The sequence below is a fragment of the Tachyglossus aculeatus genome, chromosome X5 (assembly GCF_015852505.1).
Source record: "Tachyglossus aculeatus isolate mTacAcu1 chromosome X5, mTacAcu1.pri, whole genome shotgun sequence".
Lineage (NCBI taxonomy): Eukaryota > Metazoa > Chordata > Mammalia > Monotremata > Tachyglossidae > Tachyglossus > Tachyglossus aculeatus.
Genome location: NC_052097.1, coordinates 9,159,891 through 9,304,069, shown reverse-complemented (window position 1 = coordinate 9,304,069; position 144,179 = coordinate 9,159,891). Strand labels below are relative to the sequence as shown.

At 46.0% G+C, this 144,179-nt stretch overlaps 2 protein-coding genes and 1 non-coding gene across 4 annotated transcripts; 1 reads left to right on the top strand and 2 right to left on the bottom strand.

Annotated features, from left to right (window-relative positions):
- Positions 1 to 13,960: 13,960 nt before the first annotated feature.
- On the top strand, positions 13,961 to 35,844 carry METTL14 (methyltransferase like 14). Its single transcript, XM_038769314.1, has 11 exons — positions 13,961 to 14,098; positions 18,653 to 18,741; positions 19,032 to 19,119; positions 21,084 to 21,164; positions 21,603 to 21,690; positions 22,948 to 23,038; positions 24,105 to 24,246; positions 25,756 to 25,848; positions 26,974 to 27,090; positions 28,790 to 29,000; positions 34,431 to 35,844. The coding sequence occupies exons 1-11, from the start codon at positions 14,033 to 14,035 to the stop codon at positions 34,742 to 34,744; spliced, it is 1,380 nt and encodes a 459-aa protein (XP_038625242.1). The 5' UTR covers positions 13,961 to 14,032; the 3' UTR covers positions 34,745 to 35,844.
- A 4,602-nt stretch (positions 35,845 to 40,446) lies between these two features.
- On the bottom strand, positions 40,447 to 143,199 carry SEC24D (SEC24 homolog D, COPII coat complex component). Of its 2 annotated transcripts, XM_038769146.1 has the most exons (23): positions 143,130 to 143,199; positions 138,018 to 138,180; positions 129,388 to 129,502; positions 126,302 to 126,471; positions 118,977 to 119,252; positions 114,320 to 114,447; positions 110,151 to 110,262; positions 106,772 to 106,899; positions 78,966 to 79,104; positions 76,088 to 76,203; positions 70,008 to 70,132; positions 66,060 to 66,251; positions 64,712 to 64,805; positions 60,594 to 60,710; positions 59,732 to 59,902; positions 56,762 to 56,858; positions 55,113 to 55,258; positions 53,647 to 53,785; positions 52,062 to 52,180; positions 47,551 to 47,730; positions 46,664 to 46,855; positions 44,207 to 44,296; positions 40,885 to 41,025 (listed from the first exon to the last, which is right to left on the bottom strand). In XM_038769146.1, the coding sequence occupies exons 2-23, from the start codon at positions 138,136 to 138,138 to the stop codon at positions 40,885 to 40,887; spliced, it is 3,108 nt and encodes a 1,035-aa protein (XP_038625074.1). In that variant the 5' UTR covers positions 138,139 to 138,180; positions 143,130 to 143,199. The 2 variants fall into 2 exon arrangements, with proteins under 2 accessions (XP_038625075.1, XP_038625074.1); XM_038769147.1 differs by lacking the exon at positions 143,130 to 143,199 and having other exon boundaries at positions 40,447 to 41,025; positions 138,018 to 138,138.
- On the bottom strand, positions 66,507 to 66,644 carry LOC119947766. The gene has a single exon (XR_005456563.1). It is a non-coding gene; the product is annotated as a small nucleolar RNA SNORA7 (small nucleolar RNA).
- Positions 143,200 to 144,179: the final 980 nt, after the last annotated feature.

Sequence of the window (144,179 nt, the reverse complement as noted above, 5' to 3'; positions counted from 1 at the left end):
TAACATTTTTACTGGCAAGTTGACCTCTGGGAAAGGCTAGCCAGGAGTCATTTCAGAAATTTTTCCCCTGCCTCCTCCTACCAATACATCACTGAAGTATTTTTAAATCATGAGATCTGCACGGACGTTTTGCCTTGGTTGGTAATGGACTGACAAGAGGGTGGAAAAGATACTCGCTGGTGACACCTTATGTCCTACACTCTACAGTCTGTTCTACTATAATGTGTGTTTTCAGAGCTCGATCGGGATAGACTCATAGTATTAAAGTGGGGGTAGAGTATAATAATAATAATAGTAACAATTGTGGCATTTGTTAAGCACTTACTTACGTGCCAAGTACTGTTCTCAGCGCTGGGGTGGAGACAAGGTAATCAGGTTGTCCCCCATGGGGCTCACACCCTTGATCCCCGTATTACAGATGAGGTAACTGAGGCACAGAGAAGTGAAGTGACTTAAGGTCACACAGCAGACATGTGGCACCGGGATTAGAACCCACAACCTCTGAGTCTCAGGCCCATTCTCTTTCCGCTGGGCCACGCCGTTCTTTTCCACGGCCTGCGATTATCGGTTAGAACATGATCCGCAAATCAGCATAAATCGGTGTATTGCGGAAACAAATGGTAGGTCAAATCATGCCATTCTTCCCTCCCTGCCCCTTCTCAAATATCTAATAATAATAACAACTCCCTAGTTAACTCTTCTTCTCCCCAGGTCACTTCCTCTGCGCTATCATCATCATCATCATCAATCGTATTTATTGAGCGCTATGTGCAGAGCACTGTACTAAGCGCTTGGGAAGTACAAATTATCCAAAATATACAAAATATCCTCTCTACATTTTGCATTTACAACCTCCCATTACACTTTTGCTGCATATCGACTTACACGCTCTATTCTCAGAGCACTTCTGCCTGTTGGTAAATGATTTTATATCTGTCTCCCGTATTAGAATGTAAGCACCTCGTGGTAGAGGATTTTGTCGCCTTGGGGGAATATAGTAGAGGTCGACGGCCCAAACCACTACCACTATAGATTCATTCATTCATTCAATCGTATTTATTGAGCGCTTACTGTGTGCGGAGCACTGGACTAAGCGCTTGGGAAGTACAAGTCGGCAACATATAGAGACGGTCCCTACCCAACAGCGGGCTCACGGTCTAGAAGGGGGAGACAGAGGACAAAACAACACATATTGACAAAATAAAATAGAATAGTAAATATGTACAAGTAAAATAGAGTGATAAATCTGAAACATATTCATTCATTCAATCGTATTTATTGAGCGCTTATAGTGTGCAGAGCACTGTACTAAGCACTTGGGAAGTACAATCAATCAATCAATTGGATTTACTGAGCACTTACTGTGTGCAGAGCACTGTACTAAGCGCTTGGGAAGTCCAAGTTGGCAACATGTAGAGACAGTCCCTACCCAACAGTGGGCTCACAGTCTAGAAGGGGGAGACAGAGAACAAAACCAAACATATTAACAAAATAAAATAAATAGAATAGATATGTACAAGTAAAATAAATAAATAAATGAGTAATAAATATGTACAAGTCGGCAACATATAGAGACGGTCCCTACCCAACAGCGGGCTCACGGTCTAAAAGGGGGAGACAGACGACAAAACAACACATATTAACAAAATAAAATAAATAGAATAGATATGTACAAGTAAAATAAATAAATAAATAGAGTAATAAATATGTACAAGTCGGCAACATATAGAGACGGTCCCTACCCAACAGCGGGCTCACAGTCTAAAAGGGGGAGACAGACGACAAAACAACACATATTAACAAAATAAAATAAATAGAATAGATATGTACAAGTAAAATAAATAAATAAATAGAGTAGTAAATACGTACAAGTCGGCAACATATAGAGACGGTCCCGACCCAACAGCGGGCTCACGGTCTAAAAGGGGGAGACAGACGACAAAACAACACATATTAACAAAATAAAATAAATAGAATAGTAAATATGTGCAAGCAAAATAGAGTGATAAATCTGAAACATATTCATTCATTCATTCAATCGTATTTATTGAGCGCTTACTGTGTGCACAGCACTGGACTAAGTGCTTGGGAAGTACAAGCTGGCAACATATAGAGACGGTCCCCTACCCAACAGTGGGCTCACAGTCTAGGAGGTTAGTCTAGGAGGAGATTAATTATTTTATGTTTGTCTCCCGTATTAGAATGTAAGCACCTCGTGGTAGAGGATTTTGTCGTCTTGGGGGAATATAGTAGAGGTCGAAGACCCAAACCACTACCACTATAGATTAATTAAGCAGTATGGCCTAGTGGAAAGAACGTGGACCTCGGTGTCAGAGGACTCTGGGTTCTAATCCTGTGACTTGCCTGCTGTGGAAGTTTGGGCAAGTCATTTAACTTCTTTGTGCCTCAGTTGCCTCATCTGTAAAATGAGGATTCAATACACCTGTCCTCCTGCCTACTTAGACTCCGAAGTGAATCCACCCCAGCGCTTAGAACAGTGCTCGGCACATAGTAAGTGCTTAACAAATACCATATACGTTTATTACTATATAATACAAAACAAGTAGCCAGGTGTCGAAACCGTCAGAATAAATAGATTTATAGCAATATACACATCTTTAATAAAATAGAGTAATAAATATGTACAAATTAAATAGAGTAATAATACAAGTGCTGTGGGGAAGAGAAGGGGTAGAACAGAGGGAGGGAGATGGGGTGGGGAAGAGGAGCAGAGCAAAAGGGGGGCTCAGTCTGGGAAGGCTAATTATTATAAACAAATTACTATATATACTATATAATACCATACATATATATAAATATATATATTTATTACTCTATTTATTTAACTTGTACATATCTATTCTATTTATTTTATTCTGTTAGTATGCTTGGTTTTGTTCTCTGTCTCCCCCTTTTAGACTGTGAGCCCACTGTTGGGTAGGGACTGTCTCTAGATGTTGCCAACTTGTACTTCCCAAGCGCTTAGTACAGTGCTCTGCACACAGTAAGTGCTCAATAAATATGATTGATTGATTACCATTATTATTGTTAAATCATCAAGCAGCGTGGCTTAGTGGAAAGAGCCCGGGCTTGGGAGCCAGAGGTCGTGGGTTCAAATCCCGGCCCCTCCACTTATCCACTGTGTGACTTTGGGCAAGTCACTTCATTCATTCATTCAGTCGTATTTATTGAGCGCTTAGTGTGTGCCGAGCACTGTACTAAGCGCTTGGGAAGTACAAGTTGGCAACATATAGAGACGGTCCCTACCCAACAGTGGTCTCACAGCATGGCTCAGTGGAAAGAGCCCAGGCTTTGGAGTCAGAGGTCATGGGTTCGAATCCTGACTCCACCACATGTCTGCTGTGTGATCTTGGGCAAGTCACTTAACTTCTCTGGGCCTCAGTTACCTCATCTGTAAAATGGGGATTAAGACTGTGAGCCCCACGTGGGACAACCTGATCAGCCTGTATCCTCCCCAGCGCTTAGAACAGTGCTTTGCACATAGTAAGCGCTTAACAAATGCCAATTATTATTATTATTATTATTATTACTTCTCTGTGCCTCAGTTACCTCATCTGTAAAATGGGGATTAAAACTGTGAGTCCCATTTGGGACAAGATGATTACCTTGAATCTACCCCAGCGCTTAGAACAGTGCTTGGGACATAATAAGCGCTTAACAAATACCATTATTATCATTATCATTATTATTATTATTACTATTATTATTAATTGCAGCAATGAGGAGAGATCGCCCTCTAGTGGTGTTCCCCTAGCCGGTTCGTTTTTTCAGGCTATTACAGTCCCACCCGAAATTAATTTTACCTCCTTTGACTTAATAATAATATTTGTTAAGCGCTTACTACGTGCAAAGCACTGTTCTAAGCTCTGGGGAGGTTACAAGGAGATCAGGTTGTCCCACGTGGGGCTTAGGCTCAATCCCCATTTCACAGATGAGGGAACTGAGGCCCAGAGAAGTGCGTGACTTACCCACAGTCACCCCGCCGACGAGTGACGGAGTCGGGATTTGAACCCACGACCTCTGACTCCCGAGCCCGGGCTCTTTCCATTGAGCCCCGCTGCTTCAGAAAGCGGAGTCAATGAACAATTATAGAGAATGTGTAGCCTAGAATAAAAAGGACCAAGCCTTATCTGCCCACTGTTGGGTGGGGACTGTCCCTATATGTTGCCAACTTGTACTTCTCAAGCGCTTAGTACAGTGCTCTGCACACAGTAAGCGCTCAGTAAATACGATTGATTGATTGATTATCTGAGCATTAGGTGTTGCTTACGGTTATTAAAGTAGCTCTCTTCCTCCCTTCAAAGCCCTACTGAGAGCTCACCTCCTCCAAGAGGCCTTCCCATCATCATCAATCGTATTTATTGAGCGCTTACTATGTGCAGAGCACTGTACTAAGCGCTTGGGAAGTACAAATTGGCAACACATAGAGACAGTCCCTACCCAACAGTGGGCTCACAGTCTAAAGGACTGAGCCCCCCTTTTCCTCTGCTCCTCCTCCCCTCCCCATCTCCCTCCCTCTGTTCTACCCCTTCTCTTCCCCACCGCACCTGTATTATTACTCTATTTAATTTGTACATATTTATTACTCTATTTATTTTATTAATGATGTGTATATTGCTATAAATCTATTTATTCTGACGGTTTCGACACCTGTCTACTTGTTCTGTTGTCTGTCTCCCCCTTCTAGCCTGTGAGCCCGTTGTTGGGTAGGGACCGTCTCTGTTGCCAAATTGTACTTTTCAAGCACTTAGCACAGTGCTCTGCGCACAGTGAACTCTCAATTGGATGAAGTATTTATTTTTATTCCTAGTGGTACAAGGATGATTGATTGTTGAGATGCTGTTTTCTTCACATTCCAGCTTGACAGCCACTTCTCACTGGACAACAGTTGTGTTGAAACAACTTGTGTGGAAGGTAAGATAAAAAAAAAATCATAAAATGACCCCAAGGTTGTGAGTCTGTAGGACAAAGGTTTATTTATTTGTATTGATGTCTGTCTCCCCACCTCTAGACTGTGAGCTCGCTGTGGGCAAGGAATGTGTCTGTTTATTGTTTTTCATTCATTCAATCGTATTTATTGAGCGCTTACTGTGTGCAGAGCACTGTACTAAGCGCTTGGGAGGTACAAGTTGGCAACATATAGAGACGGTCCCTACCCAACAGTGGGCTCACAGTCTAGAATGGGGTGACAGAGAACAAAACAAAACATATTAACAAAATAAAATAAATAGAATAAACATGTACAAATAAAATAGAGTAATAAATATGTACAAACATATATACATATATACAGGTGCTGTGGGGAGGGGAAGGAGGTAAAGCGGGGGTGGGGTTGGGATGGGTTTTCTTTCCCAAGGGCTTAGTACAGTGCTCTGCACATAGTAAGCGCTCAGAAAGTACAACTGACTGACTGTTATAGTCACTTCACTTCTCTGGGCCTCAATTCCCTCATCTGTCAAATGGGGATTAAGACTGTGAGCCCCATGTGGGACAACCTCAAGCTTTGCACATAGTAAGTGCTTAATGAATGCCATTATTATTATTATTATTATTATTATTATTATTATTATTATTATTATTATTATTACCTTGTATCTCCCCCAGCACTTAGAACAGTGCTTGGCACATTGTAAGTGCTCAACAAATGCCACCATTATTATTTCCAGTGCTTAGAACAGTGCTCGGCACATAGTAAGCGCTTAGCAAATACTATTATTATTATTATTATTATTATTATTATTATTATTATTATTATTATTACCTTGTATCTCCCCCAGCACTTGGAACAGTGCTTGGCACATTGTAAGTGCTCAACAAATGCCACCATTATTATTTCCAGTGCTTAGAACAGTGCTCGGCACATAGTAAGCGCTTAGCAAATACCATTATTATTATTATTATTATTATTGTTACCTTGTATCTCCCCCAGCACTTAGAACAGTGCTTGGCACATTGTAAGTGCTCAACAAATGTCACCATTATTATTTCCAGTGCTTAGAACAGTGCTCGGCACATAGTAAGCGCTTAGCAAATACCATTATTATTATTATTATTATTCTATTGTACTCTCCCAAGCACTTAGTGCTTAGAGAAACAACGTGGCTTAGTGTAAAGAGGCCTGGCTTGGTGAGTCAGAGGTCGTGGGTTCTAATTCCGGCTCCGCCACCTGTCAGCTGGGTGACTTTGGGCAAGTCACCCAACTTCTCTGGGCCTTAGTCTCCTCATCTGTAGAACGGGGATTAAGACTGTGAGCCCCATGTGGGACAAACTGATCACCTTGTATCCTCCCCCCTAACGCTCAGAACAGTGCTTGGCACATAGTAAGCGCTTAACAAATACCATCAGCAATATTATTATCACTACCTTGTATTTCCCCCAGTGCTTAGAACAGTGCTTGGCACGTAGCAAACACTTAACAAATACCATTATTATTATTATTATTACCTTGTATTACCCCCAGCGCTTAGAACAGTGCTTGGCACATAGCAAACACTTAACAAATACCATTATTATTATTATTATTATTACCTTGTATTACCCCCAGCGCTTAGAACAGTGCTTGGCACATAGTAAGTGCTTAACAAGTACCATCATTATTATTCTTATTATTACCTTGTACCTACCCCAGCACTTAGCACACAGTAAGCACTTAATACCATCATCACCATTATTATTACCTTATATCTACCCCAGGGCTTATAACAGTGCTCGACGACACATGGTAAGCGCTTAACAAATACCATCATTATTATTCTTATTATTACCTTGTACCTACCCCAGCGCTTAGCACACAGTAAGCGCTTAACAAATACCATCATCACCATTATTATTACCTTATAGCTACCCCAGGGCTTATAACAGTGCTCGACACATGGTAAGCGCTTAACAAATACCATCATTATTATTCTTATTATTACCTTGTACCTACCCCAGCGCTTAGCACACAGTAAGCGCTTAACAAATACCATCTTCACCATTATTATTACCTTATATCTACCCCAGGGCTTATAACAGTGCTTGACACGTAGTAGGCGCTTAACAAATACCATCATCATTAGTATTACCTTATATCTACCCCGGGGCTTATAACAGTGCTCGACACATGGTAAGCGCTTAACAAATACCATCATTATTATTCTTATTATTACCTTGTACCTACCCCAGCGCTTAGCACACAGTAAGCGCTTAACAAATACCATCTTCACCATTATTATTACCTTATATCTACCCCGGGGCTTATAACAGTGCTTGACACATAGTAGGTGCTTAACAAATACCATCATTATTATTCCTATTATTACCTTGTACCTACCCCAGCGCTCAGCACACAGTAAGCACTTAACAAATACCATCTTCACCATTATTATTACCTTATATCTACCCCGGGGCTTATAACAGTGCTCGACACATGGTAAGCGCTTAACAAATACCATCATTATTATTATTATTACCTTGTACCTACCCCAGCGCTTAGCACACAGTAAGCGCTTAACAAATACCATCTTCACCATTATTATTACCTTATATCTACCCCAGGGCTTATAACAGTGCTTGACACGTAGTAGGTGCTTAACAAATACCATCATCATTAGTATTACCTTATATCTACCCCGGGGCTTATAACAGTGCTCGACACATGGTAAGCGCTTAACAAATACCATCATATTATTATTACCTTGTACCTACCCCAGCGCTTAGCACACAGTAAGCGCTTAACAAATACCATCTTCACCATTATTATTACCTTATATCTACCCAAGGGCTTATAACAGTGCTTGACACATGGTAAGCGCTTAACAAATACCATCATATTATTATTACCTTGTACCTACCCCAGCGCTTAGCACACAGTAAGCACTTAACAAATACCATCTTCACCATTATTATTACCTTATATCTACCCCAGGGCTTATAACAGTGCTTGACACATAGTAGGCGCTTAACAAATACCACCATTATTATTACCTTATATCTACCCCAGGGCATATAACAGTGCTTGACACATAGTAGGCGCTTAACAAATACCATCATTATTATTCTTATTACCCTTATTAGTACCTTGTAACTATCCCAGCATTTAGAGCAGCGCTTAGAGAAGCAGCATGGCTCAGTGGAAAGAGCCCGGGCTTTGTTGTCAGAGGTCATGGATTCGAATCCCGGCTCCACCACGTCTGCTGTGTGATCTTGGGCAAGTCACTTAACTTCTCTGGGCCTCAGTTCCCTCATCTGTAAAATGGGGATGAAGACTGTGAGCCCCACGTGGGGCAACCTGATCACCCTGTATCCTCCCCAGCGCTTAGAACAGCGCTTTGCACATAGTAAGCGCTTAACAAATGCCAATTATTATTATTATTAACAGTGCTTCGCACATAGTAAGCGCTTAAGAAATCCCTTCATTAGTATTATTACCTTGTCCCTCCCCCAGCGCTTAGAACAGTACTTTGCACTTAGTAAGCGCTTAACAAATGCCAATTATTATTATTATAACAGTGCTTCGCACATAGTAAGCGCTTAACAAATACCTTCATTAGCATTACCTTGTCTCTCCCCCAGCGCTTACAACAGTGCTTCGCACATAGTAAGCGCTTAACAAATGCCAATTATTATTACAACAGTGCTTCGCACATAGTAAGCGCTTAACAAATACCTTCATTAGTATTACCTTGTCTCTCCCCCAGCGCTTACAACAGTGCTTCGCACATAGTAAGCGCTTAACAAATGCCAATTATTATTATTATTATAACAGCGCTTGGCGCATAGTAAGCGCTTAACAAATACCTTCATTAGTATTATTACCATGTCTCTCCTCCAGCGCTTAGAGCAGTGCCTCGCACATAGTAAGCGCTTAACAAATGCCAATTTTTATTATTATAACAGTGCTTCGCACATAGTAAGCGCTTAACAAATCCCTTCATTAGTATTATTACCTTGTCCCTCCCCCAGCGCTTAGAACAATGCTTCGCACATAGTAAGCGCTTAACAAATACCTTCATTAGTATTATTACCTTGTCTCTCCCCCAGTGCTTAGAGCAGTGCTTCACACATAGTAAGTGCTTAACAAATGCCAATTATTATTATTATTATTATTATTATTATTATTATTATTATAACAGTGCTTGGAGCATAGTAAGCACTTAACAAATACCTTCATTAGTATTATTACCTTGTCCCACCCCCAGCGTTTAGAACAGTGCTTCGCACATAGTAAGCGCTTAACAAATGCCAATTATTATTATTATTATTATTATTATTATTATTATCACAGTGCTTGGCGCATACTAAGTGCTTAACAAATACCTTCATTAGTATTATTACCTTGTCTCTCCCCAGCGCTTAGAACAGTGCTTCGCACATAGTAAGCACTTAACAAATCCCTTCATTAGTATTATGACCTTGTCTCTCCCCCAGTGCTTAGAGCAGTGCTTGGCACATAGTAAGCGCTTAACAAATGCCAATTATTATTATTATTAATTATAACAGTGCTTGGCGCATAGTAAGCGCTTAACAAATACCTTCCTTAGTATTATTATTACCTTGTCCCTCCCCCAGCGCTTAGAGCGGTGCTTCGCACATAGTAAGCGCTTAACAAATGCCAATTATTATTATTATAACAGCGCTTGGCACATAGTAAGCGCTTAACAAATCCCTTCATTAGTATTATTACCTTGTCCCTCCCCCAGCGCTTAGAACAATGCTTCGCACATAGTAAGCGCTTAAACAAATACCTTCATTAGTATTATTACCTTGTCTCTCCCCCAGTTTTTAGAGCAGTGCTTCACACATAGTAAGTGCTTAACAAATGCCAATTATTATTATTATTATTATTGTTATTATAACAGTGCTTGGAGCATAGTAAGCGCTTAACAAATCCCTTCATTAGTATTATTACCTCGTCTCTCCCCCAGCGCTTAGAGCGGTGCTTCGCATATAGTAAGCGCTTAACAAATGCCAATTATTATTATTATAACAGCGCTTGGCGCATAGTAAGCGCTTAACAAATACCTTCATTGGTATTATTATTAACTTGTCCGTCCCCCAGCGCTTAGAACGGTGCTTCGCACATAGTAAGCGCTTAACAAATGCCAATTATTATTATTATTATTATTATTATTATTATAACAGTGCTTGGAGCATAGTAAGCGCTTAGCAAACACCTTCATTAGTATTATTACCTCGTCTCTCCCTCAGCGCTTAGAGCGGTGCTTCGCACATAGTAAGCGCTTAACAAATGCCAATTTTTATTATAACAGTGCTTCGCACATAGTAAGCGCTTAACAAATCCCTTCATTAGTATTATTACCTTGTCCCTCCCCCAGCGCTTAGAACAATGCTTCGCACATAGTAAGCGCTTAAACAAATACCTTCATTAGTATTATTACCTTGTCTCTCCCCCAGTTTTTAGAGCAGTGCTTCACACATAGTAAGTGCTTAACAAATGCCAATTATTATTATTATTATTATAACAGTGCTTGGAGCATAGTAAGCGCTTAACAAATCCCTTCATTAGTATTATTACCTCGTCTCTCCCCCAGCGCTTAGAGCGGTGCTTCGCATATAGTAAGCGCTTAACAAATGCCAATTATTATTATTATAACAGCGCTTGGCGCATAGTAAGCGCTTAACAAATCCCTTCATTAGTATTATTACCTTGTCCCTCCCCCAGCGCTTAGAACAATGCTTCGCACATAGTAAGCGCTTAACAAATACCTTCATTAGTATTATTACCTTGTCTCTCCCCCAGTGCTTAGAGCAGTGCTTCACACATAGTAAGTGCTTAACAAATGCCAATTATTATTATTATTATTATTATTATTATTATTATTATTATTATAACAGTGCTTGGAGCATAGTAAGCACTTAACAAATACCTTCATTAGTATTATTACCTTGTCCCACCCCCAGCGTTTAGAACAGTGCTTCGCACATAGTAAGCGCTTAACAAATGCCAATTATTATTATTATTATTATTATTATTATTATTATCACAGTGCTTGGCGCATACTAAGTGCTTAACAAATACCTTCATTAGTATTATTACCTTGTCTCTCCCCAGCGCTTAGAACAGTGCTTCGCACATAGTAAGCACTTAACAAATCCCTTCATTAGTATTATGACCTTGTCTCTCCCCCAGTGCTTAGAGCAGTGCTTGGCACATAGTAAGCGCTTAACAAATGCCAATTATTATTATTATTAATTATAACAGTGCTTGGCGCATAGTAAGCGCTTAACAAATACCTTCCTTAGTATTATTATTACCTTGTCCCTCCCCCAGCGCTTAGAGCGGTGCTTCGCACATAGTAAGCGCTTAACAAATGCCAATTATTATTATTATAACAGCGCTTGGCACATAGTAAGCGCTTAACAAATCCCTTCATTAGTATTATTACCTTGTCCCTCCCCCAGCGCTTAGAACAATGCTTCGCACATAGTAAGCGCTTAAACAAATACCTTCATTAGTATTATTACCTTGTCTCTCCCCCAGTTTTTAGAGCAGTGCTTCACACATAGTAAGTGCTTAACAAATGCCAATTATTATTATTATTATTATTGTTATTATAACAGTGCTTGGAGCATAGTAAGCGCTTAACAAATCCCTTCATTAGTATTATTACCTCGTCTCTCCCCCAGCGCTTAGAGCGGTGCTTCGCATATAGTAAGCGCTTAACAAATGCCAATTATTATTATTATAACAGCGCTTGGCGCATAGTAAGCGCTTAACAAATACCTTCATTGGTATTATTATTAACTTGTCCGTCCCCCAGCGCTTAGAACGGTGCTTCGCACATAGTAAGCGCTTAACAAATGCCAATTATTATTATTATTATTATTATTATTATTATAACAGTGCTTGGAGCATAGTAAGCGCTTAGCAAACACCTTCATTAGTATTATTACCTCGTCTCTCCCTCAGCGCTTAGAGCGGTGCTTCGCACATAGTAAGCGCTTAACAAATGCCAATTTTTATTATAACAGTGCTTCGCACATAGTAAGCGCTTAACAAATCCCTTCATTAGTATTATTACCTTGTCCCTCCCCCAGCGCTTAGAACAATGCTTCGCACATAGTAAGCGCTTAAACAAATACCTTCATTAGTATTATTACCTTGTCTCTCCCCCAGTTTTTAGAGCAGTGCTTCACACATAGTAAGTGCTTAACAAATGCCAATTATTATTATTATTATTATAACAGTGCTTGGAGCATAGTAAGCGCTTAACAAATCCCTTCATTAGTATTATTACCTCGTCTCTCCCCCAGCGCTTAGAGCGGTGCTTCGCATATAGTAAGCGCTTAACAAATGCCAATTATTATTATTATAACAGCGCTTGGCGCATAGTAAGCGCTTAACAAATACCTTCATTGGTATTATTATTAACTTGTCCGTCCCCCAGCGCTTAGAACAGTGCTTCGCACATAGTAAGCGCTTAACAAATGCCAATTATTATTATTATTATTATTATTATTATAACAGTGCTTGGAGCATAGTAAGCGCTTAGCAAACACCTTCATTAGTATTATTACCTCGTCTCTCCCTCAGCGCTTAGAGCGGTGCTTCGCACATAGTAAGCGCTTAACAAATGCCAATCATTATTATTATTATTATTATTATTATAACAGTGCTTGGCGCAAACTAAGCGCTTAACAAATACCTTCATTAGTATTACCTTGTCTCTCCCCCAGCACTTACAACAGTGCTTCGCACATAGTAAGCGCTTAACAAATGCCAATTATTATTATTATTATAACAGCGCTTGGCACATAGTAAGCGCCTAACAAATCCCTTCATCAGTATTATTATTACCTTGTCCCTTCCCCAGCGCTTACAACAGGCTTCGCACCTAGTAAGCGCCTAACAAATGCCTTCCTTAGTATTATTACCTCGTCTCTCCCCCAGCGCTTAGAACAGTGCTTCGCACATAGTAAGCGCTTAACAAATACCACCATCATCATCATTATTATTTATTACTATTACAGCGCTCAGTAAATCCCCCGGATTAATTGACGGATTTTTACTTCGCCTCCTTCCCTCAGGGCCGCCCCTCCCCCCCCCCCCGTGCACGTGCTCGCCGCGCCAGAGCGCATGCGCACACGGGCAGCGCACCCCCTTCACCCCCACGCACGTCCCCCGGGGGCGCATGCGCACACGGGCAGGCCCCCCCCTCCTCCCGCCTCCGCGCGCTCCCCCCTCACCCCCGCGGGCGCATGCGCGCACGGGCAGCCCCCCCCCCCCCCGCTTTCGCCTCTTCGGGGCGCATGCGCACTCAATCAATCGTATTTATTGAGCGCTTACTATGTGCAGAGCACTGTACTAAGCGCTTGGGAAGTACAAATTGGCATCACACAGAGACAGTCCCTGCCCAACAGTGGGCTCACAGTCTAAAAGGGGGAGACAGAGAACAGAACCAAACATACGAACAAAATAAAATAAGTAGGATAGAAATGTACAAGTAAAATACATAAATAAATAAATAAATAAATAGAGTAATAAATATGTACAACCATATATACATATATACAGGTGCTGTGGGGAAGGGAAGGAGGTAAGACGGGGGGATGGAGAGGGGGACGAGGGGGAGAGAACAGAAAGCAACTCCCCCCTTTCACCCCAGTGCACGCCCCCCGGGGCGCACGCGCACACGGGCAGGCCCCCCTCCCGCCTCCGCGCGCTCCCCCGTCACCCCCGCGGGCGCATGCGCACACGGGCAGCCCCCCCCGTGTTCGCCACTTTGGGGCGCATGCGCACTCGGGCAGCTCCCCCCCCTTTCACCCCACTGCACGCGCACCGTGGGCGCATGCGCACACGGGCAGCGCCCCCCCCCCCCCGCCCGCATGCGCACACGGGAAGCCCCCCCTTCCGGAAGTGACCCCCAAACGGCGCGCCGGAAGCCGCGGGCCGCTAGAGGCGGCGCCCGGGCCGGGTTGGAGGGAGCCCTTCCATCGCAGCCCCTTTTATTTTGCGGACACACACATACACGCGCTAGCGAGGAGGATCTAACTGGGGCGGACTCGGACCATGGACAGCCGCCTGCAGGAGATCCGGGAGCGGCAGAAGCTTCGCCGGCAGCTCCTCGCGCAGCAGGTCAGCGGGCCCCCCAGCCACCGCGGGAAGGGGGGTGGGGAAGGCTCGGGCGCGCGCCCTCGTGCGCCTTCCCCGCGCGTGCGCCCTCCGTCCTCGTGCGCCCGCCGCCCTCGTGCGCCCTCTCTCGGCCGCCCCGCGCGCGTGCGCCCTCCGTCCTCGTGCGCCCGCCGCCCTCGTGCGCCCTCTCTCGTCTGCTCTGCGCGCGTGCGCCCGCCGTCCTCGTGCGCCCGCTGCCCTCGTGCGCCTTCTCTCGTGCGCCCTCTCTCGTCCGCCCTGCGAGCGTGCGCCCTCCGTCCTCGTGCGCCCTCCGTCCTCGTGCGCCCTCTCTCGTCCGCCCTCTCTCGTCCGCCCTGCGCGCGTGCGCCCTCCGTCCTCGTGCGCCCGCCGCCCTCGTGCGCCCTCTCTCGTCTGCCCTGCGCGCGTGCGCCCGCCGTCCTCGTGCGCCCGCCGCCCTCGTGCGCCTTCTCTCGTGCGCCCTCTCTCGTCCGCCCTGCGCGCGTGCGCCCTCCGTCCTCGTGCGCCCTCTCTCGTCCGCCCTGCGCGCGTGCGCCCTCTCTCGTCCGCCCTGCGCGCGTGCGCCCTCTCTCGTCCGCCTTGCGCGCGTGCGCCCTCTCTCGTCCGCCCTGCGCGCGTGCGCCCTCTCTCGTCCGCCCTCGTGCGCCCCCTCTCGTCCGCCCTGCGCGCGTGCGCCCTCCTCGCCCCTCGCGCGCGCCCGATTCATTCATTCATTCATTCATTCATTCATTCATTCGTATTTGTTGAGCGCCTGCTGTGTGCAGAGCACTGTACTAAGCGCTTAGAAAGTCCAAGTTGGCAACATCTAGAGACAGTCCCTACCCAACAGCGGGCTCACAGTCTAGAAGGGGGAGACAAACGACAAAACATATCAACAAAATCTAATAATTTATATTTATCATTTATAAATATAAATTATAAATATAACCATAATATAATAATATATTATTATAATGTAGTTTATAATTTATAAATAATAGATATAAATTTATTATTTATGATTTAGATTTGGGGGAGCACGTGGCTCAGTGGAAAGAGCACGGGCTTGGGAGTCAGAGGTCATGGGTTCGAATCCCGGCTCCACCACTCGTCAGCTGTGTGACCTTGGGCAAGCCACTTAACTTCTCTGTGCCTCAGTTACCTCATCTGTAAAATATGGATTAAGACTGAACCCCAAGTGGGACAACCTGATCACCTTGTATCCCCCCAGTGCTTGGAACAGTGCTTTGCACGTAGTAAGCGCTTAAATACCACCATTATTATTATAAGTAGAATAAATATGTACAACTGAAATAGAGTAATAAATCTGTACAAACATATATACGTCTATACAGGTGCTGTGGGGAGGGGAAGGAGGTAAGGCGGGGGGGATGAGGAGGGGGCTCAGTCTGGGAAGGCCTCCTGGAGGAGGTGAGCCCTCAGTAGGACTTTGAAGGGGTAATAATATTATATAATTATATATTATATTATAATAATGGCATTTATTAAGCGCTTACTATGTGCAAAGCACCGTTCTAAGCACTGGGGAGGTTACAAGGTGTGATCAGGTTGTCCCCCGGGGGGCTCACGGTCTTCATCCCCGTTTGACAGATGAGGTCACTGAGGCCCAGAGAAGTGAAGTGACTTGCCTAAAGTCACACAGCCAACAAGTGGCGGAGCCGGGATTTGAACCCAGGACCTCCGACTCCAAAGCCCGGGCTCTTTCCACTGAGCCACGCGGCTCAATAGTGATAATGATGCCATTTGTTGATGGTAATGGCGCGAATAATAGCAATGTTAGTGGTGGGACTTGTTAAGCGCTTCAGTCATTTATTCAATTGTATTTATTGAGCGCTTACTGTATGCAGAGTACTGTACTAAGCGCTTGTTTTGCTGTTTTGGTGTGTGTCTTTATTTTGTTGTCTGCCTCCCCCTTCTAGACTGTGAGCCTGTCGTTGGGTCGGGGCCGTCACTATATGTTGCCGACTTGGACTTCCCAAGCGCTTAGTACAGTGCTCTGCACACAGTAAGCGCTCAATAAGTACGATTGAATGAATGAATGAATACTCAGCGCTTGGGAGAGTACGGTCCCTACCCAACTATCGGCACACAGTCTAGAAGGGGGGGGACAGACAGCAAAACAAAACACGTAGACAGGTGTCAAAACCGTCAGAACAAACAGAATTATAGCTATGTACACATCATTAATAAAATCAATAGGCTAATAAATATGTACAAACATAAAATAAATATTCACTCATTCAGTTGTACTTATTGAGCGCGTACTGTGTGCAGAGCACTGTACTAAGCGCTTGGGAAGTCCAAGTCGGCAACAGATAGAGACGGTCCCTACCCAGCTACGGGCTCCCAGTCTAGAAGGGGGAGACGCACAACAAAACAAAACATGTGGACAGGTGTCAAAACCTTTAGAATAAATAGAATTAAAGCTACATGCATATCATTAGCAAAATAGAGTAGTAAAAAATGCACAAGTAGAGTAATAAATCTGTACAAATATGTATATGCAAGTGCTGTGGGGAGGGGAAGAAGGTGGGGTGGGGAGGAGGAGAGGGAAAAGGGGGCTCAGTCTGGGAAGGCCTCCTGGAGGAGGTGAGCTCTCAGTAGGGCTTTAAAGGGAGGAAGAGAGCTAGCTTGGCGGATGGGCAGAGGGATTGGGGGCATTCCAGGCAGAGAAGGGAGGTGAGGTAGGAGGGGGCGAGGGGATGGACAGCCTTGAAGCCGAGGGTGAGGAGTTTCTGCCTGATGCGCAGATTGATTGGTAGCCACTGGAGATTTTTGAGGAGGGGAGTAACATGCCCAGAGCGTTTCTGCACAAAGACAATCCGGGCAGCGGCGTGAAGTATAGACTGAAGTGGGGAGAGACACGAGGATGGGAGATCAGAGAGGAGGCAGATGCAGTAATCCAGATGGGACAGGATGAGCTCTTGAACGAGCAGGGTAGCGGTTTGGATGGAGAGGAAAGGGCGGGTCTTGGCCGTGTTGCGGAGTTGAGACCGGCAGGTTTTGGTGACGGACTGGATGTGAGGGGTGAACGAGAGAGCGGAGTCGAGGATGACACCAAGGTTGCGGGCCTGTGAGATGGGGAGGATGGTAGTGCTGTCAACAGTGACGGGAAAGTCAGGGAGAGGACAAGGTTTGGGAGGGAAAATAAGGAGTTGAGTCTTGGACATACTGAGTTTTAGATGGCGGGCAGACATGCAGGTGGAGATGTGTCTTGAAGGCAGGAGGAGGCACGGGCCTGAAGGGAGGGAGAGAGAGCCGGGGCAGAGATGTAGATTTGAGTGTCATCAGTGTAGAGGTGATAGTTGAAGCCCTGGGAGCAAATGAGGTCACCAAGGGAGAGAGTGTAGATCGAGAACAGAAGGGGACCAAGAACTGAACCTTGGGGAACCCCCACAGTAAGGGGATGGGAGGGGGAGGAGGAGCCTGCAAAAGAGACTGAGAATGAACCGTCGGAGAGATAAGAGGAGAACCAGGAGAGGACGGAGTCTGTGAAGCCAAGGTTGGAGAGCGTGTTGAGGAGAAGGGGGTGGGCCACAGTGTCGAAGGCAGCTGAGAGGTCGAGGAGGATTAGGATAGAGTAGAGTAGGGATGAAGACTGTGAGCCTCACGCGGGACAACCTGATTACCTTGGATCTCCCCCTGTGCTTAGAACGGTGCTTGGCACACAGTAAGCACTTAACAAATGCCATCATTATTATTATTACTAAGGGAGGTGGTGAACTGCCTGCACATCCAGAGGTGATGCTGCCAGTGTCTGCGTGAGCTCTTCCCCAAATGTGGACATTTAAGAACTCTTGATCTTTCCCAATGGCTACCAGGCCATTGTCATCAATAAGGAATCAATGGTATTTATGGAGCGCTTAGTCTGTGCTGAGTATCTAGTGTGCGCAGAACACTGTACTTGGGAGAGTAGAGTAAGTAGGTGTCATCCCTCCTCACAAGGATCATAAAATCTAATGGGGAGTTTACAATTAACGGGAACAAGGCAGCCAACGGATTGTCATTCTTCACTCACAATTATTTTGGCCAGCTCTTGTGTTACCAAATCATGTGGGAGTTAGAAGGTCATGAGTTCCAATCCCAGTTCTGCCACTTGTCTGCTGTGTGACCTTGGGCAAGTCACTTCACTTCTCTGTGCCTCAGTTACCTCATCTGTAAAACGGGGATTGAGATTGTGAGCCCCACGTGGGACAGCCTGATCACCTTGTATTTGCTCCAGCGCTTAGAACAGCGCTTGGCACATAGTAAGCGCTTAACAAATACCGTCATCATCATCATGATGTGCTTCCAGAGTGTCATCCGCTATATTTCATTCATTCATTCATTCAGTCGTATTTATTGAGCGATTACTGTGGGCAGAGCACTGTACCAAGCACTTGGAAAGTACAATACAGCAATGAACAGAGACAATCCCTACCTACAACAGGCTTATGTTTTCAACATGATGCGTGTCGGATGCTGGGTGTAGTAGCACTCGGCAGAATTGGCATTTTGGTCCGACTGAAACTTGGCTCCCTTATTTCTGCCCTTTCTTAGTTGGGAGCAGAAAGTGCGGATAGCATCGGGGCGGTGCTAAACAGCAAAGATGAACAGCGAGAAATTGCTGAAACCAGAGAGACCTGCAGGTCAGTACAGAAGTGGCTTTCTGTTTCAAAAAATTTCAAATCTTTCCCAGGGATGTGTCTGATAAAGCTCAACTTCCTTCATGATGCACTGTTATCCCTGTCTATAAACTGGATTTTAACCGTCAGTGTTGGAAAGTTTTTAGAAACAGCCCGTTTTAGGAAAAGTCTTCCACTGAGTCATTGCTTGGAGTTTTTTGTAGTTGGTAATTCTGTTTTCAGTGAATAAGTCATTTTGGAAGGAAGTTAACCATATTTTGGCTTACACCTACTCTTTTACTATGCATTCCTAGGGCTTCTTATGATACATCGGCCCCAAATTCAAAGCGCAAGTATCTGGATGAAGGAGAAGCAGATGAAGAAGAAATGGAAGAATATAAGGCAAGTAGGACATGCGCTTCATAGCCAAGAAACAGAACCACCGTAGTTAAAAATGTTAAATGATTGTCCAGGGAAGATGTGTCTACAAGGAATACATTTTTAGTATCTTGCTCAGTCCTAGATCATCTGTTGCCTAACAGTTAAAATGCTTGTAAGTAACTTTGTTTTGCTTTAGTATCAGTGTAAATCGAGCATTCGTTTTTCTCACAACTGAGCAGCTGGAGGAGGCTTTTGCATCCTGTATATATGTTTGTACATATTTATTACTCTATTTATTTATTTGTTTTACTTGTACATATCTATTCTATTTATTTTATTTTGTTAGTATGTTTGGTTTTGTTCTCTGTCTCCCCCTTTTAGACTGTGAGCCCACTGTTGGGTCGGGACTGTCTCTGTATGTTGCCAACTTGTACTTCCCAAGCGCTTAGTACAGTGCTGTGCACACAGTAAGCGCTCAATAAATACGATTGATGATGATGATCTTAAATTTGAGGCGAGAAAATACTCAAGCCCGGCAAGAGGCTTTTCTGATTTTAGGGGCCGGTTTTCTGTACAGTTTCTGCCTGAGCTCCTGTGATCATAGGGAACAACACTTTTAACACATGTGAGATTAGTACAGTGCTCTGCATACAGTAAGCGCTCAATAAATACAATTGAAGGAATAAATGGAGGGGCTGCATTTGGGAATCTTCGATACATACAAGCAACGGGAACACATTCTAACATTGGTTTGAACTGCATTTGCAACCTGCAGTATTTGCTAGGAATGCCTTCTGAAATCACATCTCCAGGAGGCCTTCCCTGATTAATTTGGCTTTTCCTAGGTCTTTACTCCTCTCCTACCCCCTTAGGACTCCTGCATCACTCATGCCTTTAACACACCCATTGCACTTTTAAAAAAATATTTTTATGGTATTTGTTAAGCACTTACTATGTATCAAAACTGTTTTAAGTACTAGAATAGGTACAAGTTACTTTGGTTGGACACAGCCCCTGCCCCACATGGGGCTCACAGGCTAATTAGGAAGTTATTTAACTTGTTTACGTATTCAAGCACTTATTCATCAGCACACCTAATTTTCCTTTCTCATTTACCTATAAATCATTTTGTCTGACTGCCACCCTAAACTGTATACTCCTCGAGGGCCGGAATTGTGTGGTCTAACTCAGTTGTTCTCCGCAAGGTGCTTAGTACAATGCTTCATTCACAGTGGGTGATCAGTAAATATGATTGATTGGTGTCTTGTGTCTTGCCACCCGGCGTCTAATCGGTACTCCTTATTCATCGGACGGCCGAGCCGGGCCCTGGCACTGGTTAGGCCCAGGCTCTTTAAACTAGGGCACACTTTCACTGCCTCTTGGCTCATAGAAATGGGTCTTAAATCACTTTAAAAATATATTAAGATGGTTCAGATCCACTTTTGGGGAGCTTGGGACTTCACGAATGCACCTTAAAGTATTTGCTGTGTGACGTAACCCTTTTTCAGGGAACCAAGTAAGAGTGCTAACCAGGCTACATTATTGTCCCAGTGCATTGAAGGATAATAATAATAATAATAAGGGCATTTATTAAGCGCTTACTATGTGCAAAGCACTATTCTAAGTGCTGGGGGGATACAGGGTGATCAGGTTGTCCCACGGAGGGCTCACAGTCAATCCCCATTTTACAGACGAGGTAACTGAGGCACAGAGAAGTTGTGACTTGCCCAAAGTCACACATCTGACAATTGGCGGAGCCGGGATTTGAACCCGTGACCAGTGACTCCAAAGCCCGTGCTCTTTCCACTGAGCTGCGAAGACTCTTTTGAGAAGTATCCCATCTTCATCTGTGAAAGAGGCTGTTGGCACCCTTCTGTGGAAGGAGATTTATAGAAATCTGCACGGAATTTGTCGCCACTAAATGGTGCATCCATTGGCCATGCATTTGAAATCTGAATATATCTACCTAAACTTTTTTTCCACAGGATGAAGTAGAAATGCAGCAAGATGAAGAGAACCTGCCCTATGAAGAAGAAATTTACAAAGATTCTAGTACATTCCTTAAGGTAAACTGCTCGGTAAAAACTCCATAGGTCATTTATTTCAGACAAGGTGGCTACCTTAGGTCATAGTTCAGAAAACGAAAATTCCTGGATGAAGACCGTCATGTAGAATAATTCATTATAACTTTTTTTGTCATTGGTGAATCATTTCACAAAGTTATTTGCAAACTTAGGTAATAATAACGGGCTTAAAAACCAACTGAACTCGAGGGAGAGAGATACTGAAAGTTTAGTTGTACATCAGTTAGGATCCATACAAAATGGATGGGATTTCTCGTCGTAAACTTTGGACGTTGAGGTGTGGTTTGGGATTTAGGGGAAAACTATATAATATTAATTTTTAGCTCTGGTAATATTATGTGACCTATTGAAGTAGACTTAATTTAGTACTTAATTAAGTTGTGCTGATTTACACTAAATACTCATTTTATGTTTCTTTAGGGAACCCAAAGCCTAAATCCCCACAACGACTACTGCCAACACTTCGTAGACACAGGACACAGGCCCCAGAATTTTATCAGAGATGTAGGTAGGTCAGACTTTGTACTGTTATCAAATTGTTACTGTAATATATTTTCCCCTCTTCAGCCTTGAACTTTGCTTAGAATCCCAGATGTCACCCTGCTTCCTTTACAAAATCGAGAAGGTTTCGTTTGTATTCTTTTGGTCTTATCAATCTCCCAAACTCCCCAGGTATTGCACTTGAGACACTTGAGTGTCTCCTTTGTGCGGGGCACTTGGCAAGGGAGGTCTCATCTTAAACGCAATTTAAAATAGCTTTGCTCAGTGCCGTTCCTTAATTGCAGGCCTACAGGTGGCCACCCATTTATGGAGGCAACCATTTATAGGTGTCCAAGATGCCACCATTTATAGGTGTCCAAGATGCCATCTCCAAAACACATTCCCCAGCTTCTCAAACTTAGGGATTTGGGTGGGACTGGTGGTTTAATGCTGCCAAGAGTAGGAAAGCAGATGTCAGCAGGGTGAGGCCTACCCATTGGGTGCCACAGGGCTGGGAGTCAGAAGGACCTGGGTTCTAATCCTGGCTCCGCCACTTGCCTGCTGCGTAACCTTGGGGAAGTCACTTCACTTCTCCGTGCCTCAGTTCTCTCATCTGTAAGATGGGGATTAACACTGAGTGGGAGACTGTGAGCCCGTTGTTAGGTAGGGACCGTCTCTATCTGCTGCTGATTTGTACTTCCCAAGCACTTAGTACAGTGCTCTGCACACAGTAAGCGCTCAATAAATACGATTGAATCAATGAATGAATGACATGGACTGTGTCCAACCTTACGTCCACCCCAGCACTTAGTACAGTGCCTGAAACCTAGTAAGCGCTGAAGTATCACTTAAAAAAAATTGCCAACCGAAAATAGAACCAGTGAACAAACGCAAAATCGTCCAAATGTATTTTACTGTGTCTTCAGAACTCTGCTATATTAGGCGTTTTCCTTTTCTGAATTGAGTTTGGGAGGCCTTGTCTTAACTAGCTGCATCCTTACGAAAGCAGCGGTTTAGTAACTTGTTTAGTAGCTCCATTACACCAGATGTAAAATAAACTTACCGATGAGGGGAAACAAAATGGTTCATTAAATTCACCGTGCACTGAACGTTTAGCGGTAGCTCAGCCCTTAATAGGCTAGGCTTGGGTTTATTAAGTAGAAACAGATGGAAATGCTGAAAAGAGAGATATTCTTACATTTGAGGAGACTTGTTCAGGTTTATTCCTCAAATATGCATGTTGTACACCTGGGGGGGAAAAATGTATAACTGTTTTCTTCCCCAGGTTTAGCAGACAGATTTGAAGAATACCCTAAGCTCCGGGAGCTCATTAGACTGAAGGATGAGCTGATTTCTAAGTCAAACACTCCTCCCATGTAAGTATTTTTGTTGTGAACTAGCTTCTGTTGTTCACTTAGGCTTCATTTAGATGTCTGCTCTCTAATCTTGTCTTTTTATCATAGGCTTCAAGATTCAAACCCGCTTTTCTATTCAGTAATTCTAATTAAACACCAGGGTGAATCTGACTGATTTTTAATTTAATGATACACATTAATTGGAGGCACTATTTTTAGAAAAAACAGTGTAAACCTAATTGTTGGTGGTAATGGTATTTATTGAGCCCTGGGCTAAATGCACTGTACGAAGTACTGTAGGAAGTACAGCATCAGCATAAGACATGTTCTCAGAAATTTATACGCTAGTCAAAAGTTTTGTGCTTGTATCTCAACCGGTAAACAATGAATTATTTGTACAACCCAGGAATGATATGATAAAATTATCCTACTGGTATCATTCCACAAAACGGGTATTGTTAAATAATAGAATCTGTTCATCTCCTTCCTAGTGATTTTAATTCTGATTTAAAATTGCTCTGTATTATGTAGCTTCGGTTTAATTCATTTTGCTTCCATTGCTGCTCTATGGACAGGTCATTTTTTGTTTGGAAAAAAAAAAGCAGCAGTGGAAATTGAGTATAACATGATTGAATGATGGCAGGGCCTGGCCACCCCTCAGACACAAGGGGTACCACCATATTCCCTGGGGGAGCTTTGGGGTTCAAATGAACTTTTGCTGCAGTAGAGACCTTGTAGAATGAAGAATTAATTAAGAATTAAGAATTACGAAGGTCAGAAATTCAGGTTATCAGTCACGCCTGAGACCAAAAAGGTAATCATTGAGAAAGTGAGAAAAATTCCTGGTAGAACTCCCAATTTTCAGGGAAAGTCAATATTCTATACCAGAACTAAGCATGCGAGGACTGTTTCTCTCCCAGCTGTACCTCGATCAAGAGAGAAGACCTAGGAAATCGATGCAAACTCTCTCAGGTGGTGCTTACCTCATGTTTTGAGTTGTTCACCCATATTTTTTAACAGCCCTCTTTCACATCCACCATAATCACTGCAGAGACATTTAAAAATCGCTTCTGCTTCCATCAAATAGGTATTTACAAGCAGATTTAGAGGCCTTCGACATCAGAGAACTAAAGTCCAAATTCGACGTGATCCTCCTGGAACCCCCTTTAGAAGAATACTACAGGGAGACGGGAATCACCGCGAACGAAAAATGTTGGACCTGGGATGATGTATGTTTCCCATTGACCAGAAAGGGGCAAAACTCTCTGCTCAGAATAATTAGACTCTCGTTTTCTTTGTTAAGATATACGTTCGTGAATTGAAATTGTAAACCTAAGTCCTATCCTTGCACCTGTGTTTCTCTAGTTGGCTTTTAGGTAGCTTCCAGCTGTGAGAATTTTGGAAAATTATACATGTAGTAATTTTGAATGACTCCAAAAGTGTGGAGGAAATAGTAGTTTTAAAGTATTGTGACTTTTCATAAATTGATCAAATCGCACATAATTTCAGAGAGGTGGCTTAGTCCTCATTTGCTCAGGGTGCTTCAGATAACATCACTACAGTTTATGTGACGCTTGCTGTGGTTGAATTATCTGAGTAATCACAGATCATTTGTGCATTTGCCTTAAAACTCCTTGGACAACTTTTGTCAGAATTGAAAGGTATTTTTTGGTGTTCCCACGTAGCTAGTAACACAGCACTGTAACAAAGAACTAACTTGACCCAAGGTGACGGAACTAGGACTCTGTATTTCTCTGTTTAAATATTCATTTATAAAACAGTTCCGCCGAAAAGCACGTTCTCATTTCGCCTTTTGGGTGGAACATGGTTGAAGAATTAGGGAACAGTCTTCCAAAATGGGGCTTCTATCTAATAGGACCTAATGGCAGTGTGGGAAGAAATGATGGGGAGGTAGTAATGGCCGTTCCTCCGTAACTTGAGGACTACAGAGTTGGTGGTTTATCTATTTGGTAGCTTATGTATTTTAAACAAAATGAAAGCCAAAAAGAACTCCAGCGCTACTGCTTTAAAGGGACATATAGTAAAATTTGTAAAATTTTTGCATCATTGTATTTTTAAACATTAAAAAATCCTAATCAGTCTGTTCAGTTTCAGTTTGAGGATTTTGCATGTTAATGAGAAAGTTGAGCGGCTGATGCAAGAGCGGAACAGTTGGGGAGGCAGAGAAGGAAAGAGAGCCATAGGTGAAAATAAATTATCCTCTGGTGCCGTTTTTAAGGTTGAAAAGATAATAGCGCAGTGAGTGAGATAAAAGTCCAGAAGAATGAAAGAATTCAAAGTAAATGTAATGGGAAATGTAGCTGTATCTGTAGAAATCTGTTCGTTGGGTGTTTTTTTTCCCATTTTTTTGGCAGAAAAAAGAAGGAGTTGCTAAATTTATGAGGTTGGCTTTTCCAACTGTCTCACAACCAAGCTCCAGGGCCTAAAGGTTGGTCTTCGTTGGTGATGGGCTGAGAAGACTGGGCCAAAGCAGGGGATGGGGCAGGAGAAGGAGGAGGAGGAAAAGTGGGAAGGAGATGCAGGAGGGTCCAAGGAAGAGCGGCAGAGCTAGCTGCTGAGGGAAGAGAGTATGGCTAGGAACGGGACACTGGGTGCTTCTGCTAGTAATGGAGTACCATTGTGGCCTGCTGCATGACTGTGTGTGTGAATTTTCTAAAATTTTTGCTTATATTGAAAGTCAGGATTTTCTTCTCTCTCTCTTTTTTTTTTTTTTTAAGATTATGAAGTTAGAAATTGAGGAGATTGCAGCCCCAAGATCCTTCGTGTTCCTGTGGTGTGGCTCCGGAGAGGGCTTGGATCTTGGCAGAGTGGTAAAGTGCTATTTTAACTCTCAAGCCCAAAAGTTTGTATAAAAAGCGATCCTCTTCTAGTCACGTATTTGTTTTTCTCCTCGTGATAAGCTTCTCCTCTTTTTGAACGTGTATAGCTGGGAGTAGTGTAGGTTTTATTTGAAAGCCTTAACCAAGGTTGCTGTTTGCATGAATTTTTATCAATTTTTGCTCATTTTAACTTCATTCATTCAGTCGTATTTATTGAGCACTTACTGTGTGCAGAGCACTGTACGAAGCACTTGGGAAGTACAAGTCGGCAACATATACAGACGGTCCCTACCCAGTAACGGCCTCACAGCCTAGAAGGGGGAGACAGACTACAGAACAAAAACTAGCAACCCAGTGGATTGCAGGATATTTTTAGAATATAATGGGTATTAGAAAATTGTCACATTATCAAATTTGTACCCCAAACTTTCAAACGCACCTTACTGCAGCCTTAAAAAGGAGGAGGTGAGGTCGGATTCCTTGGGCACTCATTAATTTCCAACTTGATTTACTTGTATCTCCCTTGGGGCTTAGAATGGCACTTGACTCTTGGTAAGCACTTGACAAATACAATAGTAATAATAACCATTTGAGTAAAATGAACATCAGTGGCAAACCCAAGAGCTGGGCACCATTGTAAAGGGGCCGTATTTTCCCAGTATTGAGAACACAGGTAGACTGAGCACAGCACTCATGTGACCAAGGCTGCAGTTTTGGTGTTGAAATTCAGTCCTGCTACTGTGGAAAAGCCAGGGAACGTCAAAATGGGGGAATTGCAGGAAGCAGCGTGGCTCAGTGGAAAGAGCAGGGGCTTTGGAGTCAGAAGTCACGGGTTCAAATCCCGGCTCCGCCAGTTGTCGGCTGTGTGACTTCGGGCAAGTCACTTCGCTTCTCTGGGTCTCAGTTACCTCATCTGTAAAATGGGGATTAAAACCGTGAGCCCCCCCCCGTGGGAAAATCCGATCACCTTGTAACCTCCCCCAGCACTTAGAACAGTGCTTTGCACATAGTAAGCGCTTAATAAATGCCATTATTATGATTGCCAGAACCCTATTACCGGATCCAGTTGAGGAATAGGTTTCTGGCTTCTAATTTATTTCTGCTTCTCACTTCTAGTGTTTACGCAAGTGGGGTTACAGAAGATGTGAAGATATTTGCTGGATTAAAACCAATAAGAACAATCCGGGGAAGACGAAAACATTGGATCCAAAGGCTGTATTCCAAAGAACAAAGGTGCAACCTTTATTTATTTTTTTTCTTTTCCCTTAGGCTTTCCCTCTCCCTCTTCTGCTCCTTTTCATCTGCCCCCTCACATCCACCCATCCCAGGGCCCTCCAAGCTGTCTCACTCTGGATTTAGGATGTGGTTTTAGAAGTAGTCTAGCATTTTTTTTTTTAGAGCAAAGTGATTCTATAGAATTTGTGATTATTTTCTCAGCAGCTCCATTGAATGTGCTAAATTCGTCCCCCTCTCCATCCCCCCATCTTACCTCCTTCCCTTCCCCACAGCACCTGTATATATGTTTGTACATATTTATTACTCTATTTATTTTACTTGTACATATCTTCTGTTTATTTTATTTTGTTAGTATGTTTGGTTTTGTTCTCTGTCTCTCCCTTTTAGACTGTGAGCCCACTGTTGGGTAGGGACTGTCTCTATGTGTTGCCAGCTTGTACTTCCCAAGCGCTTAGTACAGTGCTCTGCACACAGTAAGCGCTCAATAAATGCGATTGATTGATTGATAAATAGTGATGACTGTGACCATACCACCTGCAGTAGTTTTATGATGCTTATTTCTAGCTTGTTGAGTGTGGGAGCGCACTCATGGCATGTTGAAACGCAGCTGGAATAAGAGTCCCCAAATATTGCACAGAATTCTTGATAATGTTTTCTTTCTCTTGGATTTTTTTGTCTGTGACTTTAAGTATTTAAAACCCTTCCATTGAAATGATTACTCAGCATGTTGAAAGACATTTCTTTCATTTTTTTTTCCAAAGGACAAATAGAATTTATTTGGCATAAAGACTCATCTTGTACACCACTGGATTTTTTTTCTTGTTAAACTATCACCAGTTGATTAAAAACTCTAACTTCTTAGGTAGGGTTAAAATTTACCACCTAACTATAGTGACTCTCCACAGAAGGAAGAATTGAAAAGATTATTTTGGCTTTGATGTTGGTTTTTAAGAAATTTTTTAATGGAAATCATTTAAATTTTTGGTTTGCCCGAAATTCTTTAATGATAGTGACTCTCCACAGAAGGAAGAATTGAAAAGATTATTTTGGCTTTGATGTTGGTTTTTAAAAAAAAATTTTAATGGAAATCATTTAAATTTTTGGTTTGCCCGAAATTCTTTAATGGTAGTGACTCTCCACAGAAGGAAGAATTGAAAAAATTATTTTGGCTTTGATGTTGGTTTTTAAAAAAAATTTTAATGGAAATCATTTAAAGTTTTGGTTTGCCCGAAATTCTTTAATGGTGTTTGTGAAGCACTTATTATGTGTCAAGCACTGTTCTAAGCGCTGGGGGAGATGCAAGTTAAACAGGTAGGACACAGTTAAAGTAGTCTTCCAAAAAATGCGTCATTTTTCAACCAAATACAACCTATTAAGTGTCTGAGGTGGTGTGCCGTAGGCCATTGCCATCTATTTTACCTCCCAGTCCTAAAACGGCTGGAGAGAATATAAGGCTAGTTAATAAAATAAACTTGGAAACAAGTCCATTGAATTCTTCAGTTTTAATATTAGCTTTTATTTTGGCCTCTGACATCAGCGGCAGCATAACCTTGCTGTCGACACGAGGGACCTCAGCAACCCAATTCTGAAAAAGCTTGTTTTAGTAGAAGTGTTTCTTATTTTATCATTAACCCAATTCTGAAAAAGCTTGTTTTAGGAGAAGTGTTTCTTATTTTCTTTTCCCTTGGCTCTGCAGGAGCACTGTCTTATGGGAATCAAGGGAACTGTCAGACGCAGCACGGATGGTGACTTCATCCACGCTAACGTTGACATTGACCTAATCATCACCGAAGAGCCTGAAATTGGGAATATCGAAAAGCCTGTAGAAATTTTTCACATCATTGAACATTTCTGCCTTGGAAGGAGACGCCTTCACCTCTTCGGAAGAGACAGCACAATCCGACCAGGTAAGCCGGTTGCTTTCGTTTGTACCTAATGTATCTATGCATACAAAGAAGAAAAATGGATGGGCTTTTTTCAGTGAGCTTTATTGCTATTGAGGGAATCTCTGAAACCTATGTAATTGGATGGTAAAATTAGAAGGAAAATAGCTAATGTTGGTAGTTGTCTAATCTCTGCTTTTGTGCAAATGTCTTCATTGTGAATAGTTAAGCAGTTAAGAATTCAAGGAGAGGGAAATTGGCTGATAGCAGAGTTTTGAATACACAGTGAAATACATTTGGCTAGTTTTGTGTTTGTTCATTTGTTCTCTTTCCTGTTGGTAAACTTTTTTAGGTGGTATTTAAGTGCTTACTATGCGCCAGACACAGTACTAAGCGCTGAGATATCATCATCAATCGTATTTATTGAGCGCTTACTATGTGCAGAGCACTGTACTAAGCGCTTGGGAAGTACACATTGGCAACATACAGAGACAGTCCCTGCCCAACAGTGGGCTCACAGTCTAAAAGGGGGAGACAGAGAACAAAACCAAACGTACTAACAAAATAAAATAAATAGAATAGATAATAAAATAAATAGAATAGATTGGGCTCAGTCCATGTCCCACATGGGGCTCACAGTCTTAATCCCCATTTTATAGATGAGGGAAATGAGGCACCGAGAAGTGAATGACTCGCCCAAGGTTACACAGCAGACAAGTGATGGAATCAGGATTAGAACCCAGGTCCCTGTGACTCCCAAGCCTGTGTTCCATCTACTGTCTTCTCAACTTGAAAAGTGTGCTTTGTAGTATAATGTTTGTTCTCTTTTAGAAAGAGTTCAATTTCATTAAGTACCTCTTTTTGAGATGCGTAATTTTGGCTCAGATGCTCAGCAACTGGAGTCAGCGAGTGATCTGTTTTTGTAGGATTCCTTGATAATAGAATAAAATGTATCCTGCTCCTTTCTTAAAAAACAGCAGGCTCTAAACAGCATTACCAAAAATTAAACAGAGTGGTTTCTCTTGATGTTAGCATATAGGTGTGTTTGTAAGGATAAGCCCATGCATGTGTAAGAATACAATTGTGATTTGAAATGTTTAGGTTTCTCTATCTGTAAATAATAAATCAGTGGAATTTATTGAGTGATTACTGTGTGCAGGGTACTGTACTAAGCAGTTGGGAAAGTATAATACAATATAGAGTTGGTAGGCATTATCCCTGCCCATCAGGAGCTTAAGCGCTTGGGAAAGTATAATACAATATAGAGTTGGTAGGCATTATCCCTGCCCATCAGGAGCTTAAGCGCTTAGTACAGTGCTCTGCACACAGTAAGCGCTCAATAAATACGATTGATGATCAGGAGCTTACAGTCTGTAGGGAGAGACAGGCATTAAAATAAATAATAGGGGAAATAGTAGCATATAAGAATATGTACCTAAGTGCTGTGGTGCTGGAGTGCGATTCAGAGTGCTTAAGGGATACACAGCCCAGTAATAATAATAATAATTGATGCATTTGTTAAGTGCTTACTGTGTGCTAGACACTGTACTAAGCGCCGGGGTGGATACAAGCAAATTGGGTCGGGCACACAGCCCCTGTCCCATGTGGGGCTCACAGTCTCAATCCCCATTTTACGGATGAGGTAACTGAGGCACAGAGGAGTGAAGCGACTTGCCCAAGGTGACACAGCAGACGAGATTAGAACCCGTGACCTTCCGACTCCCAGTCCTGTGCTCTGTCCCTCTATCCACTGCGCCATGCCAAATACATAGTGCCGGGGGGAGGGCGGAGAGGGGAAATGAGGGCTTAGTCAGGGAAGACCTCTTGGAAGAGATGCAGTTTTATAAGGGTTTTAAAGGTGGGTAGCATCACACAGTAAGCGCTCAATAAATACGATTGATTGATTGATTGACAGTAGGATGGAAAGCCAAAAGGGGTTCCAAGTCCCAAGGGAGGACATGGGCAGGGGCTTGGCAGCAAGGTAGGTGAGACTGAAGCTCTGCACACAGTGAGCGCTCAATAAATACGATTGATGATGATGATGATGAAGCACAGAGAGTAGGTTGGCTCTAGAGGGAACAGGGTGTGTGGATTGTGTTGTAGTAGGAGATTAGGGAGGTTAGTTAGAAGGGGGAGAACTTACCGAGTGCCTTAAAGCCGATGCTAAGGAGCTTCCGTTCGATGCGGAGGTTGATGGGCAACCACCGGAGGATTTTCAGGATTGAGGAGATAAGGACTGAACTGTTTTTCAGAAAAAACGATCCGCGTAGCGGAGTGAAATGTGGACTGGAGAGGGGAGAGACAGGAGGCAGGGAGGTCAGCGAGGAGGCTGATAATAGTCGTCAAGGTGGGAAATATTTGCTTGGTTCATTCAGCATGGTAGCAGTTTGGATCAATCAATCAGTCAATCGTATTTATTGAGCGCTTACTCTGTGCAGAGCACTGTACTAAGCGCTTGGGAAGTACAAGTCGGCAACATATAGAGACGGTCCCTACCCAACAGTGGGCTCACAGTCTAAAAGGGGGAGACGGAGAACAAAACCAAACATACTAACAAAATAAAATAAATAGAATAGATATGTACAAGTAAAATAGAGTAATAAATATGTACAAACATATATGCAGGTGCTGTGGGGAAGGGAAGGAGGTAAGATGGGGGGATGGAGAGGGGGATGAGGGGGAGAGGAAGGTGAGATGGTGAGAAGAGGGTGGATTCTGGAGGTGTTGTGAAGGGAGAACCAACAGGCTTTCATTATCTCACAGTAAGCGCTCAATACAATTGAGTGACTGAACAAATTCATTCATTCAGTCGTATTTATTGAGTGCTAAGCTCTTGGGAAGTACAAGTCGGCAACACAAATGTATAATAAATGCTCTGCAGCACAATAAGCACACCATTGAATGATTATCTTTTAACCACATCCCGCCTAGTCCATTGAACCAGTGATTACTATAATGTGATTTTCCCATAAGTGGTGGTGTTTAAGCACACACTATGTGTGCCAGGCACTGTTTTAAGCACTGGGGTAAGTACAAGATAATCAGGTTGGACACAGTCCCTGTCCCACATGAGGCTCCCAGTCTTAATCGCCATTTTACAGAGGAGGAAACTGAGGCACAGAAAGGTTGAGTGACTTACCCGAGGTCGCACAGCAGACAGGCGGCAGAGCCGGAACGAGAACCCAGGTCCTCTGTCATCCAGGCCCGTACTCTTTCCACTAGGCCACGCCTCTTCTCAGGGTAGTACAGAGTTCTTCAAGAACACAACCCCCCGAATTAAAGATCTCGCTTTATAAAAGTAGGTGATTTGGTGGCAGTCCGCGTTATATCGGAGGCGAGCTCTTCCACTCTGGCACTCCATCACCTGCCACGTACGTCCCGAAACTCGGTTTGTATGCCATGAGTTGGTGGTTCTGGGTGCCAGGCCCTGTACTAAGGCCGGGGGTAGGCACTAGCTAATTAGTTGGACACCCTCCAAGTCCCACGTGGGGCTCACAGCCTTAATCCTCATTTCACAGATGAGGGAACTGAGGCCCAGAGAAGTTCAGTGACTTCTCCAAGCTCGCGGAGCCGGGATCAAAACCCAGGTCCTTCTGACTCCTGGGCCCGGCCTGTAACCACTAGCCCTTGCTGATTCTCCAGTGTCTTGAGTTCGTTCATTGATTCATTCAGTCGTATTTGTTGAGCGCTTACTGTGTGCAGAGCACTGGACTAAGCGCTTGGGAAGTACAAGTTGGCACCATATAGAGACGGTCCCTACCCAACAACGGGCTCACGGGTGTTGGCACCGTCAATGGTTATGCTGCAAGGGGTGGTTTTATCCGAGCTGTTTGCCTCGGCCCCTTCTTGGTGGTGATGACTGCTGAGGCCCAGTGGCTTTGTGGCTGCTCAGTTGAAATTGTCATGGAGAAATCCCCAGGCAGCGCGTGTAATGGAGATTTCAGTTGGGGCATCCTTTTCCAACAGGCTGGGTCATTTTAATGCAGACCTCCTTAGAGATATCTCCCCTGGACAGGAACCTAGCGTGGTGGAGCTATCCTGTGATGGCTTGTCTGGAGACCTCTTCAATCCTGTACACTTTTACTGGTCCATTTTGACCGTCAGATCATCACCTTTGAACTCCTTACTCTGCTATTGCCACTCTCTGTATTCAGTCTGAGTGTTTGTCTCCTCAGTAGACCGTGGGCTCTCTGCGGGCAAGGATTGCACCTGCCAACTTGGTTGTTAGCGTACTCTGTCCATGAATCGTATTTATTGAGCACTTTTTGTGCAGAGCGCTGAGCACTTGGGAGAGTACATTATAACGGTAGTGGGTACCGGGCCTGGGTGACTCTGGATAGGTCACTTCTTTGGGCCTCGGTTCCCTCAAGTCTGCAAAATGGGGCTTAAGATGGGCCCAACCTGCTAAGCTTGTAACTACCCCAGCGCTTACAGCAGCGTCTGGCACACAGGAAGCAGCAAAGAGCAGAGAAATAGCATGGCTTAGCAGATAGAGCACTGGAAGGACCTGGGTTCTAATCCAGCTCCTCCACATTGTCTGCCGCGTGACCGTGGGCAAGTCTCCGTCTCCCCCTCCTAGACTGTGAGCCCATTGTTGGGTAGGGACCGTCCCTATATGTTGCCGAATTGTACTTTCCAAGCGCTCAGTGCAGTGCTCTGCACACAGTAAGCACTCAATGCGATTGAATGAATGAATTTAATGTCTCTGGGCCTCAGTTACCTCATCTGTAAAATGGGGATTAAGACTGTGAGCCCCAAGTGGGACAGGGACTGGGTCCAATATGATTAACTTTTATGTACCCGAAATCTTAGAACAATGCCTGGCACGTAGTAAGTGCGTAATAATAATAGTCACTATTATTAGTCACTATAAATAGTCACTAATAGTCACTATTATTATTATGCACTTAGCAAATACCGTTAAAAAAGCACACTGATTAATTGATTTCCTCCTCTCAGGGACTAAGAGCTCAATAAGTCCCACTGACTGATTGATCCTAGCTCCACCAGCTGCATGCCGTAGTCTCCCAAGTGCTTAGTACAGTGCTTGGCACATAGTAAGCATTTAACAAATCATCATCATCACCAATCGTATTTATTGAGCGCTTACTGTGTGCAGAGCACTGTACTAAGCGCTTGGGAAGTCCAAATTGGCAACATATGGAGACAGTCCCTACCCAACAGCGGGCTCACAGTCTAAAAGGGGGAGACAGAACAAAACCAAACACACTAACAAAATAAAATAAATAGAATAGATATGGACAAGTAAAATAAATAAATAAATAAACAAATACCACCATCATCGCTGCGGCAGTCTTCCCAAACCGTCAGTACCGTGCCAAACGCTTAATTGATTCTCTGTAAATACCATGGATAGATTGGGCTGCAGTCGTCAATCGGGCTCACCGCTGAAGAGGCGACACGTTTTTCTTTGTGTGTGTGTGTGCGTTTCAGGCTGGCTCACCGTGGGTCCGACGCTCACCAACAGCAACTTCAACGCAGAAACGTACGCCTCCTACTTCAGCGTCCCCAACTCCCACCTGACCGGCTGCACGGAAGAGATCGAGCGGCTCCGGCCGAAGTCGCCCCCGCCGAAATCCAAGTCGGACCGAGGCGGCGGCGCTCCCAGGGGAGGCGGAAGGGGGGGGACCGCGGCCGGCCGGGGAGAGAGGGGCCGGGAGAGGAACCGGTCCAACTTCCGAGGAGATAGGGGGGGATTCAGAGGAGGGAGAGGAGGAGCCCACAGAGGCGGTTTCCCACCTCGCTAACCGCGTCCCGGACGCTGACCGTCCGGATGGTGCTCTTCGGCCATTTTCATCTCCTCGTCCTCCGGGCGACTCCGTCCCCGCCGCCGATTATCCGTGCGGCCGGCACGGCCGCCGGCTCACTCCCGCGCCTGGCACGCTTGGCAGACTCGCTCTTCTCCTCGTAGTGCGGAGTGGGTCGCCCGCTGCGCGTTGTCTGCCGGCCGGGAGGCCGGGCCGAACAGACTCGGGGTGGACCTCATCCCTCATCCCTGGTGACTGAATGGACTTTGGGGCGGGTTTCAGCTAAAGCAAAGCCTTTCCACCGAATTGAGCGCTCCCCCCTTTTGCTGTAGTGCTGGTGCCAACGTGAAGAGTTTAGGAGGCCCAGTTCCCGGTTGTCACTGCCCAGACAGAGTAGGGTCCCGCTGTCTTTGGTGTCGATGGTGTGAAATCAGGTGAGGTAAATTTGAGGTCTGCCGTCGTCACAACCGACCTGAACGGGAGATGGCCAAGCTCACTCTCTTGGGGGAGATTTTGCTGTCGTGGTGGTGGTTTGGGGCGTTTAGCAGCTCAGAGGTGGATCAGACTTATCAGAAAAGCCGAATGATTGCTAACTGTGGGTTAAGCGCTTCTTGTTCTTAAAGGTCCGTTGCCATAGTTACCAGAATCTCGGTAGAGAAGTCAGGTTTTGGAGCGAGGCCGGACTTCCTTAAGATTTGTCTGCAGGGTCAGGGTGGGATTTTAAGGACTAAAGAGGAAGCCGAGAGAGTGCCCTGTGCCGTAACAGGGAAGTACCTCTTCAGTCATCCCTGGAAATCTGGTGCTCAAGGCTAGGAAGATTGAGCTTAGGAGGGATTTTTAAACAGGAGTGATGCCAAGACAAAATAATAGGAAGCCTTTCGTTGTGAGCACAGTTTGTAAACAGAACGGTGGATCGGCGTTACGTTTCTCAAGGAAAACTGGGGACGTTCAGCAGTTGTGTGGGCCTGGGTGCAGGCTTGCCTCCTTGGTACAGTGCCATTCCTGTTTTAAATGAGCATCGGATCTGGTGAATGAGAAAGGAACTTCAGTATTGTTTTGATAAATACCTTCATAATGCCTTGACGAGGTTCGGATTTTCACGAAATGGTTTATTCGTTGGTTTTATTCACATCTTTAAACGCTCTTTTTTTAAAAAAAAAAAGTATTTGAATTCAAAGAAACTGAATTCCTATTGTTTCTCAACGGAAATCACCGTCTTCATTCTTTCCCTAATCTGGGCAGTTTGCCAAAAATTGAAAATCTGCCTCCCGAAAAAGCTGGGAGACCAGATCTTTTAAGGCTCATATTCGTTTTATTCTAGTTCAGCCTGGCGAAGCTAAAGGAATGGCTCGCATTATGTGAACGAGGGTTCTCTGGGAAACCGGTGTTTGAAGGGCTTGTTTAAATACCACTACAGCCTCAGAGCAGATGGCATTTGAATAACTCCAGCACATTTCATAGATATACGTACACAGGGTTTTATTGTCCCAGAATCGGCCGAGTTCGCTTTTGACCTGATCGCATTATTTATGCCGGCTTGAGTTGGATTGAATTTTCTTCTCTGGAGCCCTTCTATTTAAAGCCAGAAAATATGTCCAGTATTGCTGCAGCTGGTAGAAAACTGCTTTTAATCAGTCAATGGTATTTATTGAGAGCTTACTATGTGCAGAGCACTGTACCAAGCACTTGGAAGAGTTCAATTCGGCAAAATTTTCAGAACATGCTCCCTGCCCGTAATGAACCCTTTCTTGAGGAGAATCATCCAGGAGCCATACCTAGTAAAATCTTACAATATGGTTTGCTTTTTGATGGTTTTTTTTTTTTATTTTTGGAAACTTCCAAACCTCCCTCCCCTGCAGTAGTCAAGTAAATTTGAAAAACAAGACACTCAACTGGCAGTGGATCGACTCGCTAATGATTCATTTTTATGTCAGGGGCTCTCGAACTTCCTTTCTTCCTGTGATAACCCTGCTGCCTTTTCCTTTTTTTCCTGCAACTCCACCCACCACCCAAAGAAACCCGCCAGCCGTCTCCCTTTGGGTACCTAAGAGAGAAGAAATTTAGGAGGGAAGGTGTAGTGGATGGACCCAACTGGTGACCCCCTTTCATAGAGCCCACAGTTTTTCACAGCTTCCCCCCAAACCTGTTAAGAGCTCGTAGTTATTGTGACCACCTTGAAATTCCCCCCGCAATGCCCTAGGACTTGCAAAGCCCAGTTTGAGGTTGAGTCTCCATGCTTACTTACAAATAATCCTGAGGCTTCAGGTTGAAGTCATCACCCAAGATGTCCAAGAGTAGTTCTATTCACAGGTGATGGTGGAGTCGCTCGCCGGGCAAGCCTCGGCCCAATCACAAAGACCTTGGGACTGAAAAACGGGCCAAGGAATTTCCCGCAGGTACAGTTTTTAAAAATACTCAATGAGCTGTCCGAATTTCCTTTTCTTGTCAGTTCTTTGTTTCTCTCCGCCACAGCTGGGGACTGCCAGAGCTCGTGGGAACTTAACTCTTGTTTCTTTTACCCTAAAGCTCTCGAAGCCTACAGGTAATCGTCGTAAGCGGGTTTTTAATCTAGGTTGATAGTGGGAAAGCATGATTCTCCTCCTACCCTCCTGGCTGCTCATTCTCAGTCTCCTCCTCTGTCTCCCACTCCGGGTCTTCCTCTATTTTCCATCTATCCCTGCTCCCTTGGAGAACTCATTCGCTCCCATGGCTTCAACTCCCACCTCTGTGCGGGTGATTCCCAAATCGGAATCTCCAGCCCTGCTGATCCTTCCTCCTTCTCTGCGCTCTCATCTTTCCTCTTGTTTTCAGAATATCTCTACTTGGATGGCCCACCGACACCTCAACCTTGAGCTATCCAAATCAGCCCCGACCTTCCCATCACTGCAGATGGCACCACCACCCCATCTCAGCGTGGCTCAGTGGAAAGAGCCCGGGCTTTGGAGTCAGAGGTCATGGGTTTGAATCCCGGCTCCACCACAAGTCTGCTGTGTGACCTCGGGCAAGTCACTTAACTTCTCTGAGCCTCAGTTCCCTCATATGTAAAAATGGGGATTAAGACTGTGAGCCCCACGTGGGACAACTGGATCACATTGTATCCCCCCCAGCGCTTTAAAACAGTGCTTTGCACATACTAAGCGCTTAACAAATGCCATCATTATTATTATGAGCCCATAACCTTGGCATTATCCTTGACTCACCTCTGTCATTCAAACTGTCACCAAATCCTGCAGTTCTGCCCTCACTGCATTGCTAAAATCTGCCTTCTCCTCTCCATCCGTCTCATTCATTGTCGCATTTATTGAACGGTCGCTGTGCAGAGCACTGTACTAAGCATTTGGGAAGTACAAGTCTCATCCACCCACTTGTCCTGTCCCGCCTTAACTACTACATCAGCCTCCTTGCTGACCTCTGCACCCCCTTGTCTCTCCAAACTTGAGTCCATGCTTCACTCCGCTGCCCAGATCATTATTTGTCAAAAATTGTTCTGTCTACATTTCCCCACTCTTCAAAGCAAGCCTCCAGTGTTGCCCATCCACCTCCCCGTCAAACAGAAACTCCTTACCCTCGGCACTAACCCACTCGATCACTTTGGCCCCTCCTTTCTTACCTCACTGACTACCTACTTAGCTCCTGTCACGCCAACCCACACAGTGTACTTCAGACTCATCTGTCTCGCCGCCGACCCCCTGCGCTCCGGCCTGTCCAGCTTCCTGGCATTCAGCTGACCCGCAGTCCCCAAAGGACGGGTGGCAGTGGCAGTTGGGATCCTTTCGGGCTCTGCCCACTGCTCTCCTTGGCTCCAGCCATCGCTTCCGTGAGTATCCAGCGCGGAATTGAGGACGGGCATGTCACCATCTGGGGTGCCAAGCTGGGCGGTCCTGCTGTATGTGGGAAAGCCTTGAAAGAGGTGCCGGTTTGGGGGTACACAGAGATGAAATAACCAGCACCGTTGGAGAACTTGGGTCTCACCCAGAGCTCAACAAACATGCTCATCCATTCCTCAACGGCGAGTGGAAAAAAAAAATCAAGCTGGGTGTCTTTATCTTATCTGTTCAGCAAAACCCAGCAGAGAGGAATGGAGAGAAAACCAACAAATGAGCCACAGATAGTGCTCAGACCAAGGCCGAGAACTTAGATTTTAGTGGATTTTTTTTCTTATTGCAGAATGGAGGCTTTCATGCCCGTCCTCTCTCCCTCTTGAGACGCTAGGCCAATTTCCTAGGAAAGGGTGGCAATCTTGGCTGGGGTCTCATCTCATTGCCTCCTAATGTGACTCAGTATCTACTATCAATCAATCGCATTTATTGAGCGCTTACTGTGTGCAGAGCACTGTACTAAGCGCTTGGGAAGGACAAGTCGGCAACATAGAGAGACAGTCCCTACCCAACAGTGGGTACTCATCTCTAATCGACTGCGCGATACTGGGTCATGTGGGTTCTGACTTTGTCAAGCAGAAACCAGTTGTGTTGTAAGGCCGAGGACTTGCCTGAACTTTAATAAGAAAACTGCATGGTGTGTGAAGGTGCAGAGTTTTTTTCTTTCTTTACAAGTCAGAAAGACAGGAGTATGGTGGAAATGTTTAATAAAACCATTTCCTTTGTGTTATGCTTCACTGCTGGTTACAGGGTAATCTGTGTCATTTATGGTACATATCAAGTTGCAGTGTAAACAATTTTCCTTTTTCTAAGTTACCACATGTAAAGTAAATGTAAATTTCTAAATTCCCATCGGACAGATTTCTAAAGCCAATGAAGTCGCCTTGGATTGGGGAGATGGAAACGCGGCAGACTTGGTTGTTTCTGACATCAACAACTTGTTAAAGCTAGTCCTGAACGGGTCCGCGCCTGGAAACAGGTACCGCTGGGCGAGGTTCTGTACATTTGATCCGTTCAACAAAGAGACGTTGGAAAGTAGAAATCTGAGATTTTTCTGGATGTTTATTTGTTGAGCATACTTCCTTTTTTAGGGAAGCACTGAGAACTTCTTTCTCTCCAGGCTCCCGTCTACCAGTCATTTCAAGGTAAGCTGCAAAGCCTGAATTTGTCATCTTTAGAGCCATTTTACGTTTCCCTTCTCCTCCTCCCCACGTTTTATCATTTTAACATCTCTAAGCGTAAGCCTATGGCATCGAGCAACAATGGAGATGCCTAATCTTTGTCCGGGCACAGATGTTTCTGCTACTTAATACTGAGGAAGTTGCTGCTTAATATAGGGTTAAAATTTAAAATATTAATGCCTTTGATTAAAAATAGAAAATACAGTAGTCACATTTGTGGCAAATGTGGCAAATAATGAAATAGTCTATATATAGAGGAAGGAGTGATATTTTTTCTTCCCCCCTTGGCTGTTTCATCTTCAGACTCATCCAACCCCTCAGGTTCTGTGGATGAGGAAAAACCTTAACCAGCCACATGGTCCTCATTCCCTCCTTCCCTATCTTTGCACTTCCAGTTATTTCACCTCTGAGGAAGCAAGTTAATCGCTCTTGCTGATTAAGGCTTAAAGGAAGTGATTTATTATATTGGTTAAGATCCATTATATACAGGTAAAACCTTCAAAATTGTACAAAGAACCATTATACTGACTGGACAAAACTGGAACAAGGAATGGAACGAGTTTTTTAAACAAACATTAAAAGGTTAGGTCCCAGGTTAATAGAAGTTTGTCAGGGTAAAAATCACTTCTATCGGGGGCGGGGGGGAAGCACTCTTTGGGGCATTTTAGGAAATTATGGCAATTTTTCCAGTATTGTAACTGGAAAATTCCCTAAACCTACACATTTACATTCTGTTAATTTATATGAATAGCAAAAAGAATAAAACATATAGCATCTTTATGGCTCTGGAACCCAATCTCATGGAATGCATAGGTTATTAGACTTTCTAACATTTGTGCAATTAGAAATAGGCATTTCCCTGTAGGGTTGGGCAGTGTGACCCTTTCATCATTGGCAGAAAACCTGAGCATCGAGTCTGCTTTTCTAAGTGACACTAGCAAAGTTAGCCTGAAAATGATCTGAAAATCAGGAAACTGTACAAGAGGAAGCCCCCAAAGTATCACTTGGGGAGCCAGGCACCAAAAAGATTCACTGATCTTAGAAATGTGGGGAAAGAGGACAGCGAGGTGTCAAGCTTCGTCTAGTTGAGCAGCTGGCAGATCTCTTTGTGAACACAGCAAAGGAAATCCACGTAAGACGCTCCTCCGTACAGGCCCTTGTCCTCCACCAGAAACTGTCGGAAGACCATCTCTGGCTGCTCACGCTGCTTAACCACTGTTAACTGGAAAGAGAATGTTTTGTCGTAAATGACTTTTAAAAACAAAAAAAAAAAACCCACTGGCTGGCTAGGTTTTTAACCGGAGAGGTTCAACTTTTGTTGTACTAGACTGTGACCACTGTTGGGTAAGGACTGTCTCTATATGTTGCCAATTTGTACTTCCCAAGTGCTTAGTGGGCAGGGACTGCCTCTATATGTTGCCAATTTGTACTTCCCAAGCGCGCAGTACAGCGCTCTGCACAAAGTAAGCGCTCAATAAATACAATTAATTGATTAGTATTGCGCTCTGCACACAGTAAGCGCTCAATAAATACGATTGATTGACTAATTGTACTAGATTGGATTCCTTCCAAGATGCAGAGAGGTCTTGTCTGATAATCAATTTGGTCAGTTGCTTCCAGGTTGCCAGAGGCCTGCCTTACAGCGCATCCCTCTAGCCGGCGTACAGACCCTAGGGATTCCCTGAGGCTCCTTAAAGGCCAGGGAAGCGGAAAAAGGTACAAAAAGGCCGTCATTCCGGTTTAGCGTTGGTCCCCCCTCGGTGAGTTCTGCTGCAGGACTATTGGATTCAGAGGGTTTTCTTGATAAAAATCCAGAAATGGTTTACCACTGCCTCGTTCCCACAGTAAACTTGAGTCTCCGCCCTTGTTGGGTAGGGACTGTCTCTATATGTTACCAATTTGTACTTCCCAAGCGCTTAGTCCAGTGCTCTGCACACAGTAAGCGCTCAATAAATACGACTGATGATGATGGATTATGGGTCTGGAAACATTTAGTCCTTTCACTTTAGATCTGCGTGGTATAGAGTCAGATTCTAAGGATTGGCTGCTAGAAAAGCGCTGTCAAAAAATATGCCCTGCCCCGTGCAGTCTAAAAGGGAGCACCGCCCTCGGCAGCCTGGCTCGTGGAAGTTCCTAGAAGGCTTGTAGAGATTTGGGTTTGATCTCTGCTGCCTCAGGCCCCAGATATTGCCCAGTGCTTTTCCGGGCAGGTGTGAGACGGGCTCTGGCTGGGAGGGCGATGGACAGAATTGGAAGGCACTGAATCAAGGGACTAGTGTTTGCAATTGGCTTTACTTTGGAGTCACTACCGAAGTATCGGAATTCTAAGATTTCCCCTCGGAGAACATTGTATACCTCCATTTGAGGCATAAAATGAGCAAACTTGCAGAAGTTTTTCTCCTCCCATTTGTATACCTCAAAGTTGACTTTCTGATTAAACCACATAGGCCAACAGGAGCTTGCAGTGCTATTAAAAGAGAATACTGAAGATATTAGTTCATGCAGTCTACTCCCTACAGGTCCACTGGATTAAGGAACCTCAGCTATGTGGTGCATCGTTTCTCAGGTGTGAGGTAAACTGTCTGAATTTTACTTAATCTTCCCGGGGGCCATAATTTTTTAGGAATATCACTCGAATCATGATTTAGATGGTTGCCCAAGTAGATGTAAACCAATTTTTTTAAAATCATTTGGAGTTATTTACGAGGGAGAAGATAAAAATAAGCCAGTCCACTTTTTTCCTTCACCTATGACTTTGAAAAATGCAGCATTCCTAAATGTTCAAAAAATTCTTGGCGACCTTTTTTTTTTTTTTCCAAGACTGGAGAGAGTTAGGAAAACTGAATTATCAATCAGTGGTATTTGTACACTTAACTATGTGCAGAGCACTGTACTCAGTGCTTGAATTTAGCCCCAGGTATCACTTAACCTACATCCTGATCAGAAGCTAGGCCCCTCGTGGGCAAGGCCCCTGGGTACCACTTGTTATATTGAGAATTGTTATGCTGGAGAAGCAGCGTGGCTTAGTGGAAAGAGCCCGGGCTTGGGAGTCAGAGGTCGTGGGTTCTAATCCCGGCTCCGCCACTGTCCGCTGTGTGACTTTGGGCAAGTCACTTCACTTCTCTGGGCTTCGGTTACCTCATCTGTGAAATGGGGATGAAGACTGTGAGCCCCATGTGGGGCAATCTGACTACCCTGCATCTACCCCAGTGCTTGGCACATAGTAAGCCCTTAACAAATACCATCATTATTACTGTTGTTATATTGTACTCTCCCAAGTGCAGCGCTTAGAACAGTGCTTCACACATAGTAAGCGCTTAACAAATTACCCTCATTATTATTAGTAGTACAGTGCTCCACACACAGTCAGCACTCACTGTTAAGCAAAAGAGAACCTGACAGATCCATGAGGTTGAATGCATTCGTATCCACTTGCGGGCAATAGGGGATTTAATGCGAGACAAGAAGCGGGGGGAAGAGAAACAGCTTTGTGGGTTTGCAGTGTGGAACGTCTACTGCATCACCGAACCCAAAGAAGGACGGGCAAATTCAAGTGCGCTGACAGGCTGCTATAGTACACTAAAGCATAACAAGCCTCTTGAAGTCCTAGCGCCGACTGACTGACAGCTACAGACCAAGGCTCCCTTTCTTCCGCGATGGCCGCGCTGAGAGGAGTGACAACTGAGGGAGCAACCTGATTGCCAAGTACCAGTTCACACTTGTTTTCCCTCTCTGCCAATTTTGCCCACAGCGATAATAATGGTATTTGTACTATGCACCAGGCCCCGTACTAAGCGTGGCACCTTGGGCCAGTCTCAGTCCCATTTTGGTGCGAGTGAAAAGGTAGGTTCCAGGACTTTTTTTTTTGTCTCCCTGGAGAAATGTGCAGATTGTTCGAGGCAGAGCCCTGACTGGCAAGTGTTTTCAGAAAGCACTCCAGTTCCTGAACTGAAAATAATGATTTCTCACGGTTGTATCTGCCTTGGTATCACTGCGATTCCAAGCGCCGTCAGTTCTGCTCTACAGGACCGACACGCAGGTAGATTCAGTGAGGGCATCCCACTTCCCAGCCCTTTCTAGGGAGGACCGGGAGCTTTGCTTCGGCAGTTTTAGAGTAAAAATCCGAGTAGCCAGGGGATAAAGCATTCAGCTGTCAATGAACTTTACTCTGTCAAAGAAGGTCTGTCCTGGTATGTCTTGGAATCATTAGCTCCAAGGAAAGCCATGTTTACTTGATACAGAAGGGAACCTTAGCCGAAATGACTGGATAACTGTCCCAAGGAGATTAGTAAATCTGAATTAGTAAAAGTGTTCTTCAGTAAGTGGTTTACTAATTAGGTGTAAAACCTAACGATTTTTACTGGTTAGATCATTTTAAACTGGAGAGGTCAGGGGTCTCTTACCTTCATTGAATATGGTCTCTTCTTCTGGATTACATCCATTATCGTTCTAAGCTTCTCTGAGTATGGATTCCCCACTTCGGGCAGTAATGTCTGAGTATAAGAAATCAAATGTAAGGTACGCATATGAAAAGTGGATGCTGAGTTACTATTAATATTACTACTACTCGTTAGGCCAGTACTCTTAGAGAACAGAAGCAGCATGGTGGAGTGGATAGAGCACCGGCCTGGGATTCAGAAGGTCAGGGGTTCTAATTCCGTCACTTGCCTGCAGTGTGACCACGGGCAAGTCACTTAACTTCTGGGCCTCACTTACCTCATCTGTAAAATGGGGGTTAAGATTGGGGGACAGGGACCGTGTCCAACCTGATGAAGTTTTATCTACCCCAGCGCTTAGAACAGTGCTTGACACACAGGAAGTGCTTAACAAAAACCATTTAAAAAAAAAAAAAATCTTCTGAAACCAGTGAGTTGAATAGCTTATTTCTTTGGCCAAGCTGCTTGGGATGGAGCCTGGCCCAGATATAACCAAATAAAATTAGGTTTAGCATTGTGGTACAGATGTGAGCCTGATTTTGTTTTCTTATCAGAACCACTTGAAGACCTCCTTAGAATAATAATAGTGATAGTACTTGATAAGAGCTTATTATGTGCTAAACAATGTACTAAGCGCTGGGGAAGATAAAAGATAACCAGGTTGTCTCACACAGGGCTCACAGTCTAAATGGTTAATAAAGGAGCAGAGCTTAAAGGACAGAGCCTTACTTCTAAATTGTCGTTATGCTTGAAAAAAAGTCCTCATTGTAAGATCTAACAGGAAATTTTATCTTTGATTATGCAAAAACAATCCCTCCGTACATCTTTCAGATGTGCTCATTCCTGACTTACAGAGGTGGTGGTGGGGAGTTTCCTATAAAAGATGTCATGCACAATAACAACTGTGGTATGTAAGTACTTACCCTTTACTAAGCATTGTGCACTGGCATAAATACTGGGTAAGCAAGTCCGACAGAGTCCCTGCCCCCTATGGAGCTGGAGAACAGAAACTTAACCCCCCCCACATTTTACAGATGAGGAAACAAGCCCAGAGAAATTAAGCGACTTGTCCAAGGTCACACAGCAGGTAAACAGTGAGGCTGGGATTAGAACCCAGACATCCTGGCTCCTAATCCTGTGTGCTCTCCATCTCAGCTGGGTAAGCCTAAAGACTTGGCGAGGCCCCGATCTAATGTAAAGAAAAAGCCTGTTAACCCCTTTTGGTGGATTTATTTGCTTTTTCTCACCACCTTCCATGGGGATGGAGATTCTGGGGAAGGGAATACTCTTGGGTTTATAAACACACAACCCCCTCCTGTGTTAAGGCCTCTAAGGGAACCTCATCATTCCCCGGGACCCATGTCTCCTTCCCGGCAGCCTGCCTAGAGAAGATGCAATCCCTCCTCAGGTTCCTCCCATTAACACTCGGCTTTTCAGTATGATGCGGCCAACAACTTGGACATCATTGCTAAATGGCCACAAGGCAGGGGAGGGTAGAACACTTTAAGTTTTGAAACCAAACAATTCCCATACAAAAAATTCAGCATTAATATCCTCAATCCATGGGCATGATTTACCTTTCCGAATGGCATAAATACGCACACTTCCCTCATCTGTTATCCAATTTTTTTTTATGATACTAAAAATAATATTGGATGTTCTTTCCCCTCTTTGATCTCCCAAAAGAGGTGTTCCAGAGTACCTCAGTGGGGAAAAAATGACTTCCAATTTGCTCTTCCTCCTTTGGACCACAAAAAAACCTCCTCTAGTTATAACTTCTGCTGGTTTTGCACAGAATTCAATACCTGTTCTCCCCCTCCCTTAGTCTGTGAGCTCCTTGTAGACAGGGACTGGGTTCACCCTGATTATCTTTTATCTACTCCAGGGCTGAGAACATAATAGTATTTAACAAATGCCACAATTATTATCATCTAGAAACATGGAAAGAGACAGGCAATCCTTGGAGGATGAAGGCAGGGCCTTGTACAAGCTAAAGGGAGACTAGCCGTGACTAGTGGCCATTACCCATGGACAAGCAGTCCACGCTAGACCAGAGCGTGCCCCAACAAAATCCTCTTCATCACTGACATCCTGCCTCAAATGATTCTTCTGCAGCAAAACTGGGGACGATAAATGCTGTGTCTTTTAGGTTTTCTAGTTATTAACTACGTACAATATGCAGACAAGACACATTTTACAGCTCTCTTATGAATCAGATTATTGAGACCACTCAAAAAGTAACGCGATATTTAGGGAGTGGATGATACAGAGTAAGTTCCCAATGGCTTGTTCAACTTGGACCAGAGCACACGAAGAGCTGTTGCCCCCTGCTACTTGGAAATATTTGCATTTCTGCCAAACCGTTTGCTGTATTTCAATCAGGTGAAAGATTGAGCCGGGAAAAAACAACAACACATCACTTACCACCTCGCTGTTGATGTGTGCAAAGGATGGCACGTTAAAGAGTCCCTGGATCAGCTCCGGAGGGGTGCTTACTCCCAGCCAAAGAAACATGTGTAGGCCATTAGCCAGCAAGAAAACCCCTCCTTCAGAGAGCCGTTCCTCAGAGCAGCGGATGGCAGTGGGGAAAGTCAGGCTGGTGGGGTCCATTGTGTGCTGAGGGGGGAAAGGCGGGAGGATTAGATAATTTTCCTTGTACCTGGGGCCCTTAATAAACTCTCTGAACTCTCATAGCAGGGAGAACATAATGATCTCAGGAACATAACTCCTCGGGTCCCATGGGTGGGAGGTTTAGGGCCGAGGGTGACCGCGGATGGACACAGAAAGGAATACCCGGCTATCCAGGAACATCAGTTTGCTGTTGTTTCTAGTTGTCTACAGTCTTTATATCTTTTGCACTATTCTACCTTCCCACGACCTGTTCAGGGAATTTTCAGTCTGTCTAATCCCTTGATGATTACCAGCTTGGGACGGGGAAACAATGCACCCATATGGGAAAAAAGTCTTCCCCTCCAATGCCTTTTTGTACACCTGGAACTGCTCAGGGATGTAAGACAGACATCCTCCACATAAATGGTTTCTAACTCTACTATATGTAACAAATCCTTTGAAGGCGATATTGATCAAAATTCCCCCAAGATTCAATCAATCGTTGGTATCTATTGAGCACTGTACTAAGCGCCTGGAAGAGTGCAGTGTAGTAGAATTGGAAGACATGATCCCTGCCCACCAGCAGCTTACAGTTTAGGGGGCCTAGGCTTCAAAATTCCCTCACAATTGAAATGGCCTAAATGTGATACTAAAAAAAACCCCACAGTTCTTTGTCTCTCTTCCCCCCAGGAAATACTTACTATTGGTAAAAGTTGTGGGTAGAAGAAGATCTGAGTGTCTGCCACTCCCATAGACATGACCAGCTGTCTCTGGTAAGCCCTTTCGTCAGTTGATATCTCCGGTCTGCTAAGTAGGACGCAGTTTTTTAACAAACTGTTCATGTAAACGGGCAGCACCTTCATGGCATCAGGAAGGATGAGCTGAAAGAGAGAGAGAGATGGGTCATTTCGACATGATACATGGTAGAATTTAAGCCTCAACACCTTGGTAAATCAAGTCCTGGTGCACATCGATTGATAGTGTCATTTAAAATGGACCACAGTCTGCTTTTAATCTGAATAGCTGAAAGTCTCAAGAAGGCTATTTCCCAAATACAGCAGAATTCCAAACCTGTTTAGAAAGCACCTCTTTGGAAAAGGTGGTTCAAAGAGTGTGATTAGTGATGTTGAGCCCACACAATCACAGGGAAGCGTTTTACCGCCCACCCCCACCACTGAATATCCCAGCACATGCCCCTTGTGACATTGATACTCTCTTGTCAGCCAGTCATATTTATTGAGCTCTTACGGTGTGCAGAGCACTACTAAGCACTTGGGAGAGGACAATGTAATAATAAACAGACAGATTCCCTGCCCACAACAAGCTTCCCTCCAAATACAAGCCTGTGGTTTCTGGGAGGGTGATGAGCATCTCTCACCACACTTTGTCCCATCACATACCCACTTTGGGGCCAAATTCAAGAACCAACTACCTGTGGGACCCTTTTATATCAAACCTGAAAACCAGTCAGGTACTGCTGAGATGTTTGAGATTCCACATATAATAATAATAATGGTATTTGTTAAGTGCTTACTATGTGCAAAGCACTGTTCTAAGCACTGGGGAGGTTACAAGGTGATCAGGTTGTCCCATGGGGGGCTCACAGTCTTAATCCCCATTTTTCAGATGAGGTAACTGAGGCCCAGAGAAGTGAAGTGACTTGCCCAAAGTCACACAGCTGGCAGAGCCGGAATTTGAACCCATGACCTCTGACTCCAAAGCCCGTGCTTCTTTCCACTGAACCACGCTGCTTCTCCTGGTGCTCTCCCACACCCTTTCTGAAGCAAGACTTGGGGGTGAGAATGGAATTACACCACCTCATTTTTATGATCTACATAACTGAAGCACAATAAGGAAGAAAAGCTCAACTAACTTGGGGTTGCGGAGCCTGAATTTATTTTCAGAACTCTTTAGAGTTCAAGCAAAGAATTCCTGGAAAAGAGCCCTGAATTGTCAATACTGACCTATTGTAACAGCCTGGAATACTGGCCCTCCTTGGACTGTTCTGCTAAGTCTATATTACAAGTCCCTTTTTACAGTTCTGTCCTCCTTCAAGGGGTGTTGCTGAGCTATGAAAGAGAGACACCGTGGAGAGGCACAGATATATATTGAGGGAAAAACACAGAGAGGGACAGACACAAGAGATATGGTCATATTGAAAGAGATGGAGATATGTTGACAGAGAAACCCAATGCGAGGGACAGGGGAGAGACAGACAGACAGGAGTGAGGCAAGCAAACAGATTTATGAGATGGAGAGAAGCAGAGAAAGAGATCTATTGAGACCGAGGGAGAGACACTGGAGAGCTGCTGACAAGCAGAAACACATTGGGAGAGGGAGAGGCAGACAGAAAGGTATACAGAGAGAAAGAGACAAGTCTGCTTCGAACATTTTCACACTCACAGAGGACTTGAGGCTAAAGTGAAATTCTTACAGAGAAGAGTTCCACCCTTGCCCATACCCAGCTATTGCACTCCTTATACTACCATGGCTTTTTCCTGCATTGCGGGGTGCCAAATCGATGACTTCTCTAGAACTATTCCTGGGTCATTTATCATCATCATCATCAATCGTATTTATTGAGCGCTTACTATGTGCAGAGCACTGTACTAAGCGCTTGGGAAGTACAAATTGGCAACATATAGAGACAGTCCCTACCCAACAGTGGGCTCACAGTCTAAAAGGGGGGGACAGAGAACAAAACCAAACATACTAACAAAATAAAATAAATAGAAGAGATATGTACAAATTAAATAGAGTAATAAATATGTACAAACATATATACATATATACAGGTGCTGTGGGGAAGGGAAGGAGGTAAGATGGGGGGGATGGAGAGGGGGACGAGGGGGAGAGGAAGGCTATTGTAGTACTTCTCATTCTGAGTAAGGATCAGTCAAAAGTTTTATCTTGCAAGGAGGTTGGCCCTAGTCAATCCAACCTTAGAACCAGCCCTTTCAGACTCCACCACGTGGCACCAAATGCCTGAAGAATAAAAGTCACAGGAGGACTGGTGGGGTCTGAGAAAAGGGGAGGGGTACTTATTTTCCATTTTGCAGAGGCGCTACTGAAACCCAGCACCTAAAGGCCTTTTCCTACTTTGCAACTATAAAGACTTGTCATTTCCACATACCAGCTTGCACTGGAAAAAAAAGGATCCACTGGAGAAAATAGATTGGACATTCTCTAGGGTCCAAGACTAGGGAAAGCTGGCATTCCAGGAAAAAAAAAAAAAAAAGCGAGTCCCCCCTCCTTAACAGTAGTAAAATCCAAACCAACAGTTCCGGCAATTGAGATGAAACTTGTAAACCAAACCAAAGTTTTCCAATTGGGCAACCTGGAATTATTTTTCACTTCAATTCCCATCAGCCTCAGGGGGGCTCCAAATCCAATATGTGAAATATTAACCCAGAAATTTCCTGAAAATACCAAACCCTGCCTGCTTCCCATCAAGGGACTCTGTTAATGGAAATCTCCAGATGATGACAGGCATTTTTAGCCACAAGACAAATGATACAATGATGTTTTGCACATAAATAAACCCAGACCAGAGTCCAGTAGACTCTGTAGGAAAAGGGAAATTAAAAATCTGGAGGGTGCACTGGGGCACCACTCCAAAATTACCAGTCCAGCTACATCCCAGTTAGCATTCTTGATCGGTTCTATGAAAACGAGGGTTGAGCAAAAGCTCAAAGTGAAGTTATTGATTCCCATAGGGAATGATGTAGAGTAATGTTTTCTTTTCACAGCCGGCGTGGCTGAGAGAACATCCTTACAGGATCACCTGAGAATTAAGCCTATTTCCCAGCTCTTGCTCACTGTGCACTTACTATAGACAAAAGCTCTAAATGTTAGTCAGAGTCCTCGAGTTAAGTGAATGCACCTGAAGGACAAAGGATGGCTCCTGAAAAAATCTCCAATTTCAATCTCCAGTTGAAAGAGAAAGAGATGGAGACATGTTGACAGAGAAACCCAATGCAAGGGGCAGGGGAGAGACAGACACAACACAGTGAGGCAGAACAGTGCTTTGCACATAGTAAGCACTTAACAAATACCATCATTTGCGAGATGGAGAGGAGCAGACAGACACACGGATACATTGAGACCTAGGGAGAGACACGGGAGAGCTGTTGACAGGGAGAAACACATAGGAAGAGGCAGACAGAAAGGCATATTCCTCACTCCTTTAACCGGGCCTCTCCACACCAGGAGACACTTTCCCTTTCCTAACCATGGCTACGTGTAAACATTAACATCTGACAACTTAGCAGGTATATGAGTACTGCCCAAGCAAGTCCGTCATAGTGAAAATTTTCCATTTCAGCACCCTTAATCCTCAGTAGGCTGAAGTGATGGGAGTCCTTTTCAAATTCAGACTCAGTCGGAGGGCTCTACTCCCCAGCCCCCTTAGATCTCACCTTGCTGATTTCTTACTCCAACCCAGCCTGCTTGCTTTGCTGCTCTAATGCCAACTTACTCACCCTCTTCCAAATCCTGCCTCTAGCCCGGAACACCCTCCTCCTTCATTCATTCATTCATTCAGTCGTATTTATTGAGCGCTTACTGTGTGCAGAGCACTGTACTAAGCGCTTGGGAAGTACAAGTCGGCAACATCTAGAGACGGTCCCTACCCAACAGCGGGCTCACAGTCTAGAAGGGGGAGACAGACAACAAGACATGTGGACAGGTGTCATCAGGACAAACAGAATTAAAGCTAAATGTACATCACTGACAAAATAAAACAGAATAGTAGATATGTCCAAGTGAAACAGAGTAATAAATCTGTACAAACATATATACGGGTGCTGTGGGGAGGGGAAGGAGATAGGGTGGGGGGGGGGATGGGGAGGAGGGGAGGAAATTTTATTTGATACAATCTCGCTGTGGGTCTTCATATCTGACAGCCCATCGCTCTCCCCACCTTCAAACCCTTACTAAGGTCACATCTCTAAGAAGCCCTTTATTTCCTCTTCTCCCTCTCTTTGCCCTTGGATTTGTCCACTTGATCCGTCCCACCACCCCTAGCACTTGTGTACGTATCCATAATTTAATGTCTGCCTTCCCCACTAGACTGTAAAATCCTTGTGGGCAGGGAACGTTTCTGCCAGCTCTGTTTTACTGTACTCTTCCAAGCACTTAGCATGGTGTCCTGCACAAAGTAAGCATTCGATAAACACAATGGATTGATCGATCGATCAAGTAGGTTTCTTACCTGGCTTACTGCCGATGGGCTGGCACAGTGTTTTCTGTAGCACGCCAACATGTGCGCAGTCTGGTTTACCAGAATTTCCCGGACGGTCTTCAAGGGTTGATTCAGAACAGCTTTAAACGCTGCATACACAGAAGGACAAGGAGGACATCAGGTTAAATCTCTACACCAACTCTTGGGGGTGGGTGTCAGGGGAGAATGCTCCTTCTGAACTGCATCATTTAAAATGCTAAATTCATGCCCCAATACAGTCCCCTCTCAGTGGCCTGTGAAATGGTATTTGGACCACAGATAAGAGAATAGTATGCATTTACCCCCAAGCTTCACTGCAGCCAACAATTTCAGCAACAGCCTCAGCCTCTGTTCAGACACAATGCCGAGGGACAGAGCGGACTGCTTTGAGTTTCACCTCTAATCTTGACCTTGTCCCCACCTCTGGGTCAAAGGGACGGTGTGCCGCAGAGAAGCCAAGAAGCTCAACCGAGATCAAATTGAGTTGGTGGCAACTGCCCTTTGCTGGGGGAATTACAGCTGACTTTTGACGACAGGCCACGAGTAAAACTGGCTTCTCTCGACTGTGGTCCAGCACAGTCTCCTGAAAACATCTGAGATCAAACTGGGCAGGCCAGGAACACCGACCGGCCTTTCATTTGTCCGGGCGCAGATCGGACTAAGTTCCTGTTGCCCATCATGCTGCCCCTCGGTTAGCCAGGCCTCTCCTAACGCAGCAGAACCATCAAGTCCAGCCCCCCGCCTCCCAAAAAGCCAATCCTAAACCACTCGAGGATCAATTACTGAGTTTCCTTGGCTCTAACATTTAGAGCTTTTGTCTATAGTAAGTACACAGTGAGCAAGAGCTGGGAAATAGGCTTCTCAGGTGATCCTGTAAGGATGTTCTCTCAGCCATGCCGGCTGTGAAAAGAAAACATTACTCTTTACATCATTTCCTATGGGAATCAATAACTTCACTTTGAGCTTTTGCTCAACCCTCGTTTTCATAGAACCGATCAAGAATGCTGAGATGTAGCTGGACTGGTAATTTTGGAGTCGTGCCCCAGCGCACCCTCCAGATTTTTAATTTCCCTTTTCCTACAGAGTCTACTGGACTCTGGTCTGGGTTTATTTATGTGCAAAACATCATTGTATCATTTCTCTTGTGGCTAAAAACGCCTGTTTATGTTTAGAGGCACAAACAGAGAAGCAGCATGGCCTAGTGGAAAGACCTTGGGCCTGGGAGACAGAGGCCCTGGGTTCTATTCATGACTCTGCCACGTGTCTGCTTGTGTGACCCTGGGCAAGTCACTTAACTTCCCTGTGCCTCAGTTACCTCATCTCTAAACTGGGGTGTCCTATTCCCTTCCAAATAGACTGCGAGCCCCCTGTGGGACAGGGACTATGCCCAACCTGATGAACTTGTATCTAGAACAGTGCTTGGCATATAGTAAGAGCTTAACAAGTACCAGAGTTACTAAACTGGCAGGCACAGACCTCTCATTTCCACTGGTTCGGAATCTACCTAACCCGAGGGGGATGTGCCAAACGGGTACAAAATACACGATCGGAGGTGTATTTCAAGGCTGCACTTTACCTGACTTAGCAAAGAAGTTTATGAGCGCGTCGGTCTCACAGCTCTTGTAGAGATCAGCTAACTGGGAGCTGCAGTTTAAACTGGTGTTGTGGATCCGGAGTCTTCTCTGGCCATTGGCGGTAGTGTAAAGCACGGCACACTGAAGTGGAAAGGTGAGGCAAGAGTCTTAGAGGATCTGAAGAATCACCCAGAGCAGCTGGTTTTCGCAGAATAATGCTCAGTCGATTCCATTAGGGGAAGCAGTTTGGTCTAGTGGAAAGAGCACGGACCTGCCAGCGCTGCCACGTGTCTGCTGTGTGACCTTGGACAAGTCAGTTTAATTCTCCGCCTTGGCCTCCCCCATTGAAAAATGGGGATTCAATAACCCGTTCTCCCTCCTACTTAGAGCGTGAGCCCTATGTGGGTCAGGGACTGCATCCGATCTGATTACGTTGAAACCACCCCAGCTCCTAGAACAATCCAATTAATCAATCGATGGAATTTATTGAGTGCTTACTATGGTTTTGTAAAAAAATGATCCGGGAAGCAGAGTGAAGTATGGACTGGAGAGACGGAGGCCAGCAAGGGCACTGATGGAGTCATCAAGGTGGGAGCGGAAAAGCGCTTGGATTAACGTGATAGTTGTTTGGATGGAGAAGAAAGGGTGGATTTTAGCCGTGAGGGTGGAACCAACACGATTTGATGACACCGAATAGGAGGACTGAATGAAAGAGATGAGTTGAGGATAATGCCAAGGTTACAGGCTTGTGAGGTGGAGGACCGTGGTGCTGGCTACAGAGATGGGGAAGTCAGGAGGAGGACAGGGCGTGGGTGGGAAGATAAATTCTGCTTTGGACATGTTAATTTTGAGGCGACAGGAGGACATCCAAATAGAGATGTCCTGAAGGCAGGAGGAAATGTGAGACTGCAGAGAAGGAGAGAGACCAGGGCTGGAGATGTAGATTTGGATATCATCCACATAGAGACGGTAGTTCAAACCATGGGAGTGAATCATCATCAATCGTATTTATTGAGCGCTTACTGTGTGCAGAGCACTGTACTAGGCGCTTGGGAAGTACAAGTTGGCAACATATAGAGACAGTCCCTACCCAGCAGTGGGCTCACAGTCTAAAAGTGAATGAGTTCTCCAAAGGAGTGGATGTAAATGGAGAATAGCAGAGGACCCAAAACTGAGCCTTGAGGGACCCCCTCAGTTAGGAGGTGAGAGACAGAGAAGGAGACCGCAAAAGAATGAACGGCCAGAGAGACAGGAGGAGAACTAGGAAAGGATAGTCAGTAAAGCCGAGGTTGGGTAACGTTTGCAGGAGAAGGGGGTGGTCGACAGTGACTGAACAGTGTGTGACACAGTCCTTAGCAAACCCCATACTAATACCCCGTGGTGCCCATTACCAGGCAGTTTCCAGGGCCGGGACCCCAGAGCAAGGGAAACACGATCTTCCGTCTCCCGTACCACAAACTGAAGTCACCTGGATTAAGGCTCCGCTGTCTTCACTGAGTTTGTCGTCATGCTTGAACTCCACCGTCACAGCCTTGTCACAGTCTATCGCCGCCATCTCCACATCGGTCGTGTTGTTCATGTAAACGCCACCCAAGAAGTCAGTGGCCCTGAAACCTAGAGTCGGGGGAAAAGGAAGAGGGCTTGGCTGACCCTGATTTGACCAGCAATTCACAGAAGGCAAATGGCCTCCGGTAGTCCAAGGGAAGCATAATCCTCTCGGAAAAGCAACCTGGGCATGAGAGGCAACATGGTTGGGAGGGTCCCACTGCATTCCCCCACTCAGCTGGCCTCGCAGGGATGATGGTAATTTGTTTTGCTATTGATCGCAGGAGCCCATCACCTCTGCGAGGTCCAATGTTTGGTGAGGGGCCCGGTATATTTATATTATTCTTCAGATTAATGTCTGTCTCCCCCTCCAGACTGTAAGCTCATGGTGGGCAGGGAAGGTGTCTATCGTTATACTGTCCTCTCTCAAGCGCTTAGTACAGTGCTTTGCACACAGTAAGCGCTCAATAAATGCAGCTGAATGAATGGGTAAAGATTCTTTGGAGACAGGAAAAATTAGCCCTGCTCAAACGGAGAGTATTATCTCGTGCACCTCCAGAAATGGCCGGTTTTATTCCCAAAGCCACAGATGTCCCCAGAGAAAAATCAATTCATCCAGTTGGTCACTGCCAAAGATTTAGCCAAAAACTAAAGACTGGCTAGCTAATAATTTTACAGGGGTGCCCTGGTCAGTTAGCAGCGTGGCTTAATGGAAAGAGCCCGGGCTGGGAGCCAGAAGGTCCTGGGTTCTAATCCCGGCTCCGCCACTTGTCCCCTGTGTGACTTTGGGCAAGCCACTTCACTTCTCTGTGCCTCAGTTCCCTCATCCGTAAAATGGGGATGAAGGCTGTGAGCCTCATGTGGGGCAACCTGATAACCTTGTATCTCCCCCAGCACTTAGAACAGTGCTGGGCAGTGTGGCTCAGCGGAAGGAGCCCGGGCTTTGGAGTCAGAGGTCATGGGTTCGAACCCCAGCTCCACCACAAGTCTGCTGTGTGACCTTGGGCAAGTCACTTCACTTCTCTGAGCCTCAGTTACCTCATCTGTAAAAATGGGGATTAAGACTGTGAGCCCCCCGTGGGACAACGTGATCACATTGTAGCCCCCCCAGTGCTTAGAACAGTGCTTTGCATATAGTAAGCACTTAACAAATGCCATCATTATTATTGAGAAGCAACGTGGCTCAGTGGAAAGAGCCCGGGCTTTGGAGTCAGAGGTCACGGGTTCAAATCCTGGCTCCGCCACATGTCTGCTGTGTGACCTTGGGCAGGTTACTTAACTTCTCGGAGCCTCAGTTCCCTCATCTGTAAAATGGGGATTAAGACTGTGAGCCCCACATGGGACAACCTGATCATTTTGTATCCCCCCCCAACGCTCAGAACAGTGCTTTGCACATAGTAAGCGCTTAACAAATGCCAACATTATTATTATTAGTAGTAGTAGTAAGCACTTAACAAATACCATTATTATTATCAAGAAGGTGAAAACTACTGAGGAAGCTGATCAGGAAAGTGACACCGAGAAAACCTTTACACTCGTAAAATTGTCAGTCGTCAACCATTCCATCCTTACCTGTGCTGGTGCGAACCCTCATGATGGCATCAAATCCGATCTTTTTCCCTATGTCGTTCCTGAGGTCGTTCAAGAAGTGCTGGCTGTCGGCGCACACCTACAAGGAAAACAGCGGAGGATCATTAGAGGGCAGCAAGCGTCCGGAGAAACCACCAATTTTCCACTTCCCATCCTATTGCTTCCAACACTCAGTTCCCTGGGTTCAAAAGTGAAAGGCAAGAACGGTCTGGAGCCACTTTTAAATGGCATTTTCTTTCAATCAATCAATCAATCGTATTTATTGAGCGCTTACTGTGTGCAGAGCACTGGACTAAGCGCTTGGGAAGTACAAGTCGGCAACACATGGAGACAGTCCCTACCCAACAGCGGGCTCACAGTCTGGAAGGGGGAGACAGAACAAAAGCAAACATACTAGCAAAATAAAATAAATAGAATAGATATGTACAAGTAAGATAAATAGAGTAACAAATATGTACATACATATATACAGGTGCTGTGGGGAAGGGAAGGAGGAAAGATGGGGGAGATGGAGAGGGGGACGACGGGGAGAGGAAGGAAGGGGCTCAGTCTGGAAAGGCCTCCTGGAGGAGGTGAGCTCTCAGTAGGGCCTTGAAGGGAGGAAGAGAGCTAGCTTGGCTTTTGACCCTGTCGCCTCCCCTCTTTCGTATATTCCGAAATCATCATCCTCTAGTCCTCATTAAAGACCAACGTACACCTAATGCGTCATCTACGCCACCTCAATCTGGGACCTTAGGATACTTGATATTCTCCTCACCCACAGCACTTGTGTTGATATCTTTAAACTATATCTTACAAATGACACTTATTCATGTTAATGCCTGTCTCCCCCTCTGGATTGTAAGCTCGTTATGGGCCGGGAACGTGCCTGGCAGTTTTATTGCACTGTACTCTCCCAAGCGCCTAATGCAGTGCTCTTTTAGACTGTGGGCCCACTGTTGGGTAGGGACTGTCTCTATATGTTGCCAACTTGTACTTCCCAAGCGCTTAGTACAGTGCTCTGCACACAGTAAGCGCTCAATAAATACACTTGTTTGATTGATTGATTGAACATAGGAAGAGCTCAATAAATACAACTGATTGATTATGGTGTGCCAAGACAGTGAACTTGGTCAAAAAGACTTTCCGCCTTCCAGACGCTATATATTCTCACTTGAAAGTTTTCTTCAGTGAAACCCCTGATAAAGGCCAAAAGGAAGGAAGAAAATCAAGTGACCACCTGCAACTCTGAGCTGCCCCATCTCCTTGGCTGGATCACAGGTTAAGCTTTAGCCTTTTCTTAGTGTTTTAGAAACACATGCACATGGTCATTCTTCATAGCAGCCATGATTACACAGAAGACATGCTCTAGTGGACAGAATCCAGGCCTGGGTAGGTGGAAGGACCTGGGTTCTAATCCCATCTCTGGCACTTGTCTGCTGTGTGACCCGGGACAAGTCACTTCCTGACTACTGACTCAATCCTTGGACTTAATGAATTCCTTGGAATCACAACTGAATGGTAAAAGAAAAACAATTTAACCATTATCATTTCAAGGACTAGACTTTTAGACTGTTAGCCCACTGTTGGGTAGGGACTGTCTCTATATGTTACCAACTTGTACTTCCCAAGCGCTTAGTACCGTGCTCTGCACACAGTAAGCGCTCAATAAATACGATTGATTGATTGATTGACTAGGATTTTGTCTTTTCCTCACTTTATCACAATCTCAGTTCCCTCATCTGTAAAATGGGGATTAAGACTGTGAGCCCCATGTGGGACAGGACTTTGTCCAACCCGATTAGCTTGTATCTTCCCCAGTGTTTAGTAGTTGCATATTAAGTGCTTAACAAATACCATTAAAAAAAAAATGTTGCCAGCTCTAGCTTATGGAAAGGAAACGAAGGCAGAGGGTGATTGATTAGTCGTTGAGGATTTCATGTCAGTGGTGTAGCCAGGAGTGGACATATTCCATCGTGTTGTCCAGCAAGTCACGAATAGTCTTTCCTGTTGAACTGGGCTTTTTTTCTTTTTAAAGGGTATTTATTATGCACTTACTATGTACCAGGCACTATACTAAGCACTGGCAAAAATACAAGCTAATCAGGTTGGAAACAGTCCATGTCCCACATGGGGCTCACAGATGAGACAACTGGGGTACAGAGAAGTTAAGTGACTTGCCCAAGGTCACACAGCAGGCAAATGGCAGAGCTTGGATTAGAACCCAGGTCCTTCTGGCTCCCAGGCTCGGGCTCTATCCACTAGGCCATGCTGCTTCTCATTCTTCATTCTCTCCCCACCCAGCGGCACATTTTTATTAATAAGAAAATGGACGTGAAAATTTTTTCTACAGCAAGTAAAAAGCCTCAGTTGGATTGGAAAACATTTCAGGTGTTCACCCTTTAGCACACTGGGGAGTCGGGTGGAATTCCAGTTCCCAGAGAAGGGGCAGGAAAATGAAATGCGGGAATCACAAAGACACTTGCCCGCCTCATTTGCTTAGTGAGGGCTTAACTGGAAATACTGTTTCCTGGTTGAAACTTCGGAAATAGTTTCAGAGGCTAAATATTTAGCTCTAATGTTTTTTTCTGATTTTCTCTCGATGATTCAACTTTTCTGACTCAGTCCTTGGACTTACTGAATTCCTTAGAATCACAACTGATCAGCACAAGAAAAACATTTTAACCGTTATTTCAAGGACTAGGATTTTGCCTTTCCCTCACTTTATCACTATCTAGTTTATTGATATAAAAACCATCTGTTCCATTTTGTCACCAACTATTTCCCCAATTTACTCAACTTGAAAGAGCACAAGAAGTGGAAGGATCTGGTGAACGTGGACTGTTTTTTCTGACTAACTTTAAAGGGGCAGATTTACATGCCTGTTTCTCTTGGTTCATTCTCCTTAACCTTCCACTTTGCCCACCGAGGGCATTGTTTCTGGATCCAACCAACTGACAGGTGGGCACTTACCTGGAAATTATTGTACTTGAAAAGCGACCCTCCAGTCAGCAAGGGCACGAGACCCATAGACGCCACATCCACGAACTGGCTGGGGAAGAGGAACAGATCCACACAACAACCGTTGGCCACGCAGTCCTTAGCCAGGGCCTCATAGACATTTGTCTGGGGCTGGAAAAGTGCCTGAGAAGAATGATGAAAACATCACCAGTGGAATGCTTCAATTTCTCCTTGAACCAGAGGCAAAGGAACATCACCACCCGTTAACTGAAGGAATATATCGGCCCCGAGGAAGCTCCAAAACAAACGGACTTCCCTGCATCTGAGCTTCCCGCAGCCTGGAACTCCCTCCCCCTTCATTCCCAAAAGACCACCAAACTCTCCACTTTCAAAGCCTTATTAAATTCCCATCTCCTCCAAAAGGCCTCCCCTCGCTAAGCCCTCATTTCTCCTACTCCCTCTCCCTTCTGCATCACCTCGGCTTAGTCTCACGCTAAGGGAGGAGAACGAGATCCCTAAATACGTCGAGCCACGGGGTTCACTACCAACTCCAGGTCTTCGCTATAGCTCGAGGTTGTTCAGAGAGTGACTGAGGTACCCGTCATTCAGGCTGTGCCCAGTAATTAAATGGCACTCGAAATGCCATTCTCGAAAGATTACGAGAAGAGGAAAATTGGAACAAAATGCCGCAGATTATTTGGGGAACAGGGACTTAGCCTCTGCCCGTTTACAGGAGCGGTTCTCCATTCCCTTGGTAGGAAGAAGCGTCATGTGAGTTAGGCCAAAAGGAAGATGGTCGAGGTGCTTTCGGCCCCCCAAGCAGAGGATTTAAGAACAAATCCCAAAGAAGAGTTCCAAACAGTAGCTGCTGTACCTTCTCTTTATCCGTATTGAGCAACTTCCTGTCGTCTCTGTTCTTCAGCTTTCCTGGAGCCTCAGCCGTCGGCAAGGAGGAATGGAAGATAAACAGTTTTCCAGCACACTCCGCTGCCTGGAAAATGGAAACAGCGGGGGCTATTACTGTGGACCCCAAGTTTCCTGCCTTTCTGTTCCTTTCACACCAGTGTGTTCACAAATGTCTGCTTCCTATGTACAGTTAACACTCCGTTTACTTGGAGGCCGGTGATCACTTGGTACCACTAAAATCCTTCTCGAAGAAACCCCTGGCAATAACTAGGAACAGCTTAATCTAATTCAGGTAAGACTGATCACCTGCCCCGTCACCACACTGACCCCACCAGGCATTTGAACACTTTAAGAGGAAAGGTCGCAGAATTCCTGTGCATTGTACAAGCTTAATCTTTTCTGCAGCAATATTAAAGCAAGAAAAGTGAGCTGGAAATTTACTCATGCCTAATAAGGGAGAGCTGAAATCTAAACTCCGGTTCCCAAAGAGAGGCAAGGGCCTAGGCAAATGGGTTTATGTTTGCCTAACTCTTGAGGTATAAATTTTGAAAAAATCTTACCGTCCTGGATCCCTGTGTCACCCTGGGACCCATGGGCAAGACGGCACAAATTAAACCTGAACTATTCTATTTCAGATTTTTTTTTAAGCTCATTGTGGGCAAGGAATGGGTCTGTTTATTGTTACACTATACTCTCCCAGGCACTTAGTACAGTGCTCTGCACATCGTAAGCACTCAAAATGTCCAACTAAATTGTATTTAATTGAATTTTTACTAACAGCCTCATACTCGATAAACTCAAGAATGGTTTTGAGGGATCGAAGAATAGGGCGCTTGAGTCCTTGCCACTCTAAGCCCTCAGTTACCACCCCTTCTTCCCCCCTGCACGTATGTCTGCATCTTCATACTTGGTTGCTCTTTCTACCTGTAATTTATTTTAGTGCCTGTCTCCCCCGCTAGATTGCAAGCTCCTTGAGGGAAGGAATCAAGTCCACTAACTCTGCTTGATTCTCCCAAGTGCCTTCTACGGTGCTCTGCCCACAGTAAGTACTCGATACATATTGATTGATTCTGGTCCGAGGGGTCTGTAAAGGAACATCTTCCTGCCATCTCTTCCTAACAGATGTTTTTTCCAGTACAAAAGTGCAGACTGAAAGAAGTATCCAGAAGAGGGGTGACTCTGGGCCAGTCCGGCTTTGGCCTTTTTAGCCACTCTGGCACCATAAGCAGCGTGGCTTAGAAGGGAAGAGCACAGATCTCGGAATCAGAAGGACGCTGGGTTGTAATCCCAGCTCCACGACACATCTGCTGTGGGACCTTGGGCCCACTTCACTGGGTCTCAGTCCCCTCATCTGTAAAATGGGGATTAGCGCTTAGTAAAGTGCTCTGCACATAGTAAGCGCTCAATAAATACGATTGATGATGATGATTAAGAGTGTGAGCCCCATGTGGGACAGGGACTGGGTCCAACCTGATTAATTTGCATCTAACCCAGAGCTTAGACCAATGCTTGGCATATAGTAAGCACTTAACAAGTACCGTCACTTATTTTATTTTCTATAATGATTATGGCGCTTCAGTTGCTATCCCGTGCCAAGCACTGAAGTAGATACGAGACAAATGGGTAGGACCACGGACCTTGTCCCACGTGAGACTCACAATCGGCGGCATCGGATCCAAAGACGAAGGACAGTGAGTTATGGGGAGCGGGCTCTATCAATTCTGAGGATAAATGGAATGCAGATTTTGAGGATCTGAAGAAGCTGACTGAGCCCTGGAGTGTTTAGTCTTCCAGGGCTAGAGCAGCGATGTGAAACTTATTGTCAGAGAGCTGAGCGAGTTCTGGATCTACCACATGCTATGACTTTCACCTCGATACGTGATAAAAGTGGTGGCTCCGTGGCTCCCGAAGGAGCCAAATGCTCTGAACTTCCTCCTATTCATCGCTTTGAACCGGAGACTTGAGTACATTTTATGGGCGATTAGGAATTCCTCCAAACTGCCAAAAATATGGAATGCTTTAAGCATAATTACTAAAAACCATTTTCCCACAGAGCTCCTGCCAAAAGTTCTACCTAAGCTTTGGCTTTATCTGTATTCACTGTGGCTATGGAGTTTGGGGGACCAAGACGAGGCAGGGCCCTGAACAAGTTAATCAGTGGGGCTGTTTGCTCTTGGACGGGAGGGTAGTTAGAGGGGGCTAGATTTTGGAGCAATAACAAGAGGCACTGGTAAAATTATGAGTTGTTATGGCTAGGGAAGCACTTTCAATAGGAAATATGCCGAAGAGTTCACTTGGCTAGTTCAAGGGGTTTCAGAATAAATACACACAAGAAGTCTCCAAACTTAGTTAGGCTTGTTATTGTTGGGGCAATTTCATTAGGGGATAGATTTCTCCTCTTTTTTTTTTGGCTTTTCCTCTGTCCTCTTACTTAATGCTCTTTATGTTTTATTACCTTTGAGCTTATATATATGGGCTTTCTTTGGCGGCTACCTGATGTAAAGTAAAAAGATGCTTTTTGGTGGGTAAAGCTTGAAAATAATCTCTGTGAAATCCACAGACAAATGAAATTTTCACTCCTTTTTACTAAGTGACTGAGGATTCATTATGCTGAGGAAACCATTTTTTCCCCTATTTGCCCAACCCATGAGCTTAAAAAAAATCTGAAATAGAATAGTTCAGGTTTAATTTGCGCCGTCTTGCCCATGGGTCCCAGGGTGACACAGGGATCCGGGACGGTAAGATTTTTTCAAAATTTGTACCTCATATCTGCCCAACTTGTTTACCTGCATCTACAAATAAATTATCCATACAGAAAGCCAACACAGGATGATTTTAAAGTCCTGAAGAGGATGCTGTAGGTACAGCGTTCCCCCTGGTTAGGAAAGAGCCTTTGCCAAAACAGAATCCTGGTGAATTTTTTTTTTTGATGCTATTTGTTAGGCACTTACTATGTGCCAAGCACTGCGATAGATACAGCTAAATCAGGCTGGGCACAGTCCCTGTCCCCACATGGAGCTCACGGTCTTAATCCCCGTTTTGAGGATGAAGTAACTGTAAACAGAGAACTTTAACAGAGAAGTGGAGTGACTCGCCTGAGGTCACGCAGCAGTCAAGTGGCAGAGCCAGGATTAGAACCCATGACCTTCTGACTTCCCGGGCCCCTGCTCTATCCACTAGGGCAGGCTGCTTCTCCGGGTCTTGCGTTCCGTGGAAGGTTCTCGCCCTCTGAGACTATGCATCACCGCTTCGAACCATCACTCCTTCTACTATCCAACCTGAGGGAAGGCTTCCTCCCTTCCTTTTCACCACTTTAGAAACATCTGTCCTAGGAACCGCTACCCTGCTCGTTCAAGCTGTCATCCTAGCCCATCTGGACTACTGTATCGGCCTTCTCTCTGATCTCCCATCCTCTTGTCTCTCCCCACTTCAATCCATACTTCCTGCTTACCTCCTTCCCTTCCCCACAGCACCTGTATATATGTTTGTACATATTTATTACTCTATTTATTTATTTATTTTACTTGTACATATCTATTCTATTTTATTTTGTTAGTATGCTTGGTTTTGTTCTCCGTCTCCCCCTTTTAGACCGTGAGCCCACTGTTGGGTAGGGACGGTCTCTATATGTTGCCAACTTGTACTTCCCAAGCGCTTAGTACAGTGCTCTGCACACAGTAAGCGCTCAATAAATACGATTGATTGATTGATTGATCTGTTCTGAGTCTCAAAATATCTTCTGCCTAGTGGGGGCACACATCCTGGAGGCTGATGAACGTGGCAAATCTAAGGACACGTCAACCTGTGTGCCAGCCAAACTCACTCCCAGTCCCGCCGCCCCGCTGCCCGCCCTGCTCTGGACCCCCAGGGCCGACGATAACATACTCGCCACCCCCTCCGCTCGCTACCGGCGCCAAAATCTGGAGTGCGGCCAGCGGGCGGGGGCTGCAGGCTACTCCCCGCTCTGTGACTGACAGCTGGGAGCCAACTTGGCCCAGCTTTCGGACAGCCCCGATGCTGACGCTCATCAAGTGTTTCAGGCTCCAGGGAGAGTCCGTTGCCCCCCGACACCACCTCAGGGCTAACCTTCAGGGCTTCCATGCCGGCCTGGATGATGGGAGCGAAGACGGTCTCGTTGTCCTTCGTATCTGCAAACATTTCTGGAATCTGATCCAACAAGCTGCGAGAGAGGAGAGCAGAGTGGTGAGCGGGTTGTCAGAATACACGGGGAGAGGTGCCCGCCGCCCCCACCCACCCGGAATGAAATCACTGGCTTGCTGACCTTTAAACCTCCCTCCTAACACATCGCGCCCATCCATCAGGTATGTATGTTGGTGAAGGTAAACTGAGTTGTCCTTCTGGGACTACCTAGTTTCTCAGGTCATTTCTGCCCACCCCGACTCACTTTACACAGCCCAAGTCCATGTATTGCCCGGAAGATGCGGCAATATTTGGCAGCTGGTCCGGCGTTCCCAACGCTACTTGCACTGTAAGCTCGTTGTGGGCAAGGAATGTGTCTGCTTATTATTGTCCTGTAGTCTCCCAAGTGCTTAGTACAGGGCTCTGTATGCAAGCACTGAGAAGCAGCGTGGCTCAGCGGAAAGAGCCCGGGCTTGGGAGCCAGAGGTCATGGGTTCGAATCCCGGCTCCGCCACTTGTCAGCTGTGTGACTTTGGGCAAGTCACATAACTTCTCTGGGCCTCAGTCATGGGGATTAAGTTGTAAGCCCCACGTGGGACGACTTGATTACCTTGTATCTACCCCAGCGCTTAGAACAGTGCTTTGCACATAGTAAGTGCTTAATAAATGCCATTATTATTAGCGCTCAATAAGTATGATTGAATGTGACCCGCCGGCCCCTTTCCACCTCCTTTGCTACCAAAGGGAAGAAGAAATCCTGGTAGTCGGCGGTGATGTCCCTCCCTTTTGGCTATTGCTTTCCCCACGGAGGGGAGGCCTCCAGGACAGCCAAAGGTCGGGGTTCAAGCCCAACTCACCAAAGCCCCCCGCCCAGGCTGGGCCAGAAGCAGCATGGCCTAGTGGAAAGAAGGTGGACCTTGTCCAATACCACCTCCGCCGAACGCTTGCTGTGTGACCTTGGGCAAGTCACTTAACTTCTCAATGCCTCAATTCTCCTCTTCTCCCTCCTACTTAGACTGTGAGCCCCAATGCTGGACAGGGACTGTGTCCAACCTGATTACGTTGCACCTACCCCTGTGCTTAGAACCGCGTATGACACATAGTAAGCACTTAACAAATGGCATTAAAAAGGAAACAAAACGGCCGGTGATTCATTCCAAGGCCCAGGAGTAATAATAACAATAATGATGGTATTTGTTCAGCACTTACTACGTGCAAAGCACTGTTCTAAGCGCTGGAGTTAACAGCCGCAACAACCAAATTCATATTTCCTAATGAAATCTTTGATTTTTACTTGTGAATAACCGCCTGGGAGTCCTTATAGTTGACCAGGAAGCCGTCTAGGAGGGGAACAAAGACTTCACCAACGTCGGTCACCACCATCATCTGAGGCTGGGCCAGGTTGCCTTTCACGTTGAAGAAATGGAGAACTTTGTTATAGGTGACGAATCCCACTCGAATGGCCGAAGTCTCTTCTTGCTCCTCCCTGAGAATAAAGAGATATATCGTGAGGTCGTTATGCGAACCTTGTCCTATGCCATCGAGTCGCCTCCGACCCACAGCGACGCCATGGACACATCTCAGAACCCCCCACTTCCATCTGCAATCATTCTGGTAGGGTATCCAGAGTTTTCTTGATAATAATATGGAAGCGGTTTACCATCGCCTCCTGCACAGTGAACTTGAGTGTCTGCCCTCGTCTCTGTCCCATGCCGCTGCTGCCCATCACAGGTGAATTTTGACTTGTAGCAGATTGCTTTCCACTCGCTAGCCACTGCCCAAGCTAGGAATGCAATGGACAGGCCTCTGCTTGACTCTCCCTCCCATAGTCGAGACTGGTAAAGTACTGGAAACTCTCCAGGTGTGACCCTGAGAGGGGTATCCCAACGTAGCCATCAGAAATTGTACGTGATAGATGCTTACACTATAGACTCTAAACAAAACAAAGAACTCAGAAGTTGTGGTTTAAGACCCAACGTTACTTTCCATTACCAAGCTAAGCATTTGTTTCATTCTTTTAACGATGTGATTAATACTAATGGGATAGTAATGGAGCAAATAAAGAGAAACCATCTCCTGGGGGGACAAATGTTTCCAAAACAAAACCAGACAGAGGGAAAAAAAGGGATTTCAGCAACCTGTGAAATGAAATTAAATTAAAATGAGTGCATTCTTCTTGTTCAACCCTGTGGGGTTGTTTCTATTCTGTGGGCACACACTGTTTCTGATAAGGCAGATTTTTAAATAGCCTCCAGCTTCTTCTACAGTTGTTGTGGAGGGAAGCTACCCCTTTCTGCCTCTTCCAAACTACGGTTCACGATTACAGTTCCCTTTTCTAAAATAGAATGTGCTTGTGTTGTGTTGTTTTAAATGTGTGTGTGAAGATGGGCTTTTCCCCCAAACAAGTATCCTAAATTTAGTTCTGTTATGGATACCCCACCACCACCACTTCTCCCTTCCTCCCCTATTCCCACCTCAAGCCTTGTCCATTACTTGGAAAAAAAAAATGCAGGCCATTATCTTCCCGGTGGGCTGTTCCAGAAGAGTCACCTACCCTTTCCAAAAACCTAAGCGGCACTTCTCAGTTCTTTGGCTCATCTATGCAAGGAGAACTGAAGCCTCCCCATCACTGCCCACCCACCTCTGCTGTCTGATTTGCTGGCTCAGGGAGATGGCCCTTGTCTCGAGAAGACTGGGGTAAAGATGTCTAAGGGCGGGTGTTGCCGCTTCGCCAAGCTGATCTGTGATTTTGAACACCAACCACTTGGGATCCCTCTTTTTTAGGGGCCCCCTTTCTGAATTCAAGAAGTCATCACTTAAGAGAATCGAGTTGCAGGGGAGCGCAATCACAGAAAAACCAGACAAGTCTTAAAAGAGAGAGACCGGAGAGAAAAAGCAACAGGAAAAAAAAAGGAAAGAGCAAGAGAAAACCCCCAACACTTTGGCTCAGATACAGGGAGCTCCTGAGGGAGATGTTTGAAAAGCCAGGAAGAAAGCGGGCGAAATACCATGAGCCGCTTTGGGTTATTTCTCCTACTGATCTGAGGTCAAAGCCATCTAATTGGCAGCAATGGGGTGTAAAGTTATGGTGATTCCGGGGCACTGTAGTTAGGACAATCTGACTTCGTACAGTTTTGCTAGGGGGGCAGGCCTCGTTACCTGGATCGTCTGGAAAAAAAATAATCAAATACATCAAGAGAAAACAGCAAGAGTCCAGGGAAACTGACAGGTTTTGTGATTTGGGCTAATCTGTGAGAGAGAGGTGAGAGAGACAAGAGGAGGGAAAGACAGTGCCCTGCCCATAAGTACCACTGATTGATTGACTGAAAAAATGGAAGAATGCAAGAGTGGAGGGGCAATTACACAAAAACAGTGAGAGAAACAACTTCTGTGCGCCCGTTCCATTTCAATCATCCTGACAACTAACTTCGGTGGGCAAAGAACTTCTCACCCCACCTCAGGACTGGCTCCATGGGCTCTGACTAACTTTGCTGTAAAACCAGTTCGAGCCATACAAGGAAGAGTGGAACAAAATGCTCCAACGGCTTCCTCAACTTCAATTTGCCTGAAGCCTCCCTCATCCTGGCACTCCGTCTCAAAACAACCCGATGTGCTTTTTGAACAGAGAAAAATCTCCCTCTCCCTTGAGTCAGGATCAAGAATGGGGGTCCCTTTTCTACTTCCCTCAAAATTCCTCCTCACCCATCACCCGGCAATGCCAATAATAGTAATGGTCTTCTGGCTTAGTGGCAAGGGACCTCTGGGTCATGGGTTCTAATTCTGACTCAGCCACTTATCAGCTGTGTGGCTTTGAGCAAGTCACTTAACTTCTCTGTGCCTCCGTTTCCTCATTGGTAAAACGGGGATGAGTTGTCTTTCTTCCCTCCCCCTCAGACTGTGAATGATATGTGGAATAGGGACCTGATATGATTGTGTTGTGTGTACCCTAGCGCCTAGCAGAGTGCTCTGTACATAGTAAGTGCTTAATAATGATGATAATAATAATAATGATGGCATTTGTTGAGCGCTTACCACGTGCCAAGCACTGTTCTAAGCTCTGGAGTAGAGACAAGGTAATCACATTGTCCCATGTGGGGCTTACAATCTTAATCCTCATTTGTAAAAGAGGAATGTACTAAGAGCTGGGATAGATACAAGGTCAGAAGGTCAAGGGTTCAGGGAACATGGGTTCTAATCCCAACTGCACCACTTGTCTGCTGTGTGACCTTGGGTAAGTCCCTTCACTTCTCTGGGCCTCAGTTACCTCATCTGTAAAAAGGGTACTGAGACTGAGAGCCCCACGTGGGACAGGGACCGTGTCCAACCCAATTTGCCTGTACCCACCCCAACGCGTAGTGCGGTGCCTGGCACATTGTAAGGGTTTAAAAATACTATCATTATTATTATTATTTTTATACAAGGTAAGTGGGTTGGACACAATCCCTGCCCCCCATGGGGCTCACAGTCTCAATCCCCTTGTTTTTAACAGATGAAGGAAGTGAAGCCCAGATAAGTGAAGGGACTTGGCCAAGGTCACGCAGCAGACAAGAGTCAGAGCCGGGCGGCTACGACCCGCCCCACCGACCCCCATGTGGACCAGGGCAGAGCCATAGGCTCCATACGGGTGCTCCAGGACTAGGCACCCACAGGGTCCAGGTCTGCTTGGGAAGCGGCTGGAAGCCGGGAAAACGATGCTCCTTGGGCGGGCACGGTGAACGACACAGGCCCCCAGCTCGACCCGCCTAGCCGTGATGCCAGCGTTCACTGTCAGGTCAGGTTCCCCCAGGCAGCCTCCCTTTAGGAGGACACAAAATCGACATCCCAGCTCGCTTCCCACAGCTACTCTGTGTGTGACATTCCATTTGTTTGTTCCTTGTAAGGTTTATCTGTTCAAATACCGATCTGATTATCCTAGTACTAACAATCTTAAAAGTGTGGTCAGGGTTTTATTTACACACAACTAACCACTGCCTTCTCTCTCAAAAGGTGGCTCAGGGTTACTCTAAGGGGGAGTAGTACACAACGGTTTTCAAACCTAAGCTCCTTGAAGGCAGGGATCTGGTCTTTGACCTCCAGTGTATTGAACCAGGGCGTAGCACCATAATAAAGGCTTAGTCGATATCACCACTAACTGATGAATTGCTCTGGTATGGGGCTCCGCCCTCAGAAGGCACTCAAAAAATGCTCTTGATGAATTTGTCTGAGAGGAAAAAAGTGAGTAAACTCAGTGGATTCTTCTTACTTTGGAAGTCTTTCCAGCACAGTCTTTAGTTCCTCACAGATGAGCTTCACAAGGCCATTCTTTATATTACTATACGACACGTCGATCATGAAGATATACGCTGGTGGGTTTGGAGGCGTATTTTTCTGCAGGGAGCAAAGAGGGGCAGATTAGATAAATACAACAAAACAGTCCACAAACTTTAGAATGAGAAGACCTAGCCAAACTTTGTGGGCCATCAGATGTTTCATTTAGCATTTTAAAAGGGGCTGTCAACGGAGTAAAATATTGCCACAGGATGTGGCTTCCTGCTGCCTCCAAAATGCTGATTTTTTTTTTCTTTTGTGGATGACCTAGACTCAGCCCTGAATTCACTGATCTGGCGAGAAGCAGCGTGGCCTAGTGAATAGAGCACAGGCCTGGGAGTAAGAAGGACCTGGGTTCTAATCCTGGCTCCACCACTCATTCATTCATTCCGTCGTATTTACTGGGCGCTTACTGTATGCAGATTTTGCCTCGATATGCTCGATGTTGCCTGGCTCGCCACTAACCCCTAGCCTACACCCTACCTCTGGCCTGGAATGCCCTCCCTCCTCTAATCCAACAGACAGCCACTCTCCCCATCTTCAAAGCCTTACTGAAGGCCCATCTCCTCCAAGAGGCCTCCCCTGACTAAACCCCACTTTTCCTCATCTCCCACACCCTTCTGCATCACCCTGACTTGCTCCCTTTGCTCTTCCCCGCTCCTTGCCCCAAAGCACTGACGTACGTTTCTGTGATTTTATTTATTTGTATTGATGTCTGTCGCCCCCACTCTAGACTGTGAGCTCGTTATGGGCAGGGACTGTCACTGTTTATTGTTATATTCTACTTTCCCAAGTGCTTAGTTCAGTGCTCTGCACACAGTAAGTGCTCAATAAATACGACAGAATGAGTGAACCCCAAGACTTTCTTTCCAGAGGCTCCCCAAGCTGGCCCCATAGAGCAACTGGGGGCAGCCCCATTTCGAGACCATTCAAGGGTCCGACGGAGAGTTTTGGGCAGCAATCCCAGCCCCTTCCCCTCCACTTTTCTGTCTATAAAGGAATCCGATCCTTATTTTAATATCTGTTGCCTCCATTACATTGTCAGTTCCCCGAGGGCAGGGAATCATGCTTACCAACTCTGTTGTCTTGTACGCTCTCCAACACCAAGTACAGTGCTCTTGCACACAGTAGGGCTCAAGCAATACCCTTGATGGACTAAGTGATCCACCCCGTGTCCACGGAGAGTCTGACCATTTCTCAAGCCTGAGCAATTAGAACTGGTAACAAGCTGAGCCTTCCCGGCATTCAACCAACCAACTCCCAGGAAAAAAAAAAACCCACTTCTTTCTTCCCAGAACAAATTTTCAATCACCCTGAGTTCCCTCCGGCTTCTTCAAAATGGGAGGAACTGGACCTTGATCAGCCATTCTGAAATTCTCTACTTGGCACTCACAAGCTCAAAATTCTTAATTCCCCACTTTTCAAAAGCCTGTAGCGCATTATCAGAGACCTGGGTTAATTTCAGATTTATGTACGGCCTGGTTTTTCCCTCATCCGCCTAACAGGGACAATAGCATAAAGCAGCTGTTTCTGGTTAGAATGTTTTGTAATTTCTGGTCACTTCTGTCTTGCGATAAAGGAAATGCTTCTTTTCACTCTTTAAAATATTTAGCAAATACAAACTCATACAAACACAACCTAAGGTAATCAGATTGGAACCGTCCCTTTCCCACATGGGGTTCCCAGTCTAAGGGGAAGAGAGAACACACATTCTGCTCCCATTTTACAGTTGAGGAAACTGAGGCACAGAGAAGTTACATGACTTCCCCAGGGTCACATAGCAAGCAACCGGCAGAGCTGGGACTTGAACCTAGGTTTCCCAACTCCCGGTTTCATGCCCTTTCATTCAATCGTATTTATTGAGTGCTTACTGTGTGTAGAGCACTGAACTAAGCGCTGGGGGAGTACAAATCGGTAACACTAGGCCACACTGCCTCCCCACAAAGTATCAGCTGTCAATTACTCTTAAAATAATAAGGACTAAAATCATATGAAAGAAACTGAAAATAATTTATCCACTCATCAGCAGTATAGGTGTGGGTCCTAAAGGAGCTTAAGACCTACTTTTCGGGGTGACCACCCACGACATAAGGAGGCCGTAAGGAGACCGGCTTTAGCCATCTTGCAGAGGGGCTGAGGGGCCAGTGTGTGAAATTTAGAGGAGATCACATACACCCCGGCACATCCCACCAGTAATGGAGCCGATGGTGCTGACCCCAGGGATCAGGGTGGGGAGCCGCATTTTCCTCTTGAGGACGATTCTCCCTCGCCTCCCATCTAGCTCCTCGGGCCCTGGGCCCGGGGACTTGGACCAACCTGCCGGACTCCTTGAAGGCAGATCTATTTTCCAGGGATGAAACAATCGGGGTGGGTGGATGAAAAGGATAGGACCAGAAAACCAGAAGATAGAGCAAAGGCCTGGGAATCAGAAGAACCTGGGTTCTAATCCCGCCTTTGTCATTTGTCTGCCGTGTAACCTTGGGCAAGTCACTTTACTTCTCTATGCCTCGATTCCCTCATCTGTAAAATGAGGCTGAAGACCGTGAGCCCCACGTGGGACATGGACGGTGTCCAACCTGATTATCTTGTATCTACCTCAGTGCTTAGAACAGCACCTGGCACATAGCAAGTAAAAGGAGTGTGGCAGGGTGCTTTCCAGCGGAAATTTGGACCCCCAGGTGGAGGCTCTGAAGGGGCCAGTGCTCTTCAGGCTCCAGGCACCAACTTCCCATTTTGAGGTTGGGGATAAAAGAGTTGGGACTCTGGGTACGGGGCAGATGGGAGGGCCTGGGAAGTGGTGAGAAGACAGGCTTCCCCGAGTTGATTTTGGATCTTTTTGGCACCACTTAGAGATCTTGTGGAGAACTGGGATGAGCAAAGTTGGGAGCCCAGCCCAAAAAGCTGGGGTGGAAGGAGTCCCCGAAAGCATGAACTTCACTCCCGACAGCTGGAAACCCATAGAGACTGGGGCCCCTGGGGCCCCCACGGACCGGGTTCCTCTGCCACAGATCTGGTGGCTTCAGGGCTCAGCAAGGCCACGGACCGGGCACCGGCCTCTCGCTATCCCAGACAGCTTTGTCTTTCCACTAGCTCAGGGTCTCGCCAGCATGTTAAAAGCCCTCTTCCCTGGCCGGTTACGGTCCGACTGCACTCAAAGACCCTTGGGCCGCTCCTCTTATTTACAGCACTTGGTGAGCCCGACTTGGACTCGTAAACTGGAGACTGGACTTCCCAGATGGCCTGAAAATGTCGGTCTTCACTTCTCTGGCCTGCTGCCGGATGGGGGAGATTTCCCATCAGTCACATATCTGGGACCCTTCCAGGAAGGGGGACGTGGTGGGGGGGAACGTTAGCAGATAATGGACCTCCGGTTCCCAGAATAGACTTGATTCTATTCCTACTTTTAAACCAATGCTGCAGTATGAAGAGAATTCCGTCTCTTGGGCGGGCAGCTGGTCGCTGAGAGACCCTGGGCCTGGGTTTCTGCCACCACAGATGTGAATGGATTTCCCGTGATGAGTTACCGCCGCTCCGCTACCTTACAGCGGGTCCCCCAGTGTGCCGAGAGAGGCAGCGTGGCCTAATGGAAAGAGCCGGGGCTTGGGAATTAGGAGACATAGGCTTTAATCCTGGCTCCCAACTTGATGCTCTGTTACCTCCAAATCACCTGACCTCTCTGTGCCTCATCTGTAAAATGGGGATTAAAGACCTGTTCTCCCTCCTCATTAGACAGACAGCCCCATGTGGAACAAGAACCGTGTCTGACCTGATTATCTTGTATTTACTCTAGTGCTTGGAACAAAGCAAGCACTTAACAAATAACATAGTTATTATGATCATTATTATTATTACACATTAACTCTACAGCCATGAGAGCCACGGATCCTCAAATGATTATCAGGAACTCGGTATAAAATATGTATAAAATACAGTCACTCCCATAGCTAAATGCCCACTCCCTCCAGGCCCACTTGAGGGCAGCTTTAAACCAGCCATCACCAGGAGCTGAATGGACTCTGCAGTTTCGCCAGGGAAAACACTCAAGAAGCAGAGGAACAGACGGAGGCCAGACACCTGAGGGGCAGGGTCTGCTCCGAGAGGTTGGGAATCAGCCAGCCAGCCAGCTCAATCGCCTCTGCCTGAGGCGGGTCGGGAGTGTGTCTACATCAGCCTCCTCGCTGAGCTCCCTGCCTGGATCCAGCCTCTTCCCTCTCCAGTCCATACTGCACTCTGTGACCTGGAATGTTTTTCTCAAAACTCGTTCTGCGTACGCCTCCACACTCCTCAGAAAACCTCCGCTGGTTGCCCATCTATCACTGGATCACAGAGGAAATCCTCACCATCAGCTTTAGGGCACTCGATCGGCTCTCCCTCCTACCTAACCACGCTCCCCTCCCTCTACAAGTCACCCTGTCCAACACTTTGCTCCTCTAATACCAACTGACTTATTGTGCTTTGATTTCCTCATGCTCACCATTGCCTCCTTGCTCATGTCCTCCCTCTGGCCTGGAACTCCCTCCCCCTTCACAGGTGACCATCTTCAAAGCCCTACTAAAACCATACCTCATCCAAGGAGCCTTCTCTGATTAACCTCTCATCTCCTCACCCTCGTCTCCCTTCCTTCTGTGTCACCTGTACAGTCGGGTCTCTACCCCCTAAGCACTCTGACAATCCAAGCCCTTCGGCATTTACGTGCATATCCTTATACTCAGTGGCTTCCCCTACATATAGTTTATTTTAACATCATCCGTCTCCCCGCCTAGATTGCAAGCTCCTTGAGGTTAGGACTGGATCTACCTACTGTCCTAGGGCTTAATAATGTGCTGCACACAGTAAGTGCCTAATAAATATCAATGATTGATTGATTGATTCTGGGAAGAAGGGCAGCACGCGCTTATCACATTTGAACTGAACAAACAAAATTCAAACTATAGTGCTCAGTGGCCCCCAGGGGCTGTGCCTTAAAAGAGGGCAGGCGGTGGTGAGGCTGGGTTTTAAGGGACCACCCTCTCACTGAACTAGAGAGAATCACTGTGGCATGACAGAGGCAAGCAGCTCCTGCCTGGACCCACACCCTCCTCTGTTTGGGTTCAAACAGAATCTGTGCACCAAAGGCCTTGCTGCCAGGGAAAGTCTGGATTTAGCCCCAAAGCAGACCCACCCTCACCCTCACCTCCGCTCCCTGCCCAACTCACCTCCCGGACATGGATTCCTGTCTGCCACCCAGGAACACACAGATCCGTGGAGAGAGAGGAAGCAGGGATCCTCTGCCTCCCTGCTCTCTAACTGTGGTTGTCCCGGTTCTTGGTCTCCATCTCTTCTCAATCAGCTCTCTCCCACAGACTTATCCTCTCTCTTCTCCCACTTCACCTCAGCTCACACTCTTTGAGCCTCTCAAATTAACCTCCTCACTGTGCCTGGTTCTCATGCTCTCCCCTCTTCCCCCCTTCACACCTGGCAGGCCTCTTCAAGCCCTTTCTGAAATTACATCAACTCCAGAAGGCCCTACCCGATTTATTTCTCACATCCTCAAATGCCATTTCAACACTTCAACACTTGTACACCGTTTAAACTCTCATAACCCCCTGCAGCACCTATATACTCATTTTACATATTCCTTTACATCTTCCTGGCTACAATTTATTTTAGTGTCTGTCTCCCCCGCCGTTGGACTGTCAGTTCCTTGAGGGCAGGGATAGTGCATGCTCCCAGGTGCTTAGTACAGTGTAGAGCACAGAGTAAGCGCATGCTAAGTACCACTGACTGACCTGCTGAGCAGGACAAGTGGCCGGGAGCTAAGGGGGACTTCTGAATGGAGACGATGCCGAAGGACTTCGGGATAAAGAGTGAGCGGTGGGTTCTGGACATTCCCTACAGTCAATGTGGCCGGGATCATGCTCTCGGGCTCCCAGTGATGGGGTGATACCCAATCATCCTGAGAGCCTCCACATGGGAAAACGATTTTCGGTGCTTTGCCACAGACTGAGAAGCATTTCAAAAGGCGGGAATACTTACTCTGCAGTAATCCAGAGTCGCGACGAATTCGTACGATCCTAGAGACAGCTCGGGCTTCTCATAGTGGTCCAGTCTCCGGCCCACGTGATCCAGATGTTGGAAGTAGAACGGCGGGACTAATGAAACACAAATGGGGGAGAAAGAGTTTTCCTGTTCTCAGAACACAGACGATTTTACAGGGCCCCAAAATTTATTGGGAGAGGGAGGAGGCTGGCTAGAGAAAGGGCTATAAAACCCTGAATATCCTGCACATGAAACCGTACATTGCATTGGAGGGAATTTGGGAAAGGAAAAACATTTTTGGCTGTGGAGAAGTCTCTGACTCGCCACACCTTGGAGGGAGGGGAGCACTTGGTGAGGCTCCTGGAAACAGCTATTATTTTTTTCATTTTTTTAAGGTATTTGTTAAATGCTTACTATGTGTCAAACACTGTTCTAAGTGCTGGGGTAGATACAAGTTAATTAGGTTGGACACAGTCCCTGTCCCGCATGGGGATCACAGTCTAAGTAGCTACCGGGGACAAAAGGTTATAGAATGAAAAACACCAAATGGTGGAGAGATTTTCAGTCACCACTATTCTCCAAGGGGATCGCTCTCCCCTCACCCTGTCCCTTTGGAGAATATAAGTGGTTTTACTGTTCAAATGCTGATTTGAAGACTATTTCCACTGTCAGTAGGCCAACCAGGAGAGTAGGATATTAAAACAAACTCCCTAATTCTCCCCCTAGCAACTTCTCTGAGGGGAAAACGATCATTCTTCTGGCTGAGCTGAGTTGGCATTAGAGACTTTCAAGGTTTGGGCTTCGGTGCTAGAAAAATGACTGTATTAGGGAAAGGATTTCACCGCCGTGTTCCTGCTGAGGAAATCCAATTTGACTCCACTATCTAGGAGGGCTAGTTCTACCCCAACGTGGAAGGCCGCCAGAAGGGCAGGAACACTTCCTGATGAGTCACATGCTGTTCCCATGAACAAATATGGCATGGTATCTCCAGTGAAAGCTAAACCCCGGCTCACGAAGATTAATAGTGTTGGCCATAAGAGCCTCTGGAAACGGCATATTTATTTTAACTAATGCAATGCTAGTCCTGGGGGCATTTAGAAATGAGAAGGTTTATACTTTGGAGGGTGCGAGCGTGATGGGCTCCTTGGGGAGTGTTGAAAAAACCTAAGGAAGCTAAAAATTGAATTTCAACTCTCCAGGACTGCTTTTTCTCCGAATCCATTTTCAATTGCTTTGACACGGCAATTTCCATCAACCTATCAAAGGTATTTATCGGGTGCTTCATATGAGCAGGGCCCCATAATAAGCTCTCGGGAGATTACAACAGAGTTGGTAACCATGTTCCCTGCCCACAAAGAGCTTACAGTCTTGAGTGGGAATGAGACATTAATATAAACGAATGACAGATAATTACATAATTGCTGTGGGACTGAGGGTGGGGTGCCTACCAATGCCCAAAGGGTACAGAGCCAAGGGCATAGATGATGCAGAAGGGAGAGGGAGCCAGGGAAAAGAGGGCTTAATTGGGGAAGGCCTCTTGGAGGAGATGTGACCTTAATAACGCTTTGATCATTTCTTACCCAGTATTTACCACTGATCACGGTGATCGTGAAAAAAGAGGCCTCCGCCTTTCCACGCCTGGCCGCGGAAGGCTTTGGGGTGAGCCCGCAGTTGGGTAGGGACCGTCTCTATATGTTGCCAACTTGTACTTCCCAAGCGCTTAGTACAGTGCTCTGCACACAGTAAGCGCTCAATAAATACGATTGAATGAATGAATGAGGAGCCCTGAGTCTGTTTAAAAAGCTTCTGGAAGCACCAGCTGGTCAACTCGGCTGAGATTTTTTTTTAATGCTTGTCTCTCCCATTAGAGAGTATACCCCCTGTGAGCAGGGAACACGTTACTGCTTTATCCTGTATTTCCCAAGTGCCTAGAGAAGCAGCGTGGCTCAGCGGAAAGAGCCTGGGCTTTGGAGTCAGAGGTCATGGGTTCAAATCCCTGCTCCGCCGCTGTGTGGCTTTGGGCAAGTCACTTAACTTCTCTGGGCCTCAGTTCCCTCATCTGTAAAATGGAGATTAAGACTGTGAGCCCCCCGCGGGACAACCTCATTAACTTGTAACCTCTGCAGCGCTTAGAACAGTGCTTTGCACATAGTAAGCACTTAACAAATGCTATTATTATTATTATAGTACAGGGCCCCACCTGAGTGGGCATTCAGTCAGATGCTGCTAAACCCACTTTGTGTCCCAGGAATAAAAAATGGACGAGAAGAGGGATGGGAAAGGTGACCCTGCTTTTGACAGTGTCAAGGCAGATCTCTTTGTAAAGTCTCAGGATGCTATTTGAGGTCTTCAAAAACCAGCGTGTTCACATTTGTGTACACACACACACAAACCGCTCCCTCTCCCCTCCCACACCTCCACCCTTGTACTGGCCGACCACACTCACCGGTATACTCCTGTGCCCTTTCAGGCCTGGCCTTTTAGGTACCGCTCACACCTTCCCTTCAAATGTTGGGTTGGGGAGCCTAAGGGGTATGTTTGCCTAGAGTTGGGGGCCATGGTCAAAGCGAGCCAGATGTGAAGCTGGGGGCTCAACTGGACCGGCACTGCCCCCGTGGCTGGCACTGGCCAGAAATTTGGCCCGGGCCCTCCTCGGGCCGCCCTCCTTGGCCCCAGACCCAGGCTGGGGTCTTTTTGGCTCCATGGTCACCTTGGTTTCTCAGCCAGCAAGGGCCTCAGGCCACCACCTTGCTCGTGCCCTTACTCCCGTGTCCCACCCTCACACTCCAGCCCCAGAAGCAGAAGGCCGAGCAGGCCGGGCGCCTGCCCCGGGCTGGCGGACGGTGTCCGTGGCCTCACAGCTCCCCCGGCTCACCATCGTTCACGCAGCTGCAGAATCCACACTGGTATCTTCGTCCTCCCTCGATGAACTGCATGAACGGACACATGTAAGCTTTGCACCTGTTGCAGCGGACTGGCCCCGTCTCGCCGTGGTTGACTACGTAGAGGGGAGTCTGTGCGGGAGGGAAAAGGGATATGGTCAGAACCGCTGGCTGTGCCAGTTTCTGCTTGGGTCTGACTGCTGGGGCCTCCAAGTCTCCGGCCGGTGGTGGTGGTGGTGGTGATGGTGATGGGAAAGCAGAGTAGGGACTGCTGGCCCCATGAAGAGATCCTCCTCCTCCGCCCTCCCCGCCGGCGGCTCTGTGGGCTGGGCAGGAGTCTGCATCAGCGCTGCCAATCCCCCTCTGACAGTTCTCCAGGGGTCTTAGGGTGGGTGAGAGGGGGCGGGCAGTCCAAAGACTTTGCCTTGCCTGGGTGGCTCCCCTCTGGAAGCGGGCAAAACCCAGAACCGATTCCATGGGAGGACTGAAAAACCGTAAGCTACCTCAGGCAAGGAGCCTGTCTACCGCCTCTACTATACCGTATCCTCCCAACTGCTTAGTACAGTGTTCTACACCCCAGAAGTGCTCAATAAATAGAACCGATTGGGTGGGGAAAGGTATTCTCCCGCTGCAGTACCACTGGGGCCAGTCGTGTCAATCAATCAATCAATCGTATTTATTGAGCGCTTACTGTGTGCAGAGCACTGTACTAAGCGCTTGGGGAGACCAAGTTGGCAACATATAGAGACAGTCCCTACCCAACAGTGGGCTCACAGTCTAAAAGGGGGAGACAGAGAACAAAACCAAACGTACTAACAAAATAAAATAAATACAATAGATATGTACAAGTACAATAAATAGAGTAATAAATATGTACAAACATATATACATATATACAGGTGCTGTGGGGAAGGGAAGGAGGTAAGATGGCGGGATGGAGAGGGGGATGAGGGGGAGAGGAAGGAAGGGGCTCAGTCTGGGAAGGCCTCCTGGAGGAGGTGAGCTCTCAGTAGGGCCTTGAAGGGAGGAAGAGAGCTAGCTTGGCGGATGGGCAGAGGTATTGGGGGCATTCCGGGCCTGGGGGAGGACGTGGGCTGGGGGTCGATGCGAGCTCAGCTGGGCCACCGGAGTTAGTTCTGCATCAGCGCCCCAACAGCTCCCGGTGGCCAAGCGCTCACTACAGTGCTCTGCACACAGTAAGCACTCAATAAATATGACTGAATGAATGACTGAACCACAGCAGCGGGCAATAATAATAATAATAATAATTACCCTACTTGTTAAGAGCTTACTATGGGCCAAGCACTGTTCTAAGTGTTGGAGTAGACACAAGTTAATCAGATTGGACACAGTCCTTGCCCCACATGGGGCTTGCACTCTCAATCCCCATTATACAGATGAGGGAACTAAGGCCCAGAGAAGTGAAGTGACTTGCCCAAGATGACACAGCAGGCAAGAGGCAGAGCTAGGATTAGGGTCCAGGTAGGGAAGGGAGTCTAGGGTGGCCTGAGGGACTAAGAGGGTGGGGTAGGTTCCAATGGCAGGCCTGGGAGAGGCCAGAACAGTGGAGAGATATGCCACTGAGGCCCTAGCTGATGATGATGATGATGACTGATGATGATGATGTCAGCTGTGTGACCTTGGGCAAGTCACTTGACCTCTCTGGGCCTCAGTTACCTCATCTGTAAAATGGGGATTAAGACTCTGAGCCCCCCGTGGGACAACCTGATCACCTTGTAACCTCCCCAGCGCTTAGAACAGTGCTTTGCACATAGTAAGCGCTTAATAAATGCCATCATTATTATTACTATTATTATTATGAGAGAAGCCCAGACAAGACAAAGCAGGGGAAATTCAGATTGGAAGCTGAGGCAGACAAAATAATAATAATAATAATAATGGCATTTATTAAGCGCTTACTATGTGCAAAGCACTGTTCTAAGCACTGGGGAGGATACAAGGTGATCAGGTTGTCCCACATGGGGCTCACCAGTCTTCATCCCCATTTTCCAGGTGAGGTAACTGAGGAACAGAGAGGTTAAGTGACTTGCCCAAAGTCACACAGCTGACAACTGGCAGAGCTGGGATAGTAGTAATAGTAATAGTAGTAAATAGTAATAGTAAATAGTAGTAATAATGATGGTATTTGTTAAGCGCTTACTATGTGCCAGGCACTGTTCTAAGCCCTGGAGTAGATACAACATAGTGTTTATACTCTTAATCCCCATTTTACAGATGAGGGAACTGAGGGCCAGAGAAGTGAAGTGACTCGCCCAAGGTCACAAAGCAGAGTAGTACAGTGCTCTGCACACAGTTAAGCGCTCAATAAATACAACTGAATGAATGAATGAAAGTGTCGGGGCCAGGATTAGAACCCATAATAATAATGATGCCATTTATTATGCGCTTACTATGTGCAAAGCACTGTTCTAAGTGCTGGGGAGGTTACAAGGTGATCAGGTTGTCCCACAGGGGGCTCACAGTCTTCATCCCCATTTTACAGATGAGGTAACTGAGGCCCAGAGAATCAATCAATCAATCAATTGTATTTATTGAGCACTTACTGTGTGCAGAGCACTGTACTAAGCGCTTGGGAAGTACAAGTCAGCAACATATAGAGACGGTCCCTACCCAACAGCGGGCTCACAGTCTAGAAGAGGGAGAGCTGATCTTGGGGGGACTGGGGTTGAGGAGAGACGTAGATTGGGAGCAGAAGAGAGATCGAAACTTAAAAATAAAAAAGGGAGCAATAATCTTTATGAAGGTGTAAATGACTCGGTGGGATGTTTAGGACATCAAGCTGACTGTTCTTTTTGTTCTTCTGCCACATGACACAGATACTTTTCCCGAAAGCATTCTCAACATAACCAACTAAGTTTTCTCCAGGGGGTAAAGAGGTCAGGATTATAGCTGCCCCCTTCCCTTCCCCAGAAAAGTAGTTGGAAGTCATTAAACATGATTCATGGTTTCAAGTGGCTCAGCAGTGCAAACATCTCCAGCTTTAAGAGTTAGCCCTGGTTCTCAACTTTACATCTAATTTCATTTACAAAACCACAAAGTTTTCACAGTGTCCCAAATGCTAGTGTTTCTAGAAAAGCAGCAGAATGATAGCGTTTGGCGCCAGCTTTGTTTTTTTTTTTATAAAAGACATGGAAAAGGGGAGACTGCTGGGAGACTGTGAGCCCACTGTTGGGTAGGGACTGTCTCTATATGTTGCCAATTTGTACTTCCCAAGCGCTTAGTACAGTGCTCTGCACATAGTAAGCGCTCAATAAATACGATTGATGATGATGGGGGAGACTGGGGGTCATGACCCATTTCCCTTATAGCCTTATGACACAGAAAGTACCATGTCTCCTGCACGCGGAGAGATGGGATGGGGGGGGGAGATTGAAGGAGAAAGAGAGATTTGGAGGGAGAGAGATAATTCTACGGGGAAAGAGAAAGATTTGGGGGGAGAGAAATAATTCTAGGGGGACAGAGAGAGATCTGGGGGAGCAAGATCTGGGGAAGTGAGAGATCTGGAGGAATAAAAATAATTCTAAGGGGAGAGAGAGATATCTGGGAGAGAGAGATCAGGGGAGAGAGACTGGGGGAGAGAGGTCTGAAGGGGAGAGGATACAGAAGGAGAGATCTGGGGGGGAGAGGCCTGGGGTGGGGAGATTCCAGTGGGGGAGAGATTCTGGGGGAGGGAGAGTTTCAGGTAGGGAGAAAGCAAGAGCCAGAGAACGTGTTAATTGGAATCTGGGAGCTGAAGACAGTCTCCTGCTAGGGGAAAGGAAGACCAGGTCAAGTCTGAGGAAGAGGAGTCAGGGTAGGGAGGCTTGGGGGGGGGGTGGGGGGGAGGCAGTTAATTTTCACAGACTTCCTATTCTCTGGCCAATCCCCCCAGTTCCCCCTTGCAGAGCCGGAAGGTTCGGATTTCTTCATTTCTCGTCCTTTTCCCCACTTTTCTCCAGACAGAGACCGCCAGCCCCCTCAGCCTTCCGGGAGCAGCAGCTGAGGGCCCGGGGAGGGGAGGGCAGGAGGGGAGAGTCGAGGCGACTTTTGCTTTCCCCCCTCCTTGGACAGGCTCTTTGCGTTCCTTTAGCAGCTTGAGTTTGTAGTTATTAATGGCTGCAGAAATGAGAGAAGGCAAGGGGCCGGCCGGCCGGCTGGCCGGCTGGCTGGCTGGAGAGAGGGGAGGCAGCGGAGGAGGGGGTGAGCTGAAAAGCAGGACATGAGGGCTGGGGGAGATTTGTGCGGAGGAGGAGCAGGAATCCATGAAAGGGAGCACCAGCAGTCAGCAGAGACAGAAGAAAGAAGAAAGATGAGCGCCGGAAGGCGATCTTCCTGCCCCCAGAGGCCCTGGACCCTCCGCTTTTCTCCAAGTACAACAATTCTTAGCGACACCACACCAGTCGGGAAAGGATCTCAGGGTGTCTAGGGAAGGGCTGGTTATTTGAATGTGGGCAGGGAGCATGGCTACTAACTCTACCGTCCCCTCTCCCTAGCACTTCGTCCACTGTTCCGCACGGAATAAACACTCAAATATCATCCGTGGATGGATTGATGGCCACTCACACCAGCTAGTGCTGCTCACCCTTTCCGCCTCCAGAGAAAGTGCAAATCAGTCACATTTAATGAGTGCTTACTATGTACAGACCACTGTGCTAAGCGCTTCCTAGGTGCAGACCACTGTACTAAGCACAATAAAACAGAATTAGCAGACACGTTCCCTGCCCACAACTAGCTTACAGTCTAGAGGGGGAGAGAGACATGATTGTGCAAGATGGCAACCCCCCTCCAACCTCATCCCAGGATTTTCCAGGAGAGTCTCGACTCACTCTGGACCTCTGCACTGCCCAGGTAGATCGCTGGCAACCCTATTTTAAATTTTTTTTGGGGGGGGGAATTCTGTCATGCTTGATGGGGCTCACTCACCAGAAGGAATGGTATTGATCTGGACAAGATGGATGCTCTTTACTGAAGAAAGTGCACCCCCCCCCCACCTTGCTCTCCTTGCTCACCTGAGAGTCAGAGGACCTGGGTTTTAATCCCGGCTCTGCCATCTGTCTGCTGTGTGACCCTGGGCAAGTCACTCAACTTCTCTTTGCCTCAGTTACCTCATCGGTAAAATGGGGATTAAGATTATGAGCCCGATGTGGGACGGGGACTGTGCCCTACCTGATTACCTTGTCTCTGTCCCAGTGCTTGGTTCAGTGCCTGGCTGCTAGTAAGCGCTTAACACTTACCATTAAAACACAGACAAGAAAAGCAGACCGCTGTCGCAGCTGTACTGAGCTTCGTCTAGACTGTAAGTTCCTTGTGGGCAGGGAATGTGTCTACCAACTCTATTATAATGTACCCTCCCAAGCATTTAGTACAGTGCTCTGCATATAATAAGTGTTCAATAAATACCACTGATTGACATCCACTTCATGGGAAAATACCACAGTAGTAGGGGACTATTCCCTGCCCACAAGGGACTTACATTCTAACTGGGATGACAGACTTGAGGGCCTCTTACTAAGATCAATAAGTAGTCATCCAGTTACTTCTTTTAGCCTTCTTTGAGCTTTATCATTCACTCGCCTCAGATCCCCAGGCACATATCCTATTAAGTAAAAAGGTTCCCTACAATAATAATGACGGCATTTATTAAGTGCTTACTATGTGCAAAGCACTGTTCTAAGCGCTGGGGAGGATACAAGATTATCAGGTTGTCCCACGTGGGGTTCACAGTCTTCATCCCCATTTTACAGATGAGGTAACTGAGGCACAGAGAAGTAAAGTGACATGCCCAAGGTCACACAGCTGACAAGCGGCAGAGCTGGGATTAGAACCCATGGCCTCTGATTCCCAAGCCCAGGCTCTTTCCACTGAGCCACGCTGCACTCCCCAAACCACGTGATGTTATTTTAATCTGCTATGATTAAATAATCACAGTTACAAAATAATAAAAAAGGACATAAGTTGCTCGTAACTTCACACTGAAACACTATTTCCCCGGAGGAAAAAAAATCTCTCTGGATGAAGCACACAAAGCTCTCCTCAGTAAAAATAGGGGTAAAATAGGAACATACTTTCACGTCATTTTTAGCCAGTCATAAGTCATTGAATTCTTTCTAGAGGATGATTTTTAATAACTGAGAAAGACGATTGATGTATGAGATTTGAATTGCATGCACATGCATGGGTTCAGTCCATTATAATAATAATGGTATTTGTTAAGCGCTTACTATGTGCAAAGCACTGTTCTAAGCGCTGGGGAGGTTGCAAGTTGATTAGGCTGTCCCACGGGGGCTCACAGTTTTAATCCCCATTTTACAGATGAGGGAACTGAGGCACAGAGAAGTGACTCGCCCAAAGTCACACAGCTGACAGTTGGCGGAGCCAGGATTTGAACCCATGACCTCGGACTCCAAAGCCCGGGCTCTTTCCACTGAGCCGCGCTGGCTGCCCATTTAAGGGGTAAGCTACCAAGTCACGTTACATTGACTCTTGACTGCAAGCTCGCTGTGGTTAGGGAATGTGTCTACCAACCCCACTGTACTGACCTCTCCCAACTGCATAGCAAAGTGCTCTGCACACGGTAAGCGCTCAATAAATGCCACTGATCCACAGATTGATGACAACCCCAAAGCCAAGGGCACTCTCTATATGTTGCCGACTTGCGCTTCCCAAGCGCTTAGTACAGTGTTCTGCACACAGTAAGCGTTCAATAAATACGACTGAATGAATATGATGTCTATAGCTGGAAATAGATGACTGAATGAATGAACCCCAAAGCCAAGGGCACTCTCTATATGTTGCCGACTTGTGCTTCCCAAGCGCTTAGTACAGTGTTCTGCACACAGTGAGCGTTCAATAAGTATGACTGAATGAATAGAATGTCTATAGTTGGAAATAGATGACTGAATGAATGAAATAGTCTACTACAGAACTGGATCCTGCGGGGGGCGCTATATGATCAAGGATCCAAGCAAAAAAAAAAAAATCAACTGAGCTCTCTCCTTTGAGTCTCACCCCTGAGGTTAATTAACAAGCAGAAGGTGACTCCCTTCCACCATCAATTAGTGCAACTCACTAACACCTTGCTAAATGGCCGCCTTGCATTATTAATTCAACTGATCTGGAATTTTCCTCCGTGGGACAACCTGATCACCTTGTAACCTCCCCAGTGCTTAGAACAGTGCTTTGCACATAGTAAGCGCTTAATAAATGCCATCATTATTATTATTATTTTCCTGCAGAAACCCACGTGAAGGGAAGTCAAACGGGAAAGACTCTGCGGTAGAGAATGGATTGATAATAATGATGGCATTTATTAAGCGCTTTACTATGTGCAAAGCCCTGTTCTGAGCACTGGGGAGGTTACAAGATGATCAGGTTGTCCCACAGCGGGGGGGGGCTCACAGTCTTCATCCCCATTTTAAAGATGAGGTAACTGAGGCACAGAGAATCAATCAATCAATTGTATTTATTGAGCGCTTACTGTGTGCAGAGCACTGTCCTAAGCGCTTGGGAAGTACAGAGAAGTTAAGTGACTTGCCCAAAGTCACGCAACCGACAACTGGCGGAGCCGGAATTTGAACCCATGACCTCTGACTCCAAAGCCCGTGCTCTTTCCACTGAGCCAGGCTGCTTCTCTTGGTAATTATGGGATCCCATAATTACCGAGCATTCAAGCCCCCAACATATGGTTGTGCTGATGATGCTCCTCTTTAATGGAACCTTAATTCCACATTTACTTTTTTAAAGGGGTTAGTGCTCTTTGATATTTCTAGGGCAATAGTGAATGCCCTTGCAGGCCGTGGCTTGAGAAAAAAAAAACCATCAATCAGTATAGACCACCCATGCTGACAGCCGTAGGTTTGACCTGGAGTCAAAACTTGGGCTCAAATCCTGATTCTTTCGAAGATTTACTATTTGTCCCTGGCAAATCCCTGAACTATCTGGGCAGTGGTTTTCCTACATAAGTCCTTTTTTTTTCAATCAATCAATTAATCAGTGGCATTTATTGAGCACTTACTATGCACAGAGTAATTACTAAGCGCTAACATGTACTAAGCAGACATGTTCCCTGCCCATGATGAGCTTAAAGTCTACAGTCTGCTTATCTCCCAGGCAAAACAAGGTGAAAATAGTGGTAGGATTTTTGCTTACTACTTATTTTCAATCTTTTGGTTAGCTTTATTGAGCACTGTAATGTAGAGCACTGTACTAAGCACTTGGGAGAAGTATAATTCGACAGAGTTGGTAGATATGTTCCTGACCACAGTGAGCTTTATTTACTATTTGTCCCTAGTAAAATCCCCAAACAATTTAGGGCACTAGCTTTCCTACATAAGCAGTTTTCTCTATCTCCAATGCAAAGCAAGGCCAAAACAATGCTGGATTTTTGCTTAATATCTAGTTTTAATCAAATAGTCACATTTATTGAGCCCTGACTGTGTGCACCTCACTGTACTACGCACTTGGGAGAGTACAGTACAACAGAGTTGGTAGGCATGTTCCCCTGCCGACAATAAGCTTCCAGTCTAGAGGACCTTACAGCAAAGAGGATGCTCTGCACACAGTAAGTGCTCAATAATACGAATGAATGAATGAATGTGCTGAAATTATCCAATGCCAAGGATTGCAGAGGCTTGGAGTAAGGTTATTATTGCAAGCATAAGATCCTTGTGGGTAAGGAATGCCTTACCCTTGTGTTGTATTTCCCAAGTGCTTACTACAGGAGGTGTTCAAATACCATTACTCTTACTACTATTGTCTGGGGGTGTGACCATCTGGCACAAACTATAACATTATTTACAATATAACAGTGAGAAATGTTGACAAAAAAACATTTTAAAAAGCGAGATTAAAATGAACTAAAATCAGACTACACCATGCTTATGGGAGAACAATCCTCCCGATTTGGGATTTCAACTTTTTGAGTTTCTTATTATCACTAAAACACCCTTCTGGATTGGCTAAAGGACTACTGGAAATGTTGATTTTTCTTTTTTAAGCAGACGGGTAAGCTCCGGTCATTAATAGATTTTCGGAGCAAGCCAACAGCTTGTCAGTACGAACAAATGTGCGGTGGATATGTGATTTCAGAAAGCATCACCCTGTTAATTTTCAAAATCCAGGAGGGGATTAAAGTTGCCACGTACCAAATCTGAAACCCAACACTCAGAGTTCTCTTGGGTAGAAAACGGTGACAGCTGAGAGGACGCATTTTCCAATCCCTTCTCTCTGCATCTATGTAAAAATGGCATGAGCTATAACATTCCGTAAATTGCCACTTGACTTAAGCCATGCCAGGATTTACGCTAATAATTTATGCTAATAATAAAAAGAGATGTACAGATCTCAGGGACGGTTATATTTAAGGGCAAACACACTGAATTTGGTTGTGAGTCCCACGTGGGACAGTCACTGTGCCTAAACTGGTTAAGTTGCATTTGCCTTAGTGTTTAGAAGAGTGTTGGACACATAGCAAGCACCTAAAATACCATAATTATAACTAGAAGCCAAATTTCCATCAGTGGGCTTTTTATTTTTTACCTGAGAAAAATGCAATCTGTGCTTGAAACTGTCTTTATATCTGTATGAAGATTTTTGTCACACCATGGCTAACCACCTGTTGTGAGAAATTGGATCTAAAACATTCAGTGACCCTGACGTACAATTGCTGTGCAAAGGTTGGGGTGGGGAATTTTTTTAAGTCTGGTTGTGCTGACGTGAGTCTCTTTAAAAATAGGTTCTTGTGATTTCTTGGCTTTATTAAAATATCTTAAAAGATATAAAAATGTACTCAGATTTAGATACTCCAGTAAATCACGTTTTAGTTTTAAACAAGACTGGCTCACCCAACGTTCATGTTTCGGTGTGCTTGTGATTCGCACAAATCCACCAAGACCAAGATTTCGGTCGAATGAAAAGATGGGCTGAGTCAACGTGTTGATATAGCAGGAAGATTACTGAAGAATTCAGAATATATTTTTTGAGCGGCGAAAACTTCATGACCACGTGTATCCTGATTTTAAAGAGAGGCAGAAAAACGTGGAACCTAATAGTTGTAAACTCCTATGAGCAGGGATTGTGTCTATCAACTCTATTTTATTCTCCCAAGAGCGAAGCAGCGTGACTCAGTGGAAAGAGCGCGCGGGCTTGGGAGTCACCGGCCATGGGTTCGAGTCCCGCCTCCCCCACATGTCTGCTGTGTGACCTTGGGCAAGTCACTTCACTTCTCTGTGCCTCAGTTCCCTCATCTGTAAAATGGGGATTAAGACTGTGAGCCCCACATGGGACAACCTCATCTCCTTGTATTCCCCCCAGCGCTTAGAACAGTGCTTTGCATATAGTAAGCGCTTAACAAATACCAACATTATTATTAGTAGTAGTACTATGGACTGATTGTATTTACTGAGCACTGCCTAGGTGCAGAGCATTGAACAGAGTGCTTGGGAGAGTGCAACAGAACAGAGCTGATAGACCCATTCCTTGCCCACAGGGAGCTTCCAGTCTAAAGGACAGTGATCTGCACACAGTAAGCACTCAATAAACACTGTGGACTGATTGACTGATTGATTGATTTCCTATTTGGTGGTGGAGGAGTATTGCAAGAGCTCACTGTTGCCAAGAAAGTTGTAAAGGATCCTCAAGCACTTAAAAGGAGATCGATTTAGACCGGCCACCTACAGCAACCCCCAACAGCAGGCAAGGAGAGGCCCGCTATGCAGCACGATGATATCACAGGTGCCATTTTGCGCAAGCGGGTAGGTTTTGCATTTTCCTGGGGGAGCCCCTTCACCCCCCACTACTTGCCAACTTGTACTTCCCAAGCGCTTAGTACAGTGCTCTGCACACAGTAAGCGCTCAATAAATGCGATTGATTGATTGATTGCTCCGGAACCTTTGCGTTCCCCTCCCCAGTCAGTGTGAAGTCTGGTGCAGGGCCTGGGACATGGAACCGGGCGACAGGGAGCCTCAAGGCCTCAGATCACAATGCGGACATAAACACACAAGAGCCAAATGGGAATTGGACAGGGGAAAGGCCGGCTGAGGACGACAGGCCACTTTCCCTCCGTCTAGCCTGGCTTCCTAACAGCCCAGATCCACCCAGTCCTCTTTGTGTTCTCACGGAAGACAGCGATAAGGGAATTTCATGCCGCCTGTGCCCAAGCTGTGCGCTACCGGACAAAAGTTCCCTGACAGTACTCTAGTCAAACACAGAATGATAACAGACTTTGGGCAGAACTGAGGGTATTTCATAGCAGTCAATGCATTGCCACAACATCCCCTGACTATCCTATTTTGCTGCAGGGATGGTCAGAGAAAGGGGTACCTAAATATATCAAGCAATCAATCAATGGGTAGAACCTCATACGAAGCACTTGGGAAAGTATGATGGAAACTGGAGGACATGATCCCTGCCCTCAAGGAGTTTAGAATCTAGCAGGAACAATAGACACTAAATCGACAGTAACTAAAGCATGGGTAGCAATACACTATAAAGGTGTGTACAAAAGGGAAGCCGAGGTCAATCATTTCACAAAACAATTCTCAGGTTTTGATTGTTTCCAGGGCTCTCTGGCTATAACATCTCTCCTAAACTCTCAGTAGTAAAAGCTCAATAAATACCACTGATGAATTTCTCAGTCTGGCCCATTCTGTCACTTAATTGATCTTTTTAGCCCACCACTAGCTTTTCAACAGAGTCAGTGAGTCAAATGTATTTAATTCATTCATTCATTCAATCGTATTTATTGGGTGCTTACTGCGTGCCGAGCACTATACTAAGCACTGGGGAGAGTACAACAATAAACAGACACACTCCCTGTCCACAACGAGCTTACAGTCTAGTGGGGAACAAGGACTGTGTCCAACCTGATTATTTTGTAATTACCCTAGAACTTAGTGCTGTGCTTGGCAAATAGTAAATGCTTAATAGATACCACAATTATTATTATTAGTAGTAGGCCTTGCAGTTGGAAAAAAAAATCACGGGTGCTTTTCCAGAGTTCTGTAAATGTGCTCCTCTGCACACTGTTCACTGTTCCCAGGGCTGAAGTGCTGATGGCTTTTTGGATCTCCCGACACACTGTATCCTCTTTGGAAAAGGTCAGCGGTTTGGATTCGTTGCTATTAAGCATCCAAAAACTCAGAGGCGAGATGATAATGCTGAACCTAGGCTGGACAACTGTCCCTTAAATGTCAAACATTTGAACCGTTTTGCCCGAGAGAGAAAGAAGGTCAGGTTTCAGAGCGATTGCATAGGAAAACCCCAAGCACAGCCATCCCTGTCGCTGGAGAACCCATTTGAAGTTACAACTGTACACGTCCACTGTCCCCCTCTACTCTAGCAATCCCTTCCACATTTCCCCTGCTCAATCAGTCAATCAATGGTATTTACTGAGCATTTACTGCATGCAGAGCAATGCACTAAGTGCTTGGGAGAGTACAATATAATTAGAATTAGTGGATACTTCCCCTCACCCATAATGAGCTCACAGTCGAGAGGGGGAGACGTATGTTAATTTAAAGAAATAGATTTCAATATATGTATATGTATGCTCTCCCTTCTTCCACCACAACTGAAGAACATTTTAGACTGTGAATGTTGGGTAGGGACTGTCTCTATATGTTGCCAATTTGTACTTCCCAAGCGCTTAGTAAAGTGCTCTGCACACAGTAAGCGCCCAATAAATACGATTGAATGAATGAATGAAATAAATACATTCGACTCACTGACTGTTGAAAAGCTAGTGGTGGGCTAAAAAGATCAATTAAGTGACAGAATGGGCCAGATTGAGAAATTCATCAGTGGTATTTATTGAGCTTTTACTACTGAGAGTTTAGGAGAGATGTTATAGCCAGAGAGCCCTGGAAACAATCAAAACCTGAGAATTGTTTTGTGAAATAAATACGATTGATGATGATAATCACCCTGCAACTGCCTTGCCACAAAACCCAAACAGGAGTTTGCAAGCAGAAGAGGAAAGTCCCAGGGCCAGTGGGAACGGCAAAGGGCAGGTGGGCTGAAATCCTCCACCAACATCCCCGTCCCCCAGCTGGCCCTGGCTAACAGCCAGGTTCAATGACTTGAACTTTCAATGATCTGAAGGCCCCCTGAAGCACTCGATATCCACCCCACCCACAGCACTGATATATATATATATATATATCCGTAATTTATTTTAACTCCCGTCTCCCCTTCTAGACTAAGCTCCTTGTGGACAGGAAACATAGCTACTAATTCTGTTGCTTTGTACTATCCCAAGAGCTCGGATGGGCAGAGTGGTTCAGTGCACAGAACACGGGCAGGCCTGGGAACCAGAAGGACCTGGGTTCTAGTCCCGGCTCTGCCACTTGTCAGCTGTGTGACCGTGAGCAATTCACTTCACTTCTCTGTGCCTCAGTTCCCTCATCTGTGAAATGGGGATTAAGACTGCAGGTCCCATGTGTGTCCAACCCGATGAGCTCGTACCTACCCCAGTGCTTAGTCCGGTGCCTGGCACATATTAAGCTCTTAACAAATACCATTAAAAAAAGGCCTAATGTGGTGCTCTACACACAGTAAGCGCTCAATAAATATCACTGATTGACCGATCGAACGAATGACTGCTGGGTAGACTCCTCTAATGTTCCTAAGTTCTTTGTCCAGTCAAAGCCAGCTCTGGGCTTCTGGAGGGCAAGACCACAAGGAGGGCAGTGAGGAATGGATACATGCACACTGAATTTGCAAACCAGACTGCTAGGAACACTCTTGCACGCGTGAACACAATGCTCACAAGTGACATAGTCCCATCGACCTCACCTCCCCCGGCCCACTTTAGACCAAACTCAAACTCAAAAACCTGGGTTGGGATTTTTTGTGTTTGTAAATATCACTGACCAATGCTACTTAAAATTAGCTGTTTCCTGGAGAATTTCACTTTTTTCAAATGGATTAGTGTAGAGCTTAAGCCCATCCAGTTCTCTCCTGACTTAGTTTCTACCGCCTGGTTCTATTGCCGGAAAAGCACATCTCCCAAGGCTGACACCACATTCCTAGAAGGAGAAACTGAAGAGGTGGTGGGGAGTGAGGAGAGGGAAAGGGGGGGGAGAGAGAGAGAGTGTGTGTGTGTACACTACAATGCATATGCCAAACCCTAGTCAAGCATACTGTACCCAGCAGGTACTCAATAAATGTCATTATTACTAAGTCAGAGAAAGCTTGCTAAGTCTGAGACCATGCGACAAAGCCCGCAGAAGGAGCTGGCCACAAAATATACACTCAGACATAATAGCTGCATCACAGACCGAGCTATTAAGGTCAAAGGACACACACCCAGTTATTATCATTTTATATGTGTCCTGTGGTGCCATGAGGGGTTTCATCAGGAATCACCCCAATCATCTCCATGGCTCCTGGTGGATGGAGAAATCCTCCACCGCCTTAAATGGGAAGGCAGATCTGCGGGCTGATGGAGGAGATTGGCCTAGCTGCCATTTACAGTGCTCTGCACATAGTAAGCGCTCAATAAATACGATTGATGATTTTGTGTCACACGTTATGGACTTTCTCCAGTTTCAATACATCCTCTTTTAATGTGTAGTGACTAGAACCGGACAGAATATCCCAGCCAGGGTCTGATCAGGGCAGAGTACATAGTGGAAGGATTATTTCTAGAGTTTTACACGTTACATTTCTATTGATACATTCCTGTACTGCCAATGGGCACTATGCAAAGAAGAATTTGGGAATCAGGAGACCTGAGTTCTAGTTCATCCTGGAATGTTGTGACAGCACTGACACATTCTTTTCACCGTTATTTTATAAAGCACAAAGCTATTTAATTTCATTTTTGAAAGCTTCACTCTCTTGAGTAAAGTCCAGGCCATCACAACTGTACCAAACAACTCAGTTTCCTTAACTGTAAAATGGGGGTAATATCTCCCTCAACCCTAACTCTTAGATTTTTAGACCTTGTGGGTAAGGGCTTATGTTTCATCTGAATATCTTGTGTTCCCCCCAGCATTTAGTACAGAGTTTGACACAGAAATTGTGCATTAGTATTATTCTTATTGTTCTTTTATTAAGAGCACTGCATTGCTGGCCCATATTTAGCCTCTGGCCAACTGCTTCTCTTGTGCCTGGCCAGGCCTTTTCCAGCCTGGGTTTGGGCTGGTTTTTCAGCCGTAAGTACTTGGCCTTTTGTCTTTTCCTACTTTCCCTCTTTCCACTTGGGTCCCTCTCCTCTTGTGGCCCCTGTGATGCAGGCAGGGACAGGTCCTAGGGGTTTCAATTAAAAATGGAAAACAACTTTGATGACTCGGTTCTCCCTGACCACACGAATACATTCTTTTCACATTAAAAATTGTTATATAGCCCAAGTCTATGTCATTTTACTTCCAAAAACTACACCCTCTTGAATAGTAACAGGTAACAGTAATAATAATAATAACAATGATGATGTTTGTTAAGTGCTAATGAGCTGAGCATGGGCACATACAAGATAATCAGGGAAGGCACAGTCCCTGTCTCATATGGGGATCCCAGCCCAAAAAAGAAAGAGTCCAAGCCACCGGCATGTTCCTTTAAATAATGTGGCCAGGCGTCGGAGAAAACTGGACGGTTAGCTCTGACCTAGATAAATGGGCCTCAACTCCTGGGCCCAGATGCAACGTAATTATTAAGCAGTTCAAAAGTTTACTGGTCTGTTTAAATATAGGATGATGCCAAGGAGAGGTGTGGCCTACTGGAAAGACCCTGGGCCTAGGGGTCACAGGACCTGGATTCCAATCCTGGTTTTTCCACTTGCCAGCTGCCTGACACCGGGCAAGTCTTTGTGCCTCAGTTTTCTCATCTGTAAAATGAGGATTAAATAATTGTTCTCTGTTCCCCCTTAGACTGTGAGTCTCTTGTGGGGCAAGAACTGAATCTGACCTAATTGTTTTGTATCTACTCCATCCCCTCCAGCACTTAGAACAGTGCTTGGCACACAGTAAGCACTTAACGAATACCATTACTGATGTGATATTTAGTGTAGGGAGAAAGGCAGCGTGCTTTTGCCCATGGATTCCCCCCACCAACTGGCCACGCTGGTGCCAGGCAGCCACTCAAGTTGGGAAAAGGTGGCGTAAAGTTTGCCAGCACATGGAGGCTCCCTTCCCCCAAATGAATTGGAAATCAATCAATCAATCAATCAATCGTATTTATTGAGCGCTTACTGTGTGCAAAGCACTGTACTAAGCACTTGGGAAGTACAAGGAAACTAAGACCCGGATCCATCCCTCAAATTCAGGCAGGGTCACTGGAGTGTGGCTGGGTAGATTAGCTCTAGTATCAGCCCTGATTTTCTGCCAATCCCCAGACACATCCTCGTGGAGTGATAATGATAATTATGGTATTTGTTAAGCGCTTACTATGTGCCAAGCACTGTTCTAAGTGCTGGGGTGGATACAAGCAAATCAGTTGGACACAGTCCCTCTGCCACTTGGGGCTCACCGTCTCAATCCCCATTTTACAGATGAGGCGACTGAGGCACAGAGAAGTGACTTGCCCAAGGTCACATAGCAGACAAGTGGTGGAGCTGGGATTAAAACCCATGACTGCCTGATTCCCAGGCCCATGATCTATCCACTAGGCCACGCTGCTTCTCTAATGACACAATGACCACCACGGCTCAGTGTGGACAGCTGGGAGACCGCAGCAAAGACCGATCAGTCTGGTTTACAGCGGTGAGAACAGAGGTTTCAAGAGACGGGGACCCAACGAGAGACAGGTGACGGGGTACCAGTCCCTGCGAGGAATATAATAGCGCAGCAAAGAACAGTACACTGGAGCTGGAAATCAGCCAGGACAGGCCGGAACTCAGCTCCAGTGGACGAAAAAGGCCCGGAACAGGTGTGGTGGGGTGGGAAAAGTGGCAGCCGGGTGGTGGTTGGCCGGGAAAGCGGCGGCATTCCTTCCCACCTGGTACGGAGATGGCAATCACCGCCCTGCCCTACTCCCGGCCCTGGTTTTCCTCCCCCGAGGCCCTGCGCTGTGAACCTGGCTTCTTTTCGGGGGCTGGTGGCAGGGAACGCCGGATTTCTGGTTCAAAATCTTTTTAAATTTCAACACTGCATTCCAGTCCCACTATGTGGCAAGGACACACATACTCACCTCCTCCAGGAGGCCCAGACTGAGCCCCTTCCTTCCTCTCCCCCTCGTCCCCCTCTCCATCCCCATCTTACCTCCTTCCCTTCCCCACAGCACCTGTATACATGTATATATGTTTGTACATATTTTTTTACTCTATTTATTTATTTATTTTATTTGTACATATCTATTCTATTTATTTTATTTTGTTAGTATGTTTGGTTTTGTTCTCCGTCTCCCCCTTTTAGACTGTGAGCCCACTGTTGGGTAGGGACTGTCTCTATATGTTGCCAATTTGTACTTCCCAAGCGCTTAGTACAGTGCTCTGCACATAGTAAGCGCTCAGTAAATACGATTGATGATGATGATGATACCACCACGGTGTCACTGCCAGGGGAGTCACCTATGAACCCTGAGGACGGCCCTCTCTCTGTCAGCTATCATCCATGCCTGTATCCTACATATGTGTTTGTACGTCTATATATACAAATGTGCTTCTGGCAAGAAATGCTAACATTCCAATTGTTTCACTATATACAACTCATCACTGAGCAAATACCACTATTATTACTATCATCTCTGTGGGAAACCCACTCACATAAATTCAAATCCCCTCACGAAGCAATGAAAAGGAAAGACAGTGAAAACAAGGGAAGGGTGGAAGCTACTGAACTTTTCCAGATCAGAAATTCCTTTCCCAACTGTGGTCGTCAGAGCGGCTGTCCTGATTTGATATTTGTGACCCAGTCTAAGGTGGTCAGCCATCAGCCCCTAAACGGACCTTACAGAGCCCTCCTTGGGCAAATCACTTCACTTCTCTGTGTCTCAATTCCCTCATTTGTAAAATGGGGATTAAGACCGTGAGCCCCATGTGGGACAGGGACTGTGTCCAATTCAATGACCTTGTATCTACCAGCGCTTAGAACAGTGCTTGACACACAGAAAATGCTTAACCAATACAATTAAACAAAAAAAAAACAATCTGAGAAGTAAAACATCTTCATTATGTTTTAACTTTGAATGACAGCATCTTTAATCGTACAAGGAAGAGTGCTAGCTTGGCAATTCTGGATTCTAATCCAAACTCAATCACTCACCTTCTTGGGAATCTACCTAAACTAATTGGACTGGACATGCCAATTAATCAGTCAATTTACTGGGCGCTGTGTACAGAGCCCTGTTGGTTCCGAGTTGGTAGACGTGATTCCTGCCCGCAAGGAGTTTACAGTTTTCAGGGGGAGACAGATTTTTAAATCATAAAGATAATGCCAATTTAGCTCAGAGGAAAATAGTGAAATCCTGGATACTGCCCCAATATCCAAAAAACATTCCACAACTTCATAGCATTATAAAAATGCATATAATAAAAGTATTTGAATGAAGCTTACAAAATCTATTATAAAGATAACCATGTACCTTTCCTTAAAATGAAAAGCAGCTCTCAGCTTAAAATGCCTCAAATAAAATTGAAATTCTGTATTCCTAAAAAAGAGTTTTATTTTTTAATGTGAAAACTCTAGACTGTAAACTCACCGTGGGCAGAAAACGTGTCTGTTATATCGCTAAGTTGTGTTCTCCCAAGTGCTTAGTACAGTGCTCTGCACAGGGTAAGTGCTCAATAAATCTGATTGATAACTACTACATGTAGTTATGAGCAACCAATGTTACTACTGCTACTAATAATAACAATTGTAGTATTTGTTAAGCACTTATTATGTGCCAGGCACTGTACTAGGAACTGGGGTGGATTTGTTCCAGATATAAGAATAATAATAATAATACTAATGGCATTTAATAAGCACTTACTATGTGCAAAGCACTGTTTTAAGCGCTGGGGAGGTCACAAGGTGATCAGGTTGTCCCACGGGGGGCTCACAGTTTTTAATCCCCATTTTTCAGATGAGGTAACTGAGGCAGATATGCAGAGATCCCTCTTGGAGCTGTTCTCGGGTGAGAAATAGGAATAAAATGAAATCATCCCAGCCTACTGTAACTAGTGGGCCAGGCCTGTAAGAGCTCTGCAGAAGCAGCATGGCCTAGAGGAAAGAGTACAGGCCTACAAGTCAAAAGGACCTGGGTTCTAATCCCACCTCTGCAACTTGTATGCTGTGTGACCTTGGGCAAGTCACTTCACTTCTCTGTGCCTCAGTTACCTCATCTGTAAAATGGGGATTAAAAGTGTGAGCCCTATGTGGGACAGGGATTGCGTCCTGATGAACTTGTATCTATCCCAGTGCTTATAACAGTGCTTGGCAAATAACAAGCTCTTAATAAGTACCATTACTATTATTATTGTTACTATAGCTCCGCCACAAGTCTGCTGTGTGACCTTGGGCAAGTCACTTAACTTCTCGGAGCCTCAGTTCCCTCATCTGTAAAATGGGGATGAAGACTGTGAGCCCCACGTGGGACAACCTGATCACCTTGTATCCCCCCCCAGCACTTAGAACAGTGCTTTGCACATAGTAAGCACTTAACAAATGCCATTATTATTATTATTATTATTATTATTGGGTCATCAGAGGGCGACAGAACAGGGCATCAGCCCCTCTTGGCTGCCATTCATTCAGTTCATTCAATCGCATTTATTGAGTGCTTACTGTGTGCTGAGCACTTACTAAGCGCTTGGGAGAATGCAATATAACAATAAACAGACACATTCCCTGCCCAGAGAGGGCTCACAGTCTAGAGACGACCTCTAGACTGTCCTTAGAAGCCGGGGGGTCCCGGAGACTGAATGTAGCTGGGGATCATGGGACTAAACCAGGGGTGTCCTACTTGTGAACATGTCTCTCTCCTTCCATTTCTCCCTTTCCCTACTCGACACCCCAGAAAGTGACTGCTGAACCCTCAGAAATGTGGCCCTCCCTGAGGCCTTCTGTCTTAAAAAGGGCCCAGGGCCTCGTCCATCACCAATAAAAATGTCACAGTCACTGGCGATTCAGACATCCTGGGCTCTCTTTACACCCTGAAGGTGCATTTTCCCACCTGGAGACTCTGAGAAGAAAATGGCCTGGACGTGGTAGCTTTTCTGAGCCTTCAAGGAGATCCGGGACACTGACTTTTTGATATATTCATACTAGCCCTATCACTACTGTATGTCCTGACTTCATGGGGAACACCAGGCATGACAGTCTGGTTTCACAGCACTTAAATTCATTCATTCATTCAATCGTATTTATTGAGCGCTTACTGTGTGCAGAGCACTGTACTAAGCGCTTGATTGAACGCTTACTGCGTGCAGAGCACTGTACTAAGCGCTTGGGAAGTACAAGTTGGCAACATATAGAGACAGTCCCTACCCAACAACAGGCTCATAGACTTTTGGGAGGCATAAACCTCACAGAGAGATTTCTGTACCTCTCCTCAACCTGAAAAACTCTCTCCATTTAGAGCAAGAGTCATGGGGAATGAAAATGGAGAATCAATCAAAGGTATTTATTGAGCACCTTTTACATCCAGAGCACTGGTTTAAGTGCTTGAGAACAAAGAGGAGAGGCTGGTACGAACCCACCGAAGTGGCTTCTGGCTTGCTACTTTCCACTTTTGTTCTACATACCCTCTGGCTCCAAACATTTCCAGTTTCTAAGTTGCCAAAGCTCTAAGAAACCTGGTTTCTCTCACCTCCAACTCCCCTCTAAATTATTCCACTGGGATCCAAGAACCCATTTCCAAGATTGATTTATGACCCAAAATGTTGGCCCTCCGCAGGATCTTGAAATTAGCACTCCTTAGTAAAAGCATTGAGTGTTTGAAATGTATAATTTTGGTGGCTAAGCAAATACCCCCAGTACACGTACCTTAAAATAGACTTTGAACAGCCTCTGCCTGACAAATGTGAATTTCCCTGGATGGCACTTGGAGTGCTACAACATGTTGTAGTTCTAAAAGGGGAGAAGGTTCTGTTCTTCTTTAGTTGCCAAGTTGATCATAGCAACCACATAAATTAAACTACATTACACTGTGCAAACCGGGACACAAAGTAAGCCTTAAGGGGCATGACTCAGTTTCTAAGGTAACTTTATATACTGAATGGTGTACAAAGCCCTTATTCCTAGCATCTTAACACTCACCAATATAAACTTCTAGCCTGGGTGAATTTTTCTGTGAAAATGAATTTTACTTTTCCCTGCTAAACCTAAATTGCTTGTGGTCAGGGAACGTGCCACTTCATTATTCTTTATTTCCCAAGTGTCTGGTACAGTGAGGCACACCAAATGAGGTACACCAAAGAGGCACTCAATAAATGCTACTACCATTAAATTGAGATTTTTAAATTGATTCATTAAGTTGAGATTTTAGACAGAAAGATTGGTTTCACTTGGGGAAAATGGAAAAAAAAAAGCCACCCAGGATTTGTTTCATATCTTTAATAATCTCAATTAAAAAAAAACTCAACTAGAGGGATGTAAATCCTTTGTGAGACCTTAATGAACCATTTCTATAATGATGGTATAGTGGCAGCACCCAAGACAAAAAAATTATAGCAGTTACGTATTGCAAATGCTATAAATGAAGGCTACATGTCCCAGTGCAAACTTTAGGCACTTTGGATGAGTTTGCTATTTAGTTTTGTTTTATTAAAAATGCAAGGAAAAACAAATTCTTCTGCACGGGGGTGGGATTTGCCTAAATGAATTTTTACCTCAGTACACATTAGGGTGTTTCATAAAGAATGTGACAACTGTCAGTTCTAGCTACCTGTGGGAAGGAGCTCCTCAGCACCATAATGCCAGACATCCAGTGACGCGCCATGATGTCACAAGTGCCATTTTTAGAAATAAACTCGCACGTGGCCAATTCTAGAATGAAACTCCAGAGGGATTTTGCTCCAGACTCACTAAATTCCCCTGCGTCGGGATAAAATCCAGGGCCGTGATGGAGCTGTGGAACTCTAGGGCGGAGGGAGGCTTGGAGCTGAAAATTTTACCAAAGGACAGGAAAGGGTCCAGTGACAGACCAGATCAAGGATGGTTGAAAACGGGACTGATGAATATAAAACTGGACAAACAGCTATCCAAATGGAGGCGGAAAAGAGTACTGTCAAATGCATTCATTTTCCACATGGTCTTTTTTTTTTAATGGTATTTGTTAAGCACTTTCTACGTGCCAGATATTAAGCATACCTCCTCTCTCATCTCTCATTCACCTGTCTCTCCCCACTTCAGTCTATACTTCACCCTGCTGCCCGGATCATCTTTGTGCAGAAACGCTCTGGGCGCTCTGAGCTCTGGGCTCCTCAAAACTCTCCAGTGGCTGCCAAGCGCTTAGAACTATGTGCTTTGCACACAGTAAGCGCTTAATAAATGCCACTAAAAAAAAAAACAAACCTACGCATCAAGCAAAAACTCCTCACTCTCGGCTTCAAGGCTGTCCATCACCTCGCCCCCTCCTACCTCACCTCTCATCTCCTTCTCCAGCCCAGCCCGCACCCTCTGCTCCTCTGTCGCTAACCTCCTCACCGGGCCTCATTCTCGCCTGTCCCGCCATCGACCCCCGGCCCACGTCATCCCCCGGGCCTGGAATGCCCTCCCTCCACACATCCACCAAGCTAGCTTTCTTCCTCCCTTCAAAGCCCTACTGAGAGCTCACCTCCTCCAAGAGGCCTTCCCAGATGGAGCCCCCTTTTTCCTCTCCTCCTCCCCATCCCCCCTGCCCTACCTCCTTCCCCTCCCCACAGCACCTGTATATATGTTTGTACAGATTTATTACTCTATTTTACTTGTATGTATTTACTATTCTATTCATTTTGTTAATGATGTGCATCTAGCTTTCTTTCTATTTATTTTGATGACTTGACACCTGTCCACATGTTTTGTTTTGTTGTCTGTCTCCCCCTTCCAGACTGTAAGCCCCTTGTTGGGTAGGGACCGCCTCTATATTTTGCCAACTTGTACTTCCCAAGTGCTTAGTACAGTGCTCTGCACACAGTAAGCACTCAATAAATACGACTGAATGAATGAATGAATGAATGAATGAATGAATGAATGAATGAATGAAAGGTATTAAGCAGGTTAAGCAATGGAATAGATACAAGCTAATTAGATTGGAGTCCCATGTGGGGCTCACATCCTTAACCCCATTTTACAGATGAGGTAACTGAGGCGCAGAAAAAGTGTAGTGACTTGCCCAAGGTCACACAGCAGTCTAGTGACGGAGCCAGGATTAGAAACCAGGTCTTTCTGACACCCAGGCCAATGCTCTATCCACTAGGCTGTGCTGCTTTTCAGTGTCGTCCTCACCACACTGTACCTTCAGTGGAAAACTTGGTTTAATTGCTCCTATTTCTTGGAACGACCTCTTATAATTGCTTAAGATCCTATCTACAAAGGCTTTCCTTTGTAGAAGAAAGAAAATCCTTGGGCAATCTGATGCCTAAAAAAATAAATAAATAAATCAGCTAGTATCTCTGGCAGAACCTGATGATCCTGAGAATTTGAAATGTATCTTCAGTTGCTCTGAGGACTAGAAATCAACGAAGTTCATAAAGCCAACGAAGGTTTCTGTGGGAGAATTGCTGGGAAATTCCAGTGACTGAGTTAAATAATGTGTCCACAAACCGCATTAAAAATCCCAAAACTTGTAACAGGCTGCCTGACCCCCATCCCAACAGAATTTCCCGTGAGCTCCTGCTCCAGTCTGGACAGGATGAGCTATCAGCCACAGCTTGAGGCCTTCTCAACTTTCACAACTATGGGAAGGCTGTGTCTGTGACTCTCGGACCCTGAGCTGGGAAGAGCCTGAAATTCCACATCTCCAGCCACGCTGCCCTGTTGCTCTTATTGTGTTTAGCAATGTCCTCCTCTTTTAGGTTGTTTTTGTGCTTTTACTGTTCCAGTTCTACTTTTACATGTCGGCAGTCTCTTTTCCCCTTGAAATTCCCGGATGACTCCCTCAATTGTGTATTTTTCCTCAGTGCTTAACACAGTACCTAGTATTTGTCAGGCACTTAAAAAATACTCATCATTCCTATTATGTGGGAAATGACTGACTGGCTAATTGAATTTGAAAAGTAGAGGCTAACTCCAGTAGGCAATATCTCCTTATTCTTCTCCCTCCCTTTTATCTCCCCCTCTTCTCAACCTTTTTCCACCCCTTTCCCTTCTCCCTCACCTTTTGAGCTTGAAGCATTAGGCTGAACTAGTTAATTCTTCACATCTCTCTTTCCACAGTCCCCTTTCCATTTTCTTCCCCTGTTACACTGCAAGCTGCTTAAGGGCAGGGTTTGTGCTTACTAATTCTACTGTATTCTCCCAAGTGCTTAGTACAGTGCTCTGCACAGAGTAAATGCTCAACAAATATAACTGATTCTTTCCCTTCCTTTTCCTTTTATCTATGAATCATCACACTCCATCTTGACTTTCCTCTGGCTCTCCTTTCTTTCGGTTTATATGATTTTCCTTTCAGCTCCTATTTTATTGACTTTTGGTACCTTTTTGCTATCTTTCGCTGCCATGACTGGCTCCCAAGTTTATCCCTTACTTTATTGCTATACATTTTTTTCCCATCAAGTTGGGCTGGTACGGTTTTATGATTACTTTCCTGACATTTCTTTTCCCCTTTCTTGTACACCTCAAATGCCAAGACTTTATGTGTATGTACCCAAGTCTGACTACAAATAACCCAGCTAAAGTTGTCCTCTGCTTCACAGGTGCAGTCATTTAGGTACACTTGCAATTAGGCACATGAGCTCACAAAATATGGAAGGATTCCCATTAAAAAGAACTAAAAACCAAAAATGAAATTGAGCCATCCTTCCTAGCTCCCGGAAAGTCCTGGAGGAAATCAGTTGAGCATTTACTCAACATCGTCAATGGTATTTATTGAGCACTGTGTGCAGAACACTGTAATGAGCACTTGGGAGAGTACACTGCAACAGAGTTGGTAGATACATTCCTTGTCCACAATGAGTTTACAGTCTAGAGGAAAAGCAAACTGTCTAGAGGACTGAATTCTGAATAATTCTGAACCATATACTGTGACATTTTCACTACCGCCTCTTCAAAGAAAGGGGATCAAAACAGAGAAAATCAAAAAAGCAAATACAAAATATGACTTGTGATAGAAAACAGTGCAAAACTGAAGCGACGGATGTGCTCCTTCGTATTTGACTGATAATTACTTGAAACTGGTTAGTTGGGTTTTCAAAATGCAGTACATAAAAATTTGCCCCAAAGGTATTAAATGTCAAGCAATAATGATATATTCTGTCCCTAAAAATATTCATATCTCTCAAAACAAATGTAGATAGGGCCTGATGAGTGATCAGAAAGGACTGGAGCTTGGTTTATTTTTATAACCTGTTGCTAACACAGTGTACTGTGATAAGACAGAGTTCTGTCAAACAATGAAACCATGTTCTAAAAAATTATACTACACAAATGCTTTTCATATATCATCCAAATCAGGATATCCCTGAAGAGGAAAATTCATTTGATTGGAGAAGACATGAGATCTATCATATAGGCAAAAAAAAAAATGTGGTACAAGTCATGTTTGCAGATAAATAAGCTAACATGGGTGGGAAAATAAATACAGGAGCTTTTCATCCCAGCAGAAAAAGAGTTTGATTTGCCTTGCATCAAGGAAAGGGCAGGGATTTCATGGAGCAGTGCTGCCTAGTGGAAAGAGCATGGGTCTGGGAATCTGAAAGACCTGGGTTCTAATCCTGGCTCCACCACTTGTCTGCTGTGTGACCTCTGGCTAACTCACTCCACTTCCTCTGGGCCTTGCTTACCTCATCTGTAAAATGGGGATTAAGACTGTGAGTACTGTGTGGGACAGGGACTGCGTCCATCCTGATTAGCTTGTGTCTACCCAGCACTTAGTACACTGCCTGGCACATAGTAAGTGCTTAACAAATACCATTAGGCAAAAAAACTCTTTCAAATGATCAGGTCCTCACTTGTCTAGCCAATTCTTTTCACTGGGAAAGAACCTGCCTCAGGTCATTGCTGAGTCCTAGGACCTCAATTAACTCTCGATATAGCCGGTGCTTCTGAGGTCCACATGCCTAATTACCTGATCTCCTTGGCCAGAAGAGTCACGTGTTCTTCTTCACCAGAGGAGGGAAGGTTTTCTACATGGCCTTGATAATAAGGGCTTTCCCCTGCCACTAAGAACCCCTTCTACACTGTAAACTCCTCCTCTACGCTTCATGCTCCTTGTGGACAGAGAATTTATCTACTAACTCTGTTATACTGTACTCTCCCAAGGGCTTAGTACAATAGTACTTTCTCCGCATCCACTTTTAATTGTATCTGTTAAGTGCTTTCTATACGCTAGATACTGCACTAAGCACTGGGGTAGATACAATATAATCAGGTTGGACACAGTCCGCATCCCAAGTGGGGTTCACAGTCTTAATCACCATTTTACAGATGAGGTAACAGGCACAGAGAAGTGAAGTGACTTGCCCAAGGTCACACAGCAGATCAGTCGTGGAGGTAGGAGTAGAAACCAGGTCCTCTGACTCCCAGCCTGTGTTGCTTCTCCTAGGCCACACTGCTTCTCTTTGTTCTTGCCCTCAATAAGTAAAGTATTTTGGATTTCTTACTACCGACAGTAAGTGCTTAATAAATACTATTACTACTACAAGACACACAAAACACACACTCCTAGCCCTTGAGGAGTTTACAATCTAATGAATCCCAGCCCAGCCCAAATTCTTCTAAAGTACCTGTGGCTTTGGCCCAGTGAAAGTATGTTCAGCCAAGTGAAACAAATTTAAAAATTCCCCACATCATCATCATCATCAATCGTATTTATTGAGCGCTTCCTATGTGCAGAGCACTGTACTAAGCGCTTGGGAAGTACAAATTGGCAACATATAGAGACAGTCCCTATCCAACAGTGGGCTCACAGTCTAAAAGGGGGAGAGAGAACAAAACCAAACATACTAACAAAACAAAATAGAATAGACATGTACAAGTAAAATAAATAAATAAATAAATAGAGTAATAAATACGTACATCACAACTACTCTTAACTGGTAAGCCTTTTCTCTCCCAATTCAGATTCTCTTTTAATAACTGTGGTATTTGTCGAACACTGTACTAAGATGTGAGGTAGTTACCAGTTTCAAATAATTATCAATCAAATATGAAGGAGCGCATCGGTCGTTTTGGTTTTGCACTGCTTATCACAAATCTGCATTTTGTATTTGCTTTTTGATTCTCTCTGTTTCGACCCCTTGAAGAGGCAGAAGTGAAAATATCACAGTACATGGTTCACTGCCCCTGTCTCCCAAGGGGCTGTCAGTCTAAGGAGGAGGGAGAACAGGTACTGGATCCCAATTTTACAGATGAGGAAACTGAGGCCTAGAGAGGCAGAGCTGGGATTAGAACCCAGGTCTCCGATCTCCCAGGCCTGTGTTCTTTCTCTTCTCGTCTGAGTCCTCTAAGAACGTATCCTCTTGTATTTATCTGCTATTCTCCAGTCATGGACAGCAGGGACTAGAGAACCACGCTACCCCTGAGAGCTGGGGTTACAGGCCCCAGGTACCTCTCCATCCCAGATGGTGTTAGCACAGAGCCACGAGGTGCCTTGAGCTCCTGGTCCTCTCGGGTGTGAAAAAGGACAAGGGGGAAGGGAGGAGAGAGGACGGGGAGGGAGACTGGGGGGACAGGAGTGTTAGGCTGAAGAGAGAACCGACGACAGAAAGCTCGACGAAAGAACCACACGACTCATGTCCCCTACCTCATTTGCCGGAATGGTAGCAAAGGGCTTGATGACCGCGGCTAGGGGAACCTGAGCTTGCTTAGCCATGTCTGAGGAAGCCGGGAAGCAGTACGTGGTGCATCGTATGTACCGAGGACTGGCGTTGCCTGAAACAGTCAAAGAGATTCGCTGAAAATGGACCCCACGTGCTCCCCTCTAAAACATTCCGGTTAATGAAGGGACCACCTCTATACCTCCATTTCACAAAACTGCGCTGTCCGTATGAGAAACAGAGAACACCTCACATGTCGTAAAAATATCTGGGCCATCTAGCCCCACATTCTTCATTTAATTACACCATTTGCTAAGCCCTACTACGTCCTAAGTGCTGGGGTAACTGTCCTTTCCCAAATGTTTAGCGCACAGTACTGCAGCTTGTCTGATAGGTTACCAGCTCAAACAAGCAAGCCGTTCAAACAAGCTGTTCTTGAGAAGCAGTGTAGCTCAGTGGAAAGAGTGCGGGCTTTGGAGTCAGAGGTCATGGGTTCAGATCCCGGCTCCGCCAAATGTCAGCTGTGTGACTTTGGGCAAGTCACTTCACTTCTCTGGGCCTCAGTTCCCTCACCTGTAAAATGGGGATTAAGACTGTGAGCCCCCCGTGGTACAACCGGCTCACTTTGTAACCTCCCCAGTGCTTAGAACAGTGCTTTGCACATAGTAAGCACTTAATAAATGCCATCATTATTATTATTATAAACAAGGCCCCTGTACCACATAAAGGCACAGTCTATCTCATCTCCATTTTCCAGAGAAGTTTAGTGTCTTGCCTAAAGTCACGCAATAGGTCAGTGGCAGAGCTGGGATGAGAAACCGGGTCTCCTCGCTCCCCGCCCTGTGCTCTGTGAGCCTTGTGCCTTCCTGTCTCTACCTCTTTTAAATAACATTACAGCAGGAGACAGACACAGAAATACAAATTCTGAATAATACCTGGGATTCCACTATAGATGAATGCATCGTTTACTTCAACTGATTAGGGCCTTAGAACTTCTATCTCTCATCATCATCAGTAGGAGTTATTGAGTACCTAAGATGAGCAAAACACTGTCCACAACTCTTGGGAGCATAAAATAGAAAGAGAAGACATGGTTTCTATCCCCTAAAGTACAAACTTAGGAAAAGCATGCCCCTCATCTCGTGTCATAATTTGGCCAATGGCAACACATGGATGCCAAGAGCTATGAATTTCACACCCCGAAAACTAGGCCCCACCTGCCCTGCCCCCGTGCCCATGAGAACAAAAATGACAGTCAATAATAATAATGATGAGATAATACCGATAATAGTATTTGTAAAGCATTCACTATGTGCCAAGTATATAATGCTTCTCACTATGTAAGAAGCAGTGTGGCCTAGTGAATACAGCACAGGACTGGAAGTCAGAAGGACCTGGATTCAAATCCCAGCTCCACCACTTGTCTGCTATGTGACTTTGGGCAAGTCACTTAAATTTTCAATGCCTCAGTTACCTCATCTGCAAAATGGGGATTAAGACCGTGAGCCCTTTCTGGGAAGGGACTGCGTCCAACTTGACTAGGTTGAACCTAACCCCGTGCTTAGTACAGTGCCTGACACATAGTAAGCACTTAAATACCATTTGAAAGAAAAAATAGTAGTGTATTAAGCCCTGGGGTAGATACAAAAGAATCAGGTTGGATATAGTCCCTTGTTCCACAGTCTAAGGAGAAAGGGTATTGAATCCCCATTTCAGAGATAAGGAAGCTGAGGCTGAGGAAAGTGAAGTGACGGGCCCAGGGTCATACAGCAGGCAAGTCACAGAGCTGAGATTAGAGACTGTAAGCCTGGTGCGGGCAGGGATTGTCTCTCTTTATTGCTGAATTGCATTTTCCAAGCACTTAGTACAATGCTCTGCACAAAGTAAGTGCTCAACAAATACAACTGACTGAATGAATGAATGAACCCAAGTCCTCTAACTCCCGGGCCGGTCTCTTTCCACTAAGCTACACTGCTTCCCCAAATCCATCATCACTTAACCTTGATAAAGATAGCTTTAATTTATATCTCTACTAAGGGTTCTACTGTATTTTTACAATGTCTGCATTCTTCGCAATCACCACACCTCCTTTTTTAAGGTATTTGTTAAGCACTTTCTATGTGCCGGGCATTGTACTAAGCACTGGGGTATATTCAAGATAATCGCATGGGACATAGTCTATATTCCATATGGGGTTCACAGTCTTAACCCCATTTTACAGATGAGGGAACTGAGGCACAGAGACATAAAGGGACTTGCCCAAGGTCACAGAACAGACAAGTGGCAAAGCAGAATTAGATCCCAGGCCCACGCTCTATCCACTAGACTGTGAGCCCTTCTAGACCGTGAGCCCGTTGTGGGCAGGAATTGTCTTTCCAAGGGCTTAGTACAGTACTCAGCACACAGTTAAGCGCTCAATAAATACAACTGAATGAATAAACCAGCCTGACCTGACTGGAAGGCCAGAGACCCAAAGTGCCTCGTAAGCCTGCCTGCCCCATTTCTGAGGGGGGAACTGTGAACCCCTGCAAAGCTCTCCCAATATCGAGTTAGAGGCCTTTAAGCCGGCTGGACCGCTCCACGGGATCCCGTCTCTTTTCCGAAACCCTGGAGAGGCCCGCCGCCTTCTAGGCTACCTGAGCCACCTGGCAGTGACTCCAGGGCTGTGGGCTCTGAGGGAAGGCAGGCGGCTTAGGGCCGCTATGAAACGCGGCTCCTTCCTCCAAAGTAGCTTTCCACTGGCCAAGGCAGGCACATCTCCGCTTTAGGTGCCGATGGTGGGAAGGGGACTGGAAAAAGTGCTCTCCATCACTCTCTTGGGCTCGACATTTTAGATTTACAAAGCCTCTTCTCTCCAAGAACTCAAAGTTCTTTCACCGAAATCATTCCTTCTCACCCTCCCACGTTTTGATTTATATGATTTTCCTGGCACAGCATGGAAGTGGGGGGCACAGACCGCCTTCAAAACAAAGGCTGTCACAACTTGACTTTCCTTCTTGCTCTTTATATCTCATCTATTTTTATCCATTAATGACTTCCCCGAGCCCAAAAGGGTCACATCTGCTGTAGCCTGAGGACTAACTGTGAATCGCAAAACCACCGCCCCTGTGGGGTCCAAAGGGGAGGGTGTTTTTTAGGCAAGGAAGTGGGATCCAGCGTGGTTGAGGGGCTTCTAGAGCTGGGAATTCTAGCTCCAGACCCAGGACTTCTGACACCCTCCATCACCTCAGCTCAATTCTCTCTACCCTGGTCGGCAAACAGGTGGTAAGGCACAGGAAGTATTCTTACAGTCTATAGCTTGGCTTCCTGTCCCGCATCCCCGCTGAAACTATCGAAGATGAAGGAAAAAGTGACCTAAATGGATACCTTGATCTTGGATCACACAGTCTGTGGTGACGAGAGGTGGGATCTGGCCCTTGGTGTTGGTAAAATAAACTTGCCCCGCTCTGATGGCTTTATCATTTTCAATCACCTGAATCTGAAAAATAGAAATAAAAAACTCAAGAAATAGCAAAATAAGAAGACAAAACGTTAAGGGGCAATGACTAGAACTGGTTTAACAGGTGACTCAGTTTCCCCCTAATGGTGCCAGCATTTGGGGGCTTTTCAGAAACCTAGTTATTTGACCATTTTGACAATATCAGAAACAGGGAACCTTTTCTAAAAAGGGTCTTGCGGTCAATACATGTAAACTGTGTGAACTTGTTCAAATGGAGATCTCAGAATAAAATATCAAGAGAAGCACTATGGTCTAGTGGGAAGAGCCTGGAAGTCAGAGGACCTGGGTTCTAATTCTAGCTCTGTCAACTGCTACTTGTGTGACCTCGGGCAAATCACACTAAACTGTGCCTCAGTTTCACCAACTGCAAATAGGATTTAGTCCCTATCATCTTCCTCCTACTTAGACTGTAACATAGGGGCTGTGTCCAACCTGATTAGAACAGCAGTTAGAATAGGGATTGATGCATAGTAAGCATTTTACAAATAGCATAATACAAATAATAATACAATCAATGGCATTTACTGAGCACTTACTGTGTGCATAGCACACTGTACTAAACCAAATATAACGAATTCATGGAAATAGCATCTATTCTGCAGAATGGGGAAATGCTGAAATCAACACTTCATAGTTCTAATTACCGTCAACACTGATCTATCATTACTGTTAATAAGGTATTTCATCCATTTATTCCTTCAATTGCATTTATTAAGTGCTTACTGTGTGCAGAGTACTGTACTAAGTACTTAGGAAAGTACAGCGTGGCTCAGTGGAAAGAGCCCGGGTTTTGGGGTCCGAGGTCATGGGTTCAAATCCCGGGTCTGCCAATTGTCAGCTGTGAGACTTTGGGCAAGTCACCTAACTTCTCTGTGCCTCAGTTACCTCAACGGTAAAATGGGGATTAATACTGTGAGCCCCCTGTGGGACAACCTGATCACCTTGTAACCGCTCCAGTGCTTAGAACAGTGCTTGGCACATAGCAAGCGCTTAATAAATGCCATTATTATTATTATTATTATTACTATACAACAATAAACAGTGGCATTCCCTGCCCATAACGAGCTCACAGTCTTGGGTGTGGGGGGGAGGGTGGGGAGAGAGAGAGAGATCAGTACAAATAAATAAAATTACAGATATACATATGTGCTGTGGGGGGAGAGCAAAGGGAGGAAATCAGGGTGACACAGAAGGGAGTGGGAGATGAGGAAAAGAGGGGCTTAGTCTCAGGGTGACACAGAAGGGAATGGGAGATGAGGAAAAGAGGGGCTTAGTCTGGGAAGGCCTCTTGGAGGAGATAGGCCTTTAATAAGGCTTTGAATGGGGGCAGAGGAATTGTCGGATTTGAGGAGGTAGGGCGTTCCAGGCCAGAGGCAGGACTGGGGCCAGGCTCAGCAGCGAGACAGGAAAGATGGAGACCCAGTGAAAAGGTTAGTGCTACAGGAGCCAAGTGTGTGGGTCTGGGTTGTAGAAGAAGAGGAGCTAGGTGACGTAGGAAAGGGCAAGGTGATGGACTGCTTTAAAGCCAATGGTGAAGAATTTTTGATTGACACAGAGGTGGATAGGCAACCACTGGAGATTTTTGAGGAGGGGGGTGTTCATTAAGTGCTTACTATATGCCAAGATCAGGCGATTAGATACCATTTAATCAGATTGAGCCTGGTCTCTGTATTAATCGAAGTGGAAGGCAGAGCAGGTATTTTATCCCATTTTTCAACACGAGAATAGTAATTGTATTTGTTAAGCATTTTCTATGTGCTATGCACTGGAAAAGATACAACACAAGACAACTAGACACGGTCTACAGCTGGGGAAAAACAAGTATTTGATCTCTATTTTACAGACAAGGAAACAGAAACACAGACAATGTTATGTGACTTGCTCAGGGTCACATAGCAGACAACTGGAGGAGCTGGGAGGAGAACCTAGGTCTCCCGGCTCCCAGCCCTGTGTTATTTCCATGCTGCTTTTGAGGCCCAGAGAGTTAAGTCAGTTAAGGTGGGATTTGGGGAGGACTTTGAAGGAGACGAAGGAGGTCTGATGGATTTGTGAAGAAGAGGACAATGTATTTGAGGGGTTGGTGGTATGGGAACGAACCAGTGATTTTTTTCTAAATGTTGGACCTCAAGCTTCACTTTGATCTCTCAACCTATTTTCTAAAGGTGTCTCACTATAGTCCCTCGGCAACTTCCTCAGTTTACTGAAAAGCAACAGCAGAGAAGCTAAGTGTGCTGGTGTGCTGTACTGTACTCTCACGAGGGGTTGGTGGTGTGGGAACTAACCAGTGATTTTTTCATATTGTTTGACCTCAAGTTTCATTTTGATCTCTCAACTTATTTTCTAAGTTGATCCCCTCAGGAACTTATTCAGTTTGCTGAAAAGCAAGGACAGAGAAGCTAAGTGTGTTGGTGAGCTGTATCGTACTCTCCCAAGTGCTTTGTCCAGTTCTCTGCATACAGTAAGTGCTCAATAAATACCACTGATTGATGGTATGTACGTATAGACGAGCTATCTAGGCAAAACTCTGCCTTTAAACACATGCCCTTGTCAGGCAATCGTATTTACTGAGCGCTGATTGTGTGCAGAGCACTGTACTAAGCACTGAAAGAGTACAATATAACAATATAATATACACATTTCCTGCGCCCACTAGTCTAGAGGAAGAGACAGATATTTTTAGAAATAAAAGTTCAGATATATACATAAGTGCTGTGGAGCTCAGAGGGGGGATGAATAAAGGGAGCAAGTCATGGTGATGCAGAACAGAGTGGAAGAAAAGGAAAAGATGGCTTAGTCATGGAAGGCCTCTTGGAGGAGGTGTTCCTTCAAATAATACTTTGAAGCAGGGGAGAAAATTTTTCTTTTGGATAAGCTAAGCTGGTGCTTTACTTCAGTACATCACAGAGGGTAAACTTACATTCTTTAGCTTCCAAGAAATTTCTCCCATAACCACGGCAGCGGTACCAAAAGGGTCACTTTCCAATCGACTTGCAAAGAAATGTTACACCTTGATATACTGGGTGTCATTTCGCAAAATGAGGTCTGCACATTTGGGTTGGGTGGGATTTTCCTGAATGACCAGGCTCCCATGGAACTTTTCTGTATTTTTAGACTTTATAAATTCCCCCAAATACAAAGCGACCCGGCACCTAGCATTGGTCTGGGGAGTCCCAAAATTTGGTCCTCTTCCCCTCCCAAAAGATATCAGAGTCACAGGTCTGGGAGAGAGGGGAGTCACACCTCCTTTGTGTCCCACTCCAAGTCCAGAAAATAAGGCCACTTTCCCCTTAATTGTATTAAGCCTCAAATCTGATTCAGCCACAGTGAAAATTCAGCTGCTGACCCTGGTTTATCTACACCTGACAGCATTTCCCTGCACTTGGCAATCTCTCTCTCTCTCACTCTCTCTCATGGTAATAGCAGTAATAATAATAATTGTGGTATTTGTTAAGTGCTTCCTATGTTCCAGCCACTACACTAAGTACTGGGGTAGACACAATGTAATTGGGTTGGACACGGTCCCTGTCCCACACAGGGCTCACAGTCTTATTCCCCATTTTACAGATGAGATAACTGAGGCGCAGAGAAATGAAGTGACTTGCCCAAGTTCACACAGCAGACAAGTGGTGGGGTCGGGTTTAGAACCCAGTTCCTTCTAACTCCCAAGCCCATGCTTTTATTCACTAAGCCATGCTGCTTTTTTTTCCTCTCTCTCTGTCTCTCACACGTACACACACACAACAAAAGGAGTCATATCACTTGCCTTCTCTCTCTCACACGAACACATACACACACACACACACACACACACACTCTCTCTCCCCTCCTCTCCCCCACAGGGCAAAAGGAGCTACAATGTCACTTGACTTTATCTCTCTCTCTCTCACAAATACACACACACACACTTCCCTCCTCTCCCTCACCCCCCAACCCCACAAGACAAAAGAAGCCACAGCGTCACTTGACTTTAGGTAGTTTTAAAATCTAAGCCTGCCCGTCCACCAGGAGAACTTGTTGAAATGACAGGTTTACTCACGGGGCTTGGGATGGAATCAGGATCCAGCCTCTTCTGGGGCTGAGGAGGGCCAGCCAGTTGGGCGGGACCCCCTGGGTAGGCCCCCGGGTAAGACAGCTGAGCTCCAGGCATCTGGGGACCATAATTGGCTATGGAAAGAAAAAAAAAAAAACCAGAATTACACACAAGCTCTAAGTAAAACCCTGTTTGACTGTTCATTTAAGTGGCTGGCAGTGATCTTACTATGCTCTGTGAATTATTTCCCAAACACTGATGCATATGAATACGTGATATTCCTTGTACTTTTCCCTTCCCTCCCATTTGGCATTTTTTTTTATAATATCCAGCTGCCTGTTAGAAGTGCGGTGAAATATGAACCTAAAAGAAAAACAACTCATTGAAAATGACCCAGAGGTGGGGGCCCCGAGACCACCATCGATCCGGTTTCTACCCCTTCGTTCCTGCTTCCCCGAGTGGAGGTGATGAGTCGAGTGGACTTCCTGTCTCTGCGGGCTCAGGGAAGTCTGTTCTGCCTGCTGCTTAACAATTATAACCATAAGAAATAATAATTGTGGTGTTAGTTAAGTGCTTACTGTGGGCTAAGCACTGTGCCTCATGGGGCTCACAGTCCAAGGGGGATGGAGTCGGTCAGCCTTTCCTCTCTGCCGGGTGATCCCTCACCTGTAAAATGGGGATTAAAACTGTGAGGCCCGCCCCTTGGGACAACCTGATCACCTTGTAACTTTCCCAGCGCTTAGAACAGTGCTTTGCACATAGTAAGTGCTTAATAAATGCTATTATTATTATTATTATTATTATTTTATTATTATCAGGAGCGGATCACCATGCAGGAGACACAAAGTGGGCGACTCTCCTTCCTGCCCCAGAAGCCATAATGCGAACAACTGTCACAGTCCTCAAAGCAGGGGACTTCAACCTCATGCAAGGAGGCAACTAGTTCAGAGTCAGGGTCATCATCATTGCTGGGTGGGGTGACGAGGGCAGGGGCAGAGTGTGGTTAAACAAACTATTGGAAGCTCCTTGAAGGCATTCATACATTCATTCAATCGTATTTGTTGAGTGCTTACTGTGTGCAGAGCACTGCACTAAGCGCTTGGGAAGTACAGGATCATGTCTGCCAAGTTTTCTGTATTGTACTCTCCCAAGTGCAGAGTAATAATAATAATAATCGTAATCATGGTATTTGTTAGGCGCTTACGAAGCGTGAGGCACTGTACTATGCACTGGGGTGGATACAAGCAAATCGGGTGGGACACAGTCCCTGTCCCACCTAGGGCTCGTCATCTCAGCCCTCATTTTACAGATGAGGGAACTGAGGCACAAAGAAGTGAAGTGGTTTGTCCAAGGTCACACAGCAGACAAGTGGCCGAGCTGGGATTAGAACCCATGACATTCTGACTCCCAGGACTGTGTCCCATCCACTATACTATGCTGCACCTCATAGTACAGAGCTCTGCACACCGTAAGTGTTTGATAAATACCACTGGTCGAGTGACTCGCTGGTGTCACTGTGGTCCTGAGATGATCTTTCAAACTAAGTACTATTTATTCCCCAGTACCTAGGACAGTGTTTTGCAGACAGCAGTAGGTCAGTTAAATCCTGAAGATGATGGGCTGGGTCCCTCTCTTAAAGCCAAGCTAAAGTAGCATGTGGCCTAGTAGAAGGAGCACAGGACCACTAATCGGGAGATTTGGCTTCTAATTCCTGCTCGCCACTTGCCTGCTGTGTGACCTTAGGCAAGTCATTTAAACTCTCCGAATCTCATAATCATCATCTGCAAAATGGGGATAGGAAATCTGATTTCCCTCCCTGTTTATACAATCTGTTTATTTAGCATCTACTCCAGCGCCTAGCCTGGTCACAAGCAGCATAATTGCTGCTTCTATTATTCTTACGATGTTGATATTATGCTAGGAAATAGAGCAGTCACCAACAGGAGGCAAGGCAGCTCTATGGACAAGAAACAATAAAATCAAGAAGTCAGGCAAGAACACTGACTGATTATCCATTGTGTATAGAGCACCTGGCGGGAATATTTTCAAAAAAAACCCTCAAGGCATGATTGGCATCTGAAGATAAATTCTGCGATAGTCAAACTGGATCTGGCTGTGAAATCTTAACTAATAAAAGACTAATGAGCCTTTTTTTAAAAAAGTGGACACAAATCATCTCTATTTCAGATGAATGCAGATGGCCAACTGGGTGCTACTGGTTCAGTGACCTGGTTTTGTTGGCCTTGACTCCTGCCCTGGATCCAATTCCTCTAGCTCCAGGGGGGTGTGGGATGGTGCTGGGGACCCCTCTCTGTCCTTGATCAGACCCCTGGTCCTCAGGGAGTTCAGTGTTGAGACCACCCAGAAGCTAGACTTTGCAGGTGGTGCTGGCAAAGAGAAAGACAGGAAGACGACCAGGGTGGGAGGTCACGAGGTGAATGAAACAGGAGCAGGAGTTGGAGATTTAGGGAGAGACAGTAGTCTCATACCATCCTTCGTTTTTCTGTCACGAAAATCTGGAGAACTCGAGCAGTAACCCCTTATCTCCCACTGGCTTGGCTCTGAATGCAAGTGGGGCCTGAGAGAAGCAGTGTCCAGGAAGCGAGTGTTTCAAGAAAGAGAGTCATCACATGGTTAAAACTTCTCCTAAATGGGATGATTTGTCCCCGGATTTTGTTTAGAATGAATCGACTCACTAAGGTTTCTGAAAAAGAATAACTTTAAATATTTACGTTGATATTAACAGACCCACTGCAAGAGTGATTGCGTTTTAAGAGCAGGCTAAAAACCATGTCAAGATTGAACAGGAAAGAAATGGCGAGAAATAAATGCGAAGCAACTGCCTTCCTATCTAATTGACTGAGCCACATGAAGGTCCTTCGGTATCTGTGATTCCTTCTTTCCCCGCTGAGATCAATTATCATGAGAGTGACACAGGGCAACAGAAAAGCTAAATAGTGTGACGCACTGGATATTCTCCCCAACCCCACAACACTTAGGTACATATCTTTAAATTATATACTATAAATTATTTATTTATATGAATGTGCATCTCTTCCTCTAGACTGTAAACTTATCATGGGCAGGGACCGTGTTTGCTAATCCTGTTGTACTGTACTTTCCCAAGTGCTTCCTAAGTGCTCTGCACATAGTAAGCACTCAGTAAATACCGCTAATTGATTGACTGATGGGTTTTCTTGATCTTCTGGAGGAAAGGGTGATTACAGTAGACTTTTGCCAGAGAAAGTACTGGGCCATATTTTTTTTAAACTAACTTTCCACTTATAGAGCTTCTGCCTGCCTCTACCACCCAAAGAGTGAGCTGTCTGATGGATAACTCAGTGGCTCATATACATACACTCCTTTGAAACTCACAGGCCTCAAAGTCTGTCTTGGTTCCCATCTGACACACACCCTGGTAGTGAGGGAAAGCAGGGCCTTTCTTTCTTGTTCCCCATACAAACAGATCAAAACCACATGGTATCCACGGCATTGAGAGGTCAATGAAAATCTCCTGATCTTCTTGTCCATAAATGGCCATGGTCATTTCCCAATTTCAAAGAGTCTCACATAGCCACATGATTCCAGGGAAGTTATTCTCTCCCAAACCCGCTACTATCCCTAGAAAAGGAGAGTTGGGGGGAAAAAGACTATATTATATGGTTCCAAAGAATGGTGAATTTGTCAAGGCATGGGAAGGATTTCTCAAAGAAACACTGATTCCTCAAAATCCCTATCGGCTCACGAGGCAAAAGGAGATAGGTTTCCTTCTAACACGGCATAATTACTTCTTCTCTAAAGGTTTCCATGAGTTAGGATGGGGAGGTCTTATTCCATGGCCCCAACATCTTGACTGAAAGCTCCCTTGAAGGACTGAAAGCTCCCTGGGGCACTTCTTGATGAAACTCCTGAAAAGATGGCATGATTTCAACTCCTCCACGTTCCAAACTTCCGAAGGAAACAGGTAGTTTTAGATTGTGAGCCCCATGCGGGACAGGGATCACGTTTAATTGCCACCCGGGTATTTTCTCCCAGTGCTCAGCACTGTGCTCTACACTCAGTAAGCGCTTAAAAAATACTATTATGACTACTATTTCAGCTCTATAAATCCTAAAAGCCCATTCAGGTCATCTGCAAATCCTCTTTGGGCTAGAGGAATCTCAACTCCATAACTCGGCTGGGAGCCCGTTGTCGGGTAGGGACTGTCTCTATATGTTGCCAACTTGTACTTCCCAAGCGCTTAGTACAGTGATCTGCACATAGTAAGCGCTCAATAAATACGACTGAATGAATGAAATGACCACCAAAGAATTCTGCCTGTTGCAAACTCTAGAGCCTGTGACGAGGCCAGAAGAAACCCATCCCAGATTTCACTCAGAAGCAGCGTGGCCCCGTCGAAAGTATCTAGGTCCAGGAGTCAGAAAGACCTCAGTTCTAATCTCGGCTCTGCCACTTGCCTGCTGGTGACGCTAGGCAAGTCACTTTCGCTTCTGTGGGCCTCAGTTTCCTCATCTGCAAAATGGGGATTAAGACTAGGAGGCCTACGTGGGACAATCTGATTAGCTGGGATCGGCCCCAGTGCTTAGTACAGTGCCTGGCACATAGTAAGCACTTAACCAAAATCATTTTTGAAAAGAAAGATACAGGGAACATCCTGGCTTACCTTGCTGTGGAGGGTACCCAGGGCCTGCTGCTTCTCCTGGGAGAGGTGGAGACTGAGGACCAGCATTGGGGGGACCAGATCCAGGAATTCTGTCTTGCCTGGCCAATGGTGGCAACGGTGGGGCAGTGCCCAGGCCATTGAGGGTGGTCGGTGGTGGCGGGAGGACCCGGGGCCCAGGCTGCAAAATTGTGGGTTGGGATGGTTGTCCGGGACTTTGGAAAGTTGTTGCTGTTGGAGGGCCCGGGGGCACCTGGGGATTTGGAGCCATTCCAGGACCTGTGCGGGAATAACATTTTCCACAGATAAGGGGTGAGAAAATTGGCATCAACCGACCATCCATTTATTTCCAAAAAATACTAAATATTTAACATTAGGAACACACCTGTTTTCCATTATGCATATTAAAATATCAATCAGATTTCTATCCAGGAAGCAAGGAGTTCTCAATAGCGACTATTAGTTAAGTAATTATAATGTTTTTTAAAAAAAACAATATGGATTAAGTGCTATGTGCCAAGGATTGTACTAAACCCTGGGGTAGATACAAAATAACCAGGTCAGACACAGTTCCTGTCCCACAGAGGGATCACAATTTAAGACAGAGGGAGAAGAGGGACTTTATTCCCATTTTACAGAAGAGGAAACTGCGGCACAGAAAAGTTAAGTGACTTGCCCAACAAGGTCACATGACAGGTAAGTGGCAGAGCCGGGGCTAGAAGTCCGGTCTCTTGACTCTCGCTGTGGGCAGGGAATGAGTCTGTTGATTGTTATACTGTACTCTCCTGAGTGCTTAGTACACTACTCTGCATTCATTCATTCATTCAATCGTACTTACTGAGCGCTTACTGTGTGCAGAGCACTGTACTAAGCGCTTGGGAAGTACACACAGTAAGCACTCAATAAATATGACTGAATGAGTGAATGAATGAACGACTCTTGGTCCTGTGTTCTCTTAGGAGGCACAGAGTTACCTATGGGCCCCTTCTGGGCTTTGGGAATTGAAGTAGCCTGGCCAGTTCTCAAGAGCTCTCAAATTCACCTCAGCTTCCTTCACTAGGATCTGGAGCACAATAAAGGTACTCCACCAATTTGCTCCCTCCTATGCTTCTCTCCTTCTACAACCCAGCTCACACACTTCACTCCTCTAGTGCTAACCTTCTCATTGGGCCTCCATCTCACCCGTCTCGCCGCCGACCCCTCGCCCATGTCCTGCCTCTAGCCTGGAATGCCCTCCCTCCTCAAATCCAACAGACATTACTGAAGGCACATCTCCTCCAAGAGGCTTTCCCAGACTGAGCCCCACTTTTCCTCATCTCCCTCTCCCTTCTGCGCTGCCCTGACTTGCTCCCTTTGCTCTTCCCCCTCCCAGCCCCATAACACTTATGTCCGTATCTGTAATTTCATTTTATTTATTTGAACTGATGTCTGTTTCCTCCCCTCAAGACTGTAAGCTCGTTGAGGTCTGGGAATGTGACTATTGCTGTACAAGAGCTTAGTACAGTGCTCTGAACATAGTAAGCTCTGAATAAATACAACTGAATGTATCTTTACACTCTCCTGCCACCCCTACCTGTAATTTATTTTAGTGCATGTCTCCCTCACTAAATTGTAAACTCCTTGAGGGCAGGAATAGCATCTATTAACTCTATGGCACTTGGCCACACTTAGTACAGTGCTCTGCACAGTGTAAATGCTCAATAAACACTATTAAGAGACAACTCGGTGGGCTCTTTCCATTTCCTTCTACATAATTAAACTCCTGAGGGGAGCAATAAAATACCCATCTGTCTTCTGATAACGGTAAGTTTTGGAAAAGGGCCCATGAGCTCTGCCTGTCTTGTTTCATTCCAGATTCATCCTTCCTGTTGATACACAAACAAAACCTGCAGGATAAATGAGGTGGGCATTAGCTTGGAAAGTGACATGCGCATACTCCCAGTGATGCTGACCAGAGTGAACCAGAAAATTCCAGCTCCAGTTTGAGTTCATATTTAGCCCCATCTGGAGCATCCGATAGAGCCCATAGAACAAACCATTGTTCCATTTTTTTCCATTTTTCTTCCTATTCGTCAACTTTGGGGTTAGTTCGAAGGAAAGGTGGCCATATTCCAAATAAACCCAGCAAAGGGAAGGGTAATATGCCCAAAACAGAATAAAGGGTGGTGAAAGAGAATGTCATTTCAAGTAACTGGCTTCATTTAGAAGCGGTATGGCCTTGTGGATCGAACACAGCCTGGGAGTCAGAAGGATAATAATAATAATAATGGCATTTATTAAGAGTTTACTATGTGCAGAGCACTGTTCTATGCGCTGGGGGTGATACAAGGTGATCAAGTTGTCCCACGTGGGGCTCACAATCTTAATCCCCATTTTACAGATGACGTAACTGCGGCTCAGAGAAGTTAAGTGACTTGCCCAAGGTCACACAGCGGACATGTGGCTGAGTGGGAATTTGAACCCATGACCTCTGACTCCAAAGCCCGTGTTCTTTCCTCTGAGCCACGCTGCTTCTGGATTCTAGTCTCAGCTCTGCTACTTGTCTGCTGTGTGACCTCGGGAAGGTCACTTAACTGCTCCATGCCTCGGTTACCTCCTCTGAAAAATAGGGATTAAGACTCTGAGCCCCATGTGGGACATGAACTGTGTCCAGTCTGATTAGTTTATATGTACCTGATTAGGCCGGTACACAGTAAGAACTTAAGAGCCATTATTATTATTATTATTATCATCATCACTAATAATAATAATAATTTATTTAGAAATACTGATTCTTCCAACAGTCTAATAACCTCAGACAAGCACTCTGGGCTACCCTTGAAATGGGGGTTCCACTCGGGCTTGGGTTGACTGTAACAGTCCCGAAGTCCCTGAATTTTTAGCTCAGTTCCAATCCCACGTGGGAAGTTTCAAGCTTCCAAAAAAGGAAGCTGAGAGTTCTGGGCCATCCTTCCCATTGTCATCTCTCAATCCATCCCAAGGTACATCGGGGAGGCCTCAAACCTTCTGGAGTCTACTTTGGTCCTCACCTACATCCTTCTAAGCCGGGGGGCTTTTGACTCCGGGGCTTTGCGGGGAGGTCTCACGGCCTAAAGGAAAGAGCCCGGGACTGGAAGTCAGGAGACCTTCCTTCAAATCCCAGTTCTGCCACTGGCCTATCTGTGTGACCTTGGGCTAGTCAACTAATTAATCATTGGAATTTAATAAGCACCTACAGTGTGCAGAGCACTGCACTATACACATATCTGTAATTTTATCTATATTAATGTCTGTCTCCCCCTCTAGACTATAAACTCATTTGGGGCAGGGAATGTGTCTATTATATTGCTATGCTGCACACTCCCAAGTGCTTAGGACAGTGCTCTGCACACCGTAAGTGCTCAATAAATACAACTGACTGACAGACTGCACTAAACACTTGGGAAAGTACAATACAACAGAGTTGGGTAGATGTGATCCCTATTCACGAGGAGCTGACCGTCTTCAGGCCTCAGCTTCTTCATCTATAAAGTGGGGATAAGGTGTGGTTGGTGTAAGGTGTGAGTCCTAACTGGGAAAGGACTGTGTCCAATCCTATCATTTATTAAGTATTTAATAAATGGCATAATTATTTTTTCTCAAATTTCAAGGCCCTTCTGAAATCACATCTCCTCCAGGAAGCCTTCCCTGATTAATCTCTCACCTCTCCACCCTATTTCTCCCCACTCCAATGGCTACTTCAGCATCGCCTAAGGGCTTGGGTTCTCCCACTCTCGCACTGCACTTATATTCCTGTCTTGTCACTTTCCACTCCTGCCCTGTACACTTTATACTCTTCCCAAGCCAACTTTCTAGCTGTACTTCGTTCTTGACTCTCCCTTCAGTTGGCTCACTCTGTTCCCCCCTGCTTAGAATTCCCTCCCTCCCCAAATCAGATCGACCCCGGCTCTCTCTACCTTTAAATCCTTTCTAAAATCCCACCTCCTCAATCAAGTGTTCGGCGATTGATATCCCAGCACTCTGAGTCATAGCATCCTTTCGGCCAGTTCGAGCACTTACGAACTCACTTACACCCTCCTCAACCACATGTAGATATCAATCAATCGTATTTATTGAGCGCTTACTGTGTGCAGAGCACTGTACTAAGTGCTTATGTCCAATCCATTTATTTCTTCTGATCTCTCAAGCTGTAAATATTTATATGTTTTTCTCCTCTGATAGAGTGCAAACTCCTCGTGGGCATGGAACATGTCATTTTTTGATTCTGTACTTTCTAAGCACCCAGTAAATTGCATCAGACCAATAAAGCAGCTTAGCCTAATGGACAGGGCAGGGGCCTGGGTTCTACCACTTATCTGCTGTGTGACCCTGGGTGAGTCATTTAACTTCTCCGTGCCTCAGGTACCTCATCTGTAAAATGGGGACTAGACTGTAAACATCATAAGGGACGTGGACTGTGTCCAACCTGATTAGTTTGTATCTACCCCAGTGCTTAGTACAGTGTCTGGCAGTTATTAAGCATCTAACAAATACCATGAAAACGGGGTACTGCTTTTACTCTATTACTCCCCCTGACCTGTAATTTATTTTAGTATCTGTCTGCTCTGCTAGACTGTAAATTCACTGAATACAGGGATGATGCCTTACTAACTCTATTGTATTTGCCCAAGTGCTTACTTAGTACTAAGTTTTGCCCAGTGCAAGCGCTCAAAAAACACTATAGATTAATTGATTGTAGTGCAAGAGTGTCACTTCCCAGGCTGTGGGGGGTAGGGGTGGATCAGTCTCCCTTGGAGGGCATATTTTAGATTCACCTCTGAAAAAGTGAATTAAGGCAAAAGCTCATCATCTTACTTTACTCCCATCCCTATAGTTCTGAAATCCTGAAGCCTGAAATCCTGCTGCTCCTTCAGTGTTTGTCTTTGTCCTCATCTTATATATTTTTGCTAACCTTTCCTTATGTGACAGTAATAATAATAACGATTGTGGTATCTGTTAAGCACTTACTACGTGCCAGGCACTATACTGATAAAACCTTTAGATCATTTTGGACAAAGACACCAGATAATGCAATATCCTTCTTCATATTTCTCACAGTATTTGCTCGCAAACTGCTCTTCTATCATATTCCTCATAAACCCTCTGAGAGGTAAAGCAAATGCAGGTGATTAGGACAAGTCCACTGGACAAGTTAGGTTGGCCTCATGACTGATAACCTCGACTTTATCAGGTTCCCACTGAAAAGCCATACTGATTTTCAGAATTGAAAGAGCAACTCCTCTCTGCAGAGGAGAGAAAATTCCTGTCTCGGAAAACACTGGGAACCGACATGGCCAAATATCTTCAAAAAGGATCGAGACACTTTCTTGGATGGAACAGCTCCACTCCACCTTAGGCATATGGTCTAGAGGGCTTCATCCACTAAAAATATGTTCTCATCCTTTTCGAAATAGTCTCCCACTTAGATCATATTTTCCTTTCCCCACTGCTGAGAAATTGGCTTCGTGCTCTGGCAGCATCTCAGACTGATACACTGTCACCCCTTTTTTCCAGCAGGAGATGAAGTGCTACGCTGTGCATAAAATCCCATTTCTCCAAAGAGCTAGCTTGGGCCTTCTGGAAACATTTTGGACGAAACAAGTTGGCAATGATTGATCCCAAAAGTTTTACAGAAATGATTTTGGTCCAGTCCCTCTTTTTTTCCTACCATGACGCTGGTGTTTCTAGTCTACAGTCAGAGTTCACTAGGGTCAATTCTATTTGGAGAACGATGCCCTCTCAATTCTGCCAACTTGGAGACCCTATACTAAATGACCCAGTCAACCAGTGGTATTTATCGAGACCTGACAAATACTATTGACTGATAGGCCAAATGCTTACTGTGGGCAGAGCATTCTACTAAGCACTTGGGAGAGGACAACAGGGTTAGCAGATACAATCCCTGCCCTCAAGGAGCTTAATAATTAACAGAAAAAAATCCTCTAGGGCTTCATGAATTAGTCTAAGGGGATTCCTAATGGCTCAATTGCAGGAGGGCCTGCAGGAGGGTCTGCCAGATTGCTTACAAGAGCCCACAGTCTTATTCTGTGACTCTGCCATTTTGGCAGCAAACTCCTCCCTACCACCCGGGGACAATCAATCAATCAATCATATTTATTAAGCGCTTACTGTGTGCAGAGCACTGTACTAAGCGCTTGGGAAGTATAAGTTGGCAACATATAGAGACAGTCCCTACCCAACAGTGGGCTCACAGTCTAAAAGGGGGAGACAGGAAACACCTCTAACCCATAGCCTGAGGGCAGCAAGGTGTAGTGGTTAGAGCACAGGCCTGGGAATCCGAAGGTCATGGGTTCTAATCCTGGCTCCTCCACTCGTCTGCTCTGTGACCTTAGGCAAGTCATGGCTTAGTGGAGAAAGCCCGGGCTTGGGAGTCAGAGGATGTGGGTTTCTAATCCCAGCTCCGCCATGTGTCTGCTGTGTGACCTTGGGCAAGCCACTCAACTTCTCTGTGCCTCAGTTACCTCATCGGGAAAAATAGGGATTAAGACTGGGAGCCCCACGTGGGACAACCTGATTACCTTGTATCTACCCCAGTGCTTAGACCAGTGCCTGGCACATGGTAAGTGCTTAACAATTACTGTAATTATTATTATTTTTCTAATCCTGGCTCTGCCACTTGCCTGTGTGTGACCTTGGGCAAGTCACTTCACATCTCTGGGCCTCAGTTACCTCATCTGTAAAGTGGGGATTGCAACTGTGAGCCCCACGTGGGACAGGGACTGTGTTCAACTCGATTTGCTTGTATCCATCCCAGTGCAGTGCCTGGCACATAGTAAGCACTTAGTAAGCGCTTAACAAATACCCTCATCATTATTATTATTATTGGGGGAAGTGGAGGGAAACATATGCTTACTATCTCTCTACCACTCTTGCCTTCCCGCCCCTCCCTTTTCTACCAACGCACATCCCAAGGAGGTGAGAGCTCTTAGCTCACAGAGGCCATTCCACCGGCTCCTCCGAACTTGAGAAATCAACATTTTCAAGCAGAATTCAATCACCCAAATGCAAAAACCCCTCCTTTTCACCGACAGGATACTTAGCTATCTTTTCTTTCTTATCTCCAGCTAAGTTTTACTCTAAAGAGAGAAGGTGGGCTGAATAAAACCCGAATGGAGACGAACACTCTGTTGGACCCCGCTTGACGGCCAGAGAAAAATATCCTCAGTGCTTCTGGCTAGTTGAAACCAGGGTCAGAACAGGCCAGTGGGCAGTCCACTGCTGCTGTCGGGCGTCCCTTTCTGCTCTTCTTACACAGGAGTATGCACTAAAGACCGATAAAGAAGCATTACCATAACTATTAATGTGCATGGCGCTGAGCTGATGGCCCAACTGGGTGGTGGATGAGGAAGAAGCGGAGGAGGAGGAGGAGGGAGCAGGATTTGGATAGGGTGGTTGTGACGGATGGCTGTATGGTGGACCGGCAGGTGCTGCATTGCTGGTTGGCGGGGGGCCTGGGAACCTGAGAAGAGAAAGTCATTTGTGTTATGCAATAAGAGAAGTGTCCCTGGCATTCACACCCTAGAAAAATAACTCACCCCCTCATTGAGGGGACCCTCCCTCTGGGGGAAACATTCTTTCCCAGACTAGCCACCTACTACCTAGCCCACCCCCAACGGACATGGAGCCTGAGCGAGTCTGAAACCAGTTTAACAAAACGTCAAAATTACGAAGACGGCGTTGAGAGAAATCAAGATGTAGGCGTTCTGCTGAAATAACGGATGCGTAAAATAATTTCCCAAGGGGCAGAAAGTCACACCCACCTATGTATAAATACATGCTTTGAAAATACACACCCGTCTTGGGATTCCTCGAGAAATGGTTGGGATCCTTCTAGCCCATTGACTTACCTTATTTAGGGGAAAATAATGCAATACTACATAAGGATTTTGCAGCTCCAGAACATACAGCCCTCCCAGCTGGGTGCGAACAAAGGGCATCCACCTAACAGCTCCCAAACAAGCTACTAGCTCCTCGAGGGCAGGGATCTTGATGCCTTATTCTTTTCCTTCTTTCTTTCAATAGTATTTATTAAATGCTTACTACATACCAGACACTCCACCGAGTGCTGGGGCAGATACAAGATACTCAGGTTGGACACAGTCCCTCTCCCACAAGGGAGCTCACTCATAGTCTCAATCCCCATTTGACAGAGACCCAGATAAGTGAAGTGACTTGCCCAAGATCACATGGCAGATAAATGGTGGAGCTGGAATTAGAACCCAGGTCCTCTGACTCCACTAGGCCATCCCGCTTCTCTAATTCTTACGTGAGCCAGGAAATAGCCCTGCCTCTGTTTTAACCTGACCAAAAGAGGGCCACAAAGTAAGGCAATTCTGCAAGTAAATCCTGTCTATGTCCAGTTGAGGCTCTAAAAGTTTGAGCCCTGATTTGAAGGACGCGCCTGTCGCCGCAGAAACACCTGGTCCGGTCTCTGTTTCCTCAGCTTCCCTTTGGCACCTACTCCTTTTCTTTCTGCCAATGATCTTTCTGGCCAGGAACCTGTTCCGAGAGCCACACTTCTTTGATAACCAAAGCAACATATGAATACTGATAATGATGGCCAAGTAAGCTCTACTTGGGGTGAAATGGATATTCAGCTCTAGATCCATTCCAACCCCTGATTACACATTGGCTCTTCCTAAATACACAACCAGGTTCTTGAATTAGAAATAGGTGTTGATGGATTAATAGGTCTTAAAGCACTTCAAGTGTTCAAAGTAAGGCTTGTCTTTGCCAGCAGGGTGATTGAAGGAGACTCAGTTTCATCCTAAAAAGTTATTTTCTCCCCTTAGGGCTAAATACGAACCTCTACTAGAGAAAAGGTCTCTGCTGTGGTGGCTGTCACTAGTACCAGAGACGACAATGCTTAATGTTTTTGCTTCTTGAGGGCATGGATCACGTCTGCTAATTCTACCGTACTCTCCCGGGTACTTAGTACAGTGCTCTGCACACAGTAGGTACTTGGTAGAGTATTATCGATTGAACAGAAGCAGCTTCTTCCTGCTAAGCAGTATCTTGAGGACCCCTCAATTCTAGATGGGAAGATTTCTGTTCCCTAGATAATTGGCCCTTTTTCCTCAGTGTTTTTCAGGAACTTCATCTGTCATAAGAGAATAATGCCGATCAATTTTCTCCTTGGCTGAAATTCCAGGTATTCCTACGTGCCAAATTCAGTGTTTTCTGGAAACAACCCAGAATCTCATTCACCAAACCTGAACATCCAAAGCCAAATGAGAGCAAAGGGAGTTGATTTGGGAAAATTTTTAGTGTCAATTCTCTGGAGGGCTGTAGCACAACGCATTTATCATTACTATTATTAAGTGCCATCGAGTCGGTTCTGTTTCATAGCGACTCCATGGATATACTTTCTTCTCTTCTCTGGGCCTCGGTTACCTCAGCTATATAAGGGATTAAATCCTTCTCCCTCTTAGTTAGACTGTGGGAAAGGGGCTGCATCCAATCTGAGTATCTTGTTTCTACCCCAGTGCTTAGTACAGTGCTTGGCCCACAGTAACAGCTTAACAAATGCCATTAAAAAAAATAACCAGAAAACAATCCCACCACACTCAAGGTTTTTTCCAATCAAGTCCTTTAGCCTGAAAAACTGTGTGGGCAGGGAATATGTCTGCATTGTACTCTTCTAGACACTTATCACGGAGCTCTGCACACAGTAAAAACTCAATAAATACTATTGACTGACAAGCCATTCCATTTTCTGGAACATAACTGTTGTGTCAAGAATTAAACTTCTGGTCACTGACCTTCATTCAAATGTATTTATTGAGGGCTTACTGTGTGAAGAGCACTGTACTAAGTGCTTGGGAGAGAACAGTATAACAATATAACAGAGGTCGGTATACACATTCTCTGCCCACAGCGAGTTTACAGTTCAGCCTTAAACTGTGTTGCTGGCTGACACCCACTTTTCTCTGAAACAATTAAGCCCAGCTCAGTTTGGACTTTGCTTCCAGACTCAGGTCATTGGAACTGAGCGATCCAAAGAGGGACAGACTTACAATGATAATACTGATAATAATACTAATTGTGGCATTTGTTAAGTGCTTACTATGTGCCAGGCACTGTACTAAATGCTGGGGTGGATATAAGCAAATCGGGATAGACACAGTCCTTGTCCCACATGGGGTTCACAGTCTTAATCCCTATTTTACATCTGAGGAAGTTGAGGCCTAGAGAAGTGAAGTGACTTGCCCCAGACCAAACAGAAAGCAAGTGGCAGAGCCAGGATTAGAACCCAGGTCCTTCTGACTCCCAGACTCATTCTTTATCCCAAGTAAACCCTCACGTCCTTTGACATAAGCGTCTGGAATCAAGGCTGAAAGACGGCAAAAGGAATCGCTCGACACTGGCAGCTCACCTTGGATGTGGAGGCCTGGAGCCGGGGGGCCCATTCTGGATCAACGGCTGGGGTCCCGGGCCGGAAAGCCCAATGGGGGCAGCTGCTCCCAAAGACCCCGCTGGTTTCATCAGACCTACAATCCGACACAATTGACAGAGTGAAGGTGGCATCACAGGAGGAGCCAAGCAAACATACATGCACATTCCTCGGAAACTCCACTCCTTGCTGGGACAAACGTGGCCTCCCTAAAGACTCGATACAAGTGGATAAAAATGTATTCATTCCTGGCTAATTTGGGGAGGTGGGCCGGGGCTTTCTCCCCGTGGGACAGGAAGGAATGGGATTCTGGTCCGGAGAGGCAGCCCCTGCAGATGTGTATAGAGGCCAATCCACTTAGAATAAAGGAAACATTCCCACTGCTTACGGCATTCCTGAATTGAAGGTACAGGGGCCCACTCTAAAGACACCAGGGAGATCACAGCCCTCAGGGAGCCAGCACCGAGAGGCTGGAACCCATTACCTTGGCCCCGGGATTTTGGTGGCAGAGTGGGTAGTTACTGCTAGTCTGTCCCACCCAGTGGAGTCAGACAGTGATCTGAAGGGAAGCTAAGGTGGTGGTTCCTCTTCTTGCCCGGAAAAACTGAGGGAAGAGAAAGAGGAGAGAGTGGGGAGAGGTTAGAAAGAGGGGAGAGAAGGCAGTAGAGAGACAGAGAGAATATAAGGAGAAGTGACAGAGAGAGAAAGGGAAAGAGGACAGAGTAGAGAAGGAGACAGGACAGAAAGTAGAGAGAGGGAATACAGGGAGAGGAGCAGACAGAAGAGAAAGGGAAAGGTGACAGAGAGGGAGAGTAGAGAGAGGGATATAGGGAGAGTAGAAAAAGGGAAAGGTGACAGAGTAGAGAGGGACAGGGAACAGAGGAGAGGAAGGAGGACAGAGGGAGAGGGGACAGAGTAGAGAGAGAGGGGGGACAGAGCAGGGAGAGGGGACAGAGCAGAGAGAGGGAACAGAGCAGAGAGTGGGAAAGGGGAAAGTGTAGAGAGAGGGAGAGTTGACAGAGCAGACAGGGAAGGGGAGAGAGTAGAGAGGAGACTGCAGAGGAGAAGGGGTACAAAGGAGAGGGAGGGGATAAAAAGGACAGAGAGAGAGAGGGGGAATGAAGATGAGAGAGGGGAATGAATGAAGGAAGGAAAGAATAGAGGGAGGAAGAGGACCCTATGGCTTCTCTGGTTCTCAATGGGCCCTGGGCTGGGGTGAGCAGTTCCTCTCCCACCTGGCCCAAAGCGTCCTTCTTGCCTGATCTCTGTGGGCACTCTGAGGACTCAGTAGGGACAGGATGGGGTGCGGGGATTGGACCCAAATGAGCAGCCCCACAGGGTCCTGTGACAGCAGTGCCTTTGCCAATCACAAAGGTGGCCAGGGTGGAGGAAGGCAAAAACAAGGTACAGAGGAAAAGTATGGCCTCGTGGATCGAGCATGGGCCCAGGGGAAGGAAAGACCTGGGTTCTAATAATCCTGGCTCTGCCACTTGTCTGCCGTGTGACCTTGGACAAGTCACTTCACTTCCTTTATGCCTCAAGTTACCTCATCTGTAAAATGGGGATTGAGGCTGTGAGCCCCATGCGGGACGTGGACTGGGTCCAAATCGATTAGCTTGTATCTACCCCAGCGTTTAGAACAGTGCTTGGCACAAAATAAGTGTGTAACAAATGCCATTTAAAAAAAAGCAAAAAAGAAGAGCTAGCATGGAGGAAGATGAGGTGGAAAAGGAGGAGACAGCCTGGATGAATACATTTCCTTCCTTCCCCTCCTCTCCTTTTTCCCCACCTCCACCCATCCTGTCTTTTCTTTCCTTTCCATCCCTCTCTTCCGTTCCTCTTCCCCTCCCGAAGTTCTGCCCCTGCTCCCTGGGCCAAGCGGGCACCCCTGACTGCCAGGTACTGAGTAGTGGAGCTGCATGTGTGCCACTAACAAGCCCCAGCGACTACACAGAAGCATGCAGGTGGCCAAGAAACAGCAGGGCTGGGAAGGGCGTGGGCAGCTTGAATCAGGCCCAGGTTAAGCTTTGGCGAATTTGACCCGTGTAGACATAATCAAACAATGGTATCTGTTGAGTGCTACTGGGTGCAGAGCACTGAATTAATCAATCAATGGTATTTATTGAGCACTTACTCTGTGCAGAGCATTGGACTAAGCGCTTGGGAGGGTACAATACAGAGCTGGTAGACATGCCCACAGCGAGCTTACTTAGGGGAGGCGATTCAACAAAATGGGAAGACACATTCCCTGTTCACAAAGAGCTTACAGTCTACATAGGTCAAATGTTTAGAGAACATGCTAGGGTTGAGACCCTTTCCCGACATTTCAGACTCTACTGCCCTTTCAAAGACCTTACCTTACCCCCCTACCCAGTATGACAGAGCAACTAGAAGGAGAAAGAACAATTAAAGCCAAAAATTCTTTGTTAATCCCCTTGGGGATTTCACATCACACAGTTACCAAAAATCAGGCGTTCTTCCTTTACCGCCCCCCCTCCAAAATTTTAAATGCCATTGAAAATCACTGCTAAAATGTTTAACGTTAAATAGAGCTGAAAACCAGACAGAAAGAAATATTGCAGGCATAAGATTAAACTTGCAAAGGGAAGCAGAGTAACTAGCCAGATCTCTTCCAGCTCTAATTTTCAAGATCAACCAGTCAGTGGCATTTACTGAGCACTTACTATGTGCAGAGCACTGAACCAAGCGCTTGGGAGAGCACAGTACAACAGAAGATGAGGCTATCATACTGCCACCACAATGTGTTATTAAAGATGCTTTAGTTCGTTGCACAATCTGGAATGTTGACTGGCAAAGGATTTAAAACAGTTTGGTGGCATCAGAGCTCTTTTCTCTCTTTCATTCATTCGGCTCCCATATTACCGCTTCCCCACCCACTCAGATGTCCATCAGTCCCCTCATTCTCTACATTCTCTTCCATTTCTCCTTCATTATTTCCTCCTTCTTCACTCCATTTCCAACACTTCCTCTCCCCTTTCTGTTTCCGAAACCTCTTCTCCCATCACTTCCCTCTTTATTTATTTTTTTCATGTTTTTTTTTTTTTGCTAAATGCTTACTATGCGCCAAGCAGTGTACTAAGTGCTGGGGTAGATATAAGACAATCAGGTTGGACACAGTCCCTGTCCTACACAGGGCTTGCAGTCTTAATCCCCGTTTTACAGTTGAGCTAACAGGCACAGGGAATGAAGTGACTTACCCAAGGTCACACATCAGGCAAGTAGCAGAGCTGGAATTAGAACTCAGGTCCTCTGATTCCCAGGTCTGGGCTCTTTCCAGTAGGCCCCACTGCTTCTTTCTTCCCCCTCATTTCTTCCTTCTCCACGTCTATTTTTTTTTAAACTCTTCCCAACTGTTGTGAGCCCTACTTCCAGCTTCTCTCGCTTGCCCCATTATAAGCCTACTCTGCCCTAACCCTCCACCAAGATCACAAAAACAATGAAAAAAGCCTTTAAATCCTTGCCCTTGAGGAGCTCAGATTTGACCGCAAGCAACCCAGACACATCCTGAATGTGTAAACTCCAAAATAATTGTTTTCTTTCATTACCTACTGGAAAGACCGCGGGCCTGGGAGTCAGAGGAACTGGGTTCTAATCCTGGCTCTGCCACTCGTCAGATGTGTGACCTTGGGGAAGTCATTTAACTTCTCTGTGCCTCAGTCACCTTATCCGTTAAATGGGAATTAAGACTGTGAGCCCTATGTAGGACAAGGACTGTGTCCAACCTGTTTACCTTCATCTACCCTAGCACTTAGTACACTGCTTGGCATATAAAAAGTGGGGATTAAGATTGAGTGGGACATGGACTGTGTCCAACCTGATTAGCTTGTATCTACCCCAGTGTTTGGTGCAATGCCTGGGACATAGAAAGCACTTAACAAATACCATTAATAATAATAATAATAATAATAATAATAATGGTGGTATTTGTTAAGCACCTACTATGTGCCAAGCATTGTTCTAAGCGCTGGGGTAGATACAAGGTAATCAGGTTGTCCCACATGGGGCCTCACAGTCTTAATCCCCATTTTACAGATGAGGGAACTGAGGCACAGAGAAGTTCAGTGACTTGCCCAAGGTCACACCACAAATAAGTGGCGGAGCCAGGCTTAGAACCCATGACCTCTGATTCCCAAGCACGGGCTCTTTCCACTGAGCCACACATTACACCCATATCTCCCTATATATATACACACATATACACACACCCCATATATATATATATATATATATATATATATATATATATATAACGATAGAAATTGTCTGCTACCATTGTATATATATACATATATGTATATGTATATATATACAATGGTAGCAGACAATTTAGAATTTATATAATGGTAGCAGACGATAGAAATTGTCTGCTACCATTATATATATATATATATATATATATATATATATATATATATACACACACACACATATATATATATATATATATAATGGTAGCAGACAATTTCTATCATTTCCATTTGCAGGGCTTTCCCCCACCATTAGCCCAGTTAGAGCACTGATCAGAAACAAGTCGGGTAGGATTCAGTACTGTCAGGTACAGGGTAGAGTAGGAGGGGTTGGGGAAAGTAAACTCCAGAAAATCCAATATATCAATGGTATTTACTGACTGCTTCCTGTGTGCACTGCACTGTACTAAACACTTGGGAGACTACAATATCAAAGAATTGGTAGTCCTGATCACACCTCTCTCCTTATATTCAAGGCCCTACTAAAATCACATCAATCAATCAAAAGCATTTATTGAGCACTTCCAAAAGGCTCCCTAAGTCTTCATTTCTCTTATTCACCCTTCCTTCTACATTGTACCCCTCAAGAACTTGATATTCAACTCACCCCACCCCAGCCCCATAGCCGTCCCCAAACTCACCCTTTCCCCCATCAATAATTGATTTTTAGTGTCTATCTCCCGCTCTAGACTGTGAACTCCTTATGGGCAAAGAACATGTCTACCAACGAACACTACTGTCTTGTCCTTGCCCAAGCGCCTAGTACAGGGCTTGGCACACAATAAACACTGTTTATTGATTAAAAGGGTCTTACATTTGGAGGAAACAGACATTAAAATAAATTACTGTTGGGGGAAATGGATATGTTCATAAGTGCTGTGGGGCTGAAGACGGGGTAAATATCGAGTCCTTAGAGGTTGGGGTGAATACTAAGTACTTAGGGGGTACAGATCCAAGGGCACAAGCGATGATAAGGGGGAGGGCAAATATGGGAAAATGAGAGCTTAGTTGGGGAAAGCCTCTTAGAAATGTGATTTCAGGAGGGTTTTGAAGGTGGGGAAGGAGTTCCAGGCCAGAGGGAGGGTGTGGGCAAGGGGGTTAGCAATGAAATGGAAGAAGATCAAGTTACAGTGAGTAGCTGGCATTAGAAGAGTGAAGTGTGTGGTCTGGGTTCATTCATTCAGTCGTATTTATTGAGCGCTTACTGTGTGCACAGCACTGTACTAAGCGCTAGGGAAGTACAAGTTAGCAACATATAGAGACGGTCCCTACCCAACAGCGGGCTCACAGTCTAGATGGGGGAGACAGACAACAAAACAAAATATATTAACAAAAGAAAATAAATAAAATTAATACATACAAGTAAAATAGAGTAATAAATATGTACAAACATATATACATATATACAGGTGCTGTGGGGAGGGGAAGGAGGTAAGACAGGGGGAATGGGGGGGGAAGAGGAAGGAGGGGGCTCAGTCTGGGAAGACTGAAGGAGGAAATCAGGGAGGTAAGGTCCGAGGGGGAGAGCTGATTTTTTGAAGCCTTAAAGCCAAAAGTGAGGACTTTTTCGAAGAGGTTTTTGAGGAGTGGGGAGATTTCGACTTAGTGGACTATGAGCCCCATGGGGAAAGGGGACTACGTCCAACGTTGTTAACTTGTATCTATCCCAGTGCTTAGAACAGTGTTTGACAATAATAACGATGGCATTTATTAAGCGCTTACTATGTGCAAAGCACTGTTCTAAGTGCTGAAAATAGCAAGCCCTTAACAAATACCAAAAAAAGGATGAGTTTTTAGAAAAATGACCAGGGCAGGGAGGCCAGTGAGGAGTCTTGGTGGGATAGGAGAAGTGCTTGGGTCAGAATGGAAGCAGTTTGGATGGCCAGGAAAGAGCAGATTCAGGAGATGTGGTGACAGTAGAAGCAGCAGGATTTGGAGACAGATTGAATATGTGTTAAATGAGAGAGATGAGTTCAGGATAATGACCAGGCTATGGCTTGTGAGACAGTGAGAGTGTTGGTGTTATCTACAGTGATGGAAAAGTCACGGGAGGACAGGACTTTGGTGGAAAGATGAGGTCTAGTTTGAGGTATCAACGGGGCATGGAAGAGGAGATGTCTTGTAGGCAGGAGAAAATGAGGGGCTGCAGAGAAGGAATAAGGTCAGGGATGGCGAGGTAGATTTTGGAATCATCTGTGAAAGACTAAGTCCAGTGTTTGGCACACAGTAAGCACCAAACACCAGTATTTCTATTATTATTTATTGATGCCCACCCTCAGCTTTTCCGTATGTCCACAAGCTCAGTATTTCTACGCTGAAACCTCCCTTGACATCTCAGTTCCCTGTGGGCAGGCAATGCGTCTTGTGCTTTTGTGGTATCTCCCAAGCGCTAAGCACAGCAACCTGCACTCAGTGGAAGCTCAATAAATACCATTACTACTACCACATCCAGCTCAGTCGCTTGTGGATGGTGGCCAGTTGCCCAGGACAACGGAATTTACTGAGCAGCGATACCTTCCTGAGCCTTGGCCTGTAACAACACAACAGTGCCCCGAGCCAGTTCAACTTTCTCCACTTGCCCACTTGCTTGGGCTGAGAATGGCTGTATGGGAAGAGGAAAGGAAGGAACTGAATGTCAACGGGTTTACCTTTGCTAAATTGGAATCCAATAAGGAGTGGAGGAGAAGGAGAAGCAGGATTAAGAAGAACTGGGGGCTCTCTGGAAGCTCAGAGCCTTACAGTCTTCTGGTGATGTAGCCCGAAGGCAGGCTAGGAGTCTGAACAGAATAGAGATCAAATCCTTGTGTGTATGTGAGGGATTTTTTTTTTTTCGCAAGGTGGATTCGGTTCGGGGTCTTGGCTAGAGAGGGTGCTTACTATGTGCCCATTCCTGGGCTAAACAATGGTGAATAAACAGGATTACAACCAACCAGACCCAATCCCTACCGGACTTGAGGCTCACAATTTAGGCAGGCCAGGACGGAAAAAACAATGGATTGAGAACGACAACGAGCAACCGTCGGCAATTCAAGACAACAGTATCAGTTCTTGGAGATGGGTGCCCTCTGTCTCCCCGCTACTCTGTCAGGCCCGGTCCTTGATGACAAGCCCCGGCAGCCTCCCCAGGGTTGGAAAGAAAGGCTGACACTACGAGGGTCCTGCAGGCCCGTGGGGGGAGACTTGTCTGGGCGGAGGCAGCCCTGGTTCCATGGAGCCCCTGGGACTCAGTCTCTGACCATCCCCTGCCCGGGGGAAGGCAATGGGGAGGTCTGTCAGTGCACAGTACTCTGTGGTACCGGAGATGCTGGTGTAGTTACGCGGGGGAAGGGGCTGGGGGAGGCGCGGAAGGGGTAGTAGCAGGCTCCGAAGCCCCGGTCTTAATCGCGGAAGCTCTGAGTCTATGTTGTAAAAATGCAGAAGGCTGCATCTTCACCCTACCAGGAAGAAGCAGAGAGCCCTGGATGTTGTGGGGACTGAGTGGTCTCTCTCCCAGGTGGGCAGGCCTTGGCGTTCCAGTGTCTTCACTGTCTCTTCTTTCCTTATGTGTTCGTTGCCAGTCCCCGATGCTTATTCTTAGATTGTGAGCCACTTGGGGCACGCACACCTATGGGTGTGTGTGTGTGTTTGTTTGTGCACTGGTGTCCAAGGGCTGTCTGCAGAGGTAGGAGTAGAGCACTTTCAGTTTGGGCCACCTGGGAATCCAACTCTGGACTCCCTTCAAGCCTTCTGCAGCACTCAGTATACTGATTAACGCACAGCAGGCACTCGATAAGTACTATTGAATGAATGACTCTATAGCAACTGTAAGCTCGTTGTGGGCAGGAAATGTGCCTACCAACACTGTTATACTGTACTCTCCCAAATGCTCAGTACATGCTCTGCACACAGTAATTGCTCAGAAAAAAAAAACTGATTGGTCCATTTTTGGGGTTCACCATTGGTCTGGAGTCCTTCTTTCCCCCTTGGTGCTTTACAATGATTTCTACCAGTCGAACAGAGATCACACCAGAAAAAACCAACCACCAAACACACACGGGACGCCATCTGTCTCGCTCTGAATTTTAAAACAAACCATGTCATATTCCATATTGTAACTAATCTGGTACCACCGCTTGCCTTGCATTTGATTTCTTCTGTTAGCTATTTCCCGCCGCCCCAAAACAATGATGATATAATTTCAAACCTTCTGGCCTCCAGATTTAGAAACATCTTTTCTTGGAAAACTCGGCAGGAGACAGTCAGCGCACCTACTCTTTCTCTTCCCAAGCAGCATCTTTAAGCCTACTTCTTCCAGTGAAATTCCCAACAATTCAACATAATGTCGGCTAGGACAATCCACGGTACCTGATGGAGCGGCCGTCTGTGATGGATCCCCATAATGGCCATAAAGAGGAGGAGAAAGGGCTCCGATTCCAGGCTGGGACTGGGAGTATTGAGGTGTGGCCACATAACCTTGTTGACTCATTGCGGCAATGTTCTCATTCCAAATGACAGTCCTCTATGAAGTCTAGCGGGAAAAAAATAGGAAAATTTTTTTAAAAAACGGTTGACACATTGCGTTGCTTCGAAATGAAAACAAATATTCTGAATCCACCTGTCTGATGTAGTGAAGTGTAGGTCTAAATCTGGTGCCTGAGAAAGCTGTCGTTTATAGATATTTATACATCTAGAAATCACTATAGGTGCTGCTTACTAATAAGTATCCTTGTTTGAAAAATTTAGAGATTAAGGAAAACTGTATGCCTTCTCACTGTCTAATAATTTCTCTGTATCTTACAGAAAAGAAAAAGGTCTCTAATACTGAGATGACGTTCGAAAATGCTGAATTCCGATCTGAATTTTCCCAAATATACAAGTAAACTGCTGTATATAAGAGGGGACCTGGATTGGGCTGACCAACACCTACACTGGCTGATCAAACAGTGTTCAGGGCACCACCCCAGAAGACCAAAAATAATGAGCTACAATGGACAGAGCCTGGGTTGCCGATTTGTCTAATAATAATAATTGTGGCATTTGTTAAGCACTTACTATGTGACAGGCACTGGACTAAGCACTGGGATGGATACAATCAAATCAGGTTGGACAAGGTCCCTGTTCCACATGGTGCTCACAGTCTTAATCCCCATTTTACAGATAAGGGAACTGAGGCACGGAGAAGTGAACTGACTTGCCCAAGCAGACACGTGGCAGAGCCGGGATTAGAACCCAGGTCCTCCTGATTCCCAAGCCCATCCTCCATCCGCCAGGCTATGCTGCTTTTCCCTACCATCCTTGTGAGCTTAATTATCCTGTGGAGTATCCTGTGTGTATCCTATGTGTATCCTGTGTATTATGTGTATCCTGTGTGTATCCTATGTATACACACACATAATAGACTGTACATCAGTGAAATCAGCCTTCCTTTCTCAGCAGCATCTTTTAATTTAGGAACCAGTTAGGTAAGACCTTCTTTACTTGTCCTGCTGGGTAGATGGATGGATGGATGCGTGGATGGGATGGATGGGATGGAAAACGGAGGAACAGAATCAGTAGCTCGGTGGCTACGTTTCCGTGGTACAAAAACTGCTGAATCTCTTGGGGTAACCTGTACCTCGGCCAAGTCGAGAGACAACGCACACCTGATCTTAAGTTGCCGTGCGGTCTCCCCAACAAAATACTTAAGAAGGGGGATTGGAACACTTCTGAATCACGAAGCACAAAAAGGCTCGTACACGTCCCCATTCGACACCGGCCAATCCCGCTTCGTTCCTTGGCCCAGAAACCGAAGGCCGATTTGTTTTTATCAAGCTCCGTCTCCAATTTTTCAATAAAGAGCAGTTACACTGTAGGTACGGTTTGCCTACGATTGGCTTCCCTCCCACTTCCATGAGCATACAAAAAAAAAAAAAGATTTCTTTTATCACGGCTGCCTTAGAAGCCTGACGGTCAGAGGTCACTCGGAACATTTCAAGCTCAAGACACCAGAACGGGTTTGCAGAGCGTCCCTGGTTTATAATTCCACGTTGGGTCCCAAACCCGAGGGATTGGGTTCATCATCATCAATCGTATTTATTGAGCGCTTACTATGTGCGGAGCACTGTACTAAGCGCTTGGGAAGTACAAATTGGCAACAAATAGAGACACTCCCTACCCGACAGTGGGCTCACAGTCTAAAAGGGGGAGACAGAGAACAAAACCAAACATACTAACAAAATAAAATAAATAGAATAGATACGTACAAGTAAAATAGAGTAATAAACATGTACAAACATATATCATCATCATCAATCGTATTTATTGAGCGCTTACTGTGTGCAGAGCACTGTACTAAGCGCTTGGGAAGTACAAATTGGCAACAAATAGAGACAGTCCCTACCCGCCAGTGGGCTCACAGTCTAAAAGGGGGAGACAGAGAACAAAACCAAACATACTAACAAAATAAAATAAATAGAATACATATGTACAAGTAAAATAAATAGAGTAATAAATATGTACAAACATATATACATATATCCAGGTGCTGTGGGGAAGGGAAGGAGGTAAGATGGGGGGGGATTGGGTTAATACTCATTTCCTTCCCTGCCTCGGGGGCCAGGAGAGTCGAGGGACCCCGAGGGCAGATAAAAAGGCCGGTTTGACAGCAGAACTTTTTTTTTTTCCCCTCCCTTCCCCAGCTCAGCAGAGAGAGGACGTGGCAGCCTGTGCTTTGCTCCTTGCATCTGGTCCCCTGGGGTGCACTCAGTACAGTGTCAGCCCAGCCGCTCGCCCTCGCAACTTCTCCTTGGCAGCTTGTTGCCCCAATGCCCAAGGAGACGATCTGCCCCCCAAGGCCGGCGCAGGGCGAGGAGCCCCGGGCCTGGGGGCCGAGAAAGACAAGTCATGCCACGTCAAACTTCCCCTCCCCGGCTGCACACACATACCGGCCCTGACTCAGTTGTCCGCAGAGACATGGCAAAGGGGCCCTTTTGCAAGGGCCGGCCCAGCCTGGAGGAGGCTAAGGAGGGGCTCTACGTGGAGTTGATGCCCCCCCTTTGGGGGTTCGGGGGAGGGGGATCCCCGCATTTGCCGCCAGAATGGGCGGCTTTGCCCGGGGGAAGTTCAGCTGGCACCAAGCCCGGGTCACTGTGTAGGTGTCCTTAAAGGGGAACAGCTCCCGCTTCCCTTCCTTGGGCATCCCTTATCTCCTCACCCAAGGGGAGGAAGACTACCCCAGCCTCCTTGGGCATCCCTTATCCCCTCCTCCAAGAGGAGCAAGACCACTCCAGCCTCCTTGGGCATCCCTCAACCCCTCCTCCAAGGGAAGGAAGACCACCCCAGCCTCCTTGGGCATCCCTCCTCCCCTCCTCCAAGGGAAGGGAGACCACCCCAGCCTCCTTGGGCATCCCTCATCCCCTCCTCCAAGGGAAGGGAGACCACCCCAGCCTCCTTGGGCATCCCTCATCCCCTCCTCCAAGGGAAGGAAGACCACCCCAGCCTCCTTGGGCATCTTATCCCCTCCTCCAAGAGGAGCAAGACCACCCCAGCCTCCTTGGGCATGCCTTATCCCCTCCTCCAAGGGAAAGAAGACCACCCCAGCCTCCTTGGGCAACCCTCATCCCCTCCTCCAAGGGAAGGAAGACCACCCCAGCCTCCTTGGGCATCTTATCCCCTCCTCCAAGAGGAGCAAGACCACTCCAGCCTCCTTGGGCATCCCTCAACCCCTCTTCCAAGGGAAGGAAGACCACCCCAGCCTCCTTGGGCATCCCTCATCCCCTCCTCCAAGGGGAGCAAGCCCACCCCAGCCTCCTTGGGCATCCCTCATCCCCTCCTCCAAGGGAAGGAAGACCACCCCAGCCTCCTTGGGCATCCCTCATCTCCTCCTCCAAGGGAAGGAAGACCACCCCGGCCTCCTTGGGCATCCCTCAACCCCTCTTCCAAGGGAAGGAAGACCACCCCAGCCTCCTTGGGCATCTTATCCCCTCCTCCAAGAGGAGCAAGACCACTCCAGCCTCCTTGGGCATCCCTCAACCCCTCTTCCAAGGGAAGGAAGACCACCCCAGCCTCCTTGGGCATCCCTCATCCCCTCCTCCAAGGGAAGGAAGACCACCCCAGCCTCCTTGGGCATCCCTCATCCCCTCCTCCAAGGGAAGGGAGACCACCCCAGCCTCCTTGGGCATCCCTCATCTCCTCCTCCAAGGGAAGGAAGACCACCCCAGCCTCCTTGGGCATCCCTCAACCCCTCCTCCAAGGGAAGGAAGACCACCCCAGCCTCCTTGGGCATCCCTCCTCCCCTCCTCCAAGGGAAGGGAGACCACCCCAGCCTCCTTGGGCATCCCTCATCCCCTCCTCCAAGGGAAGGAAGACCACCCCAGCCTCCTTGGGCATCTTATCCCCTCCTCCAAGAGGAGCAAGACCACCCCAGCCTCCTTGGGCATGCCTTATCCCCTCCTCCAAGGGAAAGAAGACCACCCCAGCCTCCTTGGGCAACCCTCATCCCCTCCTCCAAGGGAAGGAAGACCACCCCAGCCTCCTTGGGCATCTTATCCCCTCCTCCAAGAGGAGCAAGACCACTCCAGCCTCCTTGGGCATCCCTCAACCCCTCTTCCAAGGGAAGGAAGACCACCCCAGCCTCCTTGGGCATCCCTCATCCCCTCCTCCAAGGGGAGCAAGCCCACCCCAGCCTCCTTGGGCATCCCTCATCCCCTCCTCCAAGGGAAGGAAGACCACCCCAGCCTCCTTGGGCATCCCTCATCTCCTCCTCCAAGGGAAGGAAGACCACCCCGGCCTCCTTGGGCATCCCTCAACCCCTCTTCCAAGGGAAGGAAGACCACCCCAGCCTCTTTGGGCATCCCTCATCCCCTCCTCCAAGGGAAGGAAGACCACCCCAGCCTCCTTGGGCATCCCTCATCCCCTACTCCAAGGGAAGGAAGACCACCCCAGCCTCCTTGGGCATCCCTTATCCCCTCCTCCAAGGGAAGGAAGACCACCCCAGCCTCCTTGGGCATCCCTCATCTCCTCCTCCAAGGGAAGGAAGACCACCCCAGCCTCCTTGGGCATCCCTCATCCCTCCTCCAAGGGGAGCAAGCCCACCCCAGCCTCCTTGGGCATCGCTTATCCCCTCCTCCAAGGGAAGGAAGCCCACCCCAGCCTCCTTGGGCATCCCTCATCCCCTCCTCCAAGGGAAGGGAGACCACCCCAGCCTCCTTGGGCATCCCTCATCCCCTCCTCCAAGGGAAAGAAGACCACCACAGCCTCCTTGGGCATCCCTCATCCCTCCTCCAAGGGAAAGAAGCCCACCCCAGCCTCTTTGGGCATCCCTTATCCCCTCCTCCAAGGGGAGGAAGACCACCCCAGCCTCCCCCTCCCCAAAGCGGGGAGGGTGGCCAGGCTAGTTCCAGAGCAGGTGGCTGCTGCCCTACCCCTGCGGGCTTGCAAAAGGGCAAAGGTTAAAGTGCAAACAGGGGAAGGGGCGGCGGCAGGGGCCGGGCCATTTACCTGGGGGCGTCCAAACCGTCTCCTGCCTGCGGCCCCGGGGTCACGGCTCCAGCGGCGGCGGCGGCGGCGGCGGCGGCGGCGGCTGCCTCGCGCACGCGCACACGGAGGCGCGCGCCGCGCCCGGCCCGGGAACTGCCACGTCAAACTCTCTCGGGCGGGGGCGCGCGCGCGCGCGCGCGCACCCGGGGCCCCGGCTGGAGCCCGGCGCAGGCGCACGGGAGCCACGGGGCGCGCACGTGGGCGGGCCGGTGGGCGGGGCCCGGAGGCGCACGGGGGCGGGGCGGGGCGGGGCGGGTGAGCGGGCACGCGCCCTCGGCGGAACCCCCGGCAGGTCTCCTCAGCCACTCAGTCAGTCGGTCAGTCAGTCAGTCAGTCAGTCATCCAGTCATCCAGTCAGTCCGAAATTCATCCAGTCAGTCACCCAGTCAGCCAGTCTTCCAGCTGCTTAGGGGAAGCCGCGTGGCTCCGTGGAAAGAGCCCGGGCTCTGGAGTCAGAGGTCAGGGGTTCAAATCCCGTCCCTGCCACTTGTCGGCTGTGTGACTTGGGGCGAGTCACTTCACTTCTCCGGGCCTCAGTTCCCTCATCTGGAAAATGGGGGTGAAGACTGGGAGCCCCACGGGGGACAGCCTGATTACCTTGTATCTACCCCAGCGCTTAGAACAGTGCTTGGCACGTAGTAAGCGCTTAACAAATACCAACGTTGTTGTTATTATTATCATCCAGTCAGTCAGAAATTCAGCCGGTCAGTCAGTCATTCTGTCATCCAGTCAGCCAGTCAAAATGTCATCCAGTCCGTCATTCAGCCATTCAGTCAGTCATTCAGTCAGCTAGTCATTCTGTCATCGTCAGTCATTCAGCCAGTCAGTCATTCAGTCAGTCAGCCATTGATTCATTCAGTCTGCCATTCATTCATTTATTAAATCAGTCAGTCAGTCAGCCATTCATTCAGTCTGCCATTCATTCATTCATTAAATCAGTCAGTCAGTCAGCCATTCATTCAGTCTGCCATTCATTCATTCATTAAATCAGTCAGTCAGTCAGCCATTCAG

Coding starts and splice junctions, on each gene's coding strand:
- SEC24D (XM_038769146.1), bottom strand. CDS start 138,138: ATGAGTCAACAAGGTTATGTGGCCACACCTCAATACTCCCAGTCCCAG. Junction 53,786..55,112: donor ACAGCGGAGCCTTAATCCAG/GTGACTTCAGTT, acceptor TTTCCACTTCAG/TGTGCCGTGCTTTACACTAC. Junction 46,856..47,550: donor ACCCACAACTTTTACCAATA/GTAAGTATTTCC, acceptor TTCCCCCCTCAG/CACACAATGGACCCCACCAG.
- METTL14 (XM_038769314.1), top strand. CDS start 14,033: ATGGACAGCCGCCTGCAGGAGATCCGGGAGCGGCAGAAGCTTCGCCGG. Junction 14,099..18,652: donor GGCAGCTCCTCGCGCAGCAG/GTCAGCGGGCCC, acceptor GCCCTTTCTTAG/TTGGGAGCAGAAAGTGCGGA. Junction 27,091..28,789: donor CTGTATTCCAAAGAACAAAG/GTGCAACCTTTA, acceptor TTGGCTCTGCAG/GAGCACTGTCTTATGGGAAT.